Source organism: Lissotriton vulgaris, chromosome 1_1 (assembly GCF_964263255.1).
Source record: "Lissotriton vulgaris chromosome 1_1, aLisVul1.2, whole genome shotgun sequence".
In the NCBI taxonomy this organism is placed as follows: Eukaryota; Metazoa; Chordata; class Amphibia; order Caudata; family Salamandridae; genus Lissotriton; species Lissotriton vulgaris.
In genome coordinates, this window is record NC_141685.1 from 472,437,012 (window position 1) to 472,581,190 (window position 144,179).

A 144,179-nucleotide genomic window follows, 5' to 3' on the forward strand; every position below is an offset into this window, starting at 1 on the left:
CGTCGCCAAACTCCCGCGGGATCCCGCAGCAAGATCCAAAATGGCGCAGCACTCGCAAAATATCGAGAAAAACAACTCGGCAAACGCTGAATGACGGTAAGTGAACGCCGCACGCTGCAATATTGTTTCACCAAGCAAAAAAATCCGCTGCGTGCGAATTTGCGGATTTTCGGTAAATTTGCGAGAGTTCGCGGATTGCGAATTTACCGAAAATCCGCAAAATCCGCAAGCGGAACGGATTTTCCGCCCATGCTTAATCAACTCTCTAGCCCCGGGGAAAGCAGCAGGACTGGATGGAATACCTGCCGAATTCTATGCCAAATTTCATAAATCACTAAAAAAAAATGTAACAGATTTAATTATCCATATCTTCCTAGGGGGGAAACCACCAAAATCATGGGCACGGGCCAAAATTGTGGTCTTTCCAAAGAAAAATAAGGACCCAGCAGATCTGGGATCCTATCGCCCGATCACATTAATCAATTGCGACTCCAAAATCTAAATTGTTAGCTAGCCGATTAGCCCCTATTATTTACAAGATCATCTCGGTCCGGCAACATGGATTCGCCCCTGGCAGATCCACGACTGATCATGTACAAAGGGTAAACACACTCTTTGACATAGCGGAAGTTGCAGGAGACCCTATGGCGCTCATACTTCTGGATGCAGAAAAGGCTTTTGATAGGGTCTCCTGGCGATATCTATGGACAGCTATGTCAAAGAGTGGAGTCAGGGAACAATTTATAAATGCAACACATAGCTTATACTATAATCCAGAAGCTGTTGTTATGATAAATGGTGGATTGTCGGGCAAGATTGATGTGACTAGAGGGACAAGGCAGGGGTGCCCGTGCTCCCCCTTATTGTTTGCAATATTTATCGACCCATTTATCAGCAATCTATAGACTAAACAGAATATATTACCCATTACAACTCCAAACGAAACCACCAAGACCCTGGCATACGCGGATGACATCGCACTAGCCACAAGTAATCCTAGCGATACCGTATACCTTGGTGTTAATATTACCTCCAATTTAGATCAACTAGTTAAAAACATTATAGACCCACTCCTGAAACAAACGACGAGGAATCTTAGTAAACTACATAATTTACATCTAACGTTAATAGGTAGATGCAGTGCTTTAAATGGGCCGGTACTCGCCGGTACTGAATACCGGCACTTTTTATTTTTACCAAGCAGAGTACCGGCACTTCTCCACTGTCAAGGAGAGTACCGGTACTCCTGTTCTGACTGATAACGTGGGCACTGGATTGGTGCCTGAGGGCCAGCTAATTGAGGGTTTTTTAGCAGCATGTTGGCCATTGCCATCTGTCTGTATTATTCAGTTTTGGCAACTGGAAAGCTGCCTGATTGGGTCTGTACGGCGAATTGGAGGCCTAACGCTTGGTTGTCTTGTCAGTGTTTCTTGTGGAGGAAGTTGAACGCAGGTAGAAAGGGCGATTTTCACCCATTTTCCTCCCATTGAGGTGCGATTGTGTTTCTCCTCTCTCACTTGGCCAGCAAATCTCCCCCCTTCCCGCCCGCCTGCTGGGACATTAAGCCCATGATGGGCGGGGATGAGGTTTTAGACTCCCCGGTGCAGAGGTGAGGGGGGAGGAGGTCAACTAACCTTTCTTTTGGAGGACAGTATTTTACTTCCCCTGACCTCGACCCTGCTGGGCTCTGCACGCACTGGGGACCCTGCAGTGAACACTGCAAGCTCTCCGGCCGCGGTCTGTGAGAAAAGGAGGGAGAATGAGGGTGAATGACGGAGCAGAGAGTATGAAAATATAGAGAGGCTGAAGGGGTAAGCACAGATAGAGATATGTAAGAGATCCAGACAGGTTACAGAAAGGTGGAAAGACGCTGAGACGACAGTTAGAAATAGAAAGAGTGATGGTAGAGAGACTGAAAGGATACAATAGGGGACAGAATTAGCCTCAAATGGGAAAGAGGTGGGTGTGGGAGGGATTGTGAAGTTTGAGATGTGAAGATAGTTCATGTTTGAGAGGAACAGATTTGGGATGTATTTGAAAAGAAATGCGACAAATACTTGTTTGTTTTCGTGCACTCTTGAATATATAAGGATTGCGCCAGATGCAAGCAAGTAGGAACATTAGAATTATTATATTATGAAGCTGTAAGTTTAGATTGATACATTTTTCACATGTTTTGTTCTGTCCCGCAACCGATGTAAGGGTCAGAGTCTCCCTCGCCCTAGATCACATTAATTAATCAGCCTGAAAGTGCTAAAAGTACTGTTGATGGCTTGGCACATTCAGGTTTTTAGCTATTAATCTGCACATATTTAAAGTTTGAGACCACTGTCCAGGAAATACAAGGGCATAATGAATACTCAAGTGTTTTTGTATCATGTCTCACTCTGCCTCTAACCACGCCCACTAGCAACGCCCCTAGCTCAATTAAATGAGTACCTGCACTTATTTTTTCCCATTTAAACCACTGGGTAGATGTAACGTTATTAAAATGATTTTCTTTCCGAAATGTTTATATTTTCTCAGAACTATATGTCTAAACTTCGATCAACACATATTTAAGGAAATAGATAACATATTTTCTCGATTTATCTGGGGATACACAAGATCACGCAGAGCCTACAAATATATCTTGCTCCCGAGAGATAGAGGGGGCCTTGCTGTTCCTAACCTCAAGGTCTACTGGTGGGCCACACTTCAGAAATATAGTAAGACCCTAATGGCCCCAAATTAACAATCCCGTACAAGAGGGGGGGTTCCGACACCACAAGAACTTATTCTCTGAACCAAAGCGTGCGAACATCTGTGGCGACTGACCTACGATAGTCACTACAAAAAAGTCTGCTTCAAAACATTAGCTGGCATATACAATGCTTGGAAACATATTCGCAAGCTTCTAGGAATTGGAAGGTATTCCTATTACATGAGTCTTATTTACCAAATATACTCACCGATATATATATGAGAAGATGGGTGAACACAGGGATCTCTCAATGTGGTGCCTTCTTTTCATCAACAGGCTTCAAGTCATTCGAAGAACTAAAGAACGAGTACGGATTAATGAAAAAATGGGGGGTAGAGCAGTGTTCCATAAAATCCAGACAATTGACGTAAATAACCAAAACAATACAGTCAAAATAGGGGAAATATATAATAGCTTAGTTTCTACACTGCCGGACGATATGGATAAACACACTTTAAAATGGCAAAATCAATTAGATATGAATGAGGACTCAGTGCAGCAGGCATTCCAGCTCTCGCAAACATCACTAATGTCATCAAAACTACAAGTACAATATTATAAAAACCTATTTTCAACTATATCATACGCCATATCAAATAGCTAAATGGAGCACTGGCAAAGGTACACTGTGTCCAAGATTTTCATCACAGGAAGCGGATATAGTACATATATTCGCCACATGTGACACACTAGGACTCATCAGACGCGAAATATCTACATTTTTATCCGGAATATGGAACTCAAGAATAGAAATCACTCTAGGTGAAATCATGCTAGGAATTGACGGGGATATTAGGCCAAAGGGAATACAGGGTCTCATTTTCATCTCCATGGCTGTTTACAGAATTTGCTTAGCATCTAGCTGGCCGGATCCGAATCCCCGACCTTTTCACAGTGGCGGGCAAGACTCTTAGCTACATATAGTCTAGAGATAGCTATATATAGACGGAAGGGTGTAAAAAGGAAAAAAAGGGCCTTGAAATCTGGGATCCCCTTATATTTTGGATGCAACATCATGAATCTTAAAGTATAATGTTTTATATACATGATTTCATCCTAATATGAATGCAATATTAGGTAATATGTCGGTGATTTATGAGCATGTACCAATGAGATGTAGTTCTTCTCGAAATTTCTGATCCCCTTATACAGTAGCTCCAACACTACGAATGTTAAAGTATAATGGCTTGTACTTGAAATAATCCTGATATGGCGGTAATATGAGGCAATATGTTGGTGACATATGACTATGTATTAATGAGATGTATTTCTCTTTCTTTTTTTCCGTTTTCCTTGTTTTTTCTCTCTTTTATATTCTTTTTTTTCTTCATATATTACATGAAAAAAGTGACCGGATCGGGCGGGGGGGCATGGGGGAGAGGGAAGTTTTGTTGTAAAAATATCCTAATAAAGAAATATTTAAAAAAAATAGAAACTTTTCAACAGGAATCTGGCAATATTATCCAACAGGAGAAAATTCAGGTTGCATGTAAAGTACGATCTTGTTACTTTTGTAATCCAGTACTGGTCTCCTGGGACCAGCACTGGGGTCTCAACTCAAAACAGGTAAGTAATTACGTTTCTTTATTTCGTATGATTTTTAAAGAATATTTCTAGTTTTCAAAAGTAGACACTTAGAAGAAATTTCATTGAAAAGCAGACAATGGATTCCTAGGGAGAAAATACAAGTTAGTAGTAAACCCGGTAATGATTACTTTTGCGGTTCAGTATTGGGCTACAAGGTACAGTACTGGCTTCTTCCCTGATAACAGGTGAGTACTTCGGAATTCGGGTGATTTTATATGAATATTTTTAGTTTCCAAAATTTCAAACCAGTCAATGTTATCCAATGGCAGGTAAGTGAGTTATTGGTTTCCAGGTGAGTACTTGGCTGGTGAAGTTAGGGTCCTGGGCCTAGACTCAGGGGTCCCCCAGGGTCAAGTGTGCAGTTGGCTCACCCCCAGCGACACAGGGGCAGCTGGGTGCAGAGGTAGTTAGACCCAATGTTATCCAATGAGGCAAAGATGGCCTCCGGTTGGTGGCTGCTGGCTAGCAGGCCACGCGGCTGTGGGAGCTGGGCTCCTGATCACTTGCTCATGGCAAATGGGGAAGTAGGATAGGGTACAGGTTGCACTGCCAGGGGCACTCGGGCGGCTGGGTGCAGGGTGCTTTTGAGCCGTCGGGCGCTCAATGTTATTCAACGAGGAACTTGAAAAGGGAACAAAGGCTGCAGGCTTGGGGACGAAGGATCTTCTGGAGCGACCAACACTTCGAGGGGTAAGTTGGGGTCTTGGAGGACAGGTAGGCACCCAGGAGTTGGGCACAGGGGGGCGTGGGGCGCAGGGGTGCCTTTTGAGGTCGGGAAATCTTACCCCCTGCTGGTCGCGGTCGGAGGGGTCCTCTGTCCTGAGGCTGCAGGCATCATCTGTGTCGTCGAGGAGGGTCTTTGGGCACTGGACTTTGGGTCCCAGTCACCGAGGGACGTCCTCATTGTCCTGGATCACTCGGGCACTGGCCGGGCTCGGCGGGTGCAGAGTGGGGTGGTCCAGAGCTTCCTGGCTGGCACCAGGGGTGTTGTTGCAGCAGAGCCTCTGCTGATGGGAGTCTCAGGCTTTAAGAGGGTCAAGGCAGGCAGGTCCTCTGGGTGTCCCAAGGTTGCTGTTCGCAAGAGTCGCCGGGATTAGGCAGGAGCAGGTTCCAGGATCGACAGGCCGGTAGGGCTGGGGCCATGTCAGGTGTTGTCGTCCTGTTAGCAGCTGCACGGCGGGTCTTCTTCCTCTTGATCTTCTTTCTTCTTTTCTTATCTGGATCTAAGGAAGGAAGGTTCAGGGAGACCCTAAATACTGATTTTAGGGGCGTTACAGGTAGGGCAAGGGCAGGGACCAATAGGTCCCTGTCCCGGGGTGGCTACACCCTCTAGCCTGCTCCTCTCCTGTGTGAGGGGCAGGAGACTTGCTGTGATTAGGCAGGGCTTCCCATCTCCAAGATGGCCGGAGCCCGGGGTCGTGCTTCACCTCATCTCCCCCACCTGAGGTGTCGGGCTCTATAGTTGATCCAGGCAGAAGTCCAATGCCCCCGGGAGCAAAGCTGAAGTCTCAACCTTTCCCAAAGATATCACCCCCACTGTGTCACTAAAGAACACAACAGAGAAGGTAAATAACTCCATAAAATGAAGAGACCAAGACTGACAGCCTACCAGCTGAAGAGATGTCCAGGACAGGAATCGTCAAAACAGCTGTCTTAAAAAAGGATAGAACATAAACGAGAAATTCAATAAAGTTTTTCACAGATACATCCTAGACACTCTCTATGCTACAATTGTGTGCTATCCCACACTCACCTGGTACTCGACTGAAGGAAACTTCAAGGAAAGAGTGTCACAAAATAAATTGCTTGGTCTCTTGAAAAGAAAAGGTGCCGCAGAATTCCTGATGAATTTGAGAAATTAAATACTCACACTAGCTGTAAAGTTCAGACTCATTGAATGAATCGCTACACCATCCGGAAAGTGTAATCAGAGAAGGGTATTTTCTAAAAGGTATGAGTTATGAAAGAAAGTCTTTAACAGTAAACAAAAAGTCGATGCATGCTCGCACAAATCAAGAGAGGGACTTCGGCAGGAAGAAAAACGTGTCCGCTCGCTTTAACACCTAGTGGAGATTCGATAGGAAATGAAAACGCGTCTTTGCATTTTATCAAGAAGTGTTTTGGTTCGGTAAAAGGAAAAAACGTGTCCTCGCGTTGTCCCACAGATTGTAGATTCGGCCAAACTAATGCGTGCCTACACGCTTACACAGTTGAGAAAAATGGAGTAACACAAAACAATAGTTAACCGCGTCCTTGCGATTAACATTAGAGACCACGGTTTCTTCCCAGCAGCGGTGCTCCTGTTAGTCCAATAAAGTTCCGTTTTCAAATCCAAAAGTTTTTTAAAAAGGCAGCTTCGTTATTAGGCAGCACTGGGATGCGAACACATAGCAGCACTTTAGTAGTGAAGATTTCAAGGGCACAGCGCAGGAAAAAGGATTTAGCACACCACGCTCTCTAAATCAGAACGTTGTAGACAGAACAATCCACGGGCTTCACACAATGCTAATATTTGGAAACAGGGAACCAAACAAGGCGTGAGATTAGGCAAGGAAAGCCAAGCACCGCCATCTTGCCATTGGAGGCTTAAGAATCTCCCATCAGTATCACCTGATCAGTCCCAAAGCCCTATGGGACAGCACACAAATCTCTTCTGTGGCAGTGCATTCTGGTACTGGTAGCTTAGTTAGTGAGCACATGGTTGTAGTCCTAACAGTTCTCCCCCCTAACGGCTGTCTTACTGGTCTGGGTTTAGAAGGATGTAAAGCATGAAAACGTCTGATTAACAAAGGCGCATGGACATTTTCTGCAGGTTCCCAAGTTCTATCTTCAGGGGAGTAACCCACCCAGTCAATCAGATACTGCAGTCTACCTCTAAATCTTCTTGAATCTATGATACGTCTGACTTCATATTCTAGTTCTCCTCCTATGGTTATGGGGGGTGGTGGAGGCTCATGGCATGAAGGAGACCTGTAAGGTTTCAGCAAGGATGTATGAAAGACAGGGTGTATCTGTATTTCTGGGGTGGGGGGCTTAATTTGATGGCCAAAGGATTGATTATCTTAGTATTGGGGAAAGGCCCTAGATATCGAGGTTGCAGTTTGCGTGGTCCATCTAGTTTGAGATTCTTTAAAGCGCCATCCAAACAATATCACCTACTTTGTAATTAGGTGCAGGACGTCTATGTTTGTCTGCTTGTGTTTTCATGCTTTCTTTAGTTTTCATTACCTCATGACGAGCTTGTTCCCAGATCTTTAACAAATGTGTATGGTGATCTACCACAGCAGGTGTGAGTAAAACAGTAGAGGGTAGTTCTAGGGGAAGAAAATAAGGATGATACCCTGTCGTAAAATAAAAAGGGGATATCTTTGAGGCTGACTGAGTGGGGTTATTGTAGGTAAATTTGGCCAGGGGCAAGGCTTGAACCCAGTCTCCAGTGATGGTAGTGATCAAACACCGCAGGAAATGTTCTAACGTTTGATTAGTTCTCTCCGTTTGACCATCTGTTTGCGGATGGTAAGCCGTCGATAGGCGATGATCTATGTGGAGGGCTTAGCATAAACTTTGCCAAAATTTGGAGACAAACTGAGGACCTCTGTCTGAAATGATCGTAGAGGGCAAACCATGTAGTCGGACTATGTTTTGTATAAATGCAACTGAAAATTCTAATGCATTGGGTATTTTCCTAAGGGGAACAAAATGTGCCATTTTTTATAATAGATCTGCTACCACCAATATAGTGATGTACCCTCGAGTTAGCGGCAAATCAGTAATAAAATCCATACTAATAGTAGACCAAGGGTTGTTGGAGAGAGGCAAGGGTTGTAAGAGGCCAGCAGGAACACAGTGTGAGGCTTTTTGTCGGGCACAGGTAGGACAGGCATTCACATAGTCAGCGATGTCTTGTGTCATCCCTTTCCACCAGAACCATCTCTGGCATGTCAGTCGGGTTTTTGCTTCTCCAGGATGTCCTGCTAGAGGCAATGCATGACACCATTTGATAATCAGGAGCTGTGTTTCTTTCATGGGAACAAACAATTTGTCGTTATGAAAGAAAAGATTGCCAGTTATGGTATTGGATGGGTCTTTTAACCAATTTGTTCGGTCTATGGCGGCATAGGGCTGTTCAAGGTGTGGCAACAAGGTGTGGGAATTAATACTAAGTTCTCCCATAGCTATCATTGTAGATTCAGGAATAATAGGTACAGGAGTTTCGATTGAACATTTATGTTCTTTGCCCAAACGAGACAAGGCATCTGCTTTCCCTTGTTTGATGCCAGGACGAAAATGTATCTGGAAAATCATACTCACAGTAAAAAGAAAACCCATTGCATTTGCCTTGGGGTCAGGGCTTGGCCGTCCTGAAACATTGTAGATTTTGATGATCTGAGTAGATAGTATTCACATGTGGCGAACCTAATAGATAATGTCGCCATTCTTGGAATGCTATCTTAATTGCTAGCAATTCTCTCTCTCCTATTGTATAATTTTGTTCAGCCTGTGAAAGTGTTTGGGGAAAATAGGCCACAGGATGGAGAGTACCCTTGTCCCAATCTCCTTGTTCTGCTTCATTTTGAGTGAATATCAGTATATCAGCAATGTAGACGATAACAAACAAATCCAGGTATTCCCTCAATATTTCATTGATAAAGAATTGGAAGGCCGCAGGAGCGTTGCATAACCCAAAGGGCATTACACAATACTCGTACAAGCCAAATTTAGTGAGAAAAGCCTTCTTCCACTCATCTCCTTCCCTAATTCGGATCAGATGGTAGGCCCCTCTCAAATCTAGTTTCGTAAACATGGTGGCCTTCCTCACCTGATCAAACAGGGTAGAGATGAGTGGAAGAGGGTACTTGTTTTTCACTGTCACCTTGTTAAGGGAGCGATAGTCCAGGCAGGCTCTGAGACCCCCTTCCCTCTTAGGTATAAAAAAAATAGGGGAGGAGACTGGGGAGGTTGGATTTCTTATGAACCCCTACTTTAGCATGTCCTGCAGATATTCATACAGATACTTGGTTTCTGGTTCAGTGAGAGCGTATATGCGACTGACCAGAAGATCAGCGCCAGGGATCAGATCTATCGTACAATCACAGGATCTGTGGGGGGGGTAACGCCACTGCCTTCACTTCATAAAATACCTCAGAGAACTGTTGATACACCTTGGGGAGAGAAGCGCAATCTAAAATGGATAAAGCACAATACACAGGAGCATGCCAATGAGTTATTTCGCGATAACAATGGGTTAGACAATAGGGAGAATGTAGGGTGACTGTTCTAGAAAGCCAATCTATTTGAGGATTGTGTTTTTGGAGCCATGGAACTCCTAAAATAGCCCCAAAGTTGGGGGTATCAATCAACTCAAAGCAAACAGTCTCCGAATGGCCATTATCATACATGAGAATATTGTCAGGGGTGTGATACAAGATCATGCCAGATGATAGTTCTGACCTATCCACCGCCCGGACTTTTTCAGGATGTTTTTTGGGAACAAATTCAAGTCCCAACGCCCTGGCCATAGTTATGTCCCAAAAATTCCCTGGTGCCCCAGAATCCAACAAGATTGCCATGGTATGTCTCAACTGAGACAGTAACAGGAACACAACATTAATAGAGAATGGTGTTTGGAATTAGCGCCCATGTATTAGCCAGATGTTGAGAGGTCTTTGAAAGAGAAGGACTTGGAAGAGCGACCTCGCTACTCCCCAAGTCAATTAGTTTTCCGATTGCAAGGTCTGACCACTTCTACCAGAAGTGTCTTTCAAGGAAATCGTAGGCTTGGCAGGACACTCTTTTGCAAAATGACCCCCTTTTCCACAGTATAAGCAAAGGTTTAATTTCCTATGTTTCTCTTTTTCTTCAGATGACAACGGGCCTTGTATTCCTCCTATTTGTATGGGCTCGCTGGTGTCTCTAGGTTCCTTCTTTTCGCTTCGCGCTAAAAAGAGTCTATAATATTCTCTGTTACAATCTGTTATTATGTTTAGTACAGCCGTTATTTACCAGTACTTAATATTGCCTGTCTAATGTATTAGTCATGGTACCTTCCATACACCCCTACTCTGTATTCCGCTTGGTACCTCCGGGGTGCTCTGGAGGCTACCTTAGAATGTTCATGACTAGGTACCTGAGCTGGTGGAGAGAGGAGATGTGAAGAATAAAGGTTTTCTTACCATGCACCTTGGTTTCAGTCTTTGTATTATTGGCGACGATCTGTGAAAGGTTACAGATGATTCCTACTCCTCCGTTTCTGCATGAACTCCTCCAGCAGTCTTCTGTATTCAGGACAGTTCTCCAAGCAGCAGTAGTCAACAGAGTAGATGTTGGTTCACCATCTTTTCTTCAAACAAATCTGGTGAGGCCTTGTTGCTTTTGTGAATGACTATTATCTAGAAGACCTTGTTCATTCCATATTAGGGTGCTTGTGACTTCCTTGTACGCGTTGTGGAACTTCATTCCATCTTTTGGAGGGTCTTATCTCCATTTATTCGGAGGGCATCTGTGGCGGTGGAACTGGCATACTTTGAAATATGGGTACCGTATTATTTCTTGCAGGTTAGTAAGCAGTGATCTAAATGTTCAGTATTGCAGAGTCTCGGGAGCTGAGTTGTCCGGTCAATACGTGCTGCTACACTAGTACTGCTGGGGCCCTGATGCTGGCCTCACTGGTGACTAGAAAGTGAAGCGGACGCTTATTGCAGGGTTGCTGGTGTGTGGTTCGACTCCGTTTTCCTTAGCAGTATCGTCAACTGTTCAATGCTGGCGGTGGCTTTCCTGCAACTTTGAGTTGAAGTGGCAAGTCGAAGCAGCGATCCCTGTCTGTCTTGTTATCAGGTGCCCTCTTTACCATGGTCGGCGGAGCCTCCTTGAGCCAAGCGTTCCTCAAACGCCCTCCTCGTCCTGTGCCACGGTCGGCGAAGCTTCCTTTAGCCAGGCGTTCCCCAGCGGCTTCCCGTCTGCGGCTCCACAAGAAGGACCTTTCTCAGCGGCGGCCGAGAATCTCCTTCAGTCAGGCTTTCCTCGACCTGCTTTCCCAGCGGCTTCCCATCTGAGGCGGCGGATCAGGTTCTCCTCAGCGGCCCCACGCACCGGATCAGTCTCGTAGGCGGCGCTGGACGTTCCTTGTCAGGAGACGCCTCCGGTGCCCCAATCTCTTCAAAGCCGTCTTTAAGAGCCGGCGCACCTACATCTCAGGGCCAGTTCTTCAGCGCTGCCTGCCATATCCTTTAAGAATACTTATCGGAGACACGCACTCCCATGCGTGTCAATATTCATTTATTCCAAGCTTGGTAAATTCCCACTGTGACACGCGCACCTCCATTGTAGTGCCTTCAACTTTTGCCATCGGAGACACGCACTCCTTTGCGTGTCGATATTTGATTACTATTGGCTTAATATTGCATCACGGTGACGCGCACATCAGTACTTCGGAGGCACGCACTCCTCAGCGTGTCAGTACAAGAATTAATTCATTGCACGGTGACGTGCACACCTATCAAAATTTCCCTCTTGGAATCTTGTTTGAACTTATATAGTTTCATCAACTGTGAAGCATTGAAGAAATATAACCCACTCATTTTATGTATGTTCAACATGTGTGTGACATATTGTACACGCCTCCACACACGACAATCTGATTTACCATTCCTACTGGCATTCTTTCAGAAAAAATTCAGAGTGCCTTACCATAAGTTTACCATTTCAAACTTGTATAAGTCTTCTCATAGGATTTTCTTATTCCTTCTGTATGGTAAATTGTGAGCCAATTCTTCATTGTTACACCTTAAACTATTACGTAGTGCCTTCTCCTTTACTTCTTCTGTGTATTTCTCCACCATGGCAGCGGCAAGCATGTCACAACCAGCCTCATTTTTACATGAATTTGGGGAACCCAGTGTCCCATGGGAAGATTGGGAAAAAGTATTTGAATCCTATCTTGTGGCCATTGGAGGGGAGAAATTCCGTGCTTTCAGGAAGCACCATATTTTACTACACAATTTAGATCCCACTGGAAGGAAGGTATACGAATCACTTCCAGAACCTGAAATAGAAGATGAGGAAGATGTATATAACACCACGCTGATAAAGTTGCGTGTTCATTTTGGGGACAAGGTAAACATAGTTTTAGAAAGGCACAAATTCTTCAGTCGTGTACAGGGCAAACAGGAAAGTGTTTTTACTTATGTTGCAATCCTCAGGGGTCTCAGCAAGTTGTGTGATTTCCAGGACTTAAATGATTCCTTAATTAGAGATCAGTTAGTGCGCTGCACTAATAACAAAGAATTTCAGAAGAAATTATTACAAAAACAACCAGATCTCCAAGAAGCAATTAAAATAGCCAAGTCCATTGAACACACTGATATTTGCTTTAAAGAAATAAACTCCACTGACCCTGGCGATAGAGTAGCTGAGATAACCAACGTAGAGGAAGAGTCAGAAATATGCAAAATCAGAAAGGATCTTTCCAAAACCAAGAAGGATAATGCACGAAACCATGCGGGGGATCTGGAAAATCCTAAATTAAAATGTTATCGCTGTGGAAGGATTAACCACTTAGCCAATGATCCCAATTGTCAGGCGAGATCTGCTTGGTTCAGGAAATGTAACAAAATAGGTCACCTATCAAGGGTTTGTGGATGCTTCCCAAAGAAAACTTGGAGCAACAAACCCAGCGACGATAAAACCCAAGTTAAGAAAATAATTCTTCAAGTCAATGAAGTGGGGGCAGATAATCAAAAGTACTCTGAATGCGAAGTTTACATTGAGGGAAGAAAAATTAAAATGTTTGCGGACTTCTGTTCACCATTCCCCCTGGTAAATTACTCGGATTTTAAATCCATAATAGGTCAAGATGAAAACAAACTATCGAAGGCAGATATAGCTCCCAGCGGTTATAATAGAGACCCCATTCCAATGAAGGGAATGTTTAAGTCTATCCTTTCCTTCAAGGACCGTTCCACTGTAGGTAAGGTATATGTTGTCGAAAACGGGTCTAATTTGTTGGGATGGCAAAATCAAAAAGAGCTGGGAATTAAATTAGATCCCAACAATCCGGAGCAAGTATTATTCACCAATCCTGCAAGCAACTGTGAGCACATCACCAAGGAATTTCCAGACGTTTTCTCAGAAAGGCTGGGGTTACTGAAAGACTTCCAACATAGAATTCAGTTGAAACACAACGCTAGCCCTGTAGTTCACAAAACTAGACCTATTCTCCACCTGATGTGGGAACCATTAAGGAATGAATTAACCAGGCTGGGAGAATTAAACATTATTCAACCGGTTGAGTGCTCGGAATGGGTGGCCCCCATTGTAATTGCTAAAAAAAACATGGCCAAGACATCAGGATGTGCATTGATCCACGTGATCTAAACAACAGCATTTTAGTAGAAAGACATCCCTTACCCCTTATCCATGAGATGCTAAGCATCATGGGGAAGGCTACTCATTTCAGCGTCCTGGATCTCTCCATGGCCTACCACCAACTGGAGCTGCATCCAGACTCCAGAAGACTCACAGCATTTACCACTCCCTTGGGAAACTACATGTTCCGTCGTATGCCATTTGGGTTAGCCTCGGCGGCAGCTGTATTTCAGAAAATTATGCTGCGCATTCTGAAGGGAGTACCCAAAACGCTATGCTTTCACAACGACGTCCTAATATATAGTGACAGCATCGGGGAACATGACAACATCTTGAGGCAAGGTCTTTCAAAATTCAAGGACGCGGTCTCACACTAAAGAAGGAGAAATGTCAACTTGGGGTTGAGTCAGTGGAATACCTAGGTCATCGCATTGCATTGGATTTAAACCTAAACTCTGTCTAGTCGAGGTAGTGAAAGAGGCTCGCGCGCCCACCAATAAAGAAGAACTTAAATCCTTCCTGGGATTGGCGGAATATATGGCAAAATATGTCGGTCACTTCGCTGAGCTCACAGCCAATCTCAGAGAACTCACTAAAAAGAACATTCAATTTGAATTGATAAAAGAACACCAAATATCCTTTTCCAAAGTAAAAGACAGCATACTTTCCGCCCCTTATCTATGTAACTTTGAACACAACCGTAAAATGATCCTTACCACAGATGCCAGTAGAAATGGTTTAGGGGCTACTCTATCGAAGGTGATTGATGGTAAAGAAAGGATTGTGGCATTCGCCTCGCTATCATTGACTAAGGCTGAATTATTCAGTGGTGGAAAGGGAAGCCCTGGCTTGTTTTTGGGGGGTGAGACATTTTAAGTTTTTTCTTTGGGGCATGCAATTTTGTATACGAACAGATCACAAACCATTGGTTTTTATGTTCAATCCTAAAAGCAATTTGTGTAACACCCCTCGCAGAGCCAAATGGATTCTGGGATTGGAAGGTTTCTGTTTCAAAGTTGAGTATATGCCAGGTGTACAGAATTCGGCAGCAGATTTCCTTTCCAGAAGTCCGCTCCAAAAAGAAGAACAATTTGATATAGGTGAATATCCTATCTTTCAACTTAATCTGATTACCATCTCTCACCAAGAATGGTCAAATTGCATGGACACCGACAGTACCATGGCACAACTCATTTCATACACTTTACATGGGTGGCCAGAAACTCAAGACCAGATGATCGCAGACATAAAGAGGTTCTGGGAGGTACGCCATGAGCTCAATATAGATAAAGGTATTTTATTCAGAAAGAACAAAATAATTCCACCTGAAGCCATTAGAAGTAAAGTAATTGATCTAGTTCACAAAGGTCACTTAGGCAGGAGCTTGACCAAGGCCAGACTCCGTGAATGATACTGGTTCCCAAACATGGACTCATTAGTAGAAAATAAAGTAAAACCTTGCCATACATGTGCCAACAGCGATAAGTCAAAGATACCAAGGAAAACTCCCATCTTTCCAGTATCTGTACCAAACAAACCTTGGGAAAAAATTGCACTAGACATAATGGACCCACTTAATCTTCCAAGAGTAACTAAGCAATTTGCATTAGTCCTAATAGACTATCATTCTCATTGGACTACTGTTAAAATGGTTAGTCAAATAATTACTGCAACTGTCATTCAGTTCCTTAGAGATACCTTTGCAACAGAAGACATTCCGGCCTCCATCATCACAGATAACGGGGTCCAATTTGTATCTCACACCATGACAGAATTTCTCAACAAGCTTAACATAACATATATGAGATCACCACTTTACTGTCCTAAGGTAAACGGTTTGGTAGAAAGAATGAACCGTATGGTCAAAAGGTGCATTCAGTTAGCTAGTAACAACAACATCCCTACTGAACAAGCGTTACAAGAGATGTTGTGGACATATCATACCACCCCTAATCAAATCACAGGCATTTCTCCATTTTCTGCTTTATGAGGAAGGAAACCATGCACCAAATTCTTTCCCAACTGGCTAGGAGGGGGATCCCACATCACTAGAGACATACAAGTATTGAAAGACAAAATTCACGATCATCAAATCAAGTACAAGAGCCAATATGACTCAAAACATGGAACCAAGATTACTCAATGGGAAGTAGGGGACTGGGTTTGTATTAAAAATCCTAGAAGAGGCAATCCTGAATCTAAATTCTCAAAACCCATGTGTATAACAGCAGTAAAAAGTAACACTGTCATTCTAGACAATGACCAAATGTGGAGTATGGACAGGTTAGTAAAGTCCCAACAAGAGCAAAACTGTCCAGCGAACGAGAATCTCCCCACAACATCAAACCCAACCAACCCTTCCCCTACCCAAAGAATACACAAAACTCCTGAATGACATAAAGACTTTATTATGTATAAATGAATTTATTCATCTCAATGAGAGAAGATATGTTTCTATCTTGTTACATATATGTTTTAGCATAGCACATTGCTAGTTACTTAATTTTGCCCAAAGCACATGCAGTTATTGGATTTCGCTCAAAGAACACGCAAAACTCATGAATGGCATAAAGACTTTATTATGTACATTGGGAAGATGTGTTTCTATTGTGTTACATTAATGTTTTGAATAGCACATTGCTCGTTATTTTCTTTGCTCATCCGATGTTTTATACTGGCACATAATGCTGGTTTACACTAAGACTTTATTAGAAACAAAGGAATTTGTTGCATTCATATTAAAGGGGTAAGATGTGTTACAATCTGTTATTATGTTTAGTACAGCAGTTATTTACCAGTACTTAATATTACCTGTCTACTGTATTATTCATGGTACCTTCCACACACCCCTACTCTGTATTCCGCTTGGTACCTCCCGGGTGCTCTGGAGGCTACCTTAGAATGTTCATGACTAGGTACCTGAGCTGGTGGAGAGAGGAGTTGTGAAGAATAAAGGTTTTCTTACCTTGCACCTTGGTTTCAGTCTTTGTATCATTCTCCTTTTGTTTTTTCTCCTTTTCTCTCTGCTAGGCGGTGATCTAGTTTCACAACTAGAACCATAAACGCAGAACAGTCTTCAGGGGGGTCCACTATCTGGGATAAAATGTCTTTGAGCTCGACTTTGAGTCCCCTGTAGAACAGGGAAGTCCTCTTTTCCTCCGGCCAGTGAGTCTCAGTGACCTGTCTATTAAAAGTAGTGATATAGGTTAACAGATCTTTAGACCCTTGTTTTAGATTCAGTAACTCATTATCACTCGCTTGCATATACGAATGTCTCGCAAACAGACTTCTCATCCTGTCTTTAAATAATGTCAAATCGTACAATATAGGGTCATCATTTTCTACTGGGGTTACGGCCCACAAGGCAGCATTACCACAAAGATAGGAAAAATAAAAGCCACCTTGTCAGCGTCGTCCTGAAATGACGCGGCCCTACAGAGAAACTGTAGATGACATTGATTCATAAATACCCCGTATTTACTGCTATCTCCATTGAATCTTTCAGGCAGGGCAAGAGGTGTCTGTGGAGGTTTGACTACTGTGACGTTAACAGGTGAAGGTGTAGTCCGGGAGGGACCAGGGGAAGAGACAGAAGAAGGAACCTGAAAGTGAGCAGGTTGAATATAACTACGTTTATATTTAGGGTTAGTGTCTATTACCTTACTCTCTATTTGTTTTTGTGTTTTTAAGATAGTAAGCTCAGATACTAGGCGTTGATCTTCCCCCTTAAACAACTTCAATTCAGTTTGTAGATTCACTACTGCTGCGGCTAACTCTCTCATCGTGCTTTCTGCTGACTCGCCGGTCATAGTTTCATCCATACTAAACCTTCGCTCAGAGGGATGTGTAAAAACGTGGGCTTGGTTTTCTGTCTGGCTCTATAGTTGATCCAGGTAGAAGTCCAATGTCCTCGGGAGCGAAGCAAAAGTCTCTACCTTTCCCAAAGATATCACCCCCACTGTGTCACTAAAGAACACAACAGAGAAGGTAAATAACTCCAGAAAATGAAGAGACCAAGACTGATAGCCCACCAGCTGAAGAGATGTCCAGGACAAGAATTGTCAAAATAGCTGTATTAAACAAGCATTAGAAATGCAATAGGTCTCGGATTTATTTGAGTTGGAGGTAATGGCATTGTAAATGGCAATGTGTTTTATCCATGTCTTATGGAGTGTATGCATGTGGTGTGTAGTAGAAATATGTGGGTTGTATTGGAATAGTATCAATGGTGGCATGCTGCGCTTTAGATGAATATGTTTAAAAGTAAAGTGCACCATACTGCGATTTGTACAATAGTTTATTGTGGATGCGTTACCAATTGATGTGTGCACTGATGGCTGTTGGAGTGTGCCTGTAGAAATTGTTCACTGATGGCTGGTGGTGTGTGTGCTTGGTGGAAGAGTGCACTGCCGACTGGAGGTGTATATGCCTGGTGGAAGCGTGCACTGACGGCTGGTGGTGTGTGTGCTTGGTAAAAGTGTGCACAGATGGCTGGAGGTGTGTGTGCCTGGTAAAAGCGTGCACTGACAGCTGGTGGTGAGTGCGCCTGGTAAAAGCATGCACTGACGGCTGGTGTTGTGTGTGCTTGGTGCGGTGAAAGCATGCACTGATGCCTGGTGGTGTTTGTGCCTTGTGAAAGCGTGCACTGACGGCTGGTAGTGTGTGGTTGTGTGTGTGGTTGTGTGTATGGTGGTTGTGTGTGTGGTGGTGAGTGTGTGGTGGTGAGTGTGTGTGTGTAAGTTTGCACTGAGTGTGTGGTGGTGAGTGGTGGTGAGTGTGTGGTGGTGAGACTGGCGTGTGTGTGTGTGTGGTGTGTGTGGTCTTATGTGTGTGGTCTTATGTATGTGTGTGTGGTGGACTTAGTTCAAGTATTCGTATCCTGCACACTCACACTGGCCCTACACACTCACACACTGCTCACCTTGCACACTCACACTGTTCACCCTGCACACTCACACACTGTTCACCCTGCACACTCACAGGGGAAACGCAAAGAGAACACGGGGAAAGATTGAGAAAGGGGAAAGTTGTGGAGCACGATGCGCGGTACCCAGAGAGAGCCACAGATCGTGAGGTCATTTATGATGAGACACATGGAGCGAACTAAGCTCACGGGAAGAGCGTGCGAAGACAAGACAAGAGAGCTACAAATACAGAGGGAGAGTCGGAGACACCCCCGTGCTGCACAGCCACCAGCTGTTGTGAGTGCATCTTGCCTCGCTGCTGCCCGCAGCCTCGTGGAGCCTGCATCGCCGATCCCGCCCCCCGCCGTATTTGCGTGCACTGTTGATGACATTTTGTTGACTTTTTGTATTTCCTGCATCTTGCTAATCGTATTTTCTTTCCCATTTGCTGTTCTTGCTTATTGTAACTGCCTGTGCTGTAGTACTGTCTTTGTGCCCCCGTGTGCCTGCTCGCCCCGCTCCCCGCCGCCGTGCTAGCGGCCATGCCCACTTTTCCTTCTGTGCCCTCCCCGCTCCCGCCTCCCAGCTGCTCCTCCCTCCCTCCCACTTCGCCATAAATGGCGACCGCACGTACGCGCAGTGGTCACGCGCAGCGGGCGCGCTGATTGTGCGCCGAAGGCACGCCAAAGGTAAGCCCGTCTGCGCATGTCCGCGCCTGGCCCGCGCCCAGCGCCAGGACCCCTGGCCCCCACCGACGCAAGACGACCCGACAGACCTACAATGCCGCCGCCCTCAACACACTCAATGCCGGCCGGAACCCCGCCTGCTGCCGGGCTGGCCCGAAACGCTTCCACGGACCCTTCACCTGCTCAACCTGCAAGTTCACCTGCCTCCGAACATGCACCGCGCCCGCCAAGCCAAACCCCAGCAGCGGCCTCAAGTGCATCCTGCTCAACACCCGCTCCGTCAACAGACACGCCGTCGAACTCTGGCACCTGCTCGACACAACATCACCAGACGTTGCGTTCCTCACTGAAACATGGATGAACGCCTCCTCAGCCCCCGACATCGCCATCCCGGATGGATACAAGATCATCAGGAGGGACCGCGTCAACCAGACCGGGGGAGGCATCGCCATTGTCCACAAGAACACCATCCGCATCACGACCGCCGCCGACGACACCTACACCGCCGCCGAACACCTCCACTTCCAGATTCACACCGACCCAAAGACGACCCTCAGAGGCACCCTCATCTACAGACCCCCGGGACCATGCACCCAATTCAGAGAAGACATCACGGACTTCATCAGCCCACACGCCCTCTCCTCCACCGACTACATCCTCCTAGGGGACCTCAACTTCCACCTGGAGAACAAGGACCCCAACACCGTTACCCTGCTGGACAACCTCGCCAACCTCCGACTCAAGCAACTGGTCAACACCCCCACCCACTACGCCGGCCACATGCTAGATCCCGTCTTCTCATCGCCTTCAGCCACTCCACCGGACTGCAATGGACAGACCACAGCTGCGTCCACTTCAGCTTCAGAAAAACCACCACCCACCACCACCCGCAGAAGGTTCCTCACAGAAGCTGGAGCAAGATCACCGCTGACCAACTCACCACCTCTCTCAGCCAGAACCCTCCTGCCAGCACACCGGACCCCAACGAAGCAGCCCGCAACTTCACGCAGTGGCTGACCGCCTGCGCCAACGACCTCGCACCACTGAAGAACCCTCCCAGCAACCCCAGAAGCAAGAAGGCCACCTGGTTCACCGACAAACTCAAGGACTCCAAGAAAACCTGCCGCATCCTTGAGAAATATTATGAACATTTGTTTGCCTTTCTTTCTCAACTGTTTTTTACTAATCTGTATCATATGTAAATCTATCCTTTCTGTCCGGGACCCCTCTGTTCATAATAATTCTTACCCAGGTCCCAGTGACTATTTTGGGTTTAACCCTGTTGTTCATAGCGCACCCTCGAGGAAGCCTGGCTCCTCGACCAGACCGCTGACAACATGACCGCCCTCAAACACGCCACCCGCAAGCACCACCAGCTCATCCGCACCAAGAAGAAATCACTGAAGGATCGACTGAGCAACAACGCCCGCGACAGCAAGGAACTCTTCAGCATCGTCAAGGAGTTCTCCAACCCCAGCACCGGCAACAACGACATCACCCCATCACAAGATCTCTGCGACTCCCTCGCCTCGTTCTTCCACTGCAAGATTGCCGACATCCACAACAGCTTCGGCGCACCACCCTCGCACCAAACCATCGAACCAACGCACCCCACCGCCACCCTTAACACCTGGACCTCAGTGACCACCGCAGACACAGCCCGCACGATGAACACCATCCACTCCGGATCTCCGACTGACCCCTGCCCCCACCACGTCTTCAACAAGGTCGACTCCACCATCGCACCCCAACTCCGAGACATCATCAACACCTCCTTCGACACCGCCACCTTCCCGGAGAGCTGGAAGCATGCCGAGCTCAGCGCCCTACTGAAGAAACCAACAGCGGACCCCACCGACCTCAAAAACTTCCGCCCCATCTCGCTCCTCCCTTTTCCTGCCAAAGTCATCGAGAAGATCGCCAACAGACAGCTTGCCTCCTTTCTCAAGACAAATGGATCCCTCGACCCCTCGCAGTCCGGTTTCAGAGCCAACCACAGCACCGAGACGGCCCTCATCGCAGCCACCGACGACATCCGAGCCCTTCTCGACAACGGGGAAACAGCTGCACTCATCCTCCTGGACCTCTCCGCCGCGTTCGACACTGTCTGCCACCGCACCCTTGTCCAACGCCTCAGCAACACCGGCATCCAAGAGAAGAAATTGAAGTGGATCATCTCGTTCCTCGCTGGAAGAACACAGAGAGTCCGCCTCCCCCCGTTTCGTTCCGAGGCCACCGAAGTCATCTGCGGCACCCCGCAAGGATCATCACTCAGCCCCACCCTCTTCAACGTCTACATGAGACCTCTCGCAGCCATCACACGCCAACACAACCTCAACATCATCTCCTACGCCGACGACACCCAGCTGATCCTCTCCCTCACCAGAGACCCCGACACCGCCAGAATCAGCCTCCACGAAGGGATGAAAGACGTCGCTGAGTGGATGAAGAACAGCCGCTTGAAACTGAACTCAGACAAGACGGAAGTCCTCATCCTTGGACCATCACCCTCCACCTGGGACGACTCCTGGTGGCCCCCAGCTCTGGGCACCGCCCCCAAGCCGACAGACCACGCACGCAACCTGGGCTTCATCCTGGACTCCTCCCTCTCGATGACCAGACAAGTCAACGCCGTCTCCTCTTCATGCTTTCACACCCTCCGCATGCTCCGCAAGATCTTCCGATGGATCCCGATCGAAACCAGGAAGACGGTCACCCAGGCCCTCGTCACCAGCCGGCTGGACTACGGAAACACCCTCTACGCCGGAACCACAGCTAAGCTACAGAAAAGACTACAACGCATCCAGAACGCCTCCGCCCGACTCATCCTGGACATCCCTCGACGCAGCCACATCTCCGGCCACCTGAGGAACCTGCACTGGCTCCCCGTCAACAAGAGGATCACGTTCAGACTCCTCACCCACGCACACAAATCTCTCCACAACCTGGTCCCCAAGTACCTCAACGACCGTCTGACCTTCCACACGCCCACCCGCCAGCTACGGTCCGCTAGCCTCGCCCTCACCGCCGTACCACGCATCCGAAGAGCCACCGCCAGAGGCAGATCCTTCTCCTACCTGGTGGCCAAGACATTGAACTCCCTTCCCATCCACCTTCGGCTGACCCAGGACCACTTCGCCTTCAGGAGACAACTCAAGACCTGGCTGTTCGAGCAGTAGCGGCCCCCTTCCCCCAAGCGCCTTGAGACCCTTCCGGGTGAGTAGCGCGCTATACAAGTGTTATGATTGATTGATTGATAGAACAGTATGGAAGCCAGCGAGGGAGAAGAGGAGGTGAAGGGGAAACAAGTGATGGAGAGATGCACAGACACGCGCCGAGAGAAACAGTGAGGTAGAAGCCGAAAGGAGCCGGAGTGACCTCAAAGGAACAGAAGGCTAGAGGCCAATGGAAGAGAGACACAGACCACGAGACAGGGGGGACTAAAAACGAGGTGAGAGGATACAGCAGCAGTGGAGACATCAAGAGCACGCCTTGAGGAGACCTCTCATTTTGTCACCTTGTGAACCTTTCACCGGGTTTTACTTGTTTTCATGTCGGAGCACCACTTCGGTAAAGAAACTCGAGAGTGATGCACGCGCGCCCAGCATCTGTCTTCAATTACCGCGCCCCTGACAACTGGTAATTGAAGAAAAATGGCCTTCTGGTGCGCGTGACCGCAAACAATATGCAATAGGCGGAGCTACTCTACCGCCTATGGCCTATTGTGTGGTCTCTTCTAAAAAAACACGCATGAGAGGCCCAATTGTCATGCAGCTGGCAAAAAGAAGGATGAAAAATCACGAGCAGCCAGGAATTTTTTAGGTAGCTTTTCGGAGACGCTAACTACAGGACTCTTGGGCTCGGCCCACACTGCTACACAGTGCGACGTAGGCCCGAGCCCTAAAAAGGGATAGAACATGAACAAGAAAGCAATAAAGTTTTTCACAGAAATATCCTAGACACTCTCTATGCTACAGTATTAGAATTGTGTGCTATCCCACAATCACCTGGTACTCGACTGAAGGGAACTTCAAGGAAAGAGTGTCACAAAATAAATTTCTTGGTCTCTTGAAAAGAAAAGGTGCAGAGGAATTCCTAATGAGTTTGAGAAATTAAATACTCACACTAGCTGTTAAGTTCAGACTTATTGAATGAATCGCTACACCATCCGGGAGGTGTAATTAGAGAAGGGTATTTTCTAAAAGGTATGTGTCATGAAAGAAAGTCTTTAACAGTAAACAAAAAGTCGATGCATTCTCGCATACATCAAGAGAGGGACTTCGGCATCCTCGCGTTGTAGCAGGGTTTCCGTTCTCCCACAGAACTGTGCACAGAGATCTAGAACCTGGGTGAGTCAGGGTGACCCAGAACTCACCTTTGTTTCAGAAATCCCCTTACCAAGCTAGCTACAGTGTCTCATCGGTAGTAAATACTTCCCAATGACTTAGACAATCCAGAACATGAACTTAGGGTACCTCAGGTATCGTGGAACACATGAACACTCTTTCGTTATATAATCATTACAAACCGAAACTGGGAGGCAAAGAACACACGTGCAAGTTTGAAATGTTTATTTTTCAATGCAGCATTCTCAAACGCAGTATCTTGTATAATATCAACATACATATTATAAAAATCAGAGTTAGCAGCATAGTCACTAATCCATAATAAGCAAAAGGTGATAGCATGTTATGATGCAAAAATCTATAGAATTCTGTATCACCTATATTTCGCGCACCCTAATTAGCATATTATTTTATATCTAAGAAGGTCTCGTTTGGGTTCTTAGCAGGGCGGCCCCATACCTCTAATTCTCAGTAGGAGGAGATCACATCAACCGCTACCGGCTCTCTGCATGCCAAGCATCAAGTGTATTTTTTCATTCCCTGTAACTCTATCTTAAACCCACGTAGAGCCCAATGTTGGCAGCAACATTATTTGTATTATGACTAACGTGGTGCGAGGATCAGGCCTTCAGCAACCTTGTGTTAGGTTATTCTTAGAGTGTGCAGTTCTTGGTGTGCAGACAGTTGTACCAAGTGTACCAAGCACGACTGATATCAGGGCAATAACATGTTATTCTCAAATAAATCACATCTTTCGTCTAGGTTGAAAGCTACAATAACAATTAGGTGTCGTGTGCAAACTGTAGCAGAAAGAAAATATGGCGTTTAAACATTTAATAAGCACATGCTAACTTAACACAATATATAGAAACGTAGTAACCATATGACAGCGTTTTAACACGGAGTGTAGATTCGATAGGAAATGAAAACGAGTCTTTGCGTTTTATCAAGGAGTGTTTTGATTCGGATAAAGAAAAAAACGTGTCCTCGCGTTGTCCCACAGATTGTAAATTCGGCCAAACTAATGCGCGCCTACAAGCTTACACAGTTGAGAAAAATGGAGTCACACAAAACAATAGTTAACCGCATCCTTGCAATTAACATTAGAGACCACGGTTTCTTCCCAGCAGCGGTGCTCCTGTTGGTCCAATAAAGTTTGGTTTTCAAATCCAAAAGTAAAAAAAAAGCAGCTCCGTTATTAGGCAAAAAACACAGTTGATGGACAGAATGTAGAACAATGTCATACATTCGCCCCAGTACAAGGATTTGGGCCTAAATCCATCGTTTTTTTGCACTCCACACCACCCTAGGTTAGACACTGGCTATATGCAAATCAGCTCTGACCCTGTGCCTCATGGGAACAGTCCAGTCCGAACTACCAAGCCATGTCTTTGCCAGACCGGAATGAAGCATCCAAGGACCGGTTTCTGGCTATCAGCCTTCATCAGCCTGGATAGCTTGACTCCAGTGGTGTGGAGAGCCTGGGACTCACGTCTGAGTATACCCAGCACACTCGGGGTGAAAATTGCAAATTAGGCAGCACAGGGATGCGAACACACAGCAGCACTTCAGTAGTGAAGATTTCAAGGGCACAGAGCAGGAAAAAGGATTTAGCACACCATGCTCTCTAAATCAGAACGTTGTAGACAGAACAATCCACAGGCTTCACTCAATGTTAACATCTGGAAACAGGGTCCCAAACAAGGCGGGAAGATTAGGCAAGGAAAGCCAAGCACCGCCATCTTGCCCTTGGAGGCTTAAGAACCTCCCATCAGTATCACCTGATCAGTCCCAAAGCAGTATGGGACAGCACACAACTCTCTTCTATGGCAGTGCATTCTGGTAGTGAAGTTAGTGAGCACATGGCTCTAGTCCTAACATGAGGGGTGGGGTTGGCACAGGCTGGCACCCCCCCCTTCCTGACGTAGTTTTTCCCGCCAGAGTGGGGGTCAGGACTGGTGGGGGCCAGTTGCTGGGTACAGCAAATGGTCTGGAGAAGCTCACAGAGGCGGAATGCCTTTGAAGATTCCCCCTGCCCATCCTAGGGGAGGAGACCTAGCACCTCGCCCAGGATGTGCATTGTGCAGGCCCAGGAGAGCGGGGGCTCTCCACCCAGGGGTCCAGCAACATGTCTGCTGTGTGGCAGCCTCTGCAGCCACTTAGCGCAGACGTGGATTGTGGTTAGGTTTCAGGGGGCATCTCTAAGATTCCCTCTGTGGTGCATTTCTCATTAAATCCCACACTGGCATCAATGTGGATTTAATGTGCTGAGAAGTTTGATACCAAACTTGTCAGTCTTCAGTGTAGCCCTTATGGTGCTGCGGAGTGCTTAATGTCGACCTCCCAGCCCCATATTCTCTTAATGGCATCACTGCACTTACAGTGCCCAGGAATGGCCCTGGGTACTGTAGGGGCACAGGGCTCATGAGCCCTGTGCCCTCTCCACTGGCATAGGGCAACCAGCTAGAGGGGTGACTGATGTATGCTAGGGCAGTGGATTTGTGGGCATGGCACACTGGGATGTGTGCCATGTAGACTCTTTGTTTAGTTCTGTACTTAGGCACTCAGCCTGCAAAGGCAGTGCGTTGGTGCCAGGGTACAGGGCCCCTAAGGGTGGCACAATAAGTGCTGCAGCCCTTAGGGGTCTCCACTGGTCACCATGCCCTGGGTACCTAGGGTACCATTTACTAGGGGCTGACAGGTGGCCAGAGATGCCAATTGGGTTTCAGTTTCAACACAGTTTTAGGAAAGAAACACAGGCCCTGGGTACCTGGTTGGCAGGAGCCCAGGGCACACTCCGTCAAGCACATCAGCAGTCAGAAAAAAGTGGGGGCATACCAATGCAAGAAAGGTGGCACTTTCTCAAACAGGGCGAGAAAGATCCCCCTTCCAATTAGCTCTTCAAACCGTTACTATGCCAAGGGTCAGCTAATACAGGTTATGACCCTACACTTGGCTTAGTCAAATGTTTTTACACTACTACTCTGGATGACTCCTGCCCCAATTACGTCTGCTCTGTAACCTTATATGTGCCATTACGTAAAAAAGGCTCAGTTCTGGACCCTTTCTGATATGGTAATTAAATGAATACCTGGATTGGCTTAATTGGTTTATTGCTCATGATTAGCATCTTTTCTACATTCCAGTAAAAAGTACTAACCAAGGTAACCAGTTTTGTAATTGTATTATGTGCTACCAAATGTAGACCATCGCTGTACTTCAATCTCAGTCAGTGGCACTGAATAGACATTTTCTACCGGCAATCTCACACACTGCCTAGAGTTCAATCTAACTCCAGAGAGTCTGGGGGGAGGGGGGGGGGGGGGGGGGGTGGTGGTAAAAGGGGGGCTTGGGGGAGGGAGCCGACCGAAGGGAGGTCTCCTCCCCCGGGCGGTTTGGGAGGGCTGCGAGGGGTTATTTCCAGAAGTTGCCAGAATGTTCTAGTTTTGGGCTGGTCTAGTAGGACCAGCCAGCCCAAGTATAAATTCCACCTTTCCCGCTATCCGCCACCATTTTAGGTTTGGTGACCTGGTGGCTAGGTGCTTTAACTTTTTGTGAGAGTATCTTGTGTGTGTGCGTTTCTTTTTCATTCTTTGCCTGTAGCGATATTACTTCGAGCTTAGTAATGGAAGACGCACGAGTTCTTGAGGCGATGCGCTTATTGGCTGATGCTGGTCGATTGGATTTGCTTGCGGGAGGTGGACAGGCTAGGCCCCAACGCCAGGCCTCCGCCGGTGTAGTGGTCGCAGTAATGGCATGTTCGTCGCCGAAGAGGAGACGGCCGAGTCAGGTAAGCGAGAGGGGCCGCTCCCGGTCTAGGAAGCCGGCCCCGCAACGGTCGACTCGGGGGGAGCCCGGTGCTTCGGAGGCTCCGGAGGCCCCGGGTATGTTGAGTAGGGGGAAGGGTGTGCCTTCACAAGCCCCGTCGCTTCAACTGCAGGTTGCTTCTGGAACAGGGGAATTTCCGTTAATGGCGGGACGGGGGCAGGGGTCGAAAAAAGGGGGCAGGAGTGGACGGGGAGGCAGCAAGAAACGCTCCGCCTCGGATCCGCTTTTTGAGCGGCGGGGACAGTCTGCGGATGGTGCCCCTGTGCGCGGAGGTCGTAGGAGTTCGGTGCAATTTGTGTTACAGGACTCCGACAGGGACCAGGTTGCCATGGGGGCCCAGGAGGACATTTTGGTTGTTAGTGAAACTCAGTTCGCCCCTGAAGCTGGTCAACGGTTGTTAACTCCTTTAGGTCGTATTCCTCTCAATGTTCGTGCTGGGGAGGGTCATGAGGGAGGATTAGTGGGGCCCAGTACTGTTTTATCATCTGGTGTGCAGGTTGTGGCTCATGAGGCCGACACGGGAGCGGGTGAGTTTGGAGGTAATGTGGGGAGTCCTTTATTGTTTTCTACCCCGGGCTCGGCGTCTGGCGAAGTGGTTTCCGGGGGCGGTGGCTCTCGGGGTGAGGGTGAATGGGCCCAAATGGGCGTAAATGTTTCGTTTGGTGGTGCGATTACTGGTTTGGAGCAGGGTGAAGGTTTTCGATCGGTAGGTGGGGGTGTTCCATTTCTGAGTGGTGGGCCTTTTCAATCGGGATTACAGAATCGTCAGACTGCTTTTGGTGTAGGTCATGCGGTTTTTGGCACGGCTGGAATGGGTATGGGTGGTTTTCTGGCTCCTGGGGCCTTGAATGCAGCGGGGGTTAGATTCCATGGCACTTTGTTAGGCCCGGATAGAGGTTTTGGTCAGGTGAGTGGCGGGCCTGTGCAAGGACCCAGGAGTACAGCTCCGCACTTATCTGGGGCCTCTGGGGGTCCGTATTTCATGTGTGGTTCTCCAGGCTGGGAACATTTTGGCGCGGCGGGCCTGGCACACCGTACTTTTCAGAGGGATTCAACAGGCCAGGACCCAGTCCCTAGAGCTGTTAGTCGCGCTTCTTTTTCGGCACCTGATAATTTGGATTATAGTGACGACGAGGAGGTGATAGGTGGGTCTCCGATTCAGGTGGTTTCTTTGCGGCATGACGCGCGAGGCCGTTCTTTGGAGAGAGGTCAGAAGGGGGCTGTTGATTCTACTAGGAGGGAGAATGCGTATGGTTGGTCTGTGGATGGTAGGAACCCTAGCACACCAGTCCAAACTTTTTCTTTTCAGGACGAGGTTAGGCGCGGTGTTCCAGACTTGGCAGGGCGCAGTCCAGTCCATTTTCGCCAAGGGGAAGTGAGGAGAGTGCCTAGCGCGGCCCTCTCTGTTCCACCGAGGGAACCCGGCGCGGCCAGCACACGAGGGTCTGGCGTGATCCCGCTGGCCCCAACGAGTAGCAGGTATAGGTGGCAGGCCTTGCCGGCGGCTATGGAGCAACAGAGTCAGCGCCCAGGGAGGTACAGGCGTGTACAGTCTGCTCCCCCACCTGGAGTTTCAAAATCTTTTAAATGTACAGTGGTTGATACCGGGTTAGGTAAGACCCGGGGTGATGTGATGCATACTAGTGTGGACTCGGTGGTATTGGACTATGACGAGGAGAGTCCCGAGGAAGGTGAACTGCGGGATCTTGAGGGGGGGGTGCCCTCTCATTCCTCTCATAGTGTTTTACAGGCTCCAGTGGTCCAGAGGCAACTGCAGGGGAGAAGAGAGCGCGGCCCATCGGGTAGGGCACCTCGGAGACCGGATGCATTGTCCTCGGCGCCACGGGCGGAGCCATCGAGAGCCGTATCTCTGTTACAAGGTGAGCAAACGGCCCCACAGGCCAAACCTGTTATGGTGTCTGTGGGTACCGGTGGTGAACTTGATGTGGTCATTACGGATGGCCGTTTGGTTAAAGGTCGTTATGTCAAAGACACTGCAGTGGGTACTGACGAACTGTTTATATCAAATAAAGGGGACAGTGGTATAGCTGGTGCTTCCAGCAAAGTTACACAACAAGGGGACAGTGGTGTTATAGCTGGTGCTTCCAGCAAAGTTACGCAACAAGGGGACAGTGGTGTTATAGCTGGTGCTTCCAGCAAAGTTACGCAACAAGGGGACAGTGGTGTTATAGCTGGTGCTTCCAGCAAAGTTACACAACAAGGGGACAGTGGTGTTATAGCTGGTGCTTCCAGCAATGTTACAGACAAAGTGGACAGTGGTGTTATAGCTGGTGCCTCCAGCAAAGTTACAGACAAAATGGACAGTGGTGTTATAGCTGGTGCTTCCAGCACTGTTAAAGAGCCAGTGGCTAGCAAAGAGTTGAAAATCAAAAAATTGCCATACATGGGGGTGACGAAGCCTCTGGGTGCTCACTTGATGCTTAGTACTAAGGAAAGAATTTGGAACGGTGAGTATGTGGAGCTCCTTAAGCTTCTCCATCGAGAAGTCCGGTCTAAGGAGGGCTCTAAAGAGGAAGAATTCGAGTTGGCTAAACGCCCTAAGGTGCCTTTAAATATTGAAAATTGGACAGCTGCGTTTTTGATTTATGCCAGTGTGTATTGTGAAAAGTTCCCTGAGCGCAGCGTTTCCCTGTTTAAGTACATGGATGTGATTCGTAAAGCCCAGATCACCGGGGGTGGTTTTGCCTGGTCTCAATACGACGAGGAATTTAGGGCCAGGATGGCGTGGGACCCTGAGGCGAAGTGGGGTGAGCTCGATAATGATTTATGGCAACACACAATGGGGTCATCAGCTGGGGGAAAGACTGTGTTCACGGCCAGTGGTTTACCGCTAGTGTATCGGCCCTTTCAGGGGAAGCCCACCCGGGGAGGGGTGGGGTCCTGTATTAGAGAGTACTGTAAATTCAGGCATGAGTGTTCAGGTTGCGGGAGGAAACACCCGTTATCCAAGTGTTGGGACAACGAGCCTTCGGGCAGCCAACAGGGGAAACAGTCAGGATCGGGTAATTCCAACTCAAGGGGTCGGGGATCCAGAGGTGCTAAGGGTTCTGGGGCCAAAGGCTCGTACTCCGGTTAAATTGGACAAGTTACGGATTGCCTTGCAAGGTTATGACGATGAGTCTGCAAAAATGAAGTTATTAGACGGTTTTCAGTTTGGTTTCCGACTGGGTTACCTAGGATCCCGGGAACGGAGATGGTCTGCCAATTTGAAATCGGCGTCGGAACACGCCGCAGTTGTCCTAGACAAACTTACTAAGGAGGTCCAAGAGGGTAGGATGGCTGACCCGTTCACAGATTGGCCGTTACTCAATTTGATTGTTTCTCCAGTTGGTGTCGTTCCCAAGAAAGAGGCAGGTCAGTTCAGACTCATTCAACATTTATCATGGCCGGAAGGATCCTCAGTTAACGATTTTATTGACCCAGAGATTGTGTCGGTCTCCTACTCTTCGGTTGACGTGGCCATGTCACTAGTTGTGACCGCGGGCGCAGCCGCTGAGATGGCCAAGTGTGACATCAAATCTGCCTTTCGCCTGTTGCCTGTCCACCCTGAGGATTGGTGCCTTCTTGGTATACAATTCGGTGGTAACTGGTATGTGGACAAAGCTCTACCTATGGGCTGCTCAATATCATGTGCGCTGTTTGAATGTTTTAGCACTTTCTTACAGTGGTATTTTTCAAATCGGACTGGTCATTCCCTGGTGACACATTACCTTGACGACTTTTTCTTTGTTGGATCCCCGGGCTCCGCGGAGTGCCAGACAGCTCTGGACACATTCCATGGGCTCATGGAGGATCTCGGAGTTCCTTTAGCTCCGGAAAAGACAGTGGGCCCCAGTACGGTCCTTTCCTTCCTGGGTATCGAAATGGATTCTGTACTCATGTCTGCTCGCTTGCCTGAGGATAAAAGGAGCAACATGGTGCAACTGCTAGAGACAATGTTGGCCAAAAAGAAAGTTTTGGTGAAGGATATTCAAGTGCTTTTGGGTCATTTGAATTTTGCTTGTAGGGTGGTGAGAGCAGGTAGGACTTTTTGTAGGAGACTAGGTAGGGCTTTAGCAGGACATCACTTGCCTCACCATCGTGTGCGCTTGTCTGCTGGTGTAAAGGAGGATTTGAGAATGTGGAAGTTCTTTTTGACCTCTTTCAATGGTGTTCCCTTGGTCAGGGACGTTGATTTCCAGTGGGACGTACAGATGTTTTCTGACGCGGCTGGCAGTGAAGGTTTTGGCCTTTTCTGGAATGGCAGATGGTGTGCGGAACGTTGGCCGGATGAATGGTTGAACGGTGGTCGCAGCATTACTTTCTTGGAATTGTTCCCTCTTTTGGTGGCCTTGACACTGTGGGGGGAGGAATTGGCACACAAGAAGGTTTTGTTTCGTGTGGATAACATGGCTGTTGTGGAGATAGTGAACCGACAGTCTGCAAGAGACGAACAGGTGTTGAAACTGATGAGAGTTTTCGTTCTGGGTTGTTTGAAACACGACATTCATTTTCGTGCTTTACACATTCCTGGCGTGGACAATGACATTGCGGATGCTTTGTCTCGTTCACAGTGGGGGAGATTCCGTGGACTGGCGAGGGATGCAGACAGATCCCCAACTCTGATGCCGACTCATCTGTGGCGTGTAGGCGAAGTAGGGTCGTACAATTGGTGGTAGGTTCTTTATCTGTGTCCACACGTACTGCTTATTCCTTGGCCTGGAGGGAATTCTTGGACTCTGGAGCTGTCAGACGGGAGGATCTGTCGCAGCGGTCGGAGGATGTCGTTAATTTTATACTGGACCTCATGGATAAGGGCCTCACTAAAGTGACTATAGCGGGGAAACTAGCGGGTATTGCTTTTATGGGACAGTTGTTATGGGGTTACACCCCGTCAGCAGGGGAAATAGGCAGGAGGATGCTTGAGGGATGGGCCAGGGAACAGGGGCATGTTGTTCGATCTAGGGCTCCATTATCCTGGCAAATACTGGCTAGGTTAATCACAGTCTTACCTTTGGTATGTTCAGATGATTTTGAGGCTTGTGTCTTTTCCATGCTTATGGCATTTATGTTTTTTGGAGCTTTTAGGGTCTCGGAGTTGTTGGGGACCAAGCATAAGGGTGGTTTACATTGGAGAGATGTTTTTTGTTATGATGAAGGTGTTCATGTCTGGTTATCCGGCTCCAAAACTGATCAAACGGGTAAAGGGAAGGGGGTTTGGTTACAAGCGCGCGACCCAAAGCTCACTTGCCCTTTATTGCTGGCGCGGCGCTGGCGTTCCTTGTGTGGGGGCGGGGATGAAGCCCTCGTATTCCAACACATCAATGGTTCACCTGTCACATCTTATCAGTTACGGATGGTGTTACGTAAAGCCCTGCAACACATTGGGCTTGATAGTAGTTTATATGGTACTCATTCTTTTCGTATAGGTGCAGCCACGGAAGCCTTTCACAGAGGTTGGTCGGAGAGGGATATTATGAGGTTGGGGCGCTGGTCTTCTAATTGTTTCCGGCGCTATGTGCGGAGCCCGGCAGAAGAAGCGCAGGCGTTCTCAGCCTAGCCATGTGTTCTAATTGTTTTTTCTCTTTCAGGATCCGTTGCTGGACCTCGATCGCCAGTGGTAACGGTCTGGATAGTGGGGCATTCCTTCGTTAAATGGGCCAGAGTCCAGGCGGCACGGAGCTACTTTGGAGAACAACTTGGCTTTAATGATCGCATGTTTAATATTGTATGGAAGGGTAAAGGTGGGATGCTCTGGAGAGAGTTAATCCCTTGCTTAAACAGTAACATGGTGGGCGGTTTATGCCCGGATATTTTGGTAATTCATTTGGGTGAAAATGATCTTTGTGCCACGAAAGGGGTTGTCTTACTGCGTGCTATGAAACGGGATTTAGGCCTTATTAAGGAACTCTGGTCTGGGTGCCATGTGTTTTGGACGGAGTTGATACCGCGTAGGACATGGAGAGGGGCTGTGAACCCCAGGGCTGTAGATCGGGCGAGGAAGAAGGTGAATTCGGAGGTGTCTCGTTGCTGCAGGGGCCACGGTTTTAGCAGGATATCGCACAGGGACATTAAATTTGAGTCCGTAGAGTTTTTCCGGGATGACGGAGTACATTTGTCACGTGTGGGTATGGACCTTTATCTTTTAGAGCTTCGTGAGGTGTTAGCACGGGCTTTGGCCATGCAGCGTTGATTCCAATTATCTTTCCGTTCGCTACGCGGTTGGGGGGCAGAAAGGAAGGCGCCGTGTGTTCACCCCCAGCCCCCCACACTTGCCTACCTTTCTGGGTGGCGGGGTCGTGGTGTATCAGTTCGGTTTCAGGTAGATTGTTGGTTGTAATTTCGTTAGAATTTTCTTGGACTGGGGCCGGGGCAGGTTGGTCATGGTTTGACCGTTCAGTTTTGAAAAGGGGTATTCTGCAGGAGTGCAGGGTCAGGCAGGATCGATGATTACGGAGGACATGACAAATGTTAATTCAGTTGTGGTTTGATGAATAAAGTTTATTGGTGACGTATGTTTTATATATATGACGTAATGTTGATTGATGATGTAATGTTTTATTATGACGTAATGTATAATGATGTTATAATGTGTATTGATGTATTGTGGGGAGGGCCCAAATATGTTAGGGGTGGGGGTTGGGGGCCCGTTTGGTTAGTTATTTATTTATTTAGCGAGGTTTAGTTTTGTAAGGCGTTTGCCGAGGTTTGTATTTTGTAATGTGCACCTGTTTCCTAATAAAGCGGCCTTTTACACACACACAAACAATTTTTGGTCTACTTTTCTCTCACCCCTCGCCCTCCCTCCCAATGGTGTTCCCGTTGACATCCAAGTTCTACTTTGCACATGCAGTGACACCAGTACCTGAATAGCTATGCCTCCAATGACAACAAAAACATTCATTTAGTCCATTGAAAACGAGACCATTGCAAGCATTTGAATGCAAAGAGACAAAACGTTTAATCTCGAAACAATGCCCTCTCGCCCGCCTGGGAAGATCTATTGGGGTCAGGGGGCTTCGAATGCCCCCGCCAAGCTTTCAGCTTTCTCTCCTGCAGCCACAAGAGCTGCGCGAGCTTCTCCAAAAGCGTCATAGCCTTCCTCTAGCGCGTCACATATGCCACGCTCTTAGCGTTCCAATCGGTTCGAATCAAAAAGCTACCGTTGCCTGTCGTTTTTAATGCAATTTACATACTCGTCACTTCTTAGGAAGTCGATCAGTCTGCGCTTTATCACTCGACAAACGAAAAACTCGCTCTTAAGATATGTAAAAAAAAACTTTGCCTCTCTACCACAACTGCCATCGAAACAACGTTCATATTAGTAACATCCCGGCATTGGGAGAAAAGGGGCGGGAGGAAATGGCTGGCTTTGTTAATGCTCCGCACACCTCATCTGCCACGTCGAAACAGAAAGGGGACGACGTTTTCAACAGTATTTCACCCTACTAACAAAACCGGAAGCAGTGTTTGGTCCCTCTAGTAAAACGTTAGCGGGCTTGTAAGTACTCGCTGAAGCACAAAGCAAAGGCCTCATGACAAAAAACGAATTTTAAGTTAATTGCATAATTCCAAATACATGGTTTTGCACATGAGAACTTAAATTACAATTTAAAGTATAGCAAGGCTTTCTAAACCTTGCCCTTCTAAGTAAATGCATAAAAAATGCATGCTACTATCAAAGTATTCGGCTGATTATCAAATGTTGATGATATTTTGACAGACAAGTGCATCTATTTCAAGATGGCCACATAATTAATTGGCGTTGGCCAGCTGACGTAGCGGCGGCTCTCTAAGCCCTGTCACTAAGCTTTCACCCTCCGAACAGTCGGAGGGTGAAATTGAAAGCCTACTTTGCAGCAGCCAATGGAATGTCGGTATGTAAATACGGCAGGCGGCAGTTGGTTGTTTCTGCCGGTAGGAGCACAACGATGCACTTTGAGGTAGGCACTGGGTAGTGCTGAGGGAGGAGGCGCCGCTGACTCAGTCTGCTCTGCTGCTGCCGCCTCCTCCGGGTCGTGTCATCCATTCAGTGCACCTGAAGAAGAACCGGTGGAGTGCAGAGCCCCGATGCGGAGCATGACTCTAGAGGAGCTGACAGCGGAGCAAGCCATGGGGAGGTAAGTCCTGATCAAAGCGTTTGACTGATGCACAACTCTGAGGGATACATTGTGCATCAAAAAGAGCAGCGAGGAAGGGCACCCGGGAGTTGGAAGCGATCGTGGATCTAAGGCTACAAGAGAGCCTTTGTGCTCGCGTACCTCTGAGGGGGCTGTGTGCACCAAATTGAGGAATGGAGAATGTGTGAATTCAAGGCTGTGAGCGGACTTGTGCACCCAGGACTGCGAGGAGACTGTGCACCCAGGACTGTGAGGGGAATAAGTGCATCCAGGGCTCTGAGGAGATCGTGTGGTGAGGGGGAGGTTATGTACATCCGAAGCTGTGAGAGGACGGTATGCATCCACAGCTGCCAAGGGACTGTATGCACCTTTGACTCTGAGGGGACTGTGTGCATCCTTGGCTGTGAGGGAACTGTATGCACCCATGTCTCTGAGGAGACTGTGTGCACTCATGACTCTGAGGGGACTGTTCACCCATGCCTCTGAGAAGTCTGTGTCCATCCAAGGCTTTGAGGAGGATTTGTGCATCCAAGGCTGTGAGGGAACAGTATGCCCCCATGTCTCTGAGGGGACTGTGTGCAACCGTTGCTCCGAGAGGACCGTGTGCACCCACTATAGTTCTGAGGAGTGTGTGTGTGCACCCTTGATGGTTCTGAGGACCCTTGATGGTTCTGAGGACCCTTTGTGCACCCATACCTCTCTGCAGTTTGTGAGCCCATGCCTCTGAGGAACCTGCGTGCACCCATTCCTCTGAGGAGCCTGTGTGCACCCGTGGCTGTGAATATATCGTGTGCACAGAACTATAGTGGGTGCACACAGTCCCCTGAGCCATGAGTGCACACAGAGCAGCCCCACGTCTGTGCGGAAATTGTATTACTATGCGGATCCCGCTCCAGCATTGACCCCCTCCTGATATAGGGTTGTGTGGGTGCATTGACTCTCACGTGATGGGTTGTGTGAGGGGGCACTGTGTGCAGAATCTGGCCGGCAATCAGAGCACGCTTTATGTCGACTGATTAACACCGCATTCACTGAGTGAAGGTGCACATTTAGCAGCCGCTATGTAGGATTCTGAGGTCACATTGTGCATGTATTGATATAGGGTCTGCTAAGGGCATACTGTGCAAAAGGATTCCTGGGTTTTTATGGTAGCTTTGTTTGCATCTACTTACTGTAGAATGCAAGAACTAAGGATGACAAGAGGGTGACGCATGTATTACAATATCTATAATGTGTGGAGAAATTAAGTTAGTGGTGTGATGTGACATGGCACGGGCCGATGCACTCGGGTTGGAGGGAACGGTGCGAATAGCTTTGCAAGTGCATGTATGCCGAACCCCACTCTTCACAGGTAAGACTTGGACACTGTATTTAGCAGTCGATGCCGTGGCCAATTTCCTCTGCGCAGACTGCATTTCTGGGAAAAGTCGTCATGTAGTGCGTGAGCACGTAAAGCATGTCCCGCCTACCAACAGAGGTCATGCCTGGGGCATGCCCAGTCTTCGTAAAGTTCGTGCACCCGACCTGTTCAATGCTGCGAAGCCGGAATCTGCTTGGGCTGCACAAGAGTATTGCCGTTCTGTTTTATAATCGATGTTCGAACCGTCATTGGAGAGATGTTAAGCCTCGGAATCAACATTGGTTATTATAATTATTTGTTTTAACATCTTCTGCCTATATTGAGAGTATTTAGCTCCAGTAACTGAAAAACAACATTTAGCTGTGACCTCGCACTGATGGCAAGATATGATCTCGGCATACACAACGGGGCTTTAATGTTTCGCTTGTTAACAAATGGTTAGATTTTAGCACAGATAATGGTTCTGTTATGTACCTTGCTTTATATGGATGGTTACTAAGTACCTGCACCACTTAAGTTGTTTTAAGGGAGACTGCACTGTTGCATTATTTTTTATGGAAGACTACTGAAACTTCTCAGTTGCAAACAGGTGTTCCGGGATAACAGAATACCCGCATTTTTAAAGTTACCTTTCAAGCGCTGTTTATATAAGTAGAGTATTTAGCACCTGTTTAACTGTTTTTTTAATCCTATATGTTTCAAAGCAAAGTTTAGCGCTTGAATGAGACTTTCAAGCCCCCCACCCCCCTTTTCGTTGCAGTTTATTTGTGTTTTGTGGCGGTATTTCTACTGCAGAATTTTTAGTCCTCGTAATCCTTGAAGCAGATTTATTAGTTATGGTGTGCCAAGTGCAGAGGCGTGTTTAATTCTGGTATCCCCGATGCAGGTTTTGCAGTCTCGGTAATCATTGTGCAGTGTTTAGGCCAGCTATCCCCAATGATGAATGATGATTGATCCGTAGATCCCAGAAGCTGAGTTTTTTTGTGAATTTAAATCCTGCTATTCCAGATGTAAAGTGTTTAGTCCCAGTACCAACAGCGCTGTGTATACTCCTTTTATCCACAATGCAGATTTTCGTTCTCCAAAGCAGGGCCTTGCCATCCTAGAAGCAGTTTTTAGTTATCACCAATGCCAAGAACGTAGCACTTACGCTTAACTTGTTTTCCTTGCATACCCATACAGATATCTAGTCATAACGTCTCTAGGGCAGAGTGTAGGCTTGTAGGACATTAAATGCAGTACAGCAATGCCTGCACAAAATACACTCTCTTGTATGTTAATCCTTTTCTTTGTTCTGACAGGATGGAAGTGGTGGGAAATGCCTTGGAAGAAGTTCTCAGCAAAGCTGTAGTGCAGAGGAACATCACCGTTGGAGTTCTGGAGGCTGCCAAAGTGTTGAATGTGTATGTACTAGAACCAGTTTTTGTGCGTTTTTTGTGCTTTTCTACAGATTTCCATCCCTCTTTAGTGGACTTGTTATCAGTCACCCTCCCCACATGCATGGCCTGGGGTTAAACCTGGGCAGCTTATTACCTCCTACAATTTACTAGAGTTTGCTTTATGTCATTAGTGACACATACCTGTTTTCAGATACAGCATGAAAAAATATACATCATGGCAGTGCTAGTATTATATGTCCTTTTTAACCTGCTAATGTTGGAAATGACATAAGGTAAGGTGTGTGTGTGGGCAAATATCAAGCTGTGGTTCGGGTTGAATCCCAAATGAATTACTTTCCTTTCTGTTGAGGTAGAGTTGGCCACTCCCTCGGATTTAACTCAGACACTACAATAGAGAGAACACTTTTTGGAAACTACAAAGGATCTGTAGAATGATTTCCTGATCTCCGGTGAAATCTGTTAAAGGACAGCCATTTAGGTTGACAGTTAACACATCCTTATGTATTCATTTATTTGTTAACGTTAACTTTGGAAAGATTCTGGAAACATGGGAGCATTGACAGGCACCGTTTGTGCACAGCATGTTATCAGTCTGCTTAAATGATCCATACCATCATATTGTTTCTGTGAGTTTGAGTTTTGAACAGGGGAACAGTTTTGATTCTCTTTAAGTACAGATGTGCATTCAGTAGGGCTAGCAGAAAAAAAACCCTAGAATACATATACACCAAACAAACACGTTTCCTTCAAAAGGTATTATCCCCATACATAACTTGGCGGTTAGTGTTAGCATATTTTTTTTCTTTATATTTTTCTGGGTGTGTCCTAAATAAATTGGCACCAGTCTGACTTTGTGTTTTGTGCTTGTAGGGCTCTGTATGTCCCAGGGCCATGTCTCTCATTCAGTATTTTGACTATATAGGCGGGCTTTGCGGACACTGCGAGGTTTTCATAGAGGCAGAAGCCTCAGGTGGTTGGACGGGGTTGGAAAAAAATCAGTGACAAGACAAACGAACAATGACAACATTGGCTGGTTTCCGGGAAGGCATGTGCCTCGAAGGCCAATGTGTCAGAAAAACTGTGGAATCTCAAGTGGTCTTTAGGGACATTTGATAAGCACCGGATACGGTTGCTTTTCAGTCGCATGCCAGGTAGAGATGATGGACTTGTGATTTTGCCATGCAATTCTGTAGAAAACATATAGTGCTCAATGTGGAGTTATTGATAGCCCAGACAGATTTTGTGGGACAGGCATGGACCTCTGCAAGGTCAGGATGGAAACAGTCTATCACATGTTAAGCAATGTAATAGGAAAAGTTGAAACTTTTGTCTCGGACTGGTTCAGCCGTAGCATAGCTAGGCATTTCCCATGCTTCCACGTGCTGCTTACCAGGTGAGGTGAGTGACACTGCCCAATCCTTACCGACCTCCTAGAGGCACTAACTTGCATAACGGGGCTAGTCCGACCCAAGTGCCTCAGAGACACTCCCTTCACCTCTCCCGGAGGAGCAAGTCCGCTTTGGCAGTTAGCGTGCTTTCTAAAACACCGGGAGGCTGGGCAAAGCTTCCTGCCAGGTGCACGCACGCAAGCACTGCTTTTTTCTCAGTAAAGTACGTTTATTGCCGTTGTTTGAGGAGCCTTGGACGTACGTCAGAGGTTCTAAAAATAAACTCCTTTCTCCCCTTTCCAGGGATCCCGATAACGTGGTGCTTTGTTTGCTGGCTGCTGACGAAGAACATGACCAAGACGTGGCTCTGCAAATACACTTCACCCTGATCCAGGCCTTCTGTTGCGAGAATGACATCAACATCCTGCGAGTGGGCAACGTGGGTCGGCTGGAGGCCATCCTGGGCGGGTCCGGCACAGAGGAGCCCGGGGCGGACCTGCACTGCGTGCTAGTCAATGTGAGTCAACACCCGCTGACTGAGGGGCCTGCCGGTGGGGGTGGGGGGTGTTGGGGACCATTCTGGAGTCGCACCAGAAAAATGCAACGTGTGAGTTTACAGCGTTTTGTGAGCTGCCTGCAAGCAAAGAGGTTGGCAGCGCGCGCGTGTTACAGTTGTGTGCCAACTAAGCCCTCCCTTCCCTTTCATAAAATGCTTCCAAACAGCATGCTCCTTTGTGAGATGCCCCAGAGTGATAACTAAAATTCCTCGTAAAAACAACACTATAATTTTCACCATTAATTAGTTGAACATATAAATACATTTAAACTAAGGATGTGGCGTAACCAGAGCTGCCGACTTTGAAACTGGGGAATCGGGTTCGAGTCTCGGCAACGGCTCAACATCCTGTGTTTCTGTTCAAATTACTTAATCTCCCCGTGACTACCAAAAATGAATAGGACCTTGTGTAATATAACTGGTGCTCATGTAAAGGCACTCCGATACCTGCGGGTCGAGTTCGCACTATATAGAACTGCAAAAAAAGTGTTAAACTAAGAAGGAACATATCCTCTACCTCCCCTGCCGACCTTGAAAATGGCTCAGCAGGTTAGAGTCTTGGCGTCCTCTGGTTTTGGGTAAATCACTTAAAACTCAATGCCTTAAAACTCAATGCATCCCCAAAAATACCCCCACCCTCAAAGAAGAAAAGAAAGTGACCTTATTTGATGTAACCATTGCTCATGGAAAACGCTCCAATACCTTCGGGTCGTGTTCGAGCTATATAAAACTACACAAAACATTGGTTGAATTGGTGTGTAGATCAGTAAGTTATGTGAAATCATGGGCTCTTGTGCGCCTTGAAAGGGATGCACGGTGGGCGTGAATGCGCTCCTGCAGTGGGTGCTCCGGTTTCACTCCCCTCCCCCCCTCCACTCTGGCTGCAGATGGTCACACCTCACGCATTCCTCAGCAGCAGGGTTTCGGTGATACGAGCTCACTCAGCACTTGCTGTGCCCACACTGCTCTTTGCCCTGTAATGAGTACTAAACACGATCTCCTCGGGCACTCGGCGAACCATACTGCAGTTCAAATTGTGTAACATTTATTTGCATTCCTAGCATAGATTGTCATTTAAGAGGTGGCTACACCGGTTTACTCGTTCTCATTAATAACTTAAGAATCATTAATGATTAAGATTTGACTCTCGAGCTCCATCTATAACAACTTTTCTTCTTTGATTATCCCTTTGCACACAGAAACAACACTGCACCCTGTAAATTTTCAGCGCCATAAGAGATGCTCCTTAAAGCTGTGATGAATTTCTGTTGGAGTTTGTTTAGCTGCAGAGGCACTCAAATAAAACAAGCTTTGGCAAAGCCAATAGGTTTCGCCTATGCGAGAGCTATTAGCTTTGCCAATGTCATTTGTGCATGTTGCACAACAGAGTGGAGTGGGATAGACTAGAGCACAGGTACTCATAGTACGGCCCGCGGGCCTGGCAAGCCTTCCTTGGCGGCCCGCAGACCTTGCAGACATTGTACCTGTGTTTAAAAAAAAAAAAAATGTAAGAGTCTGCAAAACTGCCGGTTGCAGGAACGCAACTCTGATAAACTCTGCTGCTCTGTGGGGGCCCGCGACCGCAGCCATGTACATCTAAGCCTCATTAACATTCAAATGGTCTTTTAAAGACCTGTGAAGTGCTCAGGTGCTAATGTGTGGGCTGTGTGTGTGTGTGCCTGGTAAGCTGTCTCAGCCCGGGCACACACAGGCACGGTGAGATGACAGACGGTGACAGAGGGAGGTAGAGGGAGGGAGACAGAGGGAGAGGGAGGGAGACCAAGGGAGATGGAGGGAGGGAAAGGGAGGTAGACTGAGGGAGAGGGAGGGAGGGAAGGAGGGAGGGAGAAAGAGAGACAGAAAGGGAGAGGGAGGGAGGGAGACAGACAGACAGAGGGAGGGAGACAGACAGACAAGGGCAGGCAGACAGAGGGAGACAGAAAAAGGAAGAGAGAGGGATACAGAAAGGGAGAGGGACGGAGACAGAGGGAGGCAGACAGAGTGAGGGAGACAGACAGAGTGAGGGAGAGAGAGTGAGGGAGACTGAAGGAGAGAGAGGGAGACATAGGGAGACGTAAGGAGAGAGGGAGACAGAGTGAGGGAGACTGGGAGAGAGAGGAAAAGGGAGTTAAAGGGAGTGAGACAGTCAGAGTGAGTGAGAGAGAGGGAGAGAGATAGAGAGAGGGAGGGAGACTGAGAGCTAGAGAGAGAGAGATATGTGTATGCTGGGTCTGGTGGCTCAGTGGACGAAGGCGTCCGCTGCAAGGGACCTGTGTTCAACCTCATGGTCACAGTTTTTTTTGTTACTTTAGCCCCGCCTCCTCTCCCACTGACCCCGCCCCCACCGATGCGGCCCTCGGACACAAACCACACTGTAAATTTGGCCCCCAAGAGAAAGTTTGTGAGGACCCATGGACTAGAGTGACGTGCAGCAGAATAGAGTGTAGTGGCATGTTCTACAGTGGCTTGCAGTAGCATAGAGGCATTGTGTAGAGCCGGGTAGAGTGCAGTGGTGTAGAGTGGAGTGCAGTGGGGCAGAGTACAAGGTAGAGGGGACAGGTGGATGCGAATAGAAGCTAAATAGACCGGGATATTGTGGCTGGACTGAAAACACAAGAGCTCCTATATAGTTCTTGAATACAAAAAAGTAGCTACAAAAATGGGCGCACTGATTGATACAAGTATTGGCTCATGATCCAGGGGAGCGATAAACAAAAGAAGATTACAATACCCATGCATGCCTTGGTAAACAGGAATGGAGTAAATGAGACGGACGCCTAAGCTAACAAATGGTAAGCTGTGGGAAGGCTGTAGGCCCACTGTTTGTAAACAAAATTCTTGAATGGACAGTGCATCCACTGTCTAGGCAAAACCTTAAAAAGCACTGATAAAGCCAATTGGTCTGACATTAGCTGCCTGCCCTTTTGCTGTGCCAATGCCTGTTTTGTTTTGTCATGGTTTTTGTAAAATGTTATTGTTAGGGGAGCTGCCAGGACATCCCCAATATAAAAATAAAAACATTGGCTAAAAGCAAAATGGCTTATTTTTGGTCTCAAAAAGAACACATTGCTGTCACAGTAGTCCCTGCCTCATACAGTCATTTCTTTGTGTGGGAATAGGGAGCATCATGAAAATTAAAAATAAGCATATTAACAATAGAATATGTAGTCTCCCAATTGTCCGGGTGGCAAATTGAGGGTTTGACACGATCGATTAACACATCAGATATTTTTCCAAATCAAATAGGACACTTTCCCTGCTTTGGGTGAAAAATGCCTTCTAAACTAAAATAGAATGAAGAGCTCTAGAAGGCTTCAAATGTATAACAATGCTCCTACTTGTGGAAATTCTAGTCTCAACTTACAAGGAGGCCATGGAACTACATTGTCACCTAATGTTTAAATCTAATAAACACAAGGACAAAGCACCTCCCATTTCCGGGACAATGTGGGTCAAGTGCTCACACTATGTCCGAGATGCAAAGATTCGTCTGCACTAGGGTGTAATATGTAACGTAAAGTGCTCTGGGTGGCGTGCATCAGTTAGCGGCAAGGACTGCATATCTGCCAGCTAAATGGCTGCATCGGAGGCTGGTAGAGAAACAAATTCTGTGACTTCAAAAAACCTTAACGACTTGAGTCTCGCTGTCACTACACAATTAATTTGCAGAAAAGCGATTTAAACAAGCATTGGCCGCGCGACCCGGCCGGAAGTTGTGTTGTGTACAAAAATAAAAAAACAGCGAGTGGTGACGCCAGTGGTGTGCGCGCAATGTGAAAAAGTGCTGTGCACATCGCGCGTGCCTGTGCGCGTTCTAAGAAGCTGGTCGCCGCTTTGGTAGCACTTCTTAAAGCAGCTACTAAATGCTCTCCGAGTAGTGCATGCGCGCTGACTCAGCGAGACCTAAAAAAATATGTAAATGTTTCCAAAGTTTAATATGAGGCTATGTATAATACTCCCAAACTACTTTCTAATTAGATGCAAATATTTGCAGAAGCTTGAAAGCAAGACTGATGATTATTTGCTTTCAAAATAAAATGCTCACAAAACAATGCAAATAGGGAAAAAACGTTTTGCTTAACTGCTGTGGAATTTTAGGTACCATTTCTTAAAAGCATCATTTAATAAAATGTGAAGATGCATGATAGTATTTCCAAAAATACACATAATGGAAAAATCAATGTAAGCAGTTTCAACAAGATAATAAGAAACCTAAAAAATAAACAAGAATAGGCAAAGCCAAAAAGTCTGACATTGGTGGTCAGTCTTTAGGTTTTGTCAAAGCGTGCCTTGTTTTGACATGGCTTTGTAAAACTTATGGTTGTGGGAGCAGTTGCTCCCTCGCAATTGTAACAAACCTTGGCAAAAAGCAAGAATATTTTTTGGTCTTAAAAAGCATGCATTGCCACAGTAGTTCCTGGCACTCAGCAACACTACTTTGTGTTGTGATCTGCTTCATGTGAAAGAGCAGAATGCTGGCACTCACAAGGTAGCCAGCTGATAGATGGAGATTGAATTATAATAAAAACAAAAGGTATTGGCTAATGCCACACCTATAATTAGGGGCCCAATTCTGAAAGAACTCCCACAAGTGCACCCAGCTGCGGCCCTTACAGGTAAGAAGGGTGGCGTTGGGGGGGGGGGGGATTTCGACTGATGATGACATGGGAAAATGAATGATTTATTTAATTTTCCCTTGTCATCGTTTGTTGAAATCCCAGCCACTCCGTTCCACCGCTCTTAACTGCATGGGCCGCGGCTGAGTGCACCCCTGTTATGTCTTAGCATTAGTGCAAAATTATGTTTTTAATGAATTCACAAGAATTTGAAGAAGTAGACCAGGAAATCCGACTACTAGAAAATATTTGTGAAGTGTATTTTAGCAGTAGGAAATATGTGTATGCAGATTTGCTCTTGCGAAAATCTGTTGAGTATTTACAAATCCACTTTCCATCCAACCTCTTTTTCCAACCCTGGAAGAAGTTTTAGTTCTGCCCTTGTCCTGAACACATTTCCAACCCTTCTAAGTATGGGAAAAGATTAGAGAAGAGCTGGTGGAAGCCCTTAAAACATGTAGGTTAGTAGGTTTGCACAGACTTGAAAGGACATTCCAACCCTGGAACTCTTGCATACTGCTTTCTTCAGCTCCAGTACGTATATCTGCAGAAAGGAGGCAAAATAAGGAAATTTCTGGTATTCAAGCCCGCCTACAGCATTAGCCCTGGCATAATCAGAGAGGCTATTATCAGAGCTCTAATGTAATGAGATTGCTGCCATAATTTACCACTGCACTACATGGCATCAAAGGAACACATGCTTTTTTTTTTACAGGACAAGTAGATTTTTTCAAGAAACTCGTCCCATGGACAAGTAAATATTTTATTAAATTCCACACCCCTGCATATTTCTTGAAAAGAGGGCAACGGTAAAGCCTCCTTGCCTGCTGGCACTTAGTACTGAGTAACATGAAATGTAAAACATTTCAGTCACCTCCTTGTTTGCAATTATACGCAGCTGAGGATGGAGATGGGTTGGACCAGTTGTTAGTAGAAGTCATTATTGGCAGCTGTTCTGAACCTTATGTACTTTGATGTTTTGATCTCTGGAAATGACTGACCAAGTACCGTTAATGTGACATAGCAAGTTCAATTTCCTGAAATCGTGTCATTAATTTTATCCATTGGTTTGTTAAATTGTCATTCACATTTTGCTTCCACCCACCACATCATAAGACAATGGGTCAACCCACTTCGCCCATTGAATTCAGTCACTTGGGAGTGACTTCACAAAGCCTGTGCAACTTGCCTCCATACACTGAAGATAGTTTCTTCTCTTCGGTGGCACACCAGGTTAATTTCTGATTTTATTTTGGTTATTTTTGAATATTAACTTTAACAACTACCTATTTATTTTGTCTGCAATTCGGGTACTCTGTTAAACGGTGGTTTAGTGTATGTCTCTTTTTTAAAGTTACAGTTGTAAAGTGTTTGAGTGACACTGTAACTTTGTAGCAGACTTTAGTTTGAGTGCTCCATTCGGTGGTGATTTATTCTTTTCTACTTCACAAATAATAAAATGCATGGAACAAATGCATGGCTTGTTATGTAAAGCATTACTAGTAAAATGGCCACTTCAGAGTTTAAAAAAAATAAAAGTATTTGAACATTTTCATTGTAGCATAAGGCCGCAATCTTTATGTTGATGCATGTGTTTTTTTCTATTTGTGTAGCTAATGCTTGCAAGAAAAAAACAGAATTACCATCACACTAGTCTGCCAAGGACAGACCAGTTGGCTTTGACAGTGATTGTTAATTCATGCTATTAATTGAATACATGAATAAAAAAATTCTTTTTGGTCCTGCCTCCCAGTACTCTTAATTTGTGTACACAATCTAGATTGTAAAAACCATTGATTTCTAAAAGATCGCTCTGTTGCGTTGGCGATTAAGATGTATTGATACATAGCCACAAGTGTTTACACTTGTGTGCTTCCCACAAATGTTGCGAGGTCATCGTTTCTAAGGCCAATGAGTTGAGAGGCCCCCTGTAATGAGTGCAGGGCAGACAGCAGGGGAAAGATAAGCGCAACAAAAATATAAAGAGTCTGCCCTGGAAAATGATAATTAGTGGCTCACAAGGATTCCAAAGGGTTCAAGTTAAACAGCATTGAGCTCACCAAAAAGCACAATCAGGCCACACGATTGATCAAACTACAAATAGAAAAATAGATATTTTTATTCTTGTTTTCACTTCATAATGCATAAAAGATTTAAATAACAATACAGTTTATAACATTTCATATTTCACAAGGTTTCCTAACAACCCCACCTCACCCTCTCAGCAGTCATCCAACATCATCCTTTCTCCTCACTTATGACTCCTTTCACATTCACACAACTCAACACACGAAACACAGTTCATAAAACATCATTATGATCAAATAGACAGAGTAAGGCATTTAGGGACCCAGGGGGGACTTCTTGGCACAAGGCCGGAGACCCAGATCAAATTCACGGATCCGAAGAAACCACGACCTTGTGACGCGCGTTTCGGTGCTTGGCCAGATCTTATGGCTGCACCTTCATCAGGGCTTGTGCGTCAGTGGGGTGGGGTAGAACAGAACCGTAAAACCGGTGGCCAATCTAAAAATTGGGTCAGTCTGGGCCATTATATTTAAAGATGTTTTTAAGGTTGCAATTCTAGGACAGAAGCTGACTCCTTTACTAGAAATTATGTTCTTTAAAATTAGTTTAGCCAGTAACATTACATGGAAAGGTGCATTGGTATACCGCCCACCATGCCCCAATCCAGCTTTTGCTCTGTCTCTTTTGGAATTACTGGCCTCTCATATCAGGGCAAAAGAGGATTTTCTTCTTATTGGGGATTTTAATATACATATGGATAATCCCAAACACCCAGAAACAACTCAGTTAATTGCGGATTTGTCCAATCTTGAACTAAAAGCAATAAATAGTGGTGCCACGCATGTAGGTGGTCATACTTTGGATTCCATTTTCTCCAATTGTACTAGAATTAGATGCCTGCCCGCTAAGGAAGTCCATTGGACAGACCACTTCTTAATTGATTTCTATTTGGTTGGACCAACCAAACGACAGTACAGGATACCACCCCCGCCAATTTTTCGTCGCCAATGGCACAAAATAGCTGAAACAAATTTGCGCGAATATTGGCAACAACCATTATTCACAGACGAAGATTTGGCTGATTTAGCACTAGAAAAATGTAATAAATCTCTTAAATCAGCCATTGACACTTTGGCACCCTTAAAACTCCACAAGCAGTATCCTCCTACTAAACAAGAAAAATGGTATACCATACATCTCCGGAAAGAAAAACAGAAATGTAGGCGACTAGAAAAAACATGGAGGAAATCCAAAAATGGAAAGGAAAGGGAAATTTTTCTAGAGGCTCAGTCAAATTATTATAAACATATAAAGCTGGCTAGGAAAAATTATCTCTCCCTTCAACTTGCTGAGGCAGGTAACAACCCGAGGGAATTATTTAAAATTTTGCAAAGCTTTGTAAAACCCATAGCTAGTGAAAGCCCTGATGATGCCTCACAAACACTTTGTGATGAGATTTCTAGGTTCTTCGAGGACAAAATTAATCTTATCTACAACAAAATTGTGGCCTCGCAAAACGTAGGAGGAACTTTGTCTCCTCCTTTACATGATCCATCAATACAAAATAAAAATTCCTTCCTTACCATCCCACCAGTCAGTGATTCAGATCTCCCACTCCTCATCAATCACATGAAAACCTGCTCTCCCAATGATCTCCTCCCTGCAAAAATGGTGCCCCCTTTGATTTCCATCTTGGGACCCTCCATTCAGTCAGTAATGAATACTTCACTGGCAAAAGGGACAAGTCCCTAGGGAGTGGAAGATTGCGGTTGTAAACCCTATCAGGAAGAAGGCTGCCTCCCCCTGGACGGATCTTTCTAACCTCCGGCCCATCTCCCTCCTACCGTACATCGGTAAGATGACAGAAAAGCACGTAAACACCCATTTATCTAACTATATCGAGGCAGCGGAAGGCCTGGACCCGTCACAATCTGGGTTCAGGCCAAATCACAGCACCGAATCGGCCCTACTTGCAGTGTCCAATAACATCAGGATGACACTAGATGATGGGGGGTCCATGATTCTGGTGTTGTTGGATTTATCCGCTGCCTTCGATACGGTGTCTCATGAAGTGCTTCTCGGCCGTCTTAGGGATGTAGGGCTGGGAGGAGTAGCTCTGTCCTGGATGGAAAGCTTCCTTTCCTGTCGCTCCCAAGAAGTCAGGCTGGGCTCCCATAAATCCATCTCTAGGGAGCTCACCAGGGGTGTGCCGCAGGGCTCATGCCTAAGCCCCACATTATTTAATGTGTATGTGGCCCCCCTGGCCGACTTGGTGAGGTCTTTTGGGTTTACCCTGGTGTCTTACGCCAATGACACCCAACTTCTGTTCCCTTTTTAAAACCTTCACCCATGCTCTACAAAAAAAAAATTCCTTATTTTGCCTCCTTTCTGTAGATATACATATTGGGGCTGAATAATGCAGTAAGAGTTCCAGGGTTACAACACCCTTTCCATTCTGTGCAAACCTACTAACTTGCATGTTTTACAGGCTTTCACCAACTTTTCTCTAATCTTTTCCCATACTGAGAAAGGTTGGAAATTTGTTCCTGACAAGGGCAGAAGTAAAACTTTTTCCTGGGTTGAAAAAAAAAAGAGGTTGGATGGAAAGTGGACTTGTACACGCTCCAAGATTTTTGCAAGAGCAAATCTGCATACACATAATTGCTACTGCTAAAATACAGTTCACAAAGATTTTCTAGGAGTACGATTTCCTAGTATAATTCTTAATATTCTTGTGAATTCATGTATTATACATATAACGGGGGGTGTTTGTATGAGTTTGTTTCAGAATTGGGCCTTTAACTATAGGTGTGGCGTTAACCAAGACCGTTTGTTTTTATTAAAATTCGATATCTATCAGCTGCGAGTGCCAGCATTCTGCTCTATCGTTTGGAGCATCTCAGGACGCGAAGTAGTTTTGTTGAGTGCCAGGAACTACTGTAGCAATGTGTGCTTTTTGAGACAAAAAAATATTCTTGCTGTTTGCCAATGTTTGTTACAAGGGCGAGGGAGTGACAGCTCCCACAACCATAAAGTTTTACAAAAGCCATGTTAAAAGAAGGCACGCTTTGACAAAACCAAAAGACTGACCACCAATGTCAGACCTATTGGCTTTGCCTATTCTTTTTTATTTTCATGTTTCTCAGAATCTTGCTGAAACAGCTTACATAAGTTTTTCCATTATGAATATTTTTGGAAATCATAACATGCATCTTTACCTTTTATTAAATGATGCTTTTAAGAAATGGTACCTAACATTCCACAATAGTTTAGCAAAACACTTTTTTCCTATTTGCATTTTTGTGTTAACATTTTATTTTGAAAGCAACAAATCATCAGTCTTGCTTTCAAGCTTCTCCAAATATTTGCATCTAATCATAGAGCATTCTGGGAGCATTATACGTAGCCTCATATTAAATTTAGAAAACGTTTACACTTTAATTTCCTTTTCCTTTTTACTGGAACCACTGCCAGTGCCGCAGTCTCAGCTTGCAACATTTATTTAGTGCAATCAACCTAGTAATAAAGGCTTTGCATTAATGAACCATACTTATAAGTTTGAACAGCATTCACATATGAACACAAGTATTACCTCAACTGCAGACAATTACATTCCCTGCTCCATAATGGCAGCCAAATAGTTTGTGCTGCAGGGGGTTTGGGTCTACTTGTACCAAGGACAAACTAAACGTGAAAACTTGTTGCCATCGACCCTGAACAATATGTCCCAGGCGTTGGGCTATAGGAATTCCATACCCCTGATAAGTGTGTTTCAGCCATGAAAGAAAAACACAAATCCTTGATGGAGGCAGCTGCAAACCAGAAAAACTTTGGGAAGAAAAATTGTGTTGATCCATATAGGTACTAAGTTGAAATACTGGGGGCTGTGATTCTGCAGTAGGATTTGGAAAATTCAACACAGAGGGATTCACCAATGGTGGATAACATCAGCTGAGGAAGACTCAATAGTAGAAACAACTATTCTTTCAGTCATGTGTTTGGTGGAGGACACAGCCTCAACCCCTTCATCCCTAGCCAAGAAGAATCAACATTGGTGGTGCTCACGGGCTGCAAAAGCAAGTCTTGTGGAGGAGCGCAAACACCTCGTGGCATAACTGAACCTGGGGAAACCCTCTGCACAGCGGAGCAGAGCACCGGACCATAGCGTGTAGAGATCCCCGCCGCCGCAGGTTAAACGCGGCCGCCGAGAGGGAAACTACACTTCCCAGGATCCCCTGGGACGCCGACTTCCTGCTTTCCCGGTTTTCCGCGCCAGGAGGCGCATAAGTAACAGCTGCCCCTCCGGTGGAGCGGGGCTTAACTGAACCTGGGGAAACCCTCTGCACAGCGGAGCAGAGCACCGGACCATAGCGTGTAGAGATCCCCGCCGCCGCAGGTTAAACGCGGCCGCCGAGAGGGAAACTACACTTCCCAGGATCCCCTGGGACGCCGACTTCCTGCTTTCCCGGTTTTCCGCGCCAGGAGGCGCATAAGTAACAGCTGCCCCTCCGGTGGAGCGGGGCTTAACTGAACCTGGGGAAACCCTCTGCACAGCGGAGCAGAGCACCGGACCATAGCGTGTAGAGATCCCCGCCGCCGCAGGTTAAACGCGGCCGCCGAGAGGGAAACTACACTTCCCAGGATCCCCCTGGGACGCCGACTTCCTGCTTTCCCGGTTTTCCGCGCCAGGAGGCGCACAAGTAACAGCTGCCCCTCCCGCGTTGCGGGAGCGCGCGCGGAGCCGCGCCGGGCTAAGCCCGGGCAAAGGGCGGGCCCTCTGTGGCCCTCAGAGGCACGAGGAGGACGGGACGGGGCCACCCCCTATCGTCATTTCTATAAGGTACTTTCCTTTGGCCCATTGGGCAACTTTCATTCGGGCACTGGGGTTACAGAAAACACTGTTGGGACTATCTGCCTTTTTGCTAGGTGTCATTGACAATTGTGTCTGTTGTTCCGCGTCGCAACCCATATCGTAGAATAAGGGTAAGCAACTGTCAGCATGTCTCCAAGGGGCACCCGCAGCAGAACAGCTGCCACTGTGACTGGCCCCATTGACCTTTTTATAACTAAGGCCAATGATGCCATCAATCAGGGCATTAGCCTTTTAGAACGCAGGGTATCACAAGATCTGGCGCATGCCAAACGTTCCTCACTTGGCCTTATTGCCACCGCCACTACACCTGCACAAGCTATGCCTAATAACATCAGACCCCTACTTGACGTATGTGCTGACATTCACACCATCCCCAGCGAGGTTAACCTTTCAGCCTCCATTCCCCTGTTAGATTCAGACACTGATATTAGCACAGACGTGGAAAAAACCCCTGATCTACCCATTAACCCCTCTCCCAAAGTAACATCTGCTGATAACACCAGGCAAGTGAGAGGTAGGCGAGAGGGGGCAGTTCAAAAACAGAAGTCACATGCACCAAAGCCCCGGGTCACCATGGTCAGGAAATATGGCCGGGCACAAAGGAAATCTGGGAAAAATACCAATTCTGTTCCTAACCACAACACGACCAGGGTTACGGTAATATCTCAGGGGGATGAAAGTGAAATGGTTCAGCAGGGTAGAACAATGGATACTAATGATAACACAGACAAGGCATACGACCCTCTGCTGGAAAGACTGGGGGAACTATTAAGCATTTATTTATCCCCCATCGAAAATAGGCTTACTCGAATAGAAAAACAACTAGCTGAATTGACTAGCCCTCCTAAGAATTTCCTAAAGGAATGTCCTGCAACAAGTACAAATAACAGCAACACCACCAAAATAGCAGGCTCCAAAACAAATATTCCACAAGCACCTCCAACTATCCCAAATAACGCACACAAAGTTGCACCTGTCGCACTGGCCAATGGTCCAACTACTAAACAAAAAGCAGCAACATCGCACACCAATAGCGCACCCACAGACAAAAGGAAGGACCCTGGCACCAATACCATCACTAATACTAAACCTCCAAATGTGAGCACCACAGGTCATCCTGCAACTTCAACAAGCAACCCTATCTCGACCCAACCCATTCCAAAAACACCTAGACAAGTTCCTGCCCGCATTAACCTTCCACCGGAATGCGGTGCATATGTACTAGTGTTAGTAAATGTCACCAAATTAAGAAAGGATCAGGATGAAAATCCCACATCACTTAAAAACAAAACCTTGCACTGGCTAATTGCTAACTGCAATTACCCTATTGATGGTGCAAGGGAGATTATTAACACACAGCGAGTGGGTTGGATTGGACCACTTAGGAAAAAATTTGAGGGTGACTGTGTCACCATAAGCTTTAGAAATCCACAATGGGCAGAGAAAACACTAGCCAATGCCCCTTTACCATCGCCCTGGGAATTTAACACCACGCTCCTTCCCTTAGGATATTTCTACCGACACCTGATACCCCCCGAACAAGCCACAGCTAATTTCCCCACTAATTTCCCCACTAATTCTCATCAGGATACGAATTTTGGAGCAAGGATTAAATCACCCCTTTTTGTCCAGAATCAGAACCCAAATGCCGCCTACTCCAACAACCGTAACTGGCATCCACAACCCCCAATGCCAATCCTAACCCCCAACCCTCCGCAGCTCTTTCAAGCCCCAACTATGCCTCAGAGTAATTACAGGGATAGGCCTTACCCAATCCCTAACCCGTTCCAGTTTGCACAGATGACTGAAGTTAGGCCAATGTACAATATTCCTACTTTCAATCGGTTCGATTATTTATCATCTTTAGACGAACAGGATTGACTGAGTATATCCCCCAATAAAGAAATGTGCAACGATGCAAAAGCCTGTAACTTAGACGGTGCCACAACTCCAGCTGTATTGCACCATGTTAAAACTGCTGTTACAGAAATTATATTGTCGGATAGTATCCCGGCCATTTCTAACGAACCACTCAACTATGACAATGGGAATACTGGGAGTACATTCGTCAAACACGGGCTCAAACATGGCCTATCAATTCTAAGCTGGAATGTTGCAGGTTTAGAATCTAAGCTCTCGGACCCTGCCTGGATTGAACTAATTAATAATGCAGACATACTTATGTTCCAAGAAACTTGGGCTGTTGATAATCTGTATATTGAAGGCTACCACTGCTTCAGCCTGACATCAGTAAAACCTAGCTTTGGCCGAGCAGTGGGTGGTCTTTTTATGGGGATCAGAATTTTGGCCGGCGGTACAATTAGTGATCTGAAGCTAGATAACCTTGCCAATCCCAATATTCAAATTCTGGAATATAAACTGAAATCAAAGACCACAATTTATTTAATTAATTTTTATAATAATGCTTTTTATGGTGTACCGAACAAAAACTTTGTTGCATTATCTAAGGTTTTAAACACGATTGATTGTTCCCTGTCAGTAGACACCAAGACTAGCATTCTGATTGGGGGTGATTTTAATGTGAAACTTACAGAGAACTATGGATCTACTAATCTTGATTACTGTAATGACCGCAGGGGTTTGGAACTGATCAGCATACTTTCTGATTTTAATCTTGTTGATGTAATGAGTGTAGGGTATGATATGAATTTTCCCTATGCCCCCACGTTTAAGGGCAGGGATAACGGTTCAATTATCGATTACATATTTACATCACCTCTGTTAACAGATTGTTTAATTAAATCTTCTGTGGTGCAAACGTCTTTCAGTGATCACAACCCATTGTTAGCTATTTTTAATTTCGCACCCAGTCCGATTTTTATGAATTTAAACGGGGCAAGGGATATTACACCCTCAATTGACGGCCTTCGCCTTAAATGGAGGGGAATTGACTGTGGGGCCATTATAGACACGATTCAGGAGGCACATCCCGATTTACTGAAATGCCTCTCCTCCCCAAGCACAAATAATGAAAAATTGATCACAGACTTTGAAGCTTTATGCTCAAACATAAAAATTCTCCTGTCAGTCCCACTCCCTTCTGAACACAAAGAGCCACGGTGGTTTGATACATCTTGCTCCGTGGCCAATAGAGAGTTAAGAAAGGCCCTCTCCGCCAAACCCAGATGTAAAGATGTAGTTCGAGCTGCCAGGAAAAACTACAAAGACAAAATATCGAAAAGGAAGGCAAACTTGCTCTCCGAACACTGGGATAAGCTGGTCATCAGCGCCAATCTGGGTGGCAGCGCACCATTTTGGTCGGCTGTCAGGTGAACGACGGAAATGGGCAAAATGCTTACACAAACTAGCTGCAATATAACCAGTGCTGCCTGGGAGACCCATTTTTCTAATATTTACGCCGCCCCCTCTGATGAGCAACTTCTCCCCAATATGGACCAAATAGAAGGCTTAGAGATCTCGGACCTAGAAGTCAGGAAAGCCATTAAAGAGAGCCTAGGTAACAAGGCGCCCGGACCGGACGGCTTCCCTATCGATATTATTAAATTTAATGCTGCACTTTGGACACCAATACTCCTAAACATCTTTAACAGTCTCCCACAAGTAGCCATGCCTGCCACCTGGGCTACTAGTATCATCGTTCCCATTTATAAAAAGGGAGACAGATCAGACCCAGCAAATTATCGTCCCATTTCCCTCCTGGATAACACTCTAAAAATACTAGGACGAATAATTTATAATAGGGTACTGGAATGGGCGTCTGATTCTGACTTTTTAGATCCCTGCCAGATGGGGTTCAGGAGCAGGGTAGGAACAGTCGAGCAATGCTTAAATTTAAAATTGATAATCGACAAATACTGCATTGCTCGCTCATCCCCTGCTTACCTAGCTTTTATGGATCTTTCATCCGCATTCGATCTTGTGAATAGATCCAAGCTTTGGTTAACTCTCCTGTCAAAAGGTCTTGATGCCACTCTTGTTAGATTCTTAGCCTATCTCCATACTGACCTGAAAGCACGGGTACGTATTGGGATGGGCGGAGAGGTATCGGGAGCCATTGAGATAGGGAGGGGGGTGAGACAGGGGTGCGTTTTAGCACCCCTGCTGTTTATCATTTATATCAACGGTTTGTCCAATTGTCTAAAGAAAGCTACCCCTGATGTCCCAATTATTTTAGGTAACCCCCTACCCGTGCTTTTATATGCAGACGACGCTGTCCTTATGGCACGTACACCTAACGCTCTACGTCTGCTCGTACATAGTTTTGTAAATTTTAAGGAGGGACTGGATCTGAAAGTTAATTTTAAAAAGTCTTTTATTATGTCCTGTGGGCCGGGCAAAAGGAAAACTCAGCACAATTCGAATTGGAACAGATAAACTAGAATCTGTCCATAAGTTTCCTTATCTGGGGTTGGTTTTCGCTGCGAACGGCTCGTGGAGTGGGCATGTGGCCCATGCCACGAGCAAGTTCTCGAAAGCCAACAATTCTGTCCTGAGTCTCCCCCGCCCAAAGAAAATCGGCGCCACAAAGGCTATCGCTAAAATTTTTAAACTACAGTGTTCTCCTGTTGCCACGTATGGAGCCGAAGTTTGGGGATCGGTCAGCAGTATTAGCATCCAAAGAGAGGAAAACCGTTTCTGCAGAAAATTGCTGGGTGCACCGATCTCCTCTTCTAATTTTATCTGCCATAATGAACTCAACCTCCCCTTCATAAGTGACTTTATTAAAGCAAGACCAGCTCTCTTCTGGATTAGAATCTGGAGGAATGAGGCTGCTGTCCTTACGCAAAACATCATTAAGGACTGCCTTAATTGTGAAAATGGCATGCAGATCCCCTGGTTTAAAGAAGTTTTTAAAACATTTAATGAAATTGGTAGAGGTATTTTGTTTACTGAGCCAACGGCTATCGAATTAAAGGATCAATTTGAGGTCCAAAAGGCACTTTATGCACTTTACCGTAATGAACGGCTTGGAAGTGAATCACAGAAATCAGGGGTCAAGAAATACATTGGAAATGGTCTATGTATGCAAATCATGCCACCCTACCTCTCACTCCCTATGTCAAATTGGGAGCGATCTTTATTGTTTCGTCTAAGGGCAGGAACTGTGAAATTTTTGCTGTCTTTTCCTTTGGGGCACCAACATCACATAGATCTTACCCCCTGCCCTTGTGATGGTATAAGCACTCAAGATGATTTGCACTTTCTGTTTTTCTGTAAATTTTATGTGAGATATACTAAATGGCTTTTAACCCCATATTTTAGAAAATTTAGACCTCTCACACTTCAGGAATCCTATATGTTGTTGCTCACTTTGGACACTGATGAACTGACATTTCGCACTAGCACTTTTTTAAGACTAGCCATACGTGCACGTAAGACTATGGAAAGTCCCTGAAATCAGAATCAGTCATAAAGATACTACTGCAAAAACTTTATAAGATAATGAAATTTACTGCTTAATCACTGTATGAACTACTTTGTTATTATGGAATGCTATTTATATAACTGTTTTGTATTATATGTATATATGTGCTTTGCTGTGTTCGGTACTTTTATGAATTTTATCAAATTCGAATAAAGGTCTTTTGAACTTGAACCTCGTGGCATACTATGTAGAATTTGCCACATTGTGTAGTTTGACATGTTCAATGGAGACCAAGCATTTGTCCTTAGAAGCAGGAAGCGGTGGCAGGATCACATTTCTTGCACCCTGTAAGCCAAGGGCCGGGATAGTAACACTGTAGGATGGACCAAACTCCTTTTTTTAAACACAACTTTGTCTTGAACATGATCTCTTACTCTTGGAAGCCAGCCGATGTTTGATTAAGCATCTCTTAACTTTTGTAGGACCTGTCAGATAGCACAGAGGTTATCTACATCAAAGGTAGCAGCAGCCGCCACAATGTCTGGACTGTCAAGATCTAAACGTGCTTCTTGATGCCAAAAAGTACTTTGTACGGAGTCAGTCCGCCCACCCAGAGATATATTTTGGGGCGGTTACTAAGCGCTCGTTGAACTCCATAAAAATGGTTTAACCGACTACGCTCTGTACCTAAGACTCTCGATGTTGAGGACTTCTTTAAATCATGCTTTTTTTCCTATAAATAATTGCCCTCTGGCTTATATGGAAAAGAATAATGCATCTTTACACCAATGATTGTCATTGTATTACAGTACGCTTTAGATGCAAATGCTGTACCCTGGGGTCCAAATGTAATGCACTGCAGGCATAAGTTCGGATAAGTACTTGCAAGACTTTAATAACAGTTTGAGCGTCAGCCAAGCATTGTGGCCAAACCTAGAGGAATCTACATAAAAAACCAACTGCAACCAAGATAAATTGGAACGCAGTATCAGATATCAGTGGACCATAATGTTCAACGTAAATACAGCCAAAAGGCTTGTTCGAAATCAAGAGGTGTCTGCGGTGGACGAGACACAGTGGAGCCTTTAATTTGCTGATGAATGGCACAACACAGGACATACTTTCTGGCCGGTTAGTATGAGCCTCATCACCAATAACGTTACTGTAAGAGTGAGATAGTGGATGCTCTCCGGCATGGCCCAAAGCTACACCTTCATGCGCGACAACAATCAGTACATATCTGGTCATCTGGTCTTGGTTGGGGAGCAGCGATAGCCAACCACAGGAATGCTTACAAAAGGAACATTCTGGTTATTTAAATGATATGTGTATTTCGGAGGAGACCGAGGGGTACCATTTTTTAGTTAATTCACGGCAGCCAAGATATCGTTATCAATATGAGTTTTAAGCATATAACTGCTGCTACTGTAGCCGTGGCCACTGCAGATATTGGCTTCTTCATCAACCAGAGAATTTCGTACACCATGTGCTCCCACGTTGATGACTCAATGTATAAATTACATGAGCTTGTGGCCACATGTCTTTAAAATCTGTCACTTTTACCCAAAGCAGTTTGTGCTTGATTGTGCCACCCTTTAAATCTCTGAACTAATTTTGTCAAAGAAATGTAAATTCTCCTTTAAGGACTGTACATAGTAGTATGAATCACACACTGAGTGAGGGGAATTCTGGATCCGTATTTTCAAATGCTAGAAGCAAATTCTTCAGTTCAGCCAACTGCGCAGCGTAGTCCCCTAAAGACTGCATGCAAGTTGTTTAAAGTTGAAAAACAGCATCCAACATACCACTAATAATGATGGCACATGCGGCAGAATATTGCTACTTGGGACCTATAGCAGGTTGAGCTGAACTATCCGTGTAAATAATACATTTATATTAATCAAGAGGCAGATGGCAAAGGATATATATGCTCATACTTTAGAAAATGTTGTGTTTGCAACGAAGGGTCAAAGACAAAGTTTACATCAACAGCTGTCAAGAAAGTTGCCCATTGGATCCATCTAGGATGGAGTGCTTTAGCGTTAGAAATACTAGCTTTGGTGACAGCCTCTAAGTCGGGCACGAGAGTAACAAAAAAAATGCGTTTCCCATGAGCAAATGGCCTTTCTTCAAGAATGGCAATCTGCACCGCAGTCAGTATTTTTTCAGTGGATGCAAAACGCATTTCCGCTCCAGAAAATAAATGCGATTTATATTCTATAGTCACCTTCACTAAAGATGATGTAAGTAAATCAAATTGCACCCAGTAAAATGTGGATGACCAAGTTTGTGGTATTGACACATGTATGCAAGTGATGTGTTTCAAGCAAGTCATATTGTAAAGATCTGAGTGTATCTGTGTATTTTAATGTCCAGCATGCTGTGAAAAAATCAGGGTGTATTAATACATAAAGAGTTTTTATGCACTGTGCATAATCAGGAATGTATGTTCTGCCAAAATTACAAAATCCTAACGGAGACTGCAACTTTTAAAGTGTGTTTGGAGGCTTCAATTGGGCGCATTTCTTAAGGAAATTAGGGGCAAGATTATTTCCTTCATTGATACGTTTATATCCCAAGAAAAGGACACTCAGAAATGCTGTGTTAGATTTTTTGGAAGTTGAACTTGTAACTAAGTTCAGCAAATCCTGATATTATGCGAACTACTCTGGCCAAGTGGGGGTTTAATTCATCGTCCATCAGGTATATGTATCTACGTAGCATAGAGCATCTAGGTCAATCTCATTAAGAATTGACACGATTTGGGCTGCAAAAACACCCGGGCTGTTCTTCTAGCTCATAGGAAATTGTGCATAGCGCATTTGAAAACCTAGGGTGCTAAAGGCAGACAAGTCTTGGGCACAAGAGCTAAATTGTGACTGAAGAAACCGTTGGAGATAGCCAAGGTGGTTTTGTACTTTTTACAACTATATTGGTAATGAGTGCCGTACTGTAAGACAGTACGATGGGACTGATCCGGTTTTCAAACAAGAAAAAGAGGATTATTCATTTCAGAGACGCAGGGCTTAATTACGCCCTGGTACTCAGATTGGGAAAGAATGTCATTAACGGGTGCGTTGGCGTCCCATTTAATAGCCTATTATAGTTGTACCTGTGGTGTAGACCTGATTGGAAAAACACAAGGGGAGTTCTTATCCCAAACACCATGATTGCGATATAATGCAGGGGCCAATGCAAGTGCTCATTCGGATGCATACGTTTGTATGACATCCTCACCTTGGGGGAGATACAAGTACAAATGGTGGTAGCCTATAGACCTCTGCCAAGAGTATGTCATAAGACACAGTTAAATTGTCCCAGAATGACGCTATAGTGGTGCATTTAACGTCCCCTTCAATTTGAATATCTAAGTGATATAATCTGTCAGGAGGGGCTACGCGTGTATCCGCAGTTTCAGGTTTCAATATTTCAGTTGCTTTCATTGCCAGAAACTCCTGGAGATTCTGGCGTACTATGTGACTGTTGCCACGCTGTTGAGAGTCACTGCCGAACTACTGCTGAGGAGGAGGGTTCCAACTGTCTGTGTTATATTTTGCGGTTAAAGCTGCTATTTTCTTTTTCTGAAAGGGGCTTTATTTAGAGGATGTTTGTCCTCCTTTTTTATCTTCACCTCAAACCAGCATTGTTTTTCTCTTTTCGGTTTCATGTACTCACTCTTCTGGTCTGCAGTCAGATCGTCGTCTTCTATCGTACTGCTGATCAGATAATTCATGAAAAGAACGAGGAAAACGTATATCAAAAATCGGATACCTGTCTGGAGTATTGATTTTAGTGCGATTCCGAAAATTGTACGGTCTATCAGAGGACTGTCCGGGTGGAGGACCTCTGTGAAATTTACCTTTCTGTTGATGTTTTGATTTATCCTATGGTCTTTTTTAGCAAACTCACTGGGTGGTCTGGCATTCTTGTCATTGCTAGGCTTGCCAAGTGGTGGTACAAAAAGTTTGGTTCCACTGGTGAATCACGTTTGCCGCCGGCTACTGCGGTAAGTCACTGGCGTATAGCCAAAGATGCTGTTTCACCTTTAATATAAGAAAGAATAATTTCAGAGACCAGAGGAAAATTACTCATCAATTTCATCCCAAAGTCAAGGGCAGGACAAGGCCCATGTTCATTCTGTATATTTTGAGGATGTTCCGTAGAACGGACATTGAGGAAGTGCCATGACAAAGAGTGTAGACAGTGGCAAAAATAGTCTTGCAGGTGTTGCAGTCACCAAGAGTAGAAAACAGTCCAGTGGGTAAGCACATAGTTACAATTCTGTGCTTGTCTTGTGGTCCCTTAAAGGGAAACATAGTGTCAAGTTGTTTTATTATTATTATTTTTGGGCAATCCAAAATGGTATTTCCTCACAATTAGTGGGTCGTTTGCCCATAACTGAATGAACAATTACAGGACTAACAACAAGCTCTGCAGGCAACTAGGCTTGCCCTTCCAGTCCAAGTCTAGCTGGACCAGCTAACCGCGCTTAAAAATAAATTGCATTAGACATCTATACAAGACAACAATGACATTGCACAAACCCTGGATTTGCCTGAGATTTAAATTGGTAAATCAGGAATTGGTGTATATCCAGCTAATTCTGGCCAAGTAGCCCCCTCATTACTGAGAGGACCCACACAAGCTGGCCCAGGAACATGGGGAATGGTGTCATTTAACCAAGATTGGTATTCCCCGACCATAAAAGGAATTTCTATAGGCCATAAGGTCTACATGCAGCAGTTAATGATGGGGTAGTGTATATATGAAAGGTGTTAGTGTTAGCATCGACAGCCGAAAATGTGACCTATGAATAAAAGACTTAAAAATGAGACGCTGCATCTGCTTTAATTACAAAAAATTACCAGAGCTACAGCTTCTGATGGATACATCCGCCAGTGGATTCCTCACCTTGAATTTCTCCTGCGCCAGCAGCATTTGGAAATTTTTTGTAGGTCTCCACGCCGACGAGGACGACGTCACAGAAGCTCGGCTTTGCTCATGACTCCGCTGACGTCACTGGAGCCATAAGAGAGCCTCGTCGTCATGAGGATGTCCGTTCCCTTTTTTCCGCGCCGTAGAGGCTAATGGTTTTTCTAGGACTCTCCGTGGTTACACTTGTTACTTTGTGTTTCTAGCTGTGTTCCTGTGTTTCTTCTTGTTTCTTTATAAGGATGTCGTCGGGCAGTCTGGGTTCAAGCCTTGCAGGGAGTGCGGAGGACATATGTCCATTACTGATCCACACGAGGACTGTATTTGGTGTTTGTCGTCTGACCACGACGTCGAGGGATTTGCTTGCTGCAGGAAAATGAATCCAAAGGCACTGAAAGAGAGGGAAGCTAAGCTCTTCATGGCGAAGATGAGAAAGGAAAAACGAGGTAGGAGAAGGTCGAGCTCGCCCTCAAAGTCGAGATCGCGCTCAACCACCCCCTTTTTGTACCGCAAAGTCGACATCGGGGCATGCTTTGAGAGCTAAGAAGCACAAGAAAAAAGTGAGGCATTCGTCAAGACGCCATTCCGATAAAGAAGCGGCTCTGGAGTCGACCTCACCATCTCGTCAACGCCGTAAGGACTTCGTGTCTCTTTCTCCCTCGAATCCAGCTTCACCTGGAAAATCGGCTTCGCCTGCAGCTTCTCCACCTCGATCTCCGACGCCGGTTCCCTCTCCAGCTTCAGTTCATTCTCCGGTTGCAGAAGAAGAGATTCCTGCGCCGGAGGAGCAAGCAACTCAATTGGTTTCGCTCCATTGGTTTCGCTGTCGGCGCCGGCTGGCCCGAGCACGGTAACGCCTGCCTCAGATTCAGTCCCGGGGTCCTATCCTCCTTTCCCAGGTCCAGGTCAAGATCTGTTGCATTATCTCAATGCCATGTACGGAGTACGGAGTCTTCAACAGGGCTATGTACCTCTCTGGTGCACCTTCGGGTCCCATGGGTCCATTAGCTTTTAATTTGGAGGTTCCTCAGGCTTATGCCCAGGCCCCTTTCATGCCTTTTCTTCCAGCTGCGCTGTCTTGGCATTTCCCGGCGCCGAGGACATCGACGCCACTTCCATCTTCACCAGCGCCTTCTATTCGACCTCGTTCGGCGCAGGCGGCGCCGTCGGATCCGTGCACGACGCCGGATCCGAATCCAACAGTCGGTCTTGGCTCCCTCGACGCCTGTTCCTAGAATAAATAAGATCTAGGAGAGAAGCCCAGAGAATTATAGAAGGACAGAGGTATCAGATGGAGGAAGGTGAGGTTCAGGACTCAGATGAATATTTTGCTGAGTTAAGGGAAGCAAGTGGCCTTGAAATCTCTCCAGAGTGAGAGCTTTCGCCTGCATCTGACACTCCTTCCAAGGATGTGGTTCCATATCACACAGTGATCAAAAAGGCAGCAAAACCGTTGGATCTTAAGCTTCCCACTACTAAGTTTAAGTCGAACATTTTAACTGAAGTTCTCCATTCACCTTCTTCTGTAATTGAACCTCTACTACCATTTAATGAGGCAATCACTGACCCTGTGATGGTGGTTTGGCACAAGCCCTTTTCAGCTCCTGCAGTTTCCAAAACCATTGCTCGGAGATACAGGGTGGCTCCAGGGGATCCTGACTTTTATCTTCCCATCCTTCTCCTGAGAGCCTTGTTGTTCAGGCTGCCTCTTCGAAAAGATAATCAGGTGCGTTTCCTCAAGTCCTGGCAGACAGAGAGTCTAAGAAACTTGACCAATCTGCCAAGAAAGTATTCTCTTTGGCAAGAATGGCACCAAAGTCAACTAATGCCACCTGTCTTATGGGTAGATATATCCATGCTTTAGTGGATTCGGCTAAACAGTTCGCACCCAAGTTGTCCAAGGAGGATAGAAAAAATTTTGAGTGAGTGTTGCATGATACTCAGGCGGCTGCATGCCAGGTGATACAAAGTGGATTAGACACAGTTGATTCTGTAGCTAGAATAATGGGATCTTCTGTAGCTTCAAGAAGGAGTGCATGGCTGAAGTCCTCGCAGTGCTGATGTTCAAGCTACGCTTTTAGACCTACCGTTTGATGGTTCAGGACTCTTTGGGGAAAAAGGCGGATGCTGCTCTAGAGAGATTTAAAGACAGCAAGGTAACAGCCAAGTCTCTTGGTCTTCAAGTTCAAACTAGAGGCTCATCCTTCAAAAGATACAGGGGTTTTGGGAGGTCATCCTTTCGGACATATAGACCACCTCAACAGCAGCAGCAAAACACAAATCATACAGGGGCAAAATCAGAGGTCGCCCACGAGGCCGTCAGCCCTCCTCGTCCTCTTCTTCCTCTACCTCCCCCCCCCCCCCCTTACCACAACAAAGCAGCCATAGATCCACCATTTTGGATCATGTTGGTCCTTACTCACTTTCTGCTAGATTGGGAATCGGTCACTACAGACCTTTGGGTTCTCAATCTTGTGGAGAATGGGTATGCCCTTCCCTTTCGGGAATTCCCTCCAAATTACCCTCCTTGCCAAGGGGCTTCCTCAGAGGACCAACTTTCTTCTCCTGCAGGAAGAAGTCTTAACCTTATTAAAGAAAGGTGCGGTAGAGGTGGTTCCAGATCTGGAGAGGGGTCAGGGAATGCTACTCCTGGTTTTTCCTGATTCCCAAGAAGGATGGCAGGTTACGTCCAAACGGGGTTACGTCCAATCCTGGATCTCAGGATCTTGAACCTTTTTTCTGAAGCAGGAAAAGTTCAAGAGGCTCACCCATGCACAGGTTCTTCAGGCACTGGAGCAAGAGTGTCAATCGACTTGCAGGACGCGTATTTTCATATCCCGATCCTGAGGTCGCACAGAAAGTATCTTCGTTTCACGGTGGGCTTGCAACATGATCAGTTTGTGGTTCTTCCGTTTGGACTTACTACTGCACCTCGAGTCTTCACCAAGGTGATGGCAGTGGTGGCAGCCCATCTCAGAAGATCGGGGACTCCAGTTTTCGACGACTGGCTGCTCAAACTAGAGTTGCCAGAGAAGGTGCTTAATCATCTGCAGGAGACAACTCCGCTTTTGTACAAATTGAGTTTTTCGATAAATGTGCCCAAATCTCACCTAGTGCCCTCTCAGCGCAACCTGTTCATAGGGGCGGTACTGGACACTACTGTTTGTCGAGCATTTCCTCCTCCACAAAGGATTCTCCACATTCAGGAAATAATTCCCTTGTTTTACAATGGAGCAGTTGTTCCAGTCCTAAAGGTCCTACGCCTGCTCGGTCTGTTTGCTTCCTGCATTCTGTTGGTCAACCATGCACGTTGGCACATGAGGGCACTCCAGTGGTGTCTCTGCAGGCAGTGGTATCAGCACAACGGAGATCTCAGGGAGTCTGTGAGGATCTCCAGAGAAGCTGCAGCGGATCTATCTTGGTGGAGCGTGGAAAGCAATCTGTCTCAGGGGAAAGTCCTTCCACCTACCTCCACCAGTGGCCACAGTGATAACGGATGCATCCACTCTAGGGTGAGGTGCTCATCTGGGGGATCTGGAGATCAAGGGTCTTTGGTCTCCAGAGGAAAGGTTGCTTCACATCAACCTTCTGGAGTTGCGGGCGATATGTTTGGCACTCAAGGCTTTCCTCCCTTCCCTTCGCGGTCAGTCGGTTCAAATCCTAACGAACAACACTACCGCGATGTTGTATGTGCGATGTTATATGTCAACAAACAGGGAGGAGAGGGGTCGCATTGTCTTTGCAGAGAGGATCTGCGTCTCTGGTCCTAGGTTCAGGTCCATCAGATTTGTCTGATGGCAAATCATCTGGCGGAGTTCTGAACGTGCGTGCAGACCGTCTCAGTCGGCAGTTCTCAGCCGACCACGAGTGGAGGCTTCATCCAGGTAGTGTGTCACGTCTTCCGGACGCGGGGAACTCCTTGGGTGGACCTGTTTGCCACTCATGAGAACGCTCACTGCCCGTCATTCTGCAGTCTCCAGTATCCAATGCGGGGAGCTTTGGGGGACGCGTTCCAGTTGAGTTGGACTCACAACTCATTTACGCGTTTCCTCCCATACCCTTAATTCCTCGGGGTCTGAGGAAGATTCGCCAAGACCAAGCCCAAGTCAGATCTTCTCCACCTCTCCTCGTACCCTCCGCTCAGTCTCCCTCTCAGGGCAGACCTCTTGCAGTCGCAGGGGCAGGTTCTACACCCCCCACCTCCAGAGCTTACACCTTCATGCCTTACCAACAAATATCCGCCCCTCCATTTATTATGCCTCAATAAGACTTAAATCTTGTCTCAACCTCCTTGATGGGTTCTCCTTTTGAGCCTTTACACAAGTGTCCTTTGAGACTATTGTCTTTAAAAGTTTTGTATTTCTTATTGCCATTACCTCGGCAAGGAGGGTAAGTGAGCTTCAAGCTCTGAGTTCAAAACCCCCATTCTTGACTATTCATGCTGATAGAATGGTTCTTAGGACCAAGGCTGCTTTTCTGCCTAAGGTGGTAACTCCCTACCATCTGGGGCAGTCCATTACCCTTCCTTCCTTCTATCCTCACCCTTCCAAGGAGGAGGAGCGGCTTCACTGCCTGGACCCTAAGAGGGCAGTGAGTTTTTACCTCGATGGGACTAAAGACTATCGTGTGGAGGACCAGCTCTTTTTGCTTGCTGCAGGAAAGGCAGCGCAGTGCACAAGCGCACCCTTTCAAGATGGATTATCTTGTGCATCAAGGTCTGTTACTCTTTGGCTGGTAAGGAACCTCCAGAGGGTATTAGAGCTCACTCTACTAGAACAAAGTCTTCAACATCAGCTTTGTCTAGAGGTGTTCTTGTAGAGGACATTTGTAGAGTGGCAACTTGGGCCTCCCTCCACACCTTCGCGAAGCATTACTGCTTAGAATCCGAGGTGAGGAGGGATGGTCACTTCTGTCCTACAGGACTTTTTGGTATAGAAGGGTCCTCCTCCGGGAGTGGGGACTGCTGTGGGACTCTATTCACAAGGTGAGGAATCCACTGGCAGATGTATCCATCAGAAGAACAAGTTACTTACCTTCGGTAACGCTTTTTCTGGTGGATACAGTATCTACCTGTGGATTCCTCACTGACCCACCCGCCACCCCGTTGTCCACCCTTGTATACCTACAATGTTGATATTCTTTGATTTCAATGGAAGTGTATTTCTGAATTGTTTTTACACTGTGTGTATTGTTTCAAATCCTGTGTACTATGTATACTATGCATTTTGATGTTGGTCCGTCCGTGTGCCTCGAAGGCACGGAAAAAAAGGCGTAACTGACGTCCTCACCCGGTTGAGGCTATCTTATGGCTCCAGTGACGTCAGCGGAGTCGCGAGCGAAGCCGGGCTCCTGTGACGTTGTCCTCGTCGGCGTGAAGAGCGACAAAAAATTTCCAAATGCTGCGCAGGGGATATTCACAAGGTGAGGAATCCACAGGCAGATACTGTATTCACCAGAAAAAGCGTTACCCAGAGAGAGAACTGCCCCAACCATATAAAAAAAACACATTCACTCCTATCAGCAAATACGTTCTTTAAGATCTAACTCACAGAATTTGCTGTGCGTTCCTCAATTTGCAAAATTTCGCATTGGGGGCAGGGCCTCTTCAGTGGTGTCATCCGAGCTATGGTACTCCCTCCCTGATCGAATTCGACTTATTCCATCTGAAGGGGAGTTCAGGAAAGTTTTAAAGACATGGCTTTTCAGTCTAGGCTAGCTTATAGTATTATGTCATGTCCCTCTGTCATGCTTCACCCCCCACCTTCTGATGTTCTGCTTGACTGTATTAGCGCTGGGACACCTGTTTGAGGTAGCTGATGCGCTTTATAAATGTATTGTATTGTATTGTATTGTAATAACAAAGGGCATGTTGTGTCACTTTGTCTAGGGTGTTCAGACCAAATCCCAGGAAAAGAATAAAATGCAAAAACATGCCAAATTCTGTGTGAAAATGCAAAGTGGCACAAAAACAAGCATGTCCAATAGTAATGTAAAAGCGGCCTACAATGGGCAGTTAGGCTAACTTAGGTAAAACAACAATCGGCCATACAGAAAACACAATACAGTGTCTTGGAAGGTCTCCTTCAGGTCAAGTCTTTTAAAGAAGCTTTGTGTATCAGTTCAACAGTGTGGGTTTGTCAGGTTAAAGAGGACTGCATTACGTTCCTGGGATACGTGGGGGGGGGGGGGGGGGGTAGTGGTGCAGATGGTTTCCTACCTGATCAAAACACTTTTCTGATACCCTTTAAAGTCCTTTATCACAGGGAGTTTGAAGAATTAGGTTCGTGATGGATGCTTTCTTTATGCTTAAATAGTTTCCAGATGTACAGCAATTGATTGAAAATGCTGCCTACATTTCACCAAGTACAACAAATGAGGAAGAATTTAACGTTCTAGCATTTAATATGGAGGGAGTTCTTTTGCGTAATCCAGATACATCACCTATTCCACTTAAAGTAGCAGGATGTTTTTGCAGGGGGCTATTTTCCATCTTTAAGAATGTCCATGTTGTAGAGTATGGGACTGCAAACCTGGTGGATGCAAATTTCGAAAGCTCACACCATTGACCCATGGAAAGAAAGAAACACAAACACCCGGATATCATTGGAGTAGAGCCATCAGGCGATTGTGATTGCTGTTAGGCCTTCTTTTGTGAACTTACCACCAGTGTAACTAGGAATAACATACTTTAATAATGAACTGTTCGAGGGCTGGGCTTCATGCTGAACATGGTGCAAGCGTTTTCGTTTTAGCCTGCTGCTGGACTGACAGCCCTGAAATCCTGTGACCTTCTCCCTCGGGACTAGCTTTTACAGTCCTAAACTGCTGCTGGGCACTGGGGGAGTCCCTTTAATCTTACTGCGGCCCAAGCTCTGGGCTGATTCTTAGCCAATGGGAGGCCTGAAGGAGATGGCCCTGTGACATACGGCCGAGCAGATAAGGAGAGCAGTGCTCTGGCAGCTGTTGGGATTGGTGCTCAGCCCTTATACTTCTCGTTGGACGGGGGGATTGAGAGACGGTGTGCTGAGGAAGAGGTGGGCCTGGTGGTGGAGTGGCCGCGGCCCGTTAGTGGGCCTAGGAGAGTTCAGTGGCGTTTGCTAGACAACACGGACCTAACCTGGTAGCACAGGATAGCGGGGGTATGCCTGCTGTAGCATCTATTCTTAGGCCTGGGGTGGTGCTTGTGCAGCTGCACAGCCCTAGGCTCAATCTACAGTGATAGTGCTGGGCCTCCCATACACGCTGTTTGTGGCATTGACGAGAAACCCTGCGTATTAACCTGATTGTAGACCCTTGCAGTCAGAGCTGTGCCCTGGAATTTACGGGCTTTAGAGGACACTCACTTTGTGAAACAATTTCATAATAAACAGCATGTAGCATTCCTGTTTGGCAACTGATCCCACATATCTCTTAGTAAGTGACTTCCGGGGAGTATCCAGGCAGGGGATAAGGCACAGCTATGGTAGTACAGAACCCTTCGTCGAACCTGCTGAATATCAACTAGCCTGCATAATTCGCCAAACAGGTGTGATTCAGTGCCCCATCCCTACCACCTGTTCTGCTCCCTTCAATTCCATGCTAAGAGAACTCAGTGTAGATGCAGCTAATCCTAAGCGTCCCCATTCTATCCAAGGGTCCAGCTTTTGATTGGGCTGTGGTCAGCCCAGATGCTTACCTCACTTTATTAAACCTCAAAAACTGTGGGGGAGAGCGCAAAAGCCACTTCGTGCATCATCCTTTGCCTACCTCTAGACTGTAATATTGTAAATGATAGAAAAATAAAAATGGAATTATAAGAATCAAAAGAGACAATTAAGAGCACAGTGTTTTGATTTACAAAGTACTCAGACATGTTATTAGTTATACATTTGCATATAAAAAAATCTCATCAAATTTCAATTATAGTTGGCCCAAAAAGGGGTGCGGGGGGGTTGTGCGGTGAAGGGGTTTGTGTAGGATACAAAAAAAGATTCTTCACTTAAGTGCAGGTCAGAAAATTACATTATTCACAAATACATTATTATAATGGCTTTCAAAAGAAGCCAAAAAGACATGCCACAATGGGTCAGATAATTCCTATAGCCAGGCTTCAGTAAAGCTGTAACAATCTTGATAGGGGTAGAAGATGGTCTCACAGGGTTAGATAGTCTACGTTTCGACCCTTTAACGTGTAGGGTATTTTTCCCTTACAGAGCGGGTCTTCTTCAGGACAGGAGGGAAAGATTGGGCTGGTTTCCTATAGGGTAGTATAAAAACATGAATTAATGGAGGGTCTAAAATTAGATCCCAGTGATACAGCAGTAAGTACATTGATTGACTCCATAATTAGAAACACACCACATACATGAAGGACACAGGGACACTGTACATATAGGAACCCTTTTCTTTACTGTGCGTCATATTCGGAGTTGAAGAGAGCAAAAAAGTCCAAAATTGTATACATGACACAGCGGTTCCTGCGCTAACAGCAAAGCGCAGCACTGAGTATCCTTTACTTTCAATCACAAGAACACCCTTCTAGTACATGTGAGCTCTATAAACTGCAAAGGACAACCAGATTCAAGGAATTAGTATTCACACGAAGAGTGAAAAACTATTGGTAAATGAAGTCAAAAGCCTCATAAACAAACTACAATGGGGAACGAACTGAAATGCAAATGCATTCCTGACTAAAGAGTAACTTGACTTGCCGGCATATTCATGCATACACTTGGTGTTAGATAGTCACCTTACAAAAGAGCCGATCACTGTGTCAGAATGTTAATCCTGTGATGGCAGGTCACACTCCGTGGTATCACCGGGGGCTGCCATCTATACGAACGCCGGACAAAGCCGGCCGTTTCATCGTAAAATGAATCCCGTACCCAAATAATCTAGAAGAAAGGGAGGGTGTGTGTTATAGGCTCGGGTTAGGTAATTGTCAATGGCTAAACGCCATTCAAACTAATGACTAGCTTTTACCTGGTTATTTTTAACGGACCGCTAATAGTCCTGGCTCGATAATATTCTCCCAATTGGTAATGTAATGTAATGTAATGTAATGATGTCTTGTAGAGCGCATGAATGACCCCACATGGGGTATCTCCGCGCTGTAGACCGCTGGGGAACCCATCCTGGCTTTCCCTGTGAGATGGTCCCTACTGGGTATCTCCAAGGTGAAACCAGGCATCTCCGGTGTTTGTGGGGGGCCGTAGTGAAGATGAGGCAAGCTAATGCCCAGAGTTGCCGAGTGTGATCCCTGGTTAGAGTAGGCACCGAGGCGAGAATTATCGAGTCCGCTGACCCTGGTCCACGACCCTGCCGCGTCGGGAATTGAACCCTGGTCCCGGGCCGTCCTCTGCTTCCGGGTCTGCCGCCTCTAACCAGTGAGCCACACCACTCCACTCTAGATGTGCCTCGTATCATTCAGCCCGCGGCAGATAAAACAAGTAGTTGCGTATTAAGTTAAGGACATTAGATACGAGGAAAGGAAGGGCACAGGGGTGAGGGGGGGGGCGGTTGCATTACAGTAGCACGATTTACCTGATCAATCTGAACCGCGTTACAAAAGCAGGTAAACACGGATGAATCAACGATGTCCCGTCTTGTGGCAGCGGCATAGAAGCCTGAACGCCAAATGTCTAATGGTGTTTCTAGGGTGCGTAGCCTAATCCAATCATGGAAAGAGTGAAAAGACTACACTGATTACGCGATCAAAAACGTTAAAGCTCCCATATTATAGATTAGAATACTTCACACATATCCTCACGGACTGGTGTGCACCTGCCACACAGGGTAGTGAGGCACCAAGGAAAAAATCAAAAGGTTGAAAAACAATCCCTTAGAAATGTTTGTTGTGGGTAGCTGGGAAATAAACAAAATACATATCCACATATGTTACATTAAGTACAAGCCAGTTAAGTGCCTACCCATTGTGAATGTAAGGTAGAGCAGTTGCCATACAGATATTCAATGCCGTAGAAGACCAATCATGAGATCATGTCACAGTCGTACTCGGTGGGCTCTTGCGCAAACCTGCCGCACAGGGTAGTTCAGGGCGCTTAGTCCTCAAGTGTTATTAAAACATACATATACAGCCATTTGGAAAGTATAGGAGAAAGCTCAGAAAAAATAGTGTGATAGAGGCTAGACTGATTATAAATTAGCCAATTGCGCAAAGCTACTATCAGATTCATTTAGGCCACTGTGGATTGAATCAAAAAGGGTTATCCATTTGAGTTCTCTGATGTTCAGGACAGGGCCTATGTTACCTCCCCTGGGGCCGAGGGAGACGTGTTCAAGGACAATCCATTTTAGGCAGTCGGGGGAATGTCCAGTTTCCATACAGTGTTCAACCATTCGCATTTTCGCATTTTTATTTTTTGTTGCGTTTGGCCAACGTAAGTCAAATTGCAGGGGCAAATGATGCAGTAAATGACGTCCGAGGTGTTGCAGTTCGTGTGAGATTTAAGTTGAACACGATGGTGTCTTAATTGAAATTCCTTTGTTTGAATGGTCTATGCACAGGCTTTACAATTTCCGCATTTACGGTGGACAAGAACAGGAGGGAGGTTCCAGAGTGGTTATTGTAGTAGCTGGTGGTGTATCCAAAAGGAGCGGACCACATGATCACGGATGTTTTTTGCCTTTTTGAAGGAATGCATGGGTGGGGTATTAGTGCCTAGATCTTCAGAGACCAGATTCCAATGTTTATTGATTGTTTTCTTAATGTCATTGCTCTTGGTCGAAAAAGTAGTTACACAAATCAGACGCTGTTCTTCTTTCTCTGCACGTTCCTTTGGTTGTAGCAGCACTTCTCGTGGGTTGAACCACGCTCTTTTTCTTGCTTTTTTTACTAGTCTTTAGGGGTAGCCACGTTCTATTAGACGGTCCATCGGGTTACTTGACTCATCCATGTAGTCCTCCTTCCTTGAGCAGTTGTGCCGAATTCTCAGAAACTGCCCAAAGGGCAGGTTGTCCCGAAGGCCTCTGGGGTGGTGGCTGGAATATTGTAATAGCGAATTACTCTGCTCGTTTCCTAAAGACAAATCAAGGAAGTCTATCCTCTTGTTATCTGATTGAATTGTAAACTGGATGTCTCAATCTCATGATAAGCCAAGAGTGGAATGCTGTTAGTTGGGACTCATTATCTGACCAGATCATGATGATGTTGTCAATGTAACGCATCCACAATCCAATGTTGGATCTAAAAGGTTTGGTGTCATTCAAAATGAAGATATTCTCAAAAGTAGACATGAAGATGATCGCCAGATCGGGAGCAAAGGCAGCCCCCATCGCGACACCCTTGGTCTGTAAATAAAAACAATTCTGGAAAAAAAGCAATTTCTCATACTGGCGATTTTGAGGAGCAAAATGATGAATGAGGTTGAGACTTGGGTAGGGGCTTCACGACGGTCAAGGGCTATCGCAACAACATCAAGTGCTTCTTCTTGCGGGATACTTGTGTATAGCGAGACAATGTCGCAGCTTACCAAAATTTGCTCATTAGGATTGAAAAGACGTCCGTCCATGATGTTAATGGTGTGTGTCGTGTCCTGAAGGTAGGTGTCGGTATTCTCAGCAATTGGTTTTAAGAAAAAATCAATATACCGGCAAAGAGGTTCCAAAATGGAGCTGCACTCGGAGACTATTGGGCGTCCCGGGAGGGTTATTCATGTCTTTATGGACTTTAGGGAGAGTATAGATGGTTGGCAAAGGTGGATTTTTTTGATTGAGATATTGATACTCTTGTTCTGAAAGAAAGCCTTGGTCGAGGCGCTCTTTGGTCACTCGTTGTATGTCTGCAGCAAGATCTTTGGATGAATCACCCGATAATTGTTTGTAACTAACTCCATCGTTCAGTTGTTTTATGATTTCTTCCTTGTATTTTGTTATATCTTGGAGCACAATTTCCCCGCCTTTGTCTGCTGGCTTAATGATTACCTCTTTGTTGTCATTGAGAGCTAGAAGTGCCATTTTTTCAATCTTGCTGTTGTTAAATTTGGTGTATTTTTTCTCAGCTAGTATCTTCTTGACATCACGTAAGACTACGCTTTCGTAGGCTAGAATTCTCTGCGTCATAGTGTGTGCAGGTGGGGTAAAAACAGAGGGAACTCTGAGGCCAGTAGTGGATTGAGGCATCTGTGATGTTGTATTCCTGAAAAAATAGCGAAGTCAAATCTTTTGGAAGAATTTGTGAAGCTCTGTTAGTATCATAAATTTGTTGGGTAAAGCTGTTGGTACATATGAGAGGCCTCTGCTGAGTATCTTGATTTCTTCCTCCTTTAAACTGTATGTGGAGATGTTAATCACCGGGGTAGGGACAGTTTTTACCATCTATTGTTCTTGTGACAGGTTGATCTCTCCCCGTGTTCTTCCGGTGGGAAACTGACTTGCTTCTGTGCTCCTCCTCTCCCGTTCTCCCATTCCGTATTGGTGTTTTGTTGGCCCCTGGCGGGTCCCCTGGTCCAGTTGTTTCCACAACCACGTGAGTGGGTCTCCATACTCCCTGACCTAAACAACATGGTTGTTGTGCCGGGTAGTTGAAGTCTTGATAATTATAGGCTGTGCTAGGCCCTGTTGGTTCGTATTCTCCCTCAGAGCTGCAAGATACATCAGAAAACGTGGTGAAATTGCGTCTACTTCTGAAACCGCTGCGGTTGGTGAAACGGCCCTGTTGGTCTTGCCGATAATAATCCTCTTGCAGGTAGGGATACGTTTTCTTCATACCGTAGAATCGTAGATTACGAGCGAGCTGCTCTAGTTTCTTGTTTTGTGTAGTTGTCTCAAAATCTTGAAGCGTCGCAACTAGTTTGGTGAGAGCCTCTTTGGAGTTGGTAAGGGTGGAGTCTCCCACAATCTCAGCCTTTAGTTCAGCAATTTCTCGTGTTAGGACTTGGACCTGCTCCGCCGCCGTCTCTACCCCCAGCACCATCCAGTGCCGGGAGCAGTTATTGGCTACGAAGCTGAAGAACTCTCTGAACTTAGGAATGTCCACAAATATAGCAGGCTCCACTTTGATTTGCAGTCCCACTGGTATTATGTTGGATTGTAGGCACTGTGAGAGAAAATGTCCATGAAGTCTAGTTCTATTCAATTTATTTTCAAGACGCTCTAGACGTGCAATTTTATCGTTCAACGTAAAGTCAATTACAGGTGTATTGGATGAAAGAAAATTGTTACCTGGGTTCCGTAGTAGTTGGTGTATGTAGTCCTCTGTGTATTTGAGTATTTCTTTATCCACCATATTGGAGTTACGACTAGATCAAATATTCAAAAAGGGGGGAAGGAAAAGGACCTCGCAGGCAAGCGCCTGCTCGAAATGCGTTATGATCAACAGGGTCAATATTGGAGACTTTATCGGTCTGAGTCTCCGGCTGAAAAGTGTTGTGGATTTGTCATTTACAATATTACGTTATGATCAACAGTGTCCATCCAAAATCAGTTACTGGGACCTGAATATAAAGTTAGTGTTTTAATTCACAAAGTACTCAGACATGTTATTAGTTATACATTTGCATATAAAAAAATCTCATCAAATTTCAATTATAGTTGTGCCCAAAAGGGGGGAGGGGGTGGAGGGGTTGTGCGCTGAAGGGGTTTGTGTAGGATACAAAATACGATTATTCACTTAAGTGCAGGTCAGAAAATTACATTGTTCACAAATACATTATTATAATGGCTTTCAAAAGAAGCCAAAAAGACATGCCACAATGGGTCAGAAAATTCCTATAGCCAGGCTTCAGTAAAGCTGTAACAATCTTGCTAGGGCTAGAAGCTGGTCTCACAAGGGTTATGAAGTCCAAACATAAGTTATACCAAGGTTTTCCCGGATCTGTAATATGGCCCTTACTACTTTGAAGGCCAACCCTTAACCTCTTCTCACTCTCCTTACAACATTTACAGTTTTCTACCCAACCTCGGATCTGATCGTCCATCCCTGGCCACCAAAACTTATTTTACTCTCCTAATGGTCATACCCTGACCAAGATGTCCCTCATGAGCCAACTTGAAAATATGCAACCTCAAACCAAATGGTGGTACAAAGCGATCTCCCCTCATTATCACTTCTGAACCTGAAAGTGACAATTCATCCAACAGTTTCCAATAAGGTCTGATAGGAACAGGCAACATACTCTCTCTGGGAGCACCTCTCTTTATTAAAAGAACCACTTCTTTTAACGTTGAATCCTTCTTCATTTCAATCAACCACTAATCTTTAGAAAACGCACCTAGTGAAGACTCACACACATCACAAACCACAGCTACAGCCTCATCACCATTAGATTTCTCCAGATCTTGATCAACCAATTTCCAATCAACAGACAAACAAGATAAACAATCTGCCTGAACATTTTTCCAGCCTTGAATAAAGAAAATATCATACAAATACTCTTGCATTCTGGCAGCAAATCTAGCAAGTCGTGCTGAACCCTTCCCAGCACCACCACCTGGCAAAATCTTTAATAGGGAATTGTGATCAGTCCTCAAAACAAACTTCACCCCCCACAGATATACTCGAAAATACTCAACACGCCATGCAACAGCCAACGCTTCTCGCTCTATGACCGAGTAATTCCTCTCAGCTTGAGTTAGCGTCCTTGACGCAAATGCAATGGTTTTTTCAACGCCATGTTGAAGCTGCGAAAACACCACCCCAATACCAGTCAAACTAGCATCCACAGTCAAATAGGATTTGCACGCAGGATCAAGAGGAGCCAGAATCCCCACATTGCAAATGTTGTTCTTAATTTGTTGAAAAGAATTCTCTTGCAGTTGTTCCCAGACAAATCTATGGCCTTTCCTCAACAAAACTCTCAGAGGTTCAGACAAGTTTGCAAAACCCTTGACAAACTTCGAATAGTATTCGACTAATCCTAAAAAGGATCGGAGCTGATCTCTATCTTTAGGGGTAGGAGCTTGACTGATGGCATCTAACAAATTCTTCTTGGGAGCAATTCCACCACTAGAAATAGTATATCGCAAATACTCCATGCTTTCAGTTAAAAAGACACATTTATCCTTATTGACAGTCCAACCCGTATCTTCCAACTTGAAAAGTACTTGACGCAACACCAAATTGTGGTCATTAACAGTTTTCCCAGAGACAAGAATGTCGTCCTGAAAATAGACAACACCAGACAATCCCTTCAACATGTTGGACATCATACGTTGAAAAACACTCGCAGTCGAGGCCAGGCCAAACGGCATACGAGAGAATTGGAATGTACCTTCGGTCGTGAGAAAGGCAGTAAGAGATTTGGAGTCAGGATCACTGTTCCCAAGAAGCCGCGCGCACTTCTCTACCCCCGAGCGCGCAGTCCCATGAGTGGAGCGCGCACAGAGGGCACATCCCGCGGGAGTATTCGCCGCCGCCGCTTTTAAAAGGCACACGGCGCGAAAAGCGGGCATTTCCAGAAGGTAGGAGACGGCGGCGATAGGGGCGGAGGAAAGTGTTTCCGTGTGGCCCTTTGTGTTATGTGTTTTCCTGAAGCACCTGTATTGTTTTGAGAGTAACGCGAGGCTGCGGGGGAGATGGAGTGCTTTTATTTAAGAATCCATGTTAATTGCAGCCCCTTCACGAGCGGCGATTAACATGCATATTTAAATAAAAGCACTCCATCTCCCCCGCAGCCTCGCGTTACTATCAGAACAATACAGGTGCTTCAGGAAAATACATAAATTAACACTGTAGGGTGACCGGACGTCCCGGATTTCCCCCCGGACGGTCCCCGTTTTTGGAGAAGTGTCCCGACACTTTTCTACAAATTTCACAAATGTCCCGGTTTTTGGGTAGTGCCTGGGTTATGTCCCGGTTGTTAAGGGAGGGTCGGGTGAACCTGCACATGATTATCATAGTGTTGTGCAGGCTCAGGTTTCCACCGGCTTTCTTCGAAAAGGGAACTGAGTGCTGCTTCGCGTCATTTAAGCAGCACAGCATGATTTAATGAGGCGTGAATCGGGGCTGCAGAGGGCAATGCCAAGCCCACCAGCAGCCGGACCCCGGAGCTCTTCCCAGAACGGGCGGTAAAGTAATGAAGTAATGTGATTTTTTTTTTAAAGAACACAAATATAAATCAGCAACGTGAAATCAACAGGTGTTAAATTACAGTCAAGTCGCTGTCAGTCAATCAGACCAGCTTTCTGTTTTGTGTGAGGCTAAGTGAGAAATGTTGGTCACACATGGCGCAGAGGTTAGTAGCACCTTTGAGGCAGAGGGTTATGCTGCGGCTATGGAAGCTGCGAGAAGGGGGTGTCTGATTCTCATGCTATGCAGTGTGTAATAAAGAATAATGGCTGGTGCTCATCAAAACTGCAGGGCCACACCAAAGGGGCGAGGATGTGGTCTGACGGTTAGCGTGGCCGACTTTGGTGTTGGGAAACCAGGTTCGAGCCTCTTATCGAGCCATAAAAATGTATACATGACTTACTTTTGTGTTAAATAGATATTTTAAAAAACAAATACAAATTATGTTCCGACTAAGGTGTGAAATTGGTGTCGAATAAATACATGTTTTAAAAACAATTAATATTAATCATGTATCATTGGTGCTGGAGTACAAGGTTTGAGACTGGTATTGAACACTGACAAGCTGTGTGCAAGTTATATGGTCATAAAAAAACACGAATGATGGGTGGGTGCAGGATGGATGATGGGTGGGTGGATGAGTGGATGCATGAATGGATGCAGGATGAATGATGGGTGGATGCATGAATGAATGATGGATGCAGGATGGATGGCTGGGTGGATGCATGAATGAATGATGGATGCAGGATGGATGGATGAATGGATGCAGGATGGATGATGGGTGGGTGGATAGATAGATGGATGAATGCTTGATGGGTGCAGGATGGGTGGATGGATGGATGGATGGGTGGGTGGATGCATGAATGAATGATGGATGCAGGATGGATGGATGGGTGGATGCATGAATGAATGATGGATGCAGGATGGATGGATGCAGAATGGATGATGGATGCATGGGTGGATGAATGCAGGATGGATGGGTGGATGGATGGATGGATGGGTGCATGAATGAATGATGGATGCAGGATGGATGGGTGGATGGATGGGTGGGTGGATGCATGAATGAATGATGGATGCAGGATGGGTGGATGGATGGATGGGTGGATGAATGAATGATGGATGCAGGATATATGGATGGATGCAGGATGGATGGATGGATGCATGAATGCATGATGGATGCAGGATGGATGGGTGGATGGATGGATGGATGGGTGGGTGGATGCATGAATGAATGATGGATGATGGATGGATGGGTGGATGCATGAATGAATGATGGATGCAGGATGGATGCAGAATGGATGATGGATGGATGCATGATGGATGCAGGATGGATGAGTGGATGGATGGATGGATGGGTGCATGAATGAATGATGGATGATGGATGGATGGATGGATGGATGGATGGGTGGGTGGATGGATGGGTGGGTGGATGCATGAATGAATGATGGATGCAGGATGGATGCAGGATGGGTGGATGCATGAATGAATGATGGATGCAGGATGGATGCAGAATGGATGATGGATGGGTGGATGGATGGATGCATGCATGAATGCATGCTGGATGCAGGATGGATGGGTGGATGCATGAATGAATGATGGATGCAGGATGGATGGGTGGATGGATGGATGGGTGGGTGGATGCATGAATGAATGATGGATGCAGGATGGATGGATGGATGGGTGGATGCATGAATGAATGATGGATGGATGGATGGATGGATGCAGGATGGATGGGTGGATGGATGGGTGCATGAATGAATGATGGATGCAGGATGGATGGGTGGATGGATGGGTGGATGCATGAATGAATGATGGATGCAGGGTGGATGGATGGATGGATGGATGCATGAATGATGGATGCAGGATGGATGCAGGATGGATGGATGGGTGGATGGATTGGTGGATGCATGAATGAATGATGGATGCAGGATGGATGCAGAATTGGTGGATGGGTGGGTGGGTGGATGGATGGGTGGATGCATGAATGAATGACGGATGCAGGATGGATGCAGGATGGATGGGTGGGTGGATGCATGAATGAACGATGGATGCAGGGTGGATGCATGAATGAATGATGTATGGATGCAGGATGGATGGGTGGGTGGATGGATGGGTGGATGCATGAATGATGTATGGATGGATGCAAGGTGGTTTGGGCTCGCTCGCTGCGGTGCAATATGCAAATTAGTTTACGCCTCACCACTTTCAAATGTCACCAGCCGCCCCTGTGCTAGAGTTAAGAATATTTAGTAAAAATCTTATGATTGTACCACCGCTGGAGTCTTGTGCTTTTCTACACCTGAAGTGTACTTGCCTGTGTAATCAATTCATGTCAGGGCGTGTTTATCCAATTTGCAAACCGCCCTTAAGATCGGCCTTTTCACTTTTTTAAGTAATTGTTTAGAGTGACATTTGGTGCTGCACACGCGCGTCTGGTTCCTGGCGCACATAGCCATGGTTGCAGCACACAGAGACCCTCCACTGCCGCACACAGAGGAAAAAAATTAGAGGGAACATTGGTCAGGATGTAATCTAATTTGATGATACGCGCTCCTTAAATCAATTTTAGAGAAAAATCTTCCCCCACCCACCGATTGCAACAACTCATTGATATTGGGAAGAGGAAAGGTATTGGTTTATATACTCCCGATTGAGTGACCTGAGGTCGATGCAGAATCTCAAACGACCATCGGATTTCAGAGTTATAACTACTGGAGAAATCCAGGGAGAAGCCTCAACAGGTTCAATAACCTTTGAGATCAACAAGTCTTGTAATAATTCCTTCAAACCCTGCCTTGCAGATAAAGGCACCCTCCTAAGTTTGTGTTGCACAGGCGAAGCATCGGGTTTCAAAACCATTTTGTGAACATAATTTTTGACACAACCCAATTTATCTTTGAATACTCTTTGGGCAGCATTTAAAATATCTTTAACCTGAATATCATTCTCAATTACCATGACCACATCTGGTGAATTAGGATTAATTATGATATTTAAATCGAACTGATGCATCCAACCCAAAATTGGAGGACCCTCTCTGGCAATATATACTTTGCCATTAATACTCCTGGTTTTGAAAACAATGGCACCAAACATGTAACCCAAAACATCAATGGGTTTACCTTGGTACCCAACTGGACTGATGTCTTTTTCAGCTAAGGAAACATCATGCCATAAAGAAGAAAACGTAGATTCGGAAATTATTGTAAACAAAGAACCAGAGTCAACCATGAGTGAAACATTTTGACCACAAACAGTGAAAAGAGCGGAGGGTCTAGTTAATCTAGGAGAATCACATGTTACATTAGCCAGATCATACTCAACTTGTTGAATCATTAAAACTCTATTGCTTATTACATTTACCTTAGACTTGACTTTTTCAAGATTATCAACAGATTTGTTTTTGTCACCACTCTCGCCCTGTTTGCACATCCTGAGATAGTGACCTTTGCGACCACATTTCCTACATGTTTGGTCTAAGGCATAACATTTTTGGAAATCACCCAAATGAAATTGACTCCCACAACGCCAACACTCTTTACCCTTGACTTTGGAAAGAAAATTATTTGAATTATTTTTGTTAAAACGTTTTGAAACTACATTAACTTCACAACCCTCCTCACAATCACCCATTTCAACATTCCCAATCTGTGAAGAATTCTTATCTCTGCGTTCCAATTCTTTAATACATTTTTGTGACTCCTCAATCACTTTGGCCATGTCTATTGCATCTTTTAGAGAAGGGCCTTTCGCAGCCCACAACCTTTCTTGAATTTTCCTGTGTCGACATTGAACAATGAGCTGATCACGAATGAGCTCATCGGCCATGTTACCAAATCAACACTTAATAGAAAGTTTGCGTAACCTAGAAACAAAATCGTCAATACTCTCATTCTCAGCTTGAGGATGAGTATAAAAACGATATCTTGCCATGACCAGATTAACTTCTTTTGCAAATTTGGTTTTGAGTCTCTTAAGTTCCTCTTTATAAACGTCATCCATAGGTTGACCATTGGGACCAAGAGCAACTGTTAAGTATTTAAAAACTCTCTGACCTTTTTTCTAGTGTGCTCAGTAAAAGTGCCTTCTTTCTTTCAGGGTGAAAATTCTTTCCATCTAGGGCAACAATATAATTATCCAACATTTCAACCCAGTCCTGTCACTCTATTATTGGTGTACCTGGAGAGGATAAAAACATTCGAGGCATAACAATGTTAGAAGCCATGATGGTAAAAACGAAATTACCCAAACAAAGCTAAAATTTGTGTACTATAAAGTAAAGAAAGTCAAAGGCACAATTGATAACAAACAAAAAGAAATAGAAATAGCAGGTGTGCAAATCACCGTACAGACTTGCAGAGAAGATGAGGTGTGCAAATCACCGTGAAAGGATCTGCTAGAACCAGGTGAGCAGATCACCGTAGAACGATTATCAAATGTAAGGCCAGCAAACGAAATCCAAAACCCAAATACGTGGGACAGTCAGAGAAGTTCCTTTAAGGACTGTCACGTTGAAGCCGCGAAGAACACAAAGTTCAATAACGTGGGCGAAATGCAAAAGAATAAAATGATGCGCACAATGCCTACCGGGAGGCAGAGCGTTCCAGTGCGTAACAATGGCCCAAATGACGTGTGTGCTTCAGTGGCGCGGAACGACAGGGCGTACACAGAGCGTCAAAGCGAGTTGTGAACGTGAGTCACGTAGTAAAGCGTCAGCGCTCCATTGACGTCAGATGCGTTGCAGTGACAGAGTAGAGGGCAACTGTCAAGTTTGGAACGTAGAGAGTTCAGCAAGCGCGCAACACGTATATTTTAAGAAAAAAGTACCTTAATCGAAGGCCAAACCAATCCAAATATAGAGGGCTAATCTTCAGGGAAACAGCAGGACGCAGCGCCCAAGGAGATAACGTCCGATCACCAGGTTGCTTTCCAGACGGTGCGCCGAGTCAGTCGAGTCTGCACAAACTTGAAGAGACCACGAATCCGTCGCCAAAAATGTTGTGTTGCTTCTTGGTGTAGGAAGAAACAACTCCGACAAACAGGGCCTTTTCCAGGTTAAGTTTAATGCAAGGAAACAACCTGGCATGCGACCACCTCGACAGCGCAGAACAACTGCCGACTATCGAGTGTCGTACGCTTGACATTCTAGCATAGAATAAAGAACTTAACAGACCGTGCACTGGATCTTTACACAGGTAAGATTCCAACATAACATCGTCCAAACTTCAGCAAATGTTTCTGCTGCTATGTTGAGCTTTGTTACACAAACAAACCAGCCCGGGTAAGAATCAATAATATCTTATCGTGTCCCATCCAGATATCACTTGACAATCATCAGGGTGGTCTCGTCTCCTCTTTACCTTTTGCTGTATGTATCCAGCGAGCCCTTGGCAGCATGGCTCTGCCATGATGCATAATTTACAGGATTCCAAGAGAGTCTGGAGATGGAGGGCAAACTTTTGCTTTATGTGAATAACATCCTTCTGTTTCTGTCAAACCCAATTGCACTGGGTCTCCGTGTCATGCAACTGTGGTCTTCGCTGTCGGTTCTGTGTTAATTGGGACAAGTCCCCCATCTTTCCATTAAGCGAGCCTCATAACACTGAAGTGGGCTCATCAGTCACAAATTCAAATAACTCGCCATTCCGGCTGTCTTCCCTGAGGCCTTGCCCTTAGGAACCCACACCCGCCTCACTAATGGTGGCACTTCCTCGTCTACTATATATACACTTCAGAATGACTCCTTTCATAACAATTCTTTATCATCTTTCTAATAACAAAAACATGCGCCCCACATATCTTTGCAAAAAAAATACTAAAACCTCTATACGACTGAAGACTGGTAACGGCTGATCCTCTCTCCATTTTAGGGCTTTCCAACTCATCTTCATTGAGTGGCGGTTTAATACTGGAGGACACCCGGGTGATGGAACATAACTATGGGCCCTAGGGAATGTACACACCCCTTCGAGACAAACTACTTTGAAACCCGTCTATGAGGCTAGAGGTTGTCCTTGTGAACATGCAGGTGTATGGGACAGTTTGGGCCCAATACTGAGTGATTATTGAATGATCCCACCTTCCTTGTTGACATAGGGTGGGCATTTTCTGTTGACTGTTTGTGAACGTCTCAAAACCAAATGCTTACAAGGTCAGAGTGCTGCATAGGTGATGCAAAACACCAGCTAAAAACTCTCTGGAGTTTGTTTAGCTCCCTGATTGGGGTGAGAACTGATATTTGTGGAGGACATTTACAACACCAACAACACTCTAAATAGTCCCACCTCAAATGTCTGCTTTTCTGGCAGAATCTGTAAGCGTTGGTTTAGTACGGTGCTACTCATGCAAAGCTAGAAACATGACAAAGCCTTTTTGCAGCAAACTATTTAAGCACAGGATGGGCTAGTGCTATCCACACTAAACTGAAAAATAAAATACATTTTCCCATTCCAGACAGAGTACCACAGCTTTCACAAATCTTCCCAAGGTAACCTGGAGTAGGTAAAAGCAGCTCCTAGTGTTTTTTGTCCTCCTTAGAACTGTAGGTCAAACTCCATGCACACAAGCTTGGAATGCTGCGAAATTTTCCAAAACGCCTGCAACGAAGTGCCTGGGTGTAGGCTGCAGAAAAAGGTAAAAGGCTCTATTACTTTGGTCTGGGCAGTGGTTGTAGTCGCAAACACAGCCCAGCACTTCTGCGTTAATCCCTCCATAGCATGATAGAGCATGGATGGCTCCAGTTTCCTTATTGTCTGGCACACTCACATAGCCACCGTTCCCCATTTACCACCTGCTCAGAGCCCTAAGTGGTTGTTTTTTCTCATTAGAATCAATTGGTTGTTATGTATTTTCACCCTGTTTGCCCCATTAGAATTTGATACCTTTGGGAATAAAATGTGATCATAATGCTACCTATCTGAGTCCCTCTGGTAGACGTGTTGATATTCTGTTTGAAATTTGGAACTGTGCATCTATGAGTTCTAAATATTGTGTTTACGTGGAGTTGCATTGCAAAAAGGTAAGGACTGCAGTTTTTGGGTTGAGTCTAAGAGACATCTCAAGTTGTTTGGTTGCAAAAGCTCTGTTGTATCAAGACACCATGAACACCTTAAGCCTGCAATGTGGCCTTGCAGAGACTGTATGGATCAACTCCATAGACCTTTCCTCTTATCTGTATATGTGTGTTAACCAGACAAGGAAGGAGGCTGGGGTACGGGAGGAGGTCCTGGGTGTTCCAGAATAGTAGTCCCTGTGTGTCTGCGCTGCAAGATGTGGGATACATTACTGGAAGAAGTATAGCTGTGGAAGACCCGGGAGGAAGCTTCTATAAAACAAGACATATGTTAGGACAGCGTTAGGTATTTATTATCCATAAAGATACATTCAAGCTACTGGGAAAATGGGTCTTTGGGATAATAACCTGGATTTGAGAGGAATTGTCAATAGTTCAGGAATCCATAGAAAAGAAACTCAGTTAGGAGTGCCCTTATGCTTATTGGCCAACCAACTGGTTATCGTCCCCAGTGTAGCCTAGCATTGGGAATTGAAATATGCAAATGATGCTCATTCCAAATGAAGTCTTTGTAGATGCGCTCCATGCACGTGTCCGTACACCAATAATAATTAAGTTCGAGGCATGTGGGCTGCTGAATTCATATCTGTGCATAGATCGCCGCCTAGTGTTGGGTCCGGATGATTGCACGTTGTTGTCCTGGAATAGTCTTCGAAGTATCACGAGATAGGTGGCTCCTCCCCTGGACTACAGTGCGCATGGGCATCGCCTCCATCCCCAGATTGTTTTTTTCCGCCATTGGGTTCGGATGTGTGTCGGTTCCCTCTGTTGGAACCAATAGTTGTTAACTCTCTTAGCTCGAGACCAAAAGGTCTTTAGGCTTGGCGCCGGTATCGTTTTCGTTCGGGTCTTACTGTTTATTCAGCTCCGAACTCTTGTTGCCCTTCCGCGTGCTCTCGGCGCGGACGGGCCTACACGACGCTCCAGACATGGAACGGACTCCGTTTAAACGGTGCCCGGTGTGCAACTCGAAATACTCGCACCTCGACGTGCACCCAGTGTGCAACACTTGTCTGTCGCCGGACCATGACGAGGCCAGGTGTATGGCCTGCTCCAAGTTCCGGTGTAAGAAGACCCTCAAGATTCGTCGCGCTGCGAGACTCCAGGCCCAGATGTCTGCGCCCCCGCCGGACGACATCTTTGAAGAAGACGTTGGAGACGAAGATGTCCAACAGGTTTCGGACTCTAGCCCTGCGTCCGAGGGGGATGCCTACGACGCGGGAGACGAGGAGTTTGACGAAGCCGGCGACGAGGTAGGGGACGACGCTGAGGCCTTTGCCACCGTGGGGGATAGCTCGGAGGAAGAGCATCCCCGGACTGACTCAGGGGTCGACCCCCTTCCTGCGGCCCAGGTCGAGGGATCGCCTTCGGGCCTTACCCAAGACCTCGTCCTTAGTCCAGCAGCCCCGCCTCCGGGCCCGGCCACGGACATTTTGGAGGTGCCACTCACGTTTCCAAAAACGAACGTGAAGCCTTCGGGATCTGCAACTCCGGTTTCAAAACCGAAAGTGAAAGCTGTACAGAAGGCTCTGGAGGCGTCAAAGTCTAAGAAATCCAAAATGGCCGATGTGGAGAGTCACGCCAAGATGGCCGACCCGAGGGCCTCAGGGTCGATGCCGAAGGCGAAGTCGACCGACGTGGCTGCGTCGGCGCCGAAGATGGTCGCGGTCGATGACCCGAAGAAGCCTTCGAAGAAGCGTCAAGGCGATCCCAAGGCTCTGGCTTCGCCGGCTCCGGCCGTCGGGGCCAAGGACGGTGCAGCGTCGGCTCCGAAGAGGGGGCCTCTCGCCGACACCGCTCCCAAGACGGGGAAATCGCTCGAGCCGGTCAATCCCTCTCCAGCCCTATCGAAGAAGGTCGAGGAGTCCCTGCAACGGATTCGGAAGGTCGCTGTGCTTCCTGAACCGGAAGAGGGGGTGTCGAAGCCCGCACTGAAGCCTTCAAAGGCGCACACGCCTATCCGCTTCACCCTGCCGCCGAAGTCGACGCCGAAGGCTTTCGCTTCGAAGCATGGGGCAGGCGTGCCCTCGAAGGAGGTGTTGACGCCCAAAGTGTCTCCAGCCGCTTGCGGAGGAAGAGCGTCGTGAGGTCATCATCGACGCCAATACCGGGAAACTGTCCCTCTTCAAGAGGAAAATCACCACGGAGCCGGTGTTAGAACATTTTCGCATTCCTCTCAAAAACAAGAAGGACTCCGAGGGTACTTCAGCACCTATGGAGCCGGCGTCTCCAAGAGACCTGCCGCGTTCACCAACTCCTTCTACCGCGGGTGATGGTGACGAGGAGGAGGTCGAGTACAACTATCCAGCGTACTCGGATCCGGAGGAAGAACATCAACCTTGGACTGCCGGAGGCGACCCCGAGGACCCGCAGTCGGGTCAAGAACCGCAGCTCTTTGCGGCGAAAACTTCGCCGACGGAGGACTCTGCAGCCTTCAACGCTTTGATCGAGAGAGCTGCAGCTAACCATGATGTCGAGCTGCACTCCGATCCTGTGGATGTGGACTTTTTATTTGACACTTTCTCAGTGGCTGAAAAGTCAATCAAGACTCTGCCAATGCTCAAAGGAGTGCTCAAGCACGCGCAGGAGGTCTTCAAGGAGCCCACTCGGGCGTGTGTCATCAATCCACGCATTGATAAGAAATATAAGGCAGCGCCCTCGGATCCAACATATATCAAAGGACACTTGCCACTGGACTCTTTGGTGGTATCAGACGCTCGCAAGACGGCGAACTCACAGACAACTGGTGACGCTCCTCCCCCAGACAAGGAGTCGAAAATATTTGAGGCCTCAGGGAAACGGATTGCTGCACAAGCAGCTAACATTTGGCGCATCTCAAACACGCAGGCCCTACTTGCACGCTATGATAGGGCTCATTACGACACACTAGAAGCACTGCTCCAGCACTTGCCTGACCAATAAAAGGAGGCAGGGGAGATGTTAATTCAAGAGGGAAAGCTCATTACAAACGCTTTCATCAAATGTGCGCTAGATGTGGCTGATACGGCCTCCAGGGCAATCAACACCAGTGTATTGCTCAGGAGACATGCATGGCTTAGGATCTCAGGGTTTAAACCTGATATACAAACAACCATCCTGAACCAAACGGTTAATCCTGACCATTTGTTTGGACCCGAGGTTGACGCGACGCTTGAAAAGATGAAAAAAGATACAAACACTGCTAAGTCTATGGGTGCCCTCCAGTCTCAGCAGTTTCGGGGTGGTTCCTTTCGCCGCTCCAATACCAGAGGCACCTCAAGGGGTCAGGCATCGCAATCCACCCAGTACTACAAGAGCAATACCCAATCCTCATACACCAACAAGGGTAGAGGTGGCTACAGAGGCAACAATGTCAAGGGCAGGGGACGTGGAAACAACAGCTCCACGTCCACCGCCGCCAACAAGCAGTGACGTCTTGTCACTGCCCCCCGACCACACAACACCGGTCGGGGGGAGACTCCAGCAGTTCTTGCCCGTGTGGAGATCCATCACCACGGACAGGTGGGTAAATTCTCTTGTCCAGTACGGTTACTGTCTGGAACTTACTTCCACTCCACCAAACATTCCTCCAAGAAGCCGTCCTATGTCCGGCGAGCACTTGCACTTGTTGCAGCAGGAAGTTCAGGTCATGCTGCAAAAAGGAGCAATAGAGCTCGTCCCACTACAAGAAAGGGGAACAGGGGTTTACTCTCTGTACTTTCTAATCCCAAAAAAGGACGGATCCCTTCGGCCCATCCTGGACCTCAGGCCCCTCAACTGGTACATTCTCTCGGAGCATTTCCATATGCTCACGTTGCAGCAGGTACTCCCTCTGCTTCAACAGGGGGACTTCCTGGCTACGTTGGATCTAAAAGATGCATACTTTCATATCCCCTTGCATCCTTCCCACAGGAAGTATCTCAGATTCACAATTCAAGACCAGCACTACCAGTTCAGGGTTCTGCCGTTCGGGGTCACCACAGCGCCAAGGGTCTTTACGAAGTGCCTGGTGACTGTGGCGGCGCATCTCCGACGCCAGAACGTCCACGTCTACCCTTACCTGGACGACTGGCTCATTCAGGCAAAGACAGAGCAGCAGTGCGCCGACCACGTGTCCCGCACCATTCATCTCCTGCACGATCTGGGATTCTCTCTGAACTACCCGAAATCCCATCTCCAGCCCGCCCATGTACGACAGTATCTGGGCGCGACAATAAACACTCTGGCAGCCACCGCGCAGCCAAATTCGGTGAGAATCGCCAGTATCCAAACGCTGATCCAACGATTCAGACCTCAGCACTCGCTTCCAGCGAAGGTGTTCATGCAGTTGATAGGCATGATGGCATCCTGCATCTCCATCGTCCCGCACGCAAGACTACATATGCGTCCGCTTCAGGAGTGCCTAGCACGTCAGTGGACTCAGGCTCATGGGCAACTGACAGACCTAGTGTTGGTGAGCGGTCGGGCATACAACTCTCTGCATTGGTGGAATCCACAAAACCTTTGCAAGGGCCGACCATTCCAAGAGCCCGTGCCACAGATTATCCTGACGACGGACGCTTCTCTCCAGGGATGGGGAGCGCATGTACTCCACTACACGGTGCAGGGACTATGGACACTACAGCAAAGGAAGATGCACATCAATGTGTTGGAACTGATGGCAATCTTCATGACCTTGAAGGCGTTCAAAGTACATCTGTGCAACAAAGTCGTGTAGATCCGGACGGACAACATGACGGCCATGTACTACATTCAGAAGCAGGGAGGCACACACTCTCCGCAGCTGTCTCATCTGGCTCAGAGCATGTGGAAGTGGGCCATTCAGAGGAACATCTTCCTCATGGCAGAGCATCTCCCGGGCAAGGACAACCAGATGGCGGACCTGCTCAGCAGGCACAGCCATCAAATGCACGAGTGGGAGATACATCCATCAGTACTCCAACCGTACTTCCAAAGGTATGTAATGTATATGTATAGGCATTTATATAGCGCACTACTTACCCGTAGGGTCCCAAGGCGCTTCGACCGCTGCGAAACCCTTCCTGGCTTCCCTGAGAGATGGTCCCTTAATGGGTATCTCCAGGGTGAGACCAGGCATCCCCGGCGGTCTGGTGGGGCCGTTAGTGAAGATGAGGCAAGCTAATGCCCAGAGTTGCCGAGTGTGATCGCTGATCAGAGTGGGCACCTAGGCGAGAGAATTATCGAGTCCGCTGACCCTGGTCCAGAAACCTGCCGCGCCGGGAATCGAACCCTGGTCCCGGGCCGTCCTCTGCTCTCGGGTCTGCCGCCTCTAACCAGTGAGCCACACTACTTCACGGGGTCATCCAGAGATAGACCTGTTCGCCACAAAGGAGAACGCAAAATGCCAAAGCTTCGCCGCCAGGTTCCCACACCCGCAATCACAGGGCAATGCGATGTGGATGAACTGGTCAGGCAGATTTGCGTATGCTTTTCCCCCAGCACCTCTGATACCGCTGGTGGCACGCAAGCTCAGGCAGCACTCGATGACTCTCATCCTGGTTGCTCCAACGTGGGCTCGCCAACCGTGGTACACCACGTTTCTGGAACTCTCCGTGGTACCGCATCAAAGGCTTCATCTCACTCCCAGCCTTCTGACGCAGAGCCATGGCGACATTCAGCACCCAGATCCGCAACAGCTCAACCTGGCGATCTGGCTCCTGAAGTCCTAGAGTTTGGCTACCTTAATCTTCCTCCCGATTGCATGAACATCATTCGGGAGGCAAGAAAGCCCACTACTAGAGCTTGTTATGCGGCTAAATGGAAGAGGTTTGTCATTTACTGTGTTAACCACGATATTGACCCGCTTGATGCTTCCATTCATGTTACCTGTTCCACCTGTATCAATGCAATTTGGCGTACTCTTCCATCCGCATTCACCTGTCTGCTATGGCAGCATACCTCCAGAATAGGCAACACCAGTCACTTTTTAAGGTCCCTGCTATCAAGGCTTTTCTGGAAGGACTCAAGAGAGTCATTCCGCCAAGGACCCCACCAGCTCCAGAATGGAACCTCAATGTGGTTCTTACAAGACTGATGGGTCCTCCCTTCGAGCCACTGCACTCTTGTGAGCTTCAGTTTCTGACTTGGAAGGTTGCTTTCTTAGTAGCAATTACATCGCTACGGAGGGTTAGCGAGTTGCAGGCGCTCACCATCCAAGAACCTTTCTTCCAAGTGCATGCTAACAGGGTTGTGCTCCGCACTAACCCTAAATTCTTACCCAAGGTTGTATCTCAATTCCATATGAACCAGACAATTGAGTTGCCGGTGTTTTTCCAAAATCCAGAAACGCTGGCGGAGCGAATGCTCCACACCCTTGACGTTAAAAGAGCCTTGATGTACTACGTGGACAGGACAAAAGATTTTCGCAAAACCAAGCAGCTTTTCGTTGCTTTTGCCACACACCACAAGGGAAACGCTATCTCCAAAGCTGGGATCGCTAGGTGGATCGTGAAATGCATTCAAATCTGTTACGCTAAAGCTAAACGCACTCTCACTATCCCACCAAGAGCCCACTCCACCAGGAAGTTGGGGGCCTCTATGGCTTTCCTAGGTAACATTCCCTTAGAAGATATTTGTAGGGCAGCCACATGGTCTACCACACATACTTTCACTAAACATTACTGTGTAGACGTGCACTCCAAACAGCAGGCAGCTGTTGGTCAGGCTGTTCTCAAAACACTTTTTCAGACTGCTGCAGCTGGCACGGGCGGCCGCCGCTAATGGAGGGACTGCTATATATTCTATGCACAGATATGAATTCAGCAGCCCACATGCCTCGAACTGCAAATGCTACTTACCAGTATGCATCTGTTCTTGGCATGTAGGGCTGCTGACATTCATATCGCCCACCCTCCTCCCCGGCGCCTGTAGCAGCTGCAGTATTCATATATTTATATGCTCATAGCATGGTCATCACTCACATACTTCACTCCATCTCTGCCAATGGCTAAAAACAATCTGGGGATGGAGGCGATGCCCATGCGCACTGTAGTCCAGGGGAGGAGCCACCTATCTCGTGATACTTCGAAGACTCTTCCAGGACAACAATGTGCAATCATCCGGACCCAACACTAGGCGGCGATCTATGCACAGATATGAATGTCAGCAGCCCTACATGCCAAGAACAGATGCATACTGGTAAGTAGCATTTGCAGTTTTGCGCTCCGTGCCCCAAAGCGGATGTGTTTTTAAAGGAGCTGCATGCACATTTTACAATTATCAGGAATACTTTTGAACAAGTTCCAGGTACGTCTATAACAGAAATGCACCGTCTTTACTACGGGCTCCATGCGCATGCTCCCCAACTGAAATGTACAGGCTTTGCGACACGCTTCATTTTTCATGTTCAATAACAAAAATGTACAGGCTTTGCAGCGTGCTGTATGCCCGTGTTCAACAAACAAGCCTGAAAATGATAACACGCTTGCTGCGCGTGTTGAAATAAAAAAGTGTTAATCAGAAAAGTGCTCCATGCGCTAATGCTCACAGAATCCTATGAGGATGTAGGTCATAAATCACGCGCTACTTTGGGTCAGTGGAACTGTAAAAAGAAAGCGACTTCCAAATCCAGAATGAGAGGCAAAACATGTTCTCTCCGCTTTGTACAATGCTGTCTCCTTCTCTCCCCCACCTATGCCTCCCTTCATTATTCCCCACTCTTCCTCCACCATCTTAGATCAGTAAATAAAGAATTAAAGCAAATGGTGCGCATCATTTTGCTGGTGCACTCGTGCGTTCTGATGCATGTGACAACGCCGTAGTGCATTGTTAAAGTAATTTATTTAATTTGGACCATACTGCACAGTGTCTGGCTGTAGAGCATTGCAACAAGACGGTAAAGGCAATAGGTCCCACAGAGACCTACTGGCATTGCCAATGTTTGTTGTCGACTGGATCTACATAGTACTGTTCATGTCATATTTAACTTCTATGTTATCAAAAGAAGACTCATAGTTGGACTCTTTATTCTATGACACTGATAGTCAACGCAGAAAATGCTGTTGCTATTTTATTTGTAGCTAAATAATTGTAGATTTTTATTTTATTTATATTTGAAAAACTTTATTATATTCATAAATGATGTATATCCTGCGTAGTGGACTATCAAAACTTAACTGCTTGTATCAGCTCCCAATTAGGCAGCTCAGTTTATCCAGGCATGAATAAATGTGAAAAACATCTTTGCCTACCTTACCCTACATGGACAGTCCCTCCCCGAGTTCACCTGGCAACATGCTACATCTTTCCTCGGCTGCAGACAAGAAACCCCTCACTAAAGCCCCTGTGGCGTCCCTCTTTGACACCATCGATATATGATGGAGTAGGGCAGATATATGTCTGAAACGATCTGCACGCGCCAAACCAGAGTCCGGTCTAGGTGAAGAGCCAGGTCTTCCATCTCTCACAGACCTCAAGATCTGAGGAGACGGCTCTGATGTGCTGTGGAAGGTCATTCCAGGCTTTAGGAGGGAGGTAATAAAAGGCAGGATCACTGCTTCATGTTCTGCGTATTCCATGGATAGTGCGAGTAGTAGTCCAGCTGAGCGAAGGTGTCTGTTAGGTTTGTGAAAGTTTATGCAGTAGTTGAGGTACGTGGGGCCAGTGTTTGGTAAGGCTTTGTATGTGTGCATGAGATGTTTTAAGAGTCTTATTTGTGGACATAGAGCCAGTGGAGCTCTTTGAGGTGCAGACTGGGAGGTTGAGGGTTAGCCTGGCAGCAGTTTTGTATGGTCTGGAGTCTTCAGGCCAGTTGATGGTTGATACCAGAATAGAGTGTAGTGCTGTAGTCCAGCTTGCTGATGATGAGGGGTTTGGTGACACTTCTGCGGGTGTTGTGGGGGAGCCATTTTTAAGATCTTTTCGAGCATCTTTAGTGTGGGGAAGCAGAACACAGACCGCATTCACCTGGCCGGTCATAGTGATTGCTGAATACTGTTCAGAGGTTATTTGCATGTGTTGCCAGGAAGGGTGTGGGTACAAATTGGGCAGGCCACTAAGCGGAGTCCCACAAAGTGAGGTGTCTTTCCTGAATATTAGTACTTCAGTCTGTGTTGAGCTTCAGGCAGTTGGTTTTCATCCATCTGGCAACTTAGGTCATTCAGGCGTAGAAATTGGTCAGGGTTTTTGGCATTTTGATAGAGCATGAGCTGGGTGTCGTCAGCAAAGGATATGATGTTGATTTCATGGGCGTGGGTAGCCAGCAGACACTTAGCAACATTAGAAAACTAGATTCTATCAAAAAAATAATAGCAACCTCCCACTCTCCCACTCTCTGAAATGTATGCCCTCTAGTCTGCTGCCTCACCACTCATCAGGTCCTCAAGTTAGAGGAGATGGGAGAAAGAACTGGGCTGGGCTTTTACTGAGTTGGAGGAGGGGTTTCATAGAATGCACACCATGGTGCGCTCCATGACCAGCAAGGAAATCATGACGAAAATAGCGGCATATTGAAACTAAACCAAAACTCTACTACATGAATGGTTCCCCCAGAGATCAAACAGGAGCTAGAGAACATATGGGGAAGCGGGTATGTTGAGCCATCTCATCAGGCACTGCCCCAAACTGACTTGCTACTGAAACGAGGTCTCGGATCACACAGACCGAATAGCTATGCTGGAAATGCCACCCTTCCATGCATACACTATCTAAGGCCTCCTCAACAAATCTTCGTTTCCACTACACTCACTGTCAGAGGATAATAAATCGCAACAGGTCTATGTGCAGCACTCGAGGTAATTTTGTCCCACGGGGACACATATAAAGCTGCCAAGCCTAGATCTTGGCTCTACCGAATCTGGGATCTGCAGAACTGACAATATCTCTAGAATGCGGCGACAAACCCTTCGGAGAGGTTCGGACCCCATTCCTCTCCGTCCTCTTCAGCAAATCTGGAGAAATGACATGCCCTAAATACATAAATGTTACGTATTCTCTTGGTCAGGGTAACTTCTCTCCCCTCGTGCAGCTCTGTTCTTAAGGCACTGCACCCAGCGCCTTCTGGTCTCCAGGTATGTGTTCAAAGCCCAACTCCACCCACAGGCTCCTGCCTGCGTCTCATCCCCGGTGGTCCAGTGGAAGAGCCTGCTCTTCTGCTGGTCCGCTCTGTCAGCCTTTTCTGTCTTTCTCTGTTCTGGTGTTTATTCTGTCTTTTTTCTGCTTTTCTGTCTTTGACTTTTTTTTTGCCTATTTTTAGGTTTGCCCTGTTTCTGCCTTTTTTTCTTGCCTCTGCTACCCCCTGCGCCCCTCCCCTGTTTGTTCACGCTCCCAGCTGCTTTACCTCCCCTGACCCTTACTTAATGGCAGCTGCTGCGCGGATTCGTGCAGCGGGCGACCGCTGGCACGCCAAAGGCAAGCCCGTTTGTGCCCGACCTGCGCCAGGGACCCTGGTCCCCCGAGCCACCGCTGCTACGACTCCAGAACTCCACCCGGGATGCAACAACAAATGCCAGCTCTCCATGCCAAGCTACTCCCGACCTCCAACACTGCTGCCGCACTTTTACCCTCCTCCGTAACCAGACAGCCACCGCCAACCCACCGGATGCCAGCACACTCAAACCCCTGAGCTGCACCCTCCTCAACATGCGCTCCTTGCACAGACGCTCAGTAGAAGTTTGGGACCACTCAACACCCACGTCGCCTTCCTCACAGAGACCAGGATCAACGCCAGCTCCGCCCTAACATCTCAACCGCCATCCCTGACGGATACACGATCTCAAGGAAAGATCACCCAACCTTCCCGGAGGAAGCTCCCTCCGATTGACAACCTCCAACTCTAACGACAACTCACCCCCCTCCCCATCCCCTGGAACACATCCACTTCCAGTTCCAGCCCAACCCAGAATGACACTCTGCGAAACACTTGCCTACAGACCACCCATACCCTGCTCTCCGTTCACCAAGACTATGGAAGGCTGCATCGCCCCCTACACTCTCGCCTCCACAGACTACAAACTGCTCGGAGACCTGAATTTCCACTGAGACAACCGCAGCGACCCCCCTACACCACTGCCCTCCTAGAGAACCTCTCCAACATTGGACTGAAGCAACTCGTCTCCACCCACACAGCAGGACACACCCTCGACCCCATCGTCGCCGGAGGAAACCACAATTGCTTCAGTCACACCACGGAGCCTCCCTGGACGGACCACCAGTACGTCTATTTCGCCTTTTCGTTAACCTACTGCACATAAGCAGATGCCTCACCTCCGCCCTCAGCCGCACTCTTCCCCCTATCACGACAGACGCCAACACTGCAGCCAATGACCTTCACCAATGGATCGCCAACTGTGGCAACACTCGCCCCTTCCCCCCCCCCCCCCCCCCCCCCCCCCTGCCCTCCAGAACTCTGACAGACGACACAACACGAAAGCCACCTAGTTCACCACGGACCTCCGAGAAACCAAGCGCTCACGCCGACGACTAGAGAAAGCCTATAGAAGCAGCAAAACTCTGGAAGCACGCACTGCCTACAGGACCGCCAACTCATCAGATCAATGAAGAGACACATCATTCAGGACAGAAACCTCTCCCACAACTCCAAGGAACTCTTCACCAACATACAAGAATTCACCAGACCCCACAGCGAAACCACTGACGTCCCTCCCTCTCTCTCAGGACCTTTGCAACAAACTCTGCTCCTTCTTCCTCCTCATCAGGAAGCTGTATGACAACTTCAATGACCAAGACCACGTCGTCGACCCTACACCCCCCCCCACCAGCGATGCCATCCAGCTGACCCTCCTCACCTGGACCCCTGTCACCACAGAAGACACTGCAAAGAATATGAAAAGCAATCCCTCCGGATCACCCACTGTCCCCTGCCTGCCGCACATCTTCCACAGGGTTGCCATCTCACCAGAACTACAACGAACAATCCACTGCGCCGTCGAAACAGGGAAGTTCCCTGACAACTGGAAACACCCTGAAACCAAACCTCTCCTCAAGAAGCCCTCCTCAGACCCGACTGACCTCAAAAACTACAGACCCATCTCTCTTCTCCCCTTCGCTGACAAAGTCATCAAGAAAGGTGTCAACACCCAGCTAACGCACTTCATAAAAACCAACAACATCCTCAACTCATCTCAATCCGGATTCCGCAGCAACCACGGCACCGAGCCCGCCCTCATAGCCACCACTGATGACATCTGCACCCTCCTCGATCAAGACCACACTGCAGCCTTTATACTACTCTACCTCTCAGCAGCCTTCAACACCGCCTCATGCCGCACACTACACAAGTATCCAGGGAACTGCCTTAGCCTGGATTCATTCTTTTCTCTAGGGCAGAACACAAATAATAAAACTCTGGCCCTTGTTCTCCGAACCAACAGAGATCAGATGCAGAATAACCCAAGGATCCTCCCTCAGCCGAACGCTCTTCAACATCTACATGGCCCATCGTCCGAAAACACGGATTCAGCATAGTATCTTAACACCGACGGCACTTAGCTCAGACTCTCCCTTATCAAAGAACCTGACATCACCAGGCACAGTTTCCATTAAGGAATGAAGGACGTTGCATCCTGGATGAGCAGCAGCTGCCTGAAGCTCAACTCAAAGAAAACATAAGTCCTCATCCTTGGATCCATCCCCCTCTGCCTGGGACTAAACCTGGTGCCCCTCCCCCCTCCTCCCCACCACCCACCCTCGGAAACCCACCACCCCTATGGAACACGCCCGCAATCAATCAATCAATCAATCAGTCACTTGTAAAGCACACTACTTACCCGTGAGGGTCTCAAGGCTCTGAGGGGAGGGAGTGCTGCTACTGCTCGAAGAGCCAGGTCTCGAGGAGTCTTCTGAAGGTGAGCAGGTCTTGGGTCTGCTGCAGATGGGTCAGGAGGGTGTTCCAGGTCTTGGCGGCGAGGAAGGAAAAGGATCTGCCACCAGAGGTCGTTCGTTGGATGCGGGGGACGGCAGTGAGGGCGAGGCTGGCGGAGCAGAGCTGAAGGGTGGGGGTGTAGAAGCTGAGTCTGCTGTTCAGGTAGGCCGGTCCGGTGTTGTGGAGTGCTTTGTGTGCGTGGGTAAGGAGCTTGAAGGTGATCCTCTTGTTGACGGGTAGTCAGTGCAGGTCTCTTAGGTAGGGAGTGGTATGGCTGCGGTGGGGGATGTTGAGGATCAGGCGGGCGGAGGCGTTTTGGATGCGTTGCTGTCGTTGTAGGTGTTTGGCCAGGATTCCTGTGTAGAGTGCGTTGCCGTAGTCAAGCCTGCTGCTGATGAGGGCTTGAGTCACCGTTCTTCTGGTTCCGGGCGGGATCCACTTGTAGATTATGCGGAGGGTGTTGTAGCAAGAGGAGTAGATGGCGCTGACCTGCTTCGACATGGAGAGGGAGGAGTTGAGGATGAATCCTAGGTTGTGTGCGTGGTCCTTGAGCATGGGTGCTGTTCCCAGTGTGGTCGGCCATCAGGAGTCGTCCAAGGCATAGGGGGTGGGGCTGAGGATGAGAACCTCCGTCTTGTCCAAGTTCAGTTTCAGACAGCTGCTCCTCATCCACTCGGCGACGGCCTTCATTTCCTCGTGGAGTTTGGTTTTGGCAGTGTGTGGGTCCTTGGTGAGGGAGAGGATGAGCTGGGTGTCGTCGGCGTAGCAGATGATGTTCAGGTCGTGCGGGCCACTTGTGCGAGGGGGGCCATGTAGACGTTGAACAGGGTTGGGCTGAGGGATGAGCCCTGGGGTACGCTGCAGATGATGTCTGTGGCTTCGGATCGGAAGGGCGGGAGACTGACTCTCTGAGTTCTGCCGGAGAGGAAGGACGTGGTCCAGTCTAGGGCCTTCTCCTGGATTCCGGATTCTTGGAGGCATGTCCTTAGTGTGCGGTGGCAGACTATGTCGAAGGCGGCTGAAAGGTCCAGGAGGATGAGGGCTAAAGTTTTGCTGTTGTCTAATTGGCGCCTGATGTCATCTGTGGCGGCGATGAGGGCTGTCTCGGTGCTGTGGTTTCGTCTGAATCCGGATTGGGACAGGTCTAAGATGTTGTAGTCCTCGAAGTGGCAGGCCAGTTGCATGTTGACGATTTTCTCGATGACCTTCGCCGGTAAAGGGAGCAGGGAGATGGGCCGGAAGTTCTTGGGGTCCGCCTTGGGCTTCTTGAGGAGGGCGTTGATTTTGGCGTGCTTCCAGCTCTCCGGGAATGTCGCTGTCTCGAAGGAGATGTTGTTGACCTTCCGTAGTTGGGGTGCGATTGCTGCGTTTGCTTTGTTGAATACGTGGTGTGGGCAGGGGTCTGATGGTGATCCTGAGTGGATTGAGTTCATGACTTTCCGTGTCTTGTCGTCTTCAACATAGGACCAAGAGGTCAGGCGGTTGGTGCAGGTGGTGTTCGCGGGGAGGATGGAGTCTGCCGTAGTCAGGGCTGTTGAGGTGTTGAAGCTGTCGTGGATGTCGGCTATCTTGCGATGGAAGACGGTGGCCAGTAAGTCGCACAGGTCGAGGGCGGGATGTCGTTGGTGTTGGTGTTGGCGCTTGGGTTGGAGAGTTCCTTCACTATGCTGATTAGCTCTTTGCTGTTGTGTGCGTTGTTGTCCAGGCGGGTTTTGAAGGAAGATCTCTTGGCTGTTCTGATGAGTTAGTGATGCCTGCGGGTGGCGTCCTTGTGGGCTGCGTGGCTGTCCGGTGTACGATCGTGGAGCCATTTCTTCCCAGTTTCCGGCATGTACGTTTGGAGGTCTGGAGCTCTTCAGTGAACCGGGTGGCTTTCTTGCTGGTGTGGCTGTTGGAAGGATTCTTGAGCGGGGTGAGGGTGTTGGCGCAGTTGTCGATCCACTGCCTGAGGTTGCGGGCGGCGGCATCTAGGTCGGTGGGTGGGTTCTGGGCAAAAGTGGAGGTCAGCTGGTCTTCGGTGACTTTACTCCTGCAGCAGCGAGGCAGTTGTTGGGTGTGGTGATGCGTGGTTGGTTTCTTGAAGGTGAAATGGATGCATCGTTGGTCGGTCCAGTGGAGTTTGGACATGGGGGCTTGTGGAGAAGAGGGGGTCAAGCCTGTGGCCGACGGCGTGGGTGGGTTCAGTGACGAGTTGTCTGAGGCCGAGGTTGTCTATCAGGGTGGCGGAGTTGGTGTCGTTGTTCTTGAGGTGGAAGTTCAGGTCCCCGAGGAGGATGTAGTCCGTGGAGGCGAGTGCGTGGGTTCTGGCGAGGTCGGTGATGGAGTCGCTGAACAGAGCCCGGGGTCCTGGGGGTCTGTAGACTAGTGTTCCTCTGAGGTCAGTGTGGATACGAAAGTGCAGGTTTTCGGCTGTGTTGAGGGTGTCGTCTGCGTGGATGTAGACCTGGAGGGTGAACTTGTGGATGATGGCTAATCCTCCTCCAATTCCGTTGGCGCGATCCCTGCGGGTGATCTTGTAGCCGTCTGGGATGGCTATGGCGATGTCGGGTACCGAGGAGTCGTTCCACCATGCCTCGGTCAAGAAGGCAAAGTCTGGGGCGGAGGTGTCGAGCAGGTCCCAGAGCTCGACGGAGTGTTTACATGCAGCAAAGGTGGATGGGTCCGGTCCTAGGAGGTTTGGTGGTTCTGTCGCAGGTGAAGTTACAGGTGTGGCAGGAGAAGGGTCTGTGGGTGCGTTTCGGGGCGGCCTGGAAGCAGCTGTGGTCTCGGCCGATGTTGAGAGCGTGGAGGGTGTTCGCGTCGTATCGGAATCTGGCGTTGTGGCGATTGCGAGGTCCAGGGGTTCTGGCGCTGAGCGCAGTCCAGGCGTAGACTTGCTTGCCTCTTGAGAGCCAGCCGCGCGGCTGCGCAATTTAAGGCAGGGAGGGATGGAGGATCCGCTGGGAGGCGGGAGCGAGGCCGCAGGGGAGTAGCGGCAGGAATCGGGCGAGGGTACAGAAGAGAAGGGGGAAGTGGAGGGAAAACGGGCAAGGCAAAGAACTTTATAAAAAAATACAATTAAGCACACAGCAGTGGGAGACAAAGGCAACAATGGAAACGTATATGGTATAGAGAACCAGGCAGCAAAATAACAGTACCGAAAAACAGTCAGTCAGTCAAATATCACGCTCGGGGGCACAGCAGGGTAGAACTCTCGTCCGCAGCGGCGAGTCACAGGCATAACTGGTGGAGCTGTGCGGCAGGAGGGGAGCGACCTGGCCTGTGAGCAGGGTATGGGGTCGCTCTCACTGCCGCGCAGCGGCCGCCATTTAAGGCGGGATGAGAGGGAGGATCCGCTGGGAGGCGGGGTGGGGCCGCAGGGGAGCAACGGCGGGAATCGGGCGAGGGTACGGAAGAGAAGGGGGGAGGTGGGGGGAACACGGGCAAGGCGCAAGGCAAAGAACTTTATAAAAAAAGAAATACAATTAAGCACACTGCAGTGCGAGACAAAGGCAACAATGGAAATGGTATAGAGAACCAGGCAGCAAAATAACAGTACCGAAAACAGTCATTCAAACATCACGCTCGGGGGCACAGCAAGGTAGAACTCGCGTCCCCAGCGGCGAGGCACAGGCACAACCGGTGGAGCTGTGCGGCAGAAAGGGAGTGACCTGGCTGCAACCTCAGCATCATACTAGATTTCCCACTCACCATGAACCGCTAGGACAACGCTGTGTCCTCCACATGCTTCAACACCCTCTGCATACTCCGCAAGACCTTCAAATGGATTTTAAGCCCTACACTGCAAACTTTCAGAAAGGACCTCAAGACCTGGCTCTTCTGTTAACCTCGGAGCTACTCAAATCCTGTGCCCCCGCCCCATTGCCTCCCCTCCACCCAGCACGTTGAGACCCTCACGGGCGAGTAGTGCGCTCTATAAATCCCTTATTGTTTGACTTTGAAACACCCTGTCCAATAGGCTCTAGCCAAGGACAGGTTTAGTGCGTTGGCCCACCGTACCACAGGAGGTGTGATTACTAAGCTCACAGTATCCTCTCACAAAAGAGTCTCATTTTGGAAGTCCATCTCTTAGCTCCACCGTCACCTTCCTTATCCCGCCTTTTCTTTGTTTATTAGGATTTCCAGGTTTGTTGAACAGAAGCAGTTGAAAGGGTGTTGGTTCGTTGTTTTCAAATGCATAGTGTGAAGAAGGAGAAGTGTGGCTCACTGGTTAGAGGAGGCAGACCTGGAAGCAGAGGTCAGCCCGGGACCAGGGTTCAATTCCCCGCCTCGGCGGGTCTTGGGCTCAAAAATTCCACGGACTCGACAATTCTCGCTCCGGTGCCTACTCGATTCATGGGTTCATACTCTGCGACTCTGGGCAATAGCTTGCTTAATCTCCACAACGGCCCCTCGCGGTGGGATGCCTGGCTTTCACCTTGTGGATACCCTGCCAGGGTTATCTCACAGGGGAATACCAGGACGGGTTCCCTAAGCAAGCGCTTAGATACCGGGTCGGTGATTTGCGCTATATAAATACATTTACATTTACATAATAATCGCCAGCCGCTGGGATATATAGGTGTTCCAACTGCTGTCACTCATTTAAATGCCAATAAAGAAAATTGATCCATAAAGCAGAATCAACAGCTTTAAAAAGTAGGCCTCCCTAAGGGTATTCTAAAACATTTTTCTTTATAAAACGACAGCTGACTTTTATGAGCCAGTCACCACATACAAGTAATGTGCCTAAGCAGCTGCAGCTTTGACAGCCAGACTGTAGGTTTGAAGTATCCAACTAAGAGGCACATCAGCTTTCTCTAGTATGTACCTTCATATTCATGAAGTAAACATTCGTAAACCAATTAATGTATTTTGTTTTGGCGGGGGGAGGGTTTTTGCACAGTTGCATATCATGTTTTCAAACATTTTAAAGTGGAATAATGGTTTAATAAGAAAGCAAGCCAATAGTCTGCATTTTTAGGTTGGCAATAGCCAGGACCTTTTAATTTTACAAAATGTATATGTATAATATACGCGGAATATAGGGGCTTTTAGCCATCCCTCTTCTTCCATTGGTCTGTTAATCTGTAATTCAGTTTTTTCTGCATACCACTACAACATATTTTATTGGGCAATGGGTCAACCCCCTTCAGCCATTTGCTAACTTCACTGTGAGTCGTTGTATTCTGCCCTTTAACAAAGATGTGCGCACATTCTTTTTCATAATGAATGACTCCCCTTAGGGGCTTATTTATACGTATGGGGTTTATAATCTGTCCTGCTTAGCTTTTCAGCTGCAAATGCCTCTGTATCAGACATAGAAAATACATAATTCCACATCGAATGAAAAAATAAAGTGGATAAGAGATTCGGGAAACTTTATTCACAATGTCTTCCTCGAAGAAGTCTACCTGATGAATAGAAATGCGTTTGGAAATTGTGATTTAGCCAAGAAAATAAAGCAACTCGCATTGCTGTTGAATGCTTGCACTTACCCATAGGTGTACTAATCGATTTGATTTTCTGATCTGGCCAGCCACTTAAATATGCACATTTTCTCCTGGTAGTCACTATTGCCATGCTGCAAATGGTGCAGCTTTTCTAATTGTGAATGCACAGTTCTGACAAAGTCAAAAAGAAACCGTACAAACGATGGAGTTAATGTGACCAAAAGCAAATCTCCGACCTTTTACATGAAATAACGAAAAGGCAAACTCCAATGTTTTGAGTCTTCCTCAAAATGCATAAAACTCGATAAATGATTGTTGTGCTTTTTAATTATCGTTTGAAGGCTGGAAAAGAATCGGAATGGCTACCAACTTCTTGCTTATCAAATTAATTACATATATGTTGTCAAGATCAGTAATACACAAATTATGACACAGCCTAAAAATGATAACCACAAAATATGCTGAGATATTCACTCATTCAGCATTTGAGCGTAAACAGAGTCTCCATGCTGGATAAATGCAAATTGGCAATTTTTTATATAAAAAATTATTTTCATTGTATAGTGATAAAGTGTGTTCCTGTTGGTTATCCCTTTTAAGGTTTCGACTAGGCGTGCAAAGAGCCATTATGGCCTTATTAGAACGTACAGTGGGCTTAAAGCCTACCTATTTTCTACCATTGGTTGTTTTTTTTGCCACTCTTATTTACTTGCATGTGATTCAGTGGCTTGTCTTGCACATGTTCATGTTGCCTTTGTCAATGACTGTTTTGCGGTTGCTTTACAAAACATTGTTGTCGGAGCTACCAGGCAACTCCTAATAATATTAAGCATTGGCAAAGCAATTAGGTCTCGCCTATGCAACAGTTATTTATTGGCTTTGCCATTGTGTTTTAGCTATGTTGTACACCAGCGTGGCTGCTGTTCAGCATGGCTAAAAGTTAGTGGCATAGAGAAGAGTGGCGCGGAGTGTCGTAGAGTGGAATGGAGAAGAATGAGTAGTGTTCGCAGAGTGCAGCGGCACAGAGAGTCATGTATTGCAGTGGCATAGAATGGAGTTGCGTGGAGTGAACTAGTGTAAAGTACATTGCTGTAGAATACTGCAGAGTGCAGTGGTTTAGAGTGCAGCAGCATACAATGCAGTGTCATAGATTAGAATGCTGCATAGTAGAGTGCAGTGTTGCATGGTAGAATGCCGCTGAGTACAGTGTTGTAAAGTGGCACTATATTCTACTTTGCACCACTTTAAACCAAAGAGTGCAGTGGAATAGATTGCGTGGACATAGAGTGCAGTGTTGTAGAGTGCAGTGCAGTGGTGCAGAGTAGAGTGTTGTAGCATAGAGTACATTGGCATACAGTGTTGCAGGGTATAGTGGCGTTGAGTGAATTACATGCAATGCAGTGTCTTAAAATTCAGTGGATAGATTACAGTGTTGCAGAATAGAGTGACATTGGAGTGGTGTGGAGTGATGCAGAGTGCACTAGCATAGAGTGGTAGTGCAGAGTAGAGTATATTGGCATAGACTGGTGTAGAGTGGAGTAGAGTGGCGCAAAGTTATGTGGCACAGAATAGATTGTTTCTGAGTAGAGTGGCATAGAGTAAAGTGACATAGTGGTATTGGCATAGAAATAAAGAGGTGTAGAGTGTAGTGGCATGGAGTGGTGCAGAGTAGTGTGAAGTATGCATGGTTTGGCAGCACACTGCCATTACAGACAACACATTTGTAATTGAAATTACTATTGCACAGACATACAGTTTTACTAGTAAAACTATACAGTGCACACACAATGTGTGGAAATTGCATTACTTAGTGTATAGATTTTGTTTTGAATATATTAAAGTATTTCCAATACAGTTCAGCATTAAAAAATGTGCTTCATTTGTACATCCATAATTCTGATATATTCTGAAATACTTGCACAGTTCATTTAAATGTGCGCTAGAAAAAAAAACGTTCCTACCCCCAGTATCCACCAATATTGTCACATAAATCCTCTCACTTTGAAGTCTGAGAAAGAAAAGTAAACACCAAGCTCCCTAGAAGACAGCCTGACAGTTGACCTCTGTCTTAGAATGCACAGCTAATGTAAAAAGATAAGAACACAGTTTACAGTGCTATTTACAAAAAGTAACACTTAGAAGAATACAAGGGAAGTCGGTGTGAAAAGGTTTTTCTCCTTGGGAGGGGCAAACTCACCCTGGACAGCCTAAAACAAATAAAGCCAGTAAATAGTAAGCCAGAAAATGTGAGTTACAAACCACAAAGCCAATGGTTAGCAAAGGGTGGAATGCATTCCCAGGCAAGCTTTCTGAATGTCCCCAAGATGGCTTTAGCAGCTCTGCTGTCTGGTAGGCTTCGACCTAAAGATGCACTAGGAAAACAAAAATATTTTTTGGTATCAAAAAGCGCACACTGCCATAGTTGTCCCTGACACTTAAGGAACTACGTTGTGCATGGATGTGCTGCTTGTGAAAAAGCAGAATGCCGGCATTATCAGTGAAGTTACCGAATTGCTGAAATGGTCTGACCCACTGCTGCATTTTATATGCTGCAGTGGGTGGAAAAAATTAGAATGAAGAGGGCTATGTGACAGCCCCAATAAGTAAATATATCACACATTTAATTACAGTAAAATCAAAAGGTCTTGGCTAATGCACGGCCTGAAAAGGCAAACTATTGAACTTCCAGTAGAACTCGATGAGGAAAAAATATTGTCTTCGCTCTTGAGGTGTTGTGTCATTTTCTTCCATGGTCTTTATTTGCAATGCCATGTGGAGTTCAATTCAATTCAATAATATTACCACCTGTCATTTAGAGTGCCTAGAAACGATAGTGGTGAGGTATCTACAAACAAAAGTATAAATGTGCCAAAGAACACCAACCTTGTGACTGTCAGTCAGTACTGTCTCAATAACCAACAGCACTTTTCATTCTGAGGCTTCAAGTTTTTCATGTTCTATTTAGATATGGGTGCATATTACCTTCCAGCTGGCTTCCAGACAAGACTGGCTGAAGATGTTTCATAGGACATTTGTTTAATCACAGCTGCAAACCTAAGCCCTTTGTCTCATAAATGCTTTATCATTTGTGGATATCCACTTGCCTACGTTTGTTTTACAAAGAAATATATTTTTTTCTTTTTTATTCAGAATCCCCACGCATCCCAGTGGAAGGACCCCGCTCTGAATCAAGTGATCTGCTTTTGTCAAGAAAGTCGCTATTTGGATCAGTGGGTGCCCGTGATAAACCTCCCTGACCGATGATAGAAGCTGGACGAAGGAAGAGAAGGCACGATAGAAATGCACTGAAGTTTTCAAGTACTTTTGTCGCGGCTCGAAGACTAACTGGTCGCACTGCCGCAGCAACTGAAAACAAAACTATCAAAACGGACGCTAAGTGGATAGACTGAGGCTGAACAACCTGTTGTGTGAGGAATTAAGCTAGACGAGTCAGCAGATGGTGTGTGGCGAGGCTGATGGCTGAGGCAATGACGTGCTGTGTTCTAACAGCTCCAGTGTTAGTCCAGCTCAGTTCCGAAGGATAACGGCTGCAGATGGCTGCCATATGCAAAGGGTGATGCAGCTCCCTCGATGAAATTTAAGGCAGTAATGTAGCCATGTTTTGTAGTTTTTGTTTAGAAGGAAAGCGAAAGAAACAAGAACAAAATATTCACTTTAAAAAAGCAGCATCATTTGAAATGTTGATTGAGGTTGTAAGTTATTGTAACTTATTTGAAGTTTATTTATACTATTAAATCGAAGAGCGACGCCTGTAATTAATTAAAATGGTGGCATCGGCATACATAAAGAGACGCATCTGCACTTTTGTTGCATCGAATTGAAATTGGTTCTCCCAAATAAAATGTAAAAATTGCTTTTGTTTGACATTTTTCTTGAATAGCTAGATCAGAATGTTCATGCATTTACCGCCAGTTATGCAGACTGGAACTCCACTTTTTTGGCAGGTTCTTTTACTGCCATATGTCTTGTATGTGCACCAGACCCCTGTGGCAGGTAAATGGGAACATGGGAGGTTGATGTGGAACTGCAGTGTTATGAAACATTGGAAACCCATTTTCTGCTCAGCACTGTAAAGTGAAATACACCCGTCCTCTGGTGACATGGCAATCTGAATACTCCACACACTAGACCTATATGAAGAAGCCCTTGTATATGGGCTCGGGGACAATATCTGTATCCCAGCAATTTGGGACGAAGGAATGACAGGAGGAATGATGAAAACTATTATGAATGTAAATATTGGTGAGAGTTTAAATTGAGAAAGCTTATGCTGAGTAGTTGCTTGCAGAGCCTCCCTGTCCTTAGCCAGTGCCTGGATCATGAAGTCAATTGGCTCATAGGGCAAGGTAGTGCAATGACGTTCACCAGAGTCGGTGCATGTACAAGTAACTTGTCCCCACAGCCCTCTATGACTAGCTTCTGAACATAAGAGCTGCCCCAGAGCACCACGTGTTGGCAGGAGGCCCAAGGGTTGGATCGTTTCTGTAATAGTGTTATGTGGGGTGGCAGCCTCTGAGAAGACGTCAGCCAGGGTATTGAATGCCTTAGTTTCCTCGGGTGGGCCGGAACTGACCACCAAACCCCAGGGGCCACCACATCAATATATATCCTTAATATAATAATCCTCTGAGGATGGATACATATTTGCATGGCGGCCCCTGGCAGGGATTTGGCGGCCTCCGGCTCTGTTCCACTTCCAAACACCCTGACCCCCGCCCCCCCTCTTCACTGGCCTCCGCGCTCCGCCTGGACCCCCGCTTCCGGGGCCCCCACCTACGCTCCCTGCCCAGGGCCACCATGAGCCTAGAGCCGCCCCTGGTGGTGGACTCTAGAGGCTCTGGGTAGGGTAGATCACTGCTCAAGGAAACTGAAAGAAGTTGTTCTTGGCAGTATGTTGTCCCTTAGATGGAGAATGTCACAGTGGCCATTTAGGTGACCTCTTGGGTATGTCCTATGGGTACAGATCCTAACGGTAGGCGGAGGCCTGTGAGAAAGTGGAAGTGTAGGAGAAGAGGGATGCCCACAGTTGCATAGTCAGTTGTTAAGGTGACGACCACTCCACCCTGCGAATTGTAGTGAAAGGAAAAAGTATAAACATACACGATAAGGCTAAGAATGACCTGTCCGAATTCACTATGGGATCTGTAGGATCCCTAAGAAGACTCCAGCTTGATGGTTTGTAGGCAAGAGATTCCTGGATGATTGGCTGTGCCAGGCGACCTGCACGGTTCCCAGAGTCACACAGTTTGTAGACCCTAACTTCGGGAGGGCAGGTGATTGATTCTCAGGGCAACACAGGGAGTGTGCCAATTTATCTTCAAGTAGAAGATGTCCTCACCCTGCCCTGACCCCTCCAGGAAGACCTTAGCATATAGCACTTGCTATCTGTCTTCATCTAAAATATCAATGTAACAGATGTGGCTTTTACCCATTTCATTGGTATTCATGTGTTCAACCTTTGAAGGTTGAACGAACTTAAATCTGTGACCTGCAGGTGGCACACAGTTCTCCAGCAGGAAAATGTACCTATTGAATTATATTTGGTCCTTCGTACTGCAAAGATGTCAATCCTGAACATTTGCCTAACCAGAAGAGGTAAACACTTTTTTGTTTGTGTATAAAAGGGGAAAGCATAGCATGGGAAACTGAAAAGCATGATTAATTCTATTTTCTACACCTGTGCCTTCGTAACTGTGATGCAACATTTTTCTAATGTTTCTATAATCTGTAGGCCGGAATTTTTAAGACTGGGCAAATTTTAAAATCACAGCTCACATGGTGGTTAAACAGTTCAATGGAAAATCTAGTCCACTCTGTCCAAGTAGTTCTGCATGTGAACATACTTTTATAGAATGTAGTGTATTGGGGTTTCATGCTTCCTGGCGTCTACAAGCTAAGCAGGAGAGTCCTTCAAAGTTCTCTCCTGGAGTGGCTGGCCCATGTAAAGATGGGAGACCAATATATCTATTTAGAAGGACCACATTCATTCTTCAAGGCGCTCTAATTAGCTAGGGATTTATTCTATATTGGGGTGCCATATAGCAATGTATGTTACTGGTCTACGTCAGATTGAGAAATATAGCCACTTCAGAGCATCTTGACATGGGTAAGAGATTTTGTAGACTGGTAGATGATGTGGGTGTGCCTCACCGAAGTGTGAATGGGAGTGACTCTGGGAGAGATGATGAGTTATTTGCCATAAATTGAGGGATGGCAAGAAATGCAGAGTTCATAGTGGTTAGTTCAAAAGCTGCTGTTGTTTGGTTGCCAACTAGCAATCGCTTATTTTGCTTAAATCAAATACCATGTAATTGTGAATAAAGACTCTTTTAGCTGTTGGTCAAATTCATGCGACAGAAAAATTTGTTTTTTGTCTTGATGTGAGTAATAATATATTTTGCATTGTGTGTTTGCGTAGACGAGGGTGCAAACAAAAAATTATTCCCTCTTGGTGACGCACTACGCATCTGCCCTCACACAAATGCCTCCCTCTGTGTTCCCCATGACATTGGTGTGCCCCACAGCAGTGACTAAAGCCATAACCACATTTACCACCAAAACGGGAGCTTGACAACACCAGCTGTTATTGCAGCAAAGACCACAGCTGCTACAACAGCGACCCCCGTGGCAGGGACAGCAACCCCTGCCAGCAAAGCAGAGACCACAGCTGTCGGCAAAGGATGGATGACATTGGTAGCCATAGTTGTAACCGCCAAGAAAAAGCAGAAGTGATCAATGGAGTGCTAGAATTACTCGCAGCCACCAGTTATTACTTCAGCTGAATCTCAATCCATTGTTATGGGGCTCACCATGCCACCTTGGAGAGGAATCGGCCATATGTAAATCAGTCTTGATCCTGCTCCATTGGGAACTGTAGAGTTCGAAATACTAGGCGAGGTCCCTCCTTAAAGGGAATAAAAACACCACAGACTAGTTTTGGCCTATTTGGACCTCTTCAGTAGGGTATAGTTTCAGTACTGTGGCACAGTAAACATGGGATCTTGATCTGGACACACTAATCTCAAATAGGAAAACAACGTGATGAATGGAATGCTTGAATTAGTCTCAGCCACAGGTATTTACTAATGCTGCTGCACAGTTCATTTGTTTACCCCTCCCTCCTTCCTCCGTCACGAACGAGCGATATGCAAACCAGTCTGCTCTACTACAATAGAAACAGGCCAACCCTAGTCGCTGAAATGGAACAAAATCAACCCTGGGCCAGTTTCCGAATATTTAGACTCCATCAGTAGAGTGCAGCCAGAGTCCTATGGCACAGTGAACACAGGAACCATGTCTAGGTATACCCATAGCATTTATGGTGTCACACTGAGAAAAACAAATAGTGCTGGATAAAATGTTTAAATTCATCTCTGCCACCGATAATTACTTTGTGCTACATCTGTGCTCCTAATTATTTTTCTCACTGTGCCCCCTCAAGCAGGAACAAACTGTATGCAAATCAGCCTTGCTCCTGATACAATACAAACAGAACATACTAAACTTCCAGATAAGGTCCCCTCTAGATGGAACACATTTATTTGCAAAATGCCTCTCCCTTCTGCTTTGCTCAGTAGCAGTCCCCTGGCAAAGGGAGTCCAAATGTGTACCCCATGAGAATGAGTTTTCAACCAAACATGCATAGGTTAGCAATCTAATAAGGATTACACAGGTGTTCAACCGGATGAAGCACAATGAGTCAATTTCAGAAGCAATAGATTATTTTTGGGGGGTGGATTACTATCCGCTTGAATTAAAGGTAAAAATCCTTGTCCATATGAACCCCAAAAGTCACCAATTTAACCTCCGCTCAACTCAATGATACCTGTGGCGCTCACAGGCATGCTTAACCGAGGGCAATGTATAAAGTACTACTACAGTACCAAAGAACTAACAAAGTCAAAATGCAAAACAATAAAAATCACAAAGTAAAAATCTAAAGTAAACATTTTTAAACAAAATTACACCTATAAGACAAAAATTCAATAAGGGGAACTGGAGGTATGAATGTTATAAGTGGGAATAGCGCCAGGAAGCACAAAATGCCAATGATAGTCAATGGTCTTGGTAGACTGAGACCAAGGCATAATTTGACTCTGACTGAGATGGAGCGCAGGTCAGATACACCAATGAAATTAATCCTGGTCAAATATCTTACCTTCTAACTTTAATCATATAAGTCTCAATCAACCATAGGGGTACACTGCTAAAGACCCCTAGGCTAGGCCTCGGGCGAGCTATATAGACATGCAGGGTGTCCGGCAGAGGCCAACAGCAAGGTCCAGTTGCCACAGGTCAGCTGTGTTCCAAAGTGGATGACTGGAGAGGCTACATTCATGCCTGGCACAAGCTATTGGGTAGAAATAACTTCTAAGCATACCTTAACCAAAGGGCTAACATTTTCGGGGCCTACCCTACCCTCTTTGGAAATTTTCAAGATGGCGAAAGTCTTCAGTCACACTAAACTAGGGCTCTGAGGATTGGGAGTATGTGTGGGGAATGTGCTATGGTAATTCTACTGTTCCCCCCCCCCCCCACATCTAACACAAATGCCCAGCTTGAAGGAGGCAGTGTACATCCAATAAACCCAGAGACAAAAGTCTGATAGGAGAAAATACGGGTTTCCAGCAACCAGACCGTGGATACACCTGAATTGTCATGGCATCATGTTTCCTTCCTTTCAAGAGTGCCCAATGTGCTGTGTAAACCTAGTAGACCTTTCAAGTATGATTTGACATTATAATATCAAAAAGGATGCTCACAATCCCCACCCTTCTGCAGAGCTCAAATGAGTCATCCCTCCCCATTCAAGTCAGCCTCTCAATTATAGTGACCTATTGTGTATATCCTGTGAGGCATTACACACCTTTTTCCACACTATTCGAAATGCTAATCCCTGGCTGGGATGAGCCGGAGAGCAAAGGCAAATTGGCCTCTGAGTTTCAAGCCTGGAAAAGGTAACTTTTTAAAAGTTAAAATCCTAGTTCATTATTGAATTGGATTTTTAATAACTATTAAACTAGTTGTTAAATCATTTTTCCAGCTGGTCTGATTCCTGAGATACAGTATTAGTATTTTAATCTGTACTCTGGTTTTCTACATAAAACAGGTAAACTTGGCCTGGTGAAAAAAGCTTTTGGTGTTAGTCACTGTTAGGACATGACAATATTAATTATCTACATGTCCAACTTTTAAATACCATGACCCTGCCTTGTGGGCTACAAGGCCTACACAGTGGTGACACAATTTAAAATTAAGATGATTTATCTGTCAGAAGTTTTTTGTTTTGACAGGTTGAATAGCAGTTTTTGCACTGCTACAGTCAGGCTACAATGGTAAGCCTAAAGCCATTTTGTACTCCTACTGTAATAGATGGCACAAAAGATGATGCAGTATACTAGTGGCATTTAACTTCCAGGCTCTGGGTAAACTTTGTACCGTATAGTAGGGAGTTATAGGCAAGTTACATATGTCAATTAGTAGTATTCTAATTCAACCATGTTTAAAAGCGAGGCATAGGCACTTTACTACTGGTTAGCTGGGGTAAAGTGCACAAAGTTCTAAATATAGCAACAATCTAAGATCCAGCAAAAGTCGAAAGATCATTCAGAAAAGGCAGATTTCCTACTTCCATGATTTGGGCTTCTCTCCTTTGGTCAGAGTTATCAACGATTGGCTGAAGGGACTCATTCGCAAATTTCGTATATCCAAATGCATCCTTTGGAGGGTTGCTGTCCTAATGGTTTTCCATGTGATCTCAGAGAAAATGGTTATGTTTACATTCTTAGAATGTTTCACAAAGTATGGCTTTCTCTTCTGTCTCCATTTCACTAAACATTGTTGATGGGAAAGGAAATCCCTTTATATCTTTTTCCCTGTATCTCCTGTCTGCAGGTATATCAGATATTATTACATGTGCATAGGGCCTCTCGCCGAATATGATGCATGAATTGTTTCTTACTTCAATGCTCTTTTAAGGGCTTAATCCACAGAAGTCTTTCATGAGTAGGTGGACTTAAATTTGGAACTTCAGAAGTAAGTCTGTGGACATCATACCTACTCACAGAAGAAAACATTGTGAATTCTGGAACTCTCTCCCACCCTCACTCAGAACACTTCCGTCCTTGGCACACTTAAAGAAGGAGACCAAGACTTTCTTAATGGGAAAATACCTCATCTAATGAATACTTTTCAATCACCTCATCGACTTGTTCCACCCTCCACCTCGGCAATATCTACGGCCTCCACGGATGATACATTTTTCTGCACTCCTGGGCTTTCCCCCAAGAGCTGAGACTGCGTGTATATTATACCTACCTGCTATAATTTTGAATTGCTTTAATTTGTACCCCACATGTAGCTTGGACTTTAGACTGCATGGTCCTTCGTACAATGTATCCCTATCTCTCCCAATTTGATCCCTCCTATCCTTATGTTTTGTATTCCTCCCCCTCAATCCTGATACCCTCACGGGTCTGGTTCGCGCTCTATATCACTATAAAATAAATACATTTGGCCCTTGAGCAGCATCTAAGATACATTCATCCATCTGTATATTCAGAATGACACCCAAAACTGGTTGTATATTATTTTAATGGCTATAACTAATAGAAAGTGCCAAGGGATGACTGTCCTCTTAGATCTTGACTAACTAGCCATAATTCCTTGTTGACAGTACAACTCTTGGGTAGAGACGTCCCCTGCATGGCTCTGGAGAGCATGCTCCCCCTACCCTGTGTATTTTTCTATTTACAGTCTTTGGCTTTTCATCTCCACCTAGTGAGCCCAACAACTATACAAGCTCACTCTGGAGCTTCCCTGTGAAGTAGATTGAGACACCAGAGCGGTGCTTGAAGGTCATGAAGGGCACTCGTGCACCTCGCGTTTAAGAGAGTCTGCTGCCCTCTTTATCTGGGCTTTGTGGTGCTGGCAATGGTGGCAATGTGATATTGGTGGTGAAGTTACATGCCATGTTATCTTTCTTTTCACCAGGAGTGGCATACTGACCTGCTCTGTGCAAAAGATTCTGCCAGTCTTTCCTCACTGGGTCTTTCACATACATATGAATAAGATTTGTGTGAAGGTATGTGTGTCTGTACACACTTGTGCATATTGTAGGTTGTTAGACCTGACTGGCTTTTTGACGTAGTCCCTCCAATTTATTATTTATTTTGTCCCCTTTTTGCCCCTCATACCCTTGATAATTTCTGTCCACTAACTTTTTTATAGGTGTTGGCCAGAGGGATAGGTGTTCTTTCCCCCCCTCATAAGTTTTCACCTCAGGCCCAGAGGCCTGAGGTCTGTTCTGACAGGAAAGTTGGAACCACACAAAATGGTGGCTACCAACTGCCCTAACTGTCACACCCAGAACTTGGCCATAGCCTAGCATAGGGCGTTCTAGAACCTTCTGGTCCATTCTGGACCACTGAAGGGCAGCCTATATAAGGCGGAATGCGGGGCAGCCGTTTTGTCTACCTTTGAGAGTCAGCTGGAGGATAGGCTATCTTGAAAGGTGGGGGAAAGGCTAGTGTGAGGGTTGATCTCCTGGACTGGGAAGCAGCCTAGCTAATCCACTTCTCTACTCCTCCTTTGGGATCCTTGTCTTGTCCCCGCTGTGGCTGGTTAAGGGAGACCCTGGGCGCCTGACTGACCCCTAGCTTCAAAATAGTGGGGTGTGAACAGGAGAAGGAGTCTGTGGTGCTGCGGGGCACAGTCCTCTGCCCAGTGGAAGGAATTCTGCTGTGATTCCCTATAACTGTGGAGGGATAATTCTGGTGGCCCCCACCCTTTTATTCAGCCCTCAAAACCATCCTGCCCTGGTTTTAGTGACTGTCCCTTCACTCAATTACCCCCATCGAGAGTTACTTCTCACCTGCTGTGGAGCTGTGGCCAGGAGAGATCGGCGCCGGATTGTGATTGGGACAGCACCGCCTCGGCCGGGTCCGGGACCCCTGGGGCACCGTCCGCGCATTAGACTAGCCCCCCCCCCCCCCCCCCCGGGATCCACTGAGGCTGAGGAACCTTGCGAGGCTTCCTCTCGTGAGCGGGACCCCGGGGGCGCCTTCCGCGCTTCTGCTGTATGGCCGAGTGACAACCGGTTGTCAAGGGAAAGCCCGGTGAGACGCTTCTAGTCGGCGCCTTCGCACATGCCTGGTTGTGGCTGTATTCCCCGGAAGGAGGGGCAGAGGAGTAGGCAGGCCCAGGAGTGAAGTGTCTGCTCTACGAGCGAGCGCAGAGGGAGGCGGCGCCAGCCGAGCGCTACAGCGCATGCCCGCGGAAGAAGTGTTCTTGAAGACCGGCGCTGAGGAGAGGCGCCACCGGTCTCCAGGGAGCGCCGAGTGATCTGCTCTTTCCCTCCTGCTCGAGCGCCACACTGAGGAGCTGGCCCGAGCAGGGAGGGAGTGGTTAGAGGCCCGAGAGGGGCTGGTGGAGCCTCGTGTAATTTGCCCCGGTTGTCCTTCGCTCGAGAGCCCCACTGAGGAGTCGGCCCGAGCGGGGGAGTGAGCATTGTGGAGCCTTCTGAGCTCTGAGGGCCTCTCCAGCTGCAATTCCCCGACCCCCTTCGTTTGCTGTTCCCCTTGTGAGCCTGAAGCAGGACGATCCCAGCTTCGAGTATCAAGTAAGGAGGTAGACACGTGGGGGAGTGACTTTCACACAGTTAACTGGTGCCATAAATTGAGATTCTGGCCCCTTGAGTACAGCGTCCAGGAGGAATCCCTGACAAGGTTTTATGGGAAGCTGAATTAAGTGGTATTTACCAACTTCATATTTGATAGGGAGGAGAACTGTAAAGTTATTGATGAAAAGGACACTGTTTATCTGAGCTAAAATAAGGGCTGATCTTGCCAATGGTTAAAGTAATGCTGTAATGAGAGGTGCATTAGAGTAAGCAAAGTACAGTAAATGCACCACTGAGCTATTGAGGTATAAGAATTACCTGCCAGTTTTGGTTAAAGAGATCTAACTATATATGTAATGTACTGTAAATGCTGGTTGTTAAAATGATTTAGAACTTAAAAGTGGAGTTAATGTTTCCATGACAAACTGAAGTGCCTAAACTGTACATTTTGAAACTGAAGAGAAAAGTATATTATTTTTATAAAGCAGTACTTATTTTTCCACATTTTTGGTGTAGCGTTTTCTTTTTGAGTGCTATTGCGTGGTTTTACTGTTGGGTGGTCTGCAACCTTTACACTGTGCCTCTGAAATGACCGTCTTGCCCTAGGCCAGGCTACCCCAGTTCCAACATATTGGTGCCTAGCGGTGGGATCCTGACTTGGTTGCAGCTACTCAATAGTAATTCAACGTAATACACTAAACCTACACCAGGAGTTTTCTCCTTGCGGCCCTCCTAATTTGTCTTTTTGATTTTTCCAAATTTGATCCTGGTGGTGGGTGGAGGTGGCTTTAGGTTGCCCTTGCAACTCTGCAATTTCTGGTGTGTTATCTAGGTTTGCCTGACTCAACATGGAGTTCGCTGTGGAAAACCTAGAGGTCTATTCTGTGTCACAGTTGAAAATGTTCTGCCAGCAAATGGGGGTATTTTTCAAACATGGTGCCAGGAAGGGGGAGCTCCAGACCAGTCTTAGGGCTTGGGTGGAGGCACACCAAGAAAAGGAGGAGGAGGAAGAGGGGGTAGACCAGGACACGGTGGGGGAGATAGATGAGTTATTCCACACTGAAGGGGAAAACTTACTCCTAGGACCAGTGTCCTACTCCAGAAGGGGCAGTAGCGTCTCTGGGGGAAGCTTAACTGAAGCCGAGCTCATGGATAGGAGGGAGAAAAGACAGTTGAGATGGGAGTTGGCTAAGTTGGAGCAGGAGAAAGAGGAGAGGAGGATGGCCCACGAGTTTAGACTGAAGGAACTGGAGCTCCAAAGCCTGCGACGGGGGTCCTCTCCTGGAAGGAATGGTGGCAGCGAACCAAAGGAGACAGCCAGGGAGACCAAACCCTATCTACCAAAAGACCTGATAGCGAGCTTCAGTCAGGGGGACGATATAGCTAAGTGGCTGGCTGCTTATGAGGTTTCTCTGAGGGTTCATGGGGTGCAGGAGAAGCACTGGGGGGGTAGTTTGTACAAGTACATGCCTCCTGCTGGTCGGGACACCTTGCTGGCCCTGGAACCAGAGGAACAAACTAACTACCCCACCATGAAGCTGGCGTTGTTAAGGAAGTTCGGGCTCACCCCAGAAAGGTACCGACAGAAGTTCAGGGGGAGCCACAAATTAAGCACCAAGAACTGGGTGGACTTCCTTCATTACGCCAGAAAGGCCTTAGAGGGTTGGGTCAAGGGCAGTGAGGTGAAAGATTATGAGGGGCTGTACGATCTATTTTTGAGAGAACACCTCCTCGAGAAATGTTTTCCCGAGCTGCGCCAACACCTGGTGGACAGCAAGCTGACCAATCCCCGGAAGCTTGCAGAGGAGGCGGACATCTGGGCAAGTACCCGGGTGTCCTCCAAGGGGACTGGAGGGGAATCTCAAAAAGCCGGACAGGGCGCCCCCCAGAAGAAGGAGGGGGGAGAGAAAAAGAAAGAGTTCTCTAAAGGTCCCCAAAATAACTTCCAAGGGAAGGGAGCAGGTTTCACCCCTAGGGCAAACCCGCCCAGAAACCCTAATCCTGGCCAAAGCCAGCAGCCAAGGGTTCTCTACTGTTTTGAATGTGGTGGTGGTGGACATTATAAGGGGGATGTCAGATGCCCAAAGAGACCACCCCCTCCCACCGGAGGAAAGTCACCGGGAGTAGCTAGTGTAGCGCTCGGGGAGGAGTTGCCCTTAGATAAGGGGGGTGAGTGGGCGGGTGTCACCTTAGTGTCCCTGGGAGAGCGGGAGATGGTTCCAAAGATCCAGGTGCCCCCAAATACTACAAAGTATGGGCAATGGGTTACCATCAATGGCCAGAGAGGGGAGGCTCTGAGAGATACAGGAGCCAGTATGACTATGGTGAGAAGTCAGCTGGTGTCTCCAGAGCAGGTTGTTCCTAATGTACTCCACCCCGCCGCGATGGCTGACGGCAGAATGGGCCACTATCCAGTGGCTGAGGTTCCCTTTGAGTGGGAGGGGGTTGCAGGTTCACTTCGAGTTGCCGTAAGCCCTGCCGTGCCAGTCGATTGTCTGTTGGGGAATGACATGGAACACAACACTTGGAGAGAGGTGGAATACCGGACGCATTCTGCGATGCTGGGTACACCTGACTGGGCCTGTGCAAGCACACGGTCTGCGACTGCCCGGAGAGGGAGTTCGCCTGGGTTGGAGCCTGGAACAATGGCCCAACCCGCTGCTAAGAAGGGACAGACCCGGAGACAGAGAAAGCCTGCTCCGGCTTCCACACCCCATGTGACAGATCGGCCACCTGCGGTGGTGGACCAGGAGTCCGTGGAGGGGGAAGTAGACTCTCTGGAGGATTTACCCATCCCTGCGGAGTGGCATGTGGAGGGAGGTCCTACCAGAGAGGAATTCTGTAAGGGGCAGAGGTAGTGCCCCACCCTTGAGGGACTGAGGCGACAGGCTGAAGCCCAAGCAGCAGGTGATGTTACGGGACACTACCATATTTACTGGGAGGATGGACTCCTCTACAGTGAACCCAAGGTACCCTTGCCTGGTTCATCAAGGGCCTTGGTAGTCCCGCAACAGTACCGAGCCTTTCTTTTGGAATTGGCTCATGCCATACCCCTGGCAGGACACTTAGGCCAGGACAAGACCTTTGCACGGCTTGTCCTCCACTTTTACTGGCCTCAGATGAAAGTGGCGTCCAACACTTACTGTCGGACATGTGTAACCTGCCAGGCCAGTGGGAAAACAGGGGTGAAGCTAAAGGCTCCCCTGGAACCACTTCCAGTCGTTAGCACACCCTTTGAGAGGGTGGGCATCGACATTGTAGGGCCTTTGGATCCACCAACAACAGCTGGTCACAGGTTTATCCTGGTTCTGGTGGATCATGCCACATGGTACCCAGAGGCAATACCTCTGAGGACAGTCACTGCACCTGTAGTGGCAAGAGCCCTAATGGGAATCTTTACCCGAGTGGGATTTCCCAAGGAAGTTGTGTCTGACAGGGGGACCAACTTCATGTCAGCTTACATGCGGGCAATGTGGAAGGAGTGTGGAGTGACCTACCGGTTCACCACTCCTTATCACCCCCAGTCGAATGGACTGGTTGAGAGGTTTAATAAGACCTTGAAGGGCATGATCAGAAGTCTGCCCGAAAGCCTGCGGAGGAAATGGGACGTCCTCCTACCCTGTTTACTCTTTTCCTACAGGGAAGTGCCCCAGAAGGGAGTGGGCTTCAGCCCCTTTGAGCTTCTGTATGGGCACCCTGTACGCGGTCCTCTCAGCCTGGTAAAGGATGGTTGGGAGAAGTCTCCCAGGAAACCCCCCCAGGATGTGGTGAGCTACATGCTGGCCTTCAGGAGCCAAATGGCGAAGTTGTGGAAGCAAGCTTCTGACAACTTGGAGGCCAGCCAGGCAATCATGAAGGAGTGGTATGACCACAATGCTCACCAGGTGGAATTGGAGCCTGGACAGAAAGTGTGGGTGATGGAGCCTGGAGAGCTTAGCGCCCTCCAGGAACGCTGGACAGGCCCCTTTGAGGTGTTGGAGAAGAAGGGTAAGGCCACATACCTGGTGGACCTTAAGACCCCTCGACAGCCCCTACGGGTGCTACATGCCAACCGTCTCAAGCCCCACCATGAGAGGCCCGAAGTCATGTTGATGATGGTGACTGACGGGGAAGAGGAAGGGGAAAGGGAACCTCTCCCAGATCTCTTTTCGTCTCAAGAGAAGGATGGGTCAGTGGAGGGAGTGATTCTCTCTCCTACTCTAACTCCTGAGCAACGGGAGGACTGCCGCCAGATCCTGGAGCAGTACTCTTCGTTGTTCTCCCTTGTCCCGGGAAGGACTCACCTGTGTACCCATGACGTGGACACAGGAGACAGCCCACCAGTGAAGTCGAAGACCTACCGGCTGTCTGACAAGGTGAAGGCTAGCATCCATGGAGAGGTTGCCAAGATGCTAGAGCTGGGAGTTATTGAACCTTCCAACAGCCCTTGGTCCAGTCCGGTGGTGCTCGTGCCAAAAGCCGCACCACCAGGCACCACACCTGAACTGAGGTTCTGTGTGGATTACCGAGGACTGAATTCAGTGACAAAGACTGATGCTCATCCGATCCCTAGGGCGGATGAATTGATTGACCGGCTAGGAGCTGCCCAATATCTGAGTACCTTTGACCTCACTTCAGGGTACTGGCAGATCTCCTTGACAGATGGAGCAAGGGAAAGGTCAGCCTTCTCCACGCCTGAGGGACACTACCAGTTCTGTGTGATGCCCTTTGGGCTCAAGAACGCCCCTGCCACATTTCAGCGGCTGGTGAACCAGGTCCTCTCTGGAGTTTCTCTGCTGCTTACTTGGATGACATTGCTGTCTTCAGTAGCAGTTGGGAGGACCATCTGTAGCATTTGCAAGCAGTTCTCCAGGCCCTGAGACAAGCTGGATTGACAATCAAGGCCAGCAAATGCCAGATTGGGCAGGGGTCGGTTGTGTACCTTGGACACTTGGTGGGTAGGGGGACTGTGCAGCCCCTGCAGGCGAAGATTGAGGCAATCATGGCCTGGGAACCCCCCAAGACACAGACTGAGGTCCGAGCTTTCCTGGGCCTCACAGGTTACTACCGTCGCTTTGTGAAGGGGTATGGCACTATTGTAGCGCCCCTCACAGAGCTAACCTCCAAGAAACAACCTCGACGGGTAGTTTGGACGGGAGCTTGTCAGCAAGCTTTCGAGAAGTTGAAACAGGCAATGTGTGCGGCACCGGTCCTGAAGGCCCCAGACTTCTCCAAGGAGTTCATTGTCCAAACAGATGCATCAGAACATGGCATTGGGGCGGTGTTATCGCAACTGAATGAAGAGGGCCTGGATCAACCTGTAGTCTTCTTATCCAGGAGACTGCTTCCCCGGGAACAGAAGTGGAGTGCCATTGAGAGGGAAGCTTTTGCGGTGGTGTGGGCTCTGAAGAAGTTGCGGCCATACCTTTTTGGCTCGCACTTCCTGGTTCAGACTGACCACCGACCCCTTCGTTGGCTGATGCAAATGAAGGGGGAAAATCCCAAGCTGTTGAGGTGGTCCATCTCCCTACAGGGAATGGACTTCCGGGTGGAACATCGGCCTGGAGTGGACCACGCCAATGCAGACGGTCTCTCCAGGTATTTCCGCCTTAGTGATGAGGACTCCCAAGGGGTTGGGTAGTTCTCCCCACTTTCAGCTGGGGGGGACGCGTGTTAGACCTGACTGGCTTTTTGACGTAGTCCCTCCAATTTATTATTTATTTTGTCCCCTTTTTGCCCCTCATACCCTTGATAATTTCTGTCCACTAACTTTTTTATAGGTGTTGGCCAGATGGATAGGTGTTCTTTCCCCCCTCATAAGTTTTCACCTCAGGCCCAGAGGCCTGTTCTGACAGGAAAGTTGGAACCACACAAAATGGTGGCTACCAACTGCCCTAACTGTCACACCCAGAACTTAGTCCATAGCCTAGCATAGGGCGTTCTAGAACCTTCTGGTCCATTCTGGACCACTGAAGGACAGCCTATATAAGGCGGAATGCGGGGCAGCCATTTTGTCTACCTGTGAGAGTCAGCTGGAGGATAGGCTATCTTGGAAGGTGGGGGAGAGGCTAGTGTGAGGGTTGATCTCCTGGACTGGGAAGCAGCCTAGCTAATCCACTTCTCTACTCCTCCTTTGGGATCCTTGTCTTGTCCCCGCTGTGGCTGGTTAAGGGAGACCCTGGGCGCCTGACTGACCCCTAGCTTCAAAATAGTGGGGTGTGAACAGGAGAAGGAGACTGTGGTGCTGCGGAGCACAGTCCTCTGCCCAGTGGAAGGAATTCTGCTGTGATTCCCTATAACTGTGGAGGGATAATTCTGGTGGCCCCCACCCTTTTATTCAGCCCTCAAAACCATCCTGCCCTGGTTTTAGTGACTGTCCCTTCACTCAATTACCCCCATCGAGAGTTACCTCTCACCTGCTGTGGAGCTGTGGCCAGGAGAGATCGGCGCCGGATTGTGATTGGGACAGCACCGCCTCGGCCGGGTCCGGGACCCCTGGGGCACCATTCGCGCATTAGACTAGCCCCCCTCCGGGATCCACTGAGGCTGAGGAACCTTGCGAGGCTTCCTCTCGTGAGCGGGACCCCGGGGGCGCCTTCCGCGCTTCTGCTGTATGGCGAGTGACAACCGGTTGTCAAGGGAAAGCCCGGTGAGACGCTTCTAGTCGGCGCCTTCGCGCATGCCTGGTTGTGGCTGTATTCCCCGGAAGGAGGGGCAGAGGAGTAGGCAGGCCCAGGAGTGAAGTGTCTGCTCTACGAGCGAGCGCAGAGGGAGGCGGCGCCAGCCGAGCACTACAGCGCATGCCCGCGGAAGAAGTGTTCTTGAAGACCGGCGCTGAGGAGAGGCGCCACCGGTCTCCAGGGAGTGCCGAGTGATCTGCTCTTTCCCTCCTGCTCGAGCGCCACACTGAGGAGCTGGCCCGAGCAGGGAGGGAGTGGTTAGAGGCCCGAGAGGGGCTGGTGGAGCCTCGTGTAATTTGCCCCGGTTGTCCTTCGCTCGAGCGCCCCACTGAGGAGTCGGCCCGAGCGGGGGAGTGAGCATTGTGGAGCCTTCTGAGCTCTGAGGGCCTCTCCAGCTGCAATTCCCCGACCCCCTTCGTTTGCTGTTCCCCTTGTGAGCCTGAAGCAGGACGATCCCAGCTTTGAGTATCAAGTAAGGAGGTAGACACGTGGGGGAGTGACTTTCACACAGTTAACTGGTGCCATAAATTGAGATTCTGGCCCCTTGAGTACAGCGTCCAGGAGGAATCCCTGACAAGGTTTTATGGGAAGCTGAATTAAGTGGTATTTACCAACTTCATCTTTGATAAGATAGGGAGGAGAACTGTAAAGTTATTAATGAATAGGACACTGTTTATCTGAGCTAAAATAAGGGCTGATCTTGCCAATGGTTAAAGTAATGCTGTAATGAGAGATGCATTAGAGTAAGCAAAGTACAGTAAATGCACCACTGAGCTATTGAGGTATAAGAATAACCTGCCAGTTTTGGTTAAAGAGATCTAACTATATATGTAATGTACTGTAAATGCTGGTTGTTAAAATGATTTAGAACTTAAAAGTGGAGTTAATGTTTCCATGACAAACTGAAGTGCCTAAACTGTACATTTTGAAACTGAAGAGAAAAGTATATTATTTTTATAAAGCAGTACTTATTTTTCCACATTTTTGGTGTAGCGTTTTCTTTTTGAGTGCTATTGCGTGGTTTTACTGTTGGGTGGTCTGCAACCTTTACACTGTGCCTCTGAAATGACCGTCTTGCCCTAGGCCAGGCTACCCCAGTTCCAACATAGGTTCAATGTGCTTAATGTGAGTATCTGGGATATTGACAAAACCTTTACACAATTCAGCGCGCACCCAATTAAATGGCAGCAGGGTGCCCGCAATTATGTTTGCGGACGACACCCTGCTGCTATCTAAAACCCCCATGGGTATACAGAGGATTTTGGATTCCTTTGTGGCCTTCTGTACTGATAGGGGGCTAGAAATTAACGCGGCAAAAAACAAATTCATGGTCTTGAATCCGAGCCAAAAATTGCGGCCAAATCCGCAATTGGAAGCTGTACGGCTCGAGAGAGTAGCCACCTTTGAATACCTTGGTGTGACTCTTAACGAAACCATGACTTGGGGACCCCATCAGAGTAGGGATAACCTCAAACTCATTCAAACCACTGGAGGTATCGCCCGGATGATGACAGGTTCAACATACCGTCCATTGGGGGCACTAATCCAGATATATAAGGCCCAGGCTAGGGGAGCGATTATGTATGGGGCGGAACTGTGGGGTCACACACCTTGTCGGAGTCTGTCATTAACGGAAAACAAGTTTATAAGACAGATAGCCGCACTCCCGACCAGCACCCCGCTCCTCCCCTTGAGGCTTGACTTGGGTTTACGACCGTTAGCAGATGAAATAAGCCTGAGACCCATAGCCTTTTGGCACAGGCTGTGGAGCAGCAATGACCTTGCAGAATACAGGGCGGAACTGGTCAAACTTTTGAATCACCCCAAAGCGCTCAATATCCCCTGGATCAAAAACATCCAAGTCACTTGCATGGAATTAGGGCTCCCTGATTTATGGACTGAGCCGGCGAATGCCGCACTAAACATCTCCAAAAGGTCCCTGGCTAAAGTATACCACGAACACAAATTTGCCAGGGCCCAAGCTAACCAGTTAGAAGGGTCCTTATCCTCCGTATTTCTGCAAAGCAAGGATCTGTATAGGTTTGAGAAGGCATTGGATCCTATCTCCCCTGCACTTGCCAGAAAGCTGTTTCTCCAATGGAGATACGGCACACTGCCCTTCCGGTCCTTTACAAGCGCCTGGTCATCGGCTCCCACCACAAAGCAGTGTCCGGTATGTGATGCAACGGAGGAAACCGACCTGCATGTGGCTTTTTCCTGCCCAGCCTACAAGGTAGCAAGAAAATACTGGCTTCTCCCGTTGATAAGGAATATGGGCTGCAGGGAATACGCACCCATGTACAGGATTTTAAAATCTGATATTTCTGGCCCAACTGTTTTTGCTTTAACAAAATTTCTAACCAATGTTTGGCACACGCGTAACCGTATTTTAAAGGTGTTGGGTCCCTCTTAAGAATAATGCATAGTTTGTATAGCACTTTTTAGCACATGTATTACAATGGTTTTTATCTTTTTATGAAATGATTATCTGTGATTGTATATGTGTATTGTGTATCTTTTATGGCCAAATGGCGAAATAAAGATTGGAAATGGAAATGGCTTAATGTGAGTATCTGGGATATTGACAAAACCTTTACACAATTCAGCGCGCACCCAATTTTACTGCGCGGCAATGCGTGAGAGGGAGAGAGCATGAAAGTGCTACATCTATAAAGATATGGCACTATCCTGCTCTCTCCCTGGCACTGCTGCTTAATTAGACTGCTGAGCACCACTAGCACCATAGTGAAAACAAGTGTGGGTGAGTCTAGCGTATGATTTGTATTGTAAGGGTGCAATATCAGTACAAAATACTATGTCTAAACAAACTTTAAAACTTTTCCCTCTTCAGATGTTTGCCGTACAGTGCAGCACACATGCAAAGTGATAAAAGTTAGAACAAAAAAAAGTATTTCTCTGTTGTAAGTCTTCTGTCAAGTGGCATTCATTTTTGGCGCAAAACCCTGTCTACTATTGCTAGTAAGATAGGGTTTTGTGACAAAAACCATTGGTGGTTGCATGGGAAGGCCCATGTACCACTCATGGAACGCCCCCTTGATGGAGAGTAATGCAAAGGAGCGATGTATGCTGCTTTGAATTGCAGTGTCCCTCTGCTATGGAAGAGAATTGAGGACTTTACCCTAGAGGACAGCCTGCCAGAGAGAGTCTGATCTCCGGTGCAGCTGGCTGCAAGGACATGTTAGTTGCTGTTGTGATGTCTACACTGCTCCAGGAACATGATGCTGCCCAGGTTCTGCACAAGATAATCTGCAACATCTTGCTTTAGCCGCAACTAGGGGAAAGTGTCACCTTATTCATTGGTTGGTGAGCTTGCTTTGTCTCTGACCAACCCGTGCTGCAGGGAAACCTGTGTGCACCATTGAGTTGCCTCCATGGAGCTTTGACGACACCCTTAGATGACCCTGTAGTCTGAGATTAACAGAGCAGTAACTGAGAAAAAGGCACAAAGTCCATGGATACAAACTAGAGCACAATCTACTGAGCAATTGTAAAGATATAGACATTTAATCCCTTGCTTGGTCCGTACCCCTGAGACTGGCTTATTTCAAACTTAGCTTGTGGTCCACCAGACAACCTGACACTGTAACTGGTGTTTTTTGAGCTACAGCTCCTCGAGGTACTTTTGTGTCATGTTTGGGGATTCCAGTGGATGGGCCCAGCTGTATTCTTCTAGTTGAGCCATTATCGGTATTTGACTCGCACTGGCACTGGATTTTGGCCCTGTTCGTCCATGGGACTGTTAGGCTCAAGAGTATTCTTAGCAGGTGCACTCAAGTATAGTAAAACTCTCAATCCTTTGTACATTTGCACAAATTACTGCAAACCAAATCCCAAGTATACATTCTCATCTGAAGTGTAGCAAACAGGACTGCTGACTAACCCTCATCGCCTTCTCAACCCCGCTTGTTAAAGATTGCAGGGATTTGTTAGCATGAGCTGAAAGCCATTTTTGAACTTGGCAGCCATTTTAGTTAGCCATGTCCTTGCCGTGTGCTGTTTCCCTCTTCAGAGCCTTGCATATGCTCAGAAGGGCCTAGCTAGTAGAATGCACCTGCTCCTCTTATATAACTGTTGGGCTATTTTTGCTGATGTGTGGAAAAGTAAATCTCGTCCCACTTTGTTGAGCAAGCTGATCTTGCATGCCCATGTTAGGCATTTTGCATGCTTACATGAGCCAGGACCTCCCCTTGGTCTTATGCTGACTATGTAACCCTAAGCATATATAAGGCCCCTGTTTTCTGTACTCCTTAGACGACCTCATACAGCTTCTGAGGGTACTGTGTGACGTAGTCTCCCTCATCTGAGGTTAATAAATGCATTCTTCTCATATTTCAGCTCCGTGCCAATTTCTTCTTTGTTGGTTTAAAAGGACCCGGTATCAGTGAGACCCCTGATAAGGTTTCTATTTTCTTCATGCTGTCCTGAGAGTCAATGGCTAAAAAAAGTACTTGTCAATCTAGTTTGGGGTAGGGTGCTTAGGATACCAGTCTGAAACAACTCAAGTTGTCTCAGCCCAGTAACTTCTGGTTGCCCTGGGACCACCTGAAACATATTGCACAGCAACGCCTGCATTAGTTTCCTGGATTTTCCAAAAAGCGGGCATTTCTTTTAGTTTTCTCGAACATGTTAGGTAGGACTAGATATCAAAACCCTTGGCACTCCTGAGTGTTGTGTTACTATAAAATGGACAGGAGTTCTGTTCTGCACCTGCACATAATGAGTATCTCGTAATACTATTGTGGACACTATGGGCTAGTTTCACAAAGGTAAACATAGACGTTTGAGCGAAACTTAGACCAAACGTCTCCGTTTACAACTTTGGGAATTCACAAAGGGCATTTACGAGTACAATCTTTATGTCTGCACTAGGGACGAAGATCATTAACAGGAGAATCTGCACCATCTGCTTGACTGGCCACAGCCTTCAGTTTATTTCTGAAGAGCCACAGGCAAATATATCAGTTTCTGATGGACTATACCATAAGGAAGCTACTGGATGGCGAGAGCCCTCTGCTAACTAATATACTTTTGCCAGTTATTTCAATTATCTTGTGCCTCACTGTCATTGCTCATCATTAGTACGTCTGAGTGAAATTTTATTAACAGCAGCGCAATTTGTGCAATTTTGGTAATTTCGTATAACACAATTTACACATTACTCTAGAGATTACACTATTCCTCGATGTCGCATAACAAAACTCCAGTTCAGGGATAAATCATAACGTAAACAGCACAGTTGGCAGGAATATGAGCAGCAGTTCTTTTAACGCATGAGGTCAACAAGCATATCTGGTTGAGTTTTTTTTATGTTAAATCTTTTTATTAAAGAGCCTAAACACATACCACAGTGTAAAACCTATGCAAGGCAGGTGCTGATAACAAGCATTACTTGGATATGTAAGGGAATCATCAAAAGCAACTGACATCTTGCTTCACATGTCTAGCGGATTAAGAATGAAGCCATGACCGGCCAGAGAAGCAACTGCTGGGCAATACAAAGAAACAAAAACTTCACCTCGTCTCAAGGAGGAACAATGCCTTTGTCAATGTAAAATGAAAACAGGGGAGGGGAAAGGGCAGAGGTGCAGTAGGTTGAGCCCTAACAAGCTAGCAATAGGGATAGGAAAGGGGAGAGCAGAAGAAAAAGAGAATAGAAGACAAGAAAGAGAAATAGAGAAAAAGAAGACAAAGAGAAAAAGGAAATATTGGGGGGGAAGAAGGGCAGAAAGACTGTGATGATTGAGAAAAAGAATGTTGATTAGTGTGTGGTGTATATACCCCCCTATGAACTGTTGGTTCCAGACCTTCAAGCAGCCTTATTTTCCCGAGTTAAAATGCAGTAATTGATAAGATTAAATGACATGGGGCAACCTCCGCATTCAGAGCCATATGTGGATTAGAAACGATGATGTATGATATACCTTAACAATTGTTCTGCGATTATGCCAAAGGATCTATATGCATATTTTGTATTTTCAGATATACAGTCCCCTACTCCGTGGTACATCATCGCCCTGACGAAGGTGTGGCCCGTGTGGGTTCTTACACCGAAACGCGAGTCGGCGTGGTTCTTGTTGGCGGCAGGATTGTTTACTCCACCATCGGTCCTAATTTCCATTTCTGTTTCTGCGTAACACTCCTTTGCTTAATAAATTGTTGTCCATTCTGTTATCAATTCATTTGATGGCGTTTATGTACTAGTGGGATTATTTATGCTTGGAAGTGTGAAAGATTGGTTGTACGAATGATATTAGAGAAGGTGGTTATGTGAGTATGAGATATGTACGGTGTTTGTGGAACGTTATATGTAATATTGATCATGTGTGTTTTAATCTATTTTTCTGAACAATGAACTTATATTTATCTTTTGTAATATCAGCATATGGAATTTTGAAAATCAAAGAAAATGAATAAATATTTATTTAAAAAACTATATCTATACTTGACTGACCTGATGTTTGGCTCTGAATAGTAGGTCTGTTGCTCCAATGATACTTTAGGATCCTCAAGTAGGACCTTACTTAAATATTACTGGCAGGGTCTCTCTGTTCTGACTGTTTTTGTAGAGGATAGAACATCTGGGCATGGGCCCATCAAGTCCCTGCAGCAACCAATGAGATCACAGGATACTAAACCCGCAGCAACAATAGCTTCAAGTTCACTGCAAACATCTGAAATTAGTTTGTTTCATATGCCATAGTACATAGGCATAGACAACACAGGCACAGCAAGTGGCAACACAGGCACAGCAGTGGCAACACAAATGACAATTCCAAGAATCTCTAGATGACCCACAGAGGTGTACCTTGATCAAGACTCTATGACTAGGGGTGGGCGGTGAACTCTGCTACGCTGGCGGAGCTTTAGAAGTTTTTTAGGTTTCGCCTAAGTGAAAGCTGCGCACTGCGCAGCTTTTTCACGCAGGTGAAAACCTAATGAGAATAGTATGTGGCTTGGGAATCCGCCCTCTGTTCCATTGGCTAGCTCCATAAATGGGGGCTATCCATTGGAACAGAGATCTGTCCGTCATGGCCGGACCAGATTTGTGGGCGTTCCCGCGATTTCTTCCCTCTCCGCCCCTCTGTGTGCATCATCTCGGCGGTGGGCGGGTTGTTTTGTTTTGTTCATTCCAGGCCGACCGCCGCCGGAAGAAGTCCAGGTGAGTGCCCGTTCCCGCCCCCCTCCCGCTGTACGTGCTTTTCCCGCCCCCCTTCCCGCTGTCCGTGCCTTTCCCGCCCCCTCCCGCTGTCCGTGCCTTTCCTGCCCCCCTGTAGTCGTTCCCGCTCCCCCCCTGCTGTCCGTGTTATCAGGACGATTTAAAACTAAAAGTGTAATCTTTCTAGAAAGCTGAGGAATGTCCGGAATCCAGAAGCCGGCGCACCTGAAGCCCGGCTCTGACTCTGCTGTGATCTTTGGCAAGGCGACGACGCTTTCCTCTGGTACAGGGATTTCATTTCCAAAGATGGAAGAGCCGGACGGCCATTGATTCAGCATCCCTGGTGAGTTTTATGCTCGATTCGTTCTTACGTCGCTGAATAAACTGTGCACGAGTTTAAGGAGTTCCGTCCTTTTTAATGTTCGCCCAGTTATGGCCGTTTAGATGAGAAGACTACAACTAACAGAATGCAACAGCGTGTAAAGCACGAACCCGGTCTGGAAGACTGTGTCTGACAAGACATCGCTATCGGTCAAGATTATGAATATTTACTTCAAGCTCACCCGTTTGGAAAAAGTCTGAAATGACGCGCAGGCGGACACAGCGATGTGCTAAGATAACACAATGTAGTAAAGTGAGGTCTCCTTGAGTGTTGCGATTAATTCCACAGCTGGCGGTCAAGATTCATATGCTCGTGGCCTCACAGGGAAACAGAACGTTTTCTGGTAGGTCGCAGTGCCTCTAAAGTGCCAGGGCTGGTGAAGAATCAATCAACATACACTAGGAAGGCTGGCAGTGGCAGGGCCGGGGAGCTGGTGTGCTCCCATCTTTGCATAGATAGCAACACTTAAAGGTCTTGGCCGCCTCTAGAAAAGGGAGCAAAAGATGGGAGTTCATCAGGCCCCACTCCCGCCTCCCAGCCAGATAACGAGTACTGTGGTCCGGATAATAATATACATCTGTTACATACAGTGCTTCAAATGGAAAAAACAGAAGTGCTTGTTTCTGAGAAGTGCCGGTAATCTCCAATTAAAGGTCTGAATCGGATGTGTTGGTGTGTGTGATAGGTTTTAAGGAGGGGTGGGCATTGGTTTGAAAATGCACAGTGAACTATTACCATACTTATTTCTTTCTTTAGAGAATACTTGAGCGATGTCGCACACTCCGAAAAGCCGCAGGTGAGCTAACGAGATAAGACGTACCCGTTTCAAGTATAATGGTTTTATGTATTATGCAGGGTGTTTCTACAAGCGAAGGGCGAGGGGCTTTTCTGTTACTTCAGTCTGATGGCGGGTGTGCCTGCAGTGTGTTGGAGCTACAGGGTGATGATGGCTGCCCCGCAGGGTGATGGGTGGGGCTGCCCTGCAGGGCAATGGATGGGTGTGCCTGTGTGGTTGCAGAGGGGATGTTCCGGGTGCGGGTGTGTGCCGTTATAAACGAAGGGCGCGTGGTGATGTTTCCGTGAGTGTCAGGTGATTAGCTTGCCTATAGGAAGACCAGGTGGACTAAGGTGGGGAAGTATGTGCCTGTGCAATGAAGGGGTGGAGACGGCTTTCAGTGGGCCGGGTAACGCCGGTGCGGAGTACCCGTAGTTCCAAAAAACAGGCGTTGAGTCGAAATCCTATCAGGCTCTCCATTTTTGCCCTCACCCACCGGTTGGAAAAAAAGTCTTACCTCTGCAGAAGTGTCACCCTTCACTGCCTTTGGGGTAATTTCGAAGAGCCTCGTTAACGTTCTTTCACAGTCTTAGAACTGAAGGATTGTCACATTATATTCAAGGAAATCATAGTTATTGCTTATGCAACTAACAACCATTGACACAGCCAATCATTTTGGCTTGCTGTAGGTGTGATGTTACTTGTATTAGATATCTGATTGCAATGACAGAAGCAGCAAAATACCAGTCGGGCAGCACACTATGCTAAGCCCTTCAGGCCTGTCCCCAGTCTCCCTCCCTGTGCAGGGAGTCCCTCCAGGCCTGAAATGAGACTCCGCCTTTGTGCAGCTAGCTCATGCAAGTGGGTTCTAGCCTGCACCAAAATAACAGATACAACTTTGTTTTGTTTTTTCTTGCCTTTTGCCTTTTGATTGTGCCTGTTCCCGCCCCCCCTCCCGCTGTCCGTGTGACCGTTCCTGCCCCCCTCCCGCTGTCCGTGTCTCCGGCCCCACTTGTAAATGCTTGTTTTATTTTTGCAGTATATTTCATTGGGAAAGCACATGTCTGTAGTTGCATTTGGGGAATGAATCACTGAAACTGAGATCTGTTTTGAATTTGGGAAGTGCTTCTCTTAGAGACAGCAGCATAATGTGGGCTATGAGAGCTGTGTGGGCTGTGAGAGCTGTGTGGGCTGTGAAAGCTGTGTGGGCTGTGAGAGCTGTGTGGGCTGTGAGAGCTGTGAGAGCTGTGAGAGCTGTGTGGGCTGTGAGAGCTGTGTGGGCTGTGAGAGCTGTGTGGGCTGTGAGAGCTATGAGAGCTGTGTGGACTGTGAGAGCTGTGTGGGCTGTGTGGGCTGTGAGAGCTGTGTGGGCTGTGAGAGCTGTGTGCACTGTGAGAGCTATGTGGGCTGTGTGGGCTCTGAGAGCTGTGTGGGCTGTGAGAGCTGTGTGTGCTGTGAAAGCTGTGTGGGCTGTGAGAGCTGTGAGCGCTGTGTGGGCTGTGAGCTGTGTGGGCTGTGAGGGCTGTGAGAGTGGGCTGTTTGAGCTGGGAGAGTGGGCTGTGAGGGCTGTGAGGGCTGTGAGAGCTGTGTGGGCTGTGAGAGCTGTGTGGGCTGTGAGGGCTGTGAGAGTGGGCTGTTTGAGTTGTGAGAGTGGGCTGTGAGAGCTGTGTGGGCTGTGAGAGCTGTGTGGGCTGTGAGGGCTGTGAGAGTGGGCTGTTTGAGCTGTGAGAGTGGGCTGTGAGGGTTGTGAGAGCTGTGTGGGCAGTGTGGGCTGTGAGAGCTGTGTGGGCTGTGTGGACTGTGAGGGCTGTGAGAGCTGTGTGGGCTGTGAGAGCTGTGTGGGCTGTGAGAGCTGTGTGGGCTGTGAGAGCTGTGTGGGCTGTGTGGGCTGTGTGGGCTGTGAGAGCTGTGAGAGCTGTGTGGGCTGTGAGAGTTGTGTGGGCTTAGAGAGCTGTGTGGGCTGAGAGAGCTGTGTGGGCTGAGAGAGCTGTGTGGGCTGAGAGAGCTGTGTGGGCTGTGAGAGCTGTGTGGGCTGTGAGAGCTGTGTGGGCTGTGAGAGCTGTTGGCAATGTAAATAACAATGACATTTATTTATAAGTAAGAAAAAAAAAAGAAATGTCATGAGCAATGCCAATAGCTCTAACTTTTCCAAAGGCGAAACCATTGCATTGTAAATGCTTGTTATACTCTGCGCTCAGCTTGGAACGTGGAGTTCAGGAAAAAAACTCCATCTTCCGCGTGGCAGAATTTATCAGCGCCGGCAGCCAATACTCCTAGTTTTTCTAATCTGGGCATTCTGTGAATCATGTAGCTTAAAGGAAGTTTCCATGCGGCGACAACTAGCAAGTGGGTGATGTAAAGCGCTGAGTGCTGAAGCAGAGGAGATGGCTATTTCCCACAATGTATATCGTAATATGTGCATGTTAAATACCTTCAGGGTAAAATACACAGAAATGCTGCAACAATTTCCACCAGTAGTTAGTGAAGGCCTTGGTTATGTAAATCCGCACATGCAATGCCGGGGCCACTTGCACATTTATGATTGCATAGTTACAACTCTTAAACTTTGCATTTTAGGCAGATCAAAGGCATGTTTCTTGGGACTGGGACTTGCAGCTTGAGCTCCCACCTTCCCTGAGGGATTTCCTCTTTCTCTGCTCCATTGCGCGCGACATCTATGCATTAGATTTCCTATTGACAGGCAAGTTATCGACTGCCATATTGTACTTTTTATTTATTTGAGTCATTGCACGTGGCTCTCGCGAGCGTCGTGGGGCCTGGCTCTTCCAGCTCCCACGCCTCCTTCCAATGGGTGAAGAAAGGAAGTGAAAGACGAGGCCAGAATATGATTGCAGATGGAACATGGATTTTGAAAGAGCTAATGATTACTAGACTGGGGCTATTTTAACATGGCTACAGGCATTATTATTTGCTGCAAATGTTATTGCACTGCCCACATTTAAAGCATTTTGCACAGACTTAACCATGTGATCACCACTCACCTTTTAACCATCCTGTCTTTGTTCTAGCCCCATACCGTTTCAGACACTCAACTGAGTCGCCATTTTGCCTCACAGGCCAGCCTCATATATACTAGATGACCTAGCAGACTATTGCCATGGATCGGAATCCCTGTGACGTCATCACTCCCAAAATCCCAGAGTTAATCCCACTAGTGAATGACATACCAGCCCTGAATCGGCTGGCTAACACTTTCACACGTTCACTCCGTGTTGGAAAGTGAATGATTAGTAGTGGTAGATATACATTTACCACCGGCAAAAATACCACTAACACAATATAGGGCTCAAAATAGGTCTTAGAAAATTATTTCCATGCTCAACCCTTTGTAGTTTGGCTGCGTGCAGGCAGGCTTAACTTCAAAGACCAGTATGTAAAGCATTGAAAAACACCAATTCAGTAAGTAATTAAGATGCAATACACAATTAAAATCTACCACCAACTTATAAAAATAGGAAATACTTTTATCTTTAACGTGACACCAAAACAAAACAAAATCCACTGTAGAGAACCGGAGATATTAATTTTTAACGATTAGACACTTTCTAGTGCTTAGAAATCAACAGTGCCACTTTTGGACATTTGGTTGCCTCTGACAGGGTCAAATTCACACTTTTCACAAAATCTGGTGAGAAATCTTCCAGGAAATTTGATGCTGTCTCCATCAGGCTGAATTCAGTGAGGAACTCCTTCCTGAAGTTCCTCTTGCAGGTCCAAAGTGTCCAAAACACAATCCAAGGGTCTGGAAACTCCAAGATGGCCCGTGAAAGTTTTGGGATTCAATTCCTGCAATCCACTTAGACAAGACCCTTACAAATCCAACAGTAGTACTCCAGGCGCAGGATTCCTTGTGTTGATAGTCCAGGTGAGCTCTGTTAACCTGTAGGGGTTGCATGGAGTCCACACTATAGTCCTTTTGAAGCAGGTTTGATCTACAGGGCTGTAGTTTCAGACTGTGCAGCAGGCGCAGCCAGTCAGAGTGCAGGGCCTGGTTGGTGGTGCAAATAACAGTTTCCAGCAGGGACCCTTCTTCTTAATGTTTATGCCACATATCTGAGAGGCATTGCCCCTCCCAGATACTTATTCAGTGTTCTCTGTGGTCAAGCAGGAGGGCACCCCTGTCCAATGAGGTGCAAGACAACAACCCAGAGCATGAACACTTCCTTTAATGTGTGGCACAACAATATAGCAGAAAGCACAATTTCGCCAAAATTAAATGTCAGAGTTTTCAGTAGGGAGTGAAGAGCTGACTAAATACACGTCCAGGATGGCTAATCTCCATAGTCTCTCCCCCTTGCATCTGCTCATTCCTTCCTTAAGCCTAGCATCTAGCTAGGTTCAAAAGAGGAGAGTTTTAAACTAAACTGGTGCCTTCTGCCTGTCTCCTCCTTCCATTGAAGGATATTGTTTACGACCCCTGCCCCTGCTCTGGAATTCTTGTGTAGAGGAACCCTGCCCCCCAGAAGAGCTGGCTAATGCCAGGGGCTCTTTATCACCTCATCAAAGGAGCCTGGCTTATTCACTTAACTCTGACCAATCAGGACAGTGCACTGGAAGGTTACATTTTGGCCTACAGACAAAAAAGTCTTATAATATCTTGTTTCTATATTTTAGGAGAAATTCGACAATACCATGGAGAAGTGTGGCTCAATGGTTAGAGCGGCAGACCCTAATGCAGAGGTCTGGCCCGGGTCCAGGGTTCAATTCTCGCCTCAACGGCTCTTGGACTCAATTTTCCCGGACCTGATAATTCTCGCCTCAGTGCCTAGTCTAATCATGGGTCCCACTCTGTGACTCTGGGCAATAGCTTGCTTAATCTCCACAGCGGCCCCAGCAGTGCTGTGGATGCCTGGCTTCACCTTGGGGGTGCCCAGGAGTGGACATTTCACAGGAAAGCCAGGATGGGATCCACAGCGGTATGAATACAGCGCTACGAGGCCTCTGGGTAGAAGTGCGCTATATAAATTCTCTACATTTACATTTACCATATTGTTAGCTTTATCAATACCATTCTGAGAAGTCCTAGAATGCTATTTTATTATTCTCCTAGCGGGAATTATTAGTTAATAACTTATTTCAATTTTAACATGTGGCAGGGGAAAAATTACTTGGGCCATTTTTCCAACACCAGGGCTTATAAAAACATCTTATTCAAGAACTCTGCCTGTTGCTACAGGAGTCCCACCCCGGGAACACCTAGGGGAGACTTTAGGGGTTCTGAATAAGTAAATATATGGCAGATCCTACCTTCCACAGTGCTCCTAGCACAAAAGTCGATTTTGTGAAGCACTTTACCACAATGTGGGGAGCGAAATGTGCAATTTCACTTAACCCAATGCATCTAAAACTCATTTTATAAGGGTCCTCCAAATACCTGACCCCCACCCCTGGAACACCTAGGGGAGACCCTGAGGGTACCTAATATGCCCAAACATTGTAGTTTATTCATTACAAAGTGCCCAAACACCAAAGTTGCATTTAGGCACAATTTGCATTTTAAAAGCAGTCCTGCAATACAAGGCTGCTTTTAAACTGACCTCAGGCTCCAGCACTGCACACATGCAAGTGCAGAAAATGCTGCTGGCCTCTAAACGGCCCTGCCCTATTCTATACTAGGGACTTAAAAGTTGTTTTAATCCACCTGCCCTAGTATGTACTAGGGCCTTATAGGGGAGGTCATGCCAATCACAGGAGTAGCCTAACCCAGTGTACCCTAATTGATGTAGGTGTTTTCCCTGTAACCTAAGTGCCTCCTTCAGAATAGTACTGGCCCTGGGCCTGGTTAGGCAGAGCCCAGGGTCAGTCAGTCAGTTACCACCAGTACTAGTCAGAAACAAGTTAGGGGGGTGCCCAGGGCACAGAATGACTTTGCAACACTCTGTCACTTCAGCAGTACTATGGACACTCCCACATTAACTCCCAATGTCACTGATATAATCATCCTTAACTTCAATCACTGGGTCCTAAAAACAGCTTGTTTATCTGTACGTGCCAGCTAAACATGAGGGTGTGGCTGTGCTCATCACAGGAACGTCTCTTGGTCACATGACGTTGCTGGAGCAGTGCTTGTGTTGTTCAGGGGATGTATATACTAAAGAGGGGAGGAATGGTCATTGCTGCCTCACTGTTCTACAGTGGTAGCACATCTCTGTGACCCATTCCAACAGGTGAAGGGTTTTGCAGTCTGGTGTATCCTATTCTTAACCCATAACCAAGTCACAAGACCCGCCTCCCATTTCTACTTCAAAAGGAGGGCGGACTACCTATTCTGTCTCCCTGGTCCCTCACCACTCCTTCTTTGCCACTCACTGCTCACGTCACATACACAGCCAATCCAAGACCAGGAAGTGGGCTGGCATCACCAGTGCTGTGTGTCTTGACCTGCCTTTGTCTGGAAACACTCTCCATTCGATGCATTTGATTTAATCTGGCGGAATAATTGCTGAGCAACTCCTAGCATACTCCTACACAGAATTAAAGGATGATCAAGTCAAAAAGGTGAGTCGGATGATGTATTTTGTATTCAAGAATTAGCCCAGTATAAAATAAAAATGCCTCAGTTTCTGTTGTAGTTGTTTGCATGAAATAAAAATACAAATAGCAGTATCGCAGCACTGTCCGGCAGCACAGTGCGCTGTAGTGTACATTTTGTTAGGGCGGAGTGGAACTCAGTGGAATCCCACAGAATTTTATGCAACTCCGCAGAATTCTGCATAGTGCAACTCCGCAAGCTCTGCCCACCCCTACCTATGACCTATTGGCATAGGAAGAAGGAACAGTGGCCAGAACTCAGCAGACTGTCAATAAAATATCTAGCATGTCCAGTAGCCAGTGTGTCTGCAAAGATTAAAATGAACAAATACTTCATACCAATACTCTTAAGGACACAACCCTGGATGAGGGCAGTTGGTCTGACATCACAAGTGTGGCGTGTGTTGATCCTCTGGACGACCTCCTGAATTTGAGTACTAACTCTACTTTCCTGACTAATACATAACACAAGAAAAGAACTGGTATGATGACTTTTAAATAAATTATAAATGTTTGGTGTGCGGCATATGCCAGAAATTGTATGTACACTTAAATGAACCAGTGAGCATAGCACAGATATTCAATCAAGAAGGACCCACAATTTTCGCCAGGGCATACTGAGTGGTGAAAGTTGAGAAAGACTAATTCAAACTTTTGTTGAACTGTAGATGCTAAAATGAGCGATCATAGCAGTCTGCAGTGGAAGCCTCCATTTCATAAAAATAACAAGAAGATGCTTGTCATCCCTATCCCTTGTTTCATTCCCATGCTGGGCTGCCAGTAAAGATTTAAAAAACTATACTTTATTGGATTCTATGGAAAAGAGTGACACATAGGTAAATGCACAGGTAACTTGAACCAATGTATACCAAATTATGATGATTTTTGTGATAGCTGGGAGGGTCTTTACATGCACACTAAACTTGATGTGTAATGTTTGGGCGACCATTCTGGATCAATGCTTGCATTCCACGTGTCATTAAGATTAATTTGTTACTTTACTTGATTTTCCTTTTGTTAACTTAAGTCCACAATCTCTAGACCACTCAGTTTCCCCAGACTAGACTCATTCTCAATTTCTATTCATTTTCTTGTTCAACAGTTCCATCTCTTTTTGGTGAAATATTAAAATACTATTGACAGCAGACAGAAGGAGGACCAGTGGCTATGACTATCTATATCTATGCCAAAAAATGGGGACTCAGATAGGCCTATTACTGTGGACTGAAGAAAGGTGCATTGATTAGGACAATGTAGACTAGTGGAAAACTCTAAAATAGTGTCTGTGGTCTGGACATATCACAAGATGGGCGCAGCTAGTTGTCGGTCTGGACTCAGCGATCAATACATGATGGACCTCTACCTAATGGCACACCACTATGCCAGCCTATGCTCCGCCCTCTGACAGTGACCCTTCGTGAATCATCCTCCAATATAGCCATTTATTTGGATTCCACATGCCTTCTTTTATGCAAGGAACGTTAATTGCATCTCTTGCTCAACCTGGCCCCAAGATGGAAAATGCCAGAAGAATGCAGATATACCATCCATTTGTGTTCAGTATAATTTTTCTTTTACTATAAATATTTTTGGAACTGTATGGGTCCTCCCTATTTTGCATTTCTCCAGCCTACATATCTAATAGCTCACTTGGGAGTTTGGTAACTGCTAAAGAAAAAGACTGGTATGTGAACTGTTATCCTTCCATAACAGATGTGACGTCACATGCTGCTCATGGACTTGATGAATATTATGTATGTCTAACTCTCACCTTAAAAAATCAGGGGGAGAATGGATCACTTGTCCTGTGAAATCAGGGTCTTGGTAGTGTTGAAACCATATAAAAACCCTTATAAAACGTACACAGGCCAGTGGTGGTATATCTTGAATCTCCGCCTTGGTATACCGTTACAGCTTCATCATAGGGTTTTTAGATAGTACGTATGCTGTCCTCCACCCAGAGGTAGACCAACTGATTTACCAGTAGTGTCCAGCGATGAAAAAAGAGGGCATGGATGTGCTCAAGTGCAGTGAAGTAAAAATTCCCTACATCTCTATGTGACAAAATGTATTAGGAAAACAGTGATGTGAGAAAGTAAAATATAATGGTGCTGCATGTGTCCAAGAAAGACATGGCTTGGCAGTTCGGGCTGGACTGTTCCCATGAGGCACAGGGTCAAGGCTGATTTGCATATGGCAATGTCTGAACTGGGGTGGTGTGGAGTGCAAAAAAACGATGGATTTAGGCCCAGATCTCTGTACTGGGGTTAATGTATGACATTGTTCTGCATTCTGTGGTTTTTGCATTTCCCATCACTTTGTGCCACAGGAATGTACCAAGAGGGGAGCATAAACATTTCTTTGCAATCAACCAAAGTTTCTCACTCTAAACCCAATTTAAAAAATACTGTAGATTGGGTTTCGCGTGAGAAAACCACACCCTTTTAAACTAGCCGCAATGGAGGAGAAATGCTTTAATTTCTCCTTCCTTTTCCCACTTTGCATGCACGCTGCACTGTGCAGCACGCATACAAAGTGGGAAAAGCGTTCCTTTGTGTCTAGGTGTAGTATTTTATACAGGAAGGGTACCCTTCCTATACAAAACCTATGCTAGACTCACACACACACCTTAGCGCTATGGCGCTAGGGTGGTGCGTGGCGCACAGCAGCTATAATCAGCGCCGGCGCAAGGGAAAGGCGTGGAGAGAGCCATATCTTTGAAAATATGGTACGCTCCTGGTCCTTCCCTGTCACGCAACACAGCACAACCTCGCGGGAGGCTGCACTACGTTGCGTGAAGATTTGGTAAATCTCCCCAAAAATGCATCAGCGATGCCTTTATTTCACATGAAGTGCCAGAGGTGCATCCTCTCTGAAATTCAGGACTAATTTTGAAAAATTGGGATTAGATCCGTAATATCCTAAACTAAGTGCTGCAGAGGAAAGTCTTTCAATGCTGCAGTGTCCAGAATCACTCCAATGAATGGAAGTCTCTGTGTGAGGTCCCAGTGAGCTCGTTGATAGTAAACCTTAGCAATGTCAGGAGTTCAGCTGACATATGGAAATGGTCTACAAATGACTGTGGCGAACTCACCTTCAGCAAGCCGGTGTTGATGTACAGCAATACATGTACTACCTCCTGCCAAAGATGGGCAGCAACCACCATGAACACTTCTGTTAAGACCTGACGGGTCCAGGAAAGGCCAAAAAGGGGCACAGTAAATTGAAGCATTCCTGTCCTACCTTGAAACACAGATAACATCTGTGAGATAGCATGATGGTATATGAAAACATGCATCCTGCAAGTCTAAGGACAACATCCATGTTGAACCTGTCTTTCCTCAGAAAGGCGTTACAACAGGAGGATGTCCAAAATAGGCCTGAGGCCTCTCTACTTCTTCCGAATGAGGAAGCTACTCAAATAGCATCCTTTCCCCTGTCCTAGTCTGGCTTCTCTTGATGGCTCCCCTCCACAACAGAAAGTGGCTTCCTGCGTTAAGATTGAAGAGTGCTCTGTGACAGGTGCTGGTGCACAGGGAGTGAAGAGAAAAAGGGCAGGGCATCGCCAGCTCCTTTGAACAATCAGTAAGACCCCTCTGTCCAACGTGATGGATTTCTAGCCAAGGAAGAATGAGATAGTCTGCTTCCTATCAGCCAGACATAAACATAAAACAAACTAAAGCAGCTTGGCAGCTGTGTGGCAGGGAGGAAGAATTTAAGGATTGCTCTCCTTGTTGGTTTGTATGTTGTGTGCTGTGGCCCCAATAGGACTTAGTGGGCTGCTGCACTGCAGGTTGGGAGTTTTGGTATTGTCTATAAACTACCCATTGGAAAAGCCTCTGAATGTTCTGTATTGTTAAAGAAATTGTTTAGCTGGTGTCAATAGCCCCATATAGTGGCAGCAATTGGATATCTCGTGTCTCCATTTTTCCATGCCCTGATGTGTTCCATCATCCTGTCTCTGAGCCTGCGTATTGTGCTGCCCACATAAATCTGTCCACATCTAAGTTTGGATGCTCGCCTCCTTGCTTTGTCTATCACACCCTTATCGAAGCCTCTGGCTACAAATCTCATGGTCATATCAATATTACTCACAAAATCCTCATCCTCTGAACAATTCCTCCTAGCTCTTACCATCTCCCCATAAGGGATCGATTTAATCTGAAAGCTCGGGTGGCAGCTAGTTGCGTGCAAAATTGAGTTGCAGCTACGATAAGGGTGTGATAGACAAAGCAAGGAGGCGAGCATCCAAACTTAGACTTTCCCAAATTTTGATACAGAGATCAGATAGTGAGATATTTACTGTGAAGCTACGGAGGTCTTATTGGCCACTAGTGCTCCTATAATGTGAATGTGAATGACAATACTACAGAGATTGAACTTATAATGATTATTATTCATTGAAATTATATGCACAAGACCAGAATTTTGTCTATTACATGTGTACTTTGATGGTGAATATGTTTATATCTCAGATTCAGATTGTTCAGATTTGATTCTAACGATAATACTTAGCCCTGAATTATAGAATGTTGCTAGGGCACTTGGATGAGGACTGTGGGAACTTAACTTTTTACCTCTTACTCTTGGTAAACCGGCTAACATTGGCACTCTTTACTCTCTTGCTTTACCTCACCGAAATTACCAATGGAACCCTTATTTGTCTTATGTCGCATGTAACTTTAATCTACCAGATTTACCAACGTTTGTAAGTACTATATTTACTTACTCCTAACAGTGCTTATACATGATTCTCTAAGGAAAGCAGTGAAAATTTGAGCCAGAATCTTAAATGTTAATTATAGTCTAGCTATGGGTGTCTCCACGCACTGAATATGATTAGAGGCTGATCAATATATTTTATTTGAGAGAGATTATTACAAACTCTCGAATTATATAATGTTTCATTGTGGATTACTATAGATAAGGTACAGGTTACTGAACGCTGAGAATAGTAGGAGATACGGTGAAATATGAACATGTTACAAGAGGGCGCTCATAGCCGATGAATATAAAAAGACACTACAAGATGGCGCTTGTAGGAGAGTAGGGTCTGCTATCCTATGGTCACCCCAATTTTTGCTTTTTGCTTCACTGGTTTTCGACTTACTGAGGCTGTGGGCCTGCTAATCAGACCCCCAGCCTGCTGTTCTCTCTCTAAATTTATAATACATGTGCTATAGGTACATACCACAATTGGAAATGGACTCCTTGTCAGCCCCTGTACCATGCACTATAGGTGCCCAGGGCATAGGTGCCACCAAGGCCTACCAGGGGCTGAAGCATAGCTTTTGCCACCCCTGGATGGTTCTTAAATTGACACAACTGGCTGATCACTCAGCTGGGGCAAGTGGGTGTAATCACCCCTTGCTTAGATATAGTATACCTATATCTAAACCTATATCTGGACACATATATAGCCTGTAAGCCACTCCTATGGAAGGCCTCATCAATCCTGGAGGCAGAGTGCGTGGTTTTATGTGAGATGGTGCTCTGGCATGAGCTGAGCCTGTCTACAGCTGTCGGGAACAACTCCCTAAACTGGTCCGGGATAATGCCATACCATATACTCTTAAGCGCATTATAATCCTCGCGGTTATATAGCAACTTTGGTTTGGCTTTATCAAAACATGTCGTGTAAGGTGTCATACGAATTGGAATACTATCCCCTCGCCAGTTCTGGCGACGGGGATAGCATTCCACCCTTCTAGAGGGAGAAGACATGTTACTTTACTGAAACGCGGTTGATTTAAAATGAGCCTCAGATCCACAAAATGGATGCCCCTGCCACAGACACGGGTCTGACCTCCTGCTGCTGACCGAAACCCGGCAGAGGAGGCCTGGACAAAGAGTTTCCTGTCACAGGGCGGTGTCAAACCACCCCAGACAGGAGATAGTGGATTGGAGTAGGGAGGTTTCAATGAAACCAGACACTGCCTGGGGAGCACAAGGCTGCCCCTTGCAGGATCCGGCCAAACCGGTTCTGGGGCCTCCCAGCCCCTGTCCCAGCGCGGCCAGGATCAAAGGAGAGGGGTGTAACCACCCCCTTCCTGGGTCCCACCCATAGGAGGGGACCTAGCAGGATGTCCAACCCCCCAGATTCGAATAAGAGGGGGAGCAGTCCCAACGGACCTCAGATCATCCTGAAGAAACATAAGAAACGAAATCTGGACCCTTCGACTTTCTACACGACGTGAGAAGACTGAAGAATCTCCCTTGTGGTCAAGGAGTGACCACCCTGTGCAAACAGGCACCATCCAGCCCTCGACCCTTGCTTTGTTGCAGTTCCCGCCGGAACTCGAGCGACAGAGATCGACGAGATCAAGCTTGCCTGCCTTCTACCTGCCCGATCCACAGTCCCTGCAGAGCTGAGACCCGTGGAGGCGACCGGAAGCGTGGGGCACGCCATCTTGAAAAGGCCACGAGACGCTGACCGTGCGGCCCACGAGTGACCCTCGAAGCTGTACACCGGGGTTTGAGAAGCCCCAGCCCCGAGCTCCACTTGCACCAAAGCTCACCCCTCCACACTCGACGAGTGCTGCGTGGGGCCCTTCTGCTTGTGTGCGCTCGACGCGTTGGCCCGGTCA

The 144,179-nt window shown here is 46.8% G+C and overlaps 1 protein-coding gene across 1 annotated transcript; it reads left to right on the forward strand.

The window, feature by feature from the left end:
- The first annotated feature begins 35,279 nt into the window (after positions 1-35,279).
- On the forward strand, positions 35,280-107,286 carry GADD45A (growth arrest and DNA damage inducible alpha). The gene is made up of 4 exons (XM_086953843.1): positions 35,280-35,577; positions 38,239-38,340; positions 40,029-40,242; positions 106,558-107,286. Exons 1-4 carry the CDS (start codon positions 35,528-35,530, stop codon positions 106,669-106,671), a joined length of 480 nt encoding a protein of 159 aa, XP_086809969.1. The 5' UTR covers positions 35,280-35,527; the 3' UTR covers positions 106,672-107,286.
- The last annotated feature ends 36,893 nt before the right edge of the window (positions 107,287-144,179 follow it).

Coding starts and splice junctions, on each gene's coding strand:
- GADD45A (XM_086953843.1), top strand. CDS start 35,528: ATGCGGAGCATGACTCTAGAGGAGCTGACAGCGGAGCAAGCCATGGGG. Junction 35,578..38,238: donor GCGGAGCAAGCCATGGGGAG/GTAAGTCCTGAT, acceptor TTGTTCTGACAG/GATGGAAGTGGTGGGAAATG. Junction 40,243..106,557: donor TGCACTGCGTGCTAGTCAAT/GTGAGTCAACAC, acceptor TTTTTTATTCAG/AATCCCCACGCATCCCAGTG.